Source organism: Spermophilus citellus (assembly GCF_964194105.1).
Source record: "Spermophilus citellus genome assembly, chromosome: 10".
Classification (NCBI taxonomy): Eukaryota; Metazoa; Chordata; class Mammalia; order Rodentia; family Sciuridae; genus Spermophilus; species Spermophilus citellus.
In genome coordinates, this window is record NC_138197.1 from 35,956,721 (window position 1) to 36,090,805 (window position 134,085).

At 34.9% G+C, this 134,085-nt stretch overlaps 6 protein-coding genes across 8 annotated transcripts; 3 read left to right on the forward strand and 3 right to left on the reverse strand.

Moving 5' to 3' along the window:
* Positions 1-3,533: 3,533 nt before the first annotated feature.
* On the forward strand, positions 3,534-9,491 carry CLEC1B (C-type lectin domain family 1 member B). The gene is made up of 6 exons (XM_081311455.1): positions 3,534-3,626; positions 4,236-4,334; positions 5,332-5,457; positions 5,617-5,768; positions 7,313-7,419; positions 9,322-9,491. The coding sequence occupies exons 1-6, from the start codon at positions 3,563-3,565 to the stop codon at positions 9,464-9,466; spliced, it is 693 nt and encodes a 230-aa protein (XP_081167581.1). The 5' UTR covers positions 3,534-3,562; the 3' UTR covers positions 9,467-9,491.
* Positions 9,492-14,026: 4,535 nt separating this feature from the next.
* CLEC9A (C-type lectin domain containing 9A) lies at positions 14,027-28,636 on the forward strand. Its single transcript, XM_081309830.1, has 6 exons — positions 14,027-14,188; positions 15,639-15,719; positions 24,716-24,862; positions 25,836-25,987; positions 27,197-27,318; positions 27,973-28,636. The coding sequence occupies exons 1-6, from the start codon at positions 14,050-14,052 to the stop codon at positions 28,103-28,105; spliced, it is 774 nt and encodes a 257-aa protein (XP_081165956.1). The 5' UTR covers positions 14,027-14,049; the 3' UTR covers positions 28,106-28,636.
* Positions 28,637-33,167: 4,531 nt separating this feature from the next.
* Positions 33,168-54,058, reverse strand: CLEC1A (C-type lectin domain family 1 member A). 2 transcript variants are annotated; one of them, XM_081309831.1, is made up of 6 exons: positions 53,790-54,058; positions 45,449-45,547; positions 41,707-41,883; positions 37,588-37,739; positions 35,271-35,389; positions 33,168-34,178 (listed from the first exon to the last, which is right to left on the reverse strand). In XM_081309831.1, exons 1-6 carry the CDS (start codon positions 53,902-53,904, stop codon positions 34,028-34,030), a joined length of 813 nt encoding a protein of 270 aa, XP_081165957.1. In that variant the 5' UTR covers positions 53,905-54,058; the 3' UTR covers positions 33,168-34,027. The 2 variants fall into 2 exon arrangements, with proteins under 2 accessions (XP_081165957.1, XP_081165958.1); XM_081309832.1 differs by lacking the exon at positions 53,790-54,058 and adding an exon at positions 48,813-48,968.
* An 11,437-nt stretch (positions 54,059-65,495) lies between these two features.
* On the reverse strand, positions 65,496-75,313 carry CLEC7A (C-type lectin domain containing 7A). Of its 2 annotated transcripts, XM_081311607.1 has the most exons (6): positions 75,185-75,313; positions 73,623-73,721; positions 72,454-72,591; positions 71,228-71,379; positions 66,363-66,481; positions 65,496-66,084 (listed from the first exon to the last, which is right to left on the reverse strand). In XM_081311607.1, the coding sequence occupies exons 1-6, from the start codon at positions 75,276-75,278 to the stop codon at positions 65,952-65,954; spliced, it is 735 nt and encodes a 244-aa protein (XP_081167733.1). In that variant the 5' UTR covers positions 75,279-75,313; the 3' UTR covers positions 65,496-65,951. The 2 variants fall into 2 exon arrangements, with proteins under 2 accessions (XP_081167733.1, XP_081167732.1); XM_081311606.1 differs by lacking the exon at positions 72,454-72,591.
* Positions 75,314-90,525: 15,212 nt separating this feature from the next.
* On the reverse strand, positions 90,526-101,545 carry OLR1 (oxidized low density lipoprotein receptor 1; the record flags this gene model as incomplete). Its single annotated transcript, XM_081309388.1, has 6 exons — positions 90,526-90,671; positions 90,973-91,088; positions 91,237-91,376; positions 94,831-95,076; positions 96,629-96,730; positions 101,458-101,545. 6 exons carry the CDS (start codon positions 101,543-101,545, stop codon positions 90,527-90,529), a joined length of 837 nt encoding a protein of 278 aa, XP_081165514.1. The 3' UTR covers position 90,526.
* Positions 101,546-108,042: 6,497 nt separating this feature from the next.
* TMEM52B (transmembrane protein 52B) lies at positions 108,043-113,739 on the forward strand (the record flags this gene model as incomplete). The annotated part of the gene is made up of 5 exons (XM_081311590.1): positions 108,043-108,126; positions 109,981-110,024; positions 111,641-111,679; positions 112,366-112,532; positions 113,495-113,739. 5 exons carry the CDS (start codon positions 108,043-108,045, stop codon positions 113,737-113,739), a joined length of 579 nt encoding a protein of 192 aa, XP_081167716.1.
* Positions 113,740-134,085: the final 20,346 nt, after the last annotated feature.

A 134,085-nucleotide genomic window follows, 5' to 3' on the forward strand; every position in this document is an offset into this window, starting at 1 on the left:
TATCACTGATAAAAGGACTCAAAACTCAGCTTAAAAGGGGTATACACGAAAAAGTCTATACATAGAGAGAACCAATTGTAGAGTGTTCCTTTTATTTTTCAGTTTAGAGACAATTAACAACTCTTATAGTAATCAACATCATTTTCTTGACTGTGTCTTTTCCACATCCACTAGCCTTCCTTGAATATTGATTAGTCCTATCCACAATGCTATCTATTCAAATATTTCACTTTGTTATTATACCAATATCTCCTTGTTCTGATACCAGTGTCTTAATAAGTATTTATTGGGTGGTAATTGAATGTCAGTTACTAGTTTAGAGCTATAGAGTATATATCATTCCAGGGATTTAAAAAACAATTTAAATATGTGAGTGGGGATGTAAGTCAGTGATAGAGTACTTTCCCGGCATGCACATACCATGAATTCAATCCAGAGTACTGCAAAGAAAGAAAAATAATTAAATATTTAAGATTACTGTGTGTGTGACAGTGTTTTAAAAAAGAGGTAAAAGAATATGAGCTTGTGTTTATTGGGCTGGAGAAAGATGTTCTAAATGTTAAAAAATGAAGATTACATATTTAAATTTCAAGACTGTGCTCCATGATCAATATCATGGCTTTTTCCATAACTATTAAGCACCCGTTTCAGTGTCAGGAACCATATTAATTAAATATTTGATTTAAATATAAAGGATAATTCATGCTGAAGTGCCTCAATCTCTAAACTACGTAAAATAGATTAAAACATGTTCTTCCAAATTTAAGATTCATCAGTAAATATGGAATAAAGAACACTTTTTTTAAAGGTACTCTCTTCTAAACAAAGAAAATAGAAAAGAGATAAATATTCAAGCCGAAATAAGATATACTAAGAAAAGACTTTGTAGGATGGTTAAGAGATATCTACCAAAGCCTCTGGACTTGTAAAAGGAAGAAGAAAATTTTGTCATATCTATCTCTTTTTCCTGCATGTCTTTGCTTAATTTTTGCTGAGTAACTCAGCTTCTATTTATAGGATATGTGGCAGGGTAGAGCAAAATTAAGACTAAATGTTATCAGAGGCTTTTTTGACCCTGTAATTATGCTCTGTGTTTCTAACACCCAGAGTCATGATGGTGAGGGGGCGGAGATTGCAAATAAAGGCATATTTATTTTATAGAACATTAGATCTAGACAGAAGATTATCAGACCACAGCTGGAATTATCAAAGGCCAAAAAAAAAAAAAAAAAAAAGACAAATTACAATGAGAAAGAAAAAAAAAGGAAATTCAGAGCAAAAAAGAAAGAAAGAAACTTTATTATAATCTGTTAACCTATTTCAGATATACCTTCTTCTGATGCTAATTATATAATTCCATACACTACTGGATCAAAAAGTAAGGAGGAAGACTGATACAGTCCTGGTGGTTTCCAAGAATAAATGAGTCACTTTCACATTAAACCAATTGCCCAGGACTCAGAAAATAAGAAATCTCAACAAAGCAAACAATCATTATGTTTAATTCCTTCTTAAAGTTTATATTAATGAAGAAGAAAATATGTATAACAATCTAAAATGTTTCCTAAATATCCTCTTATGTCACAGTTATACGTTCAATTAAATTAAAATGATTAAATTTTCAGAAGTTACCTATTTGGTTACTAAGAGAACATGTAAAACTTTACTGAAAATGTATCCTTTGAATTATTACCTCTATCCCCATTTTATTCTCTTAAGTCAGAATTATTTATTCAAATGTTTTTTTTTTAATATTTCTATACATAGTTAAGAAAAAACACTAAAGTAAGGCAATAAGAGAAAGAGCACAAAAGGAGGTTTATATTTTTTAAAAAGTGAAGCAAAATAAAAGCAGCTTTGAGTGTTGGTGCATTAGTATATGTGGGCAGAAGAAACCAGAAGAGTCCAGCTCTTCTTAGGCTTTTCTGGGAGTCCAGCTCACCAGGCACTGTGAGGAAGAGGAGGAGCCACTTTAGGTGAAACAAAAGTTACACAAACAAATAGCTGTAGGTGATTACTGAGATAAATTCAGAGTGCTGAATTTATCCTTCTTATGGTTGGAAATCGTTGAATATTTTAACTAAAAACTCATTAACAAACACCAGATTAGGGATATAAGAAATTCAATTTATAGTACTTTTATCAAATTTCACATTTATTTAAAGTAAATGAGGGTTTTTTAATGAAGGATTGGTTTATGGTAAAAATATTGGATTATACTAAATTTGGTTTTCCAAAATCAGGCAATGCCTTTCATATTTGTTTTGTGTAGTTTTCACATCATTCTTAAAATAATTTGAGGTGTATAGGGAGAGAAATGTTAAAATATGAGTATTTTAAGTGAATTGGTGAAGATTTCAAAGTGAAGTGGATACTAAGATATATTAAAGGTAACATTAGCAATCAAAATTTTACCTGCCACAAGATCCCATGTCATTATTGAACTAAAAAATAAAGTATAAGGAGAAAAATAAAATAAGATTATTTATAAGATAAATGCTACTAGCAACTCTAAAGGAACACTTTACTGGCAGTGGAGTTAACAAAAGCATCAGTTTTAAAATTATGTAAGAGCTACCCTAATGGCAAAACAGACAACATTCTTAAGAATATTCCTGCAATATATCAGCCAATTTTGTATATTTGTTCTTATAACTACTTTCAATATAAGCTAAATAATCATTTAAAAGTCTATCTATGAAGTTAAATGTGAGGAATGAATATTATATTATGATGTAAAGGGCATTAGGAAACCATACTTTCCCAAATGTGTTTATCTAAGCACTACCATGATGGAAATGAAATGATGTCATTGAATTCAGATTATTTTTATTCTAGGAAATTCACTTTAAAGTATAAAACATTAGTAAAGGGAATTATGGCAAGTCACTAACTTTGTGTTATTTCACTTTGTTATTTTCCTTCAATGTCTAAATCTAAGTAATATGAGGCCTACAGAGTCCTCAAATTTTTGAAAAACCTATTTATAAAAGATGCAATAATTTAGATGAATTCTAGTCATAATTTGTCAGGCTTCCTTCCAACATAAGACTATGAACATCTAATTTAGCTCCATATAATTTCAAATAATATTAGACTTGCTTCCCACAGTGGGATAGACTATATATCTGGGGATATTTTTACCTATGAATTTTCATCAAAAATTGGTTCATTTAAGCAATATGATTTAAGGTTTCGTAGGGTTAAGATGAAACATAAACTTTTATTCTTTGAAAGGATACACATGAGGGAATCTCTCTTCATTCAGGATTGAAGATAAGGAAACAGGAAACAAATACCACATCTACTCCTTTACCACAGTTGTTATTATTTTTGTGTTTTTATGTTCAAGGTCCATGTATCTCAGAACAGCCATGAAAGGGCTTCCTGGAAAACAAACCAAACCAAAACAAAAACCATGTGTCCCAACTCACATGGTTCTACCCGACCAAGGAGAGGAGGAGGATCACAGCCTGCAGACTCTGGGATTGTAAAAAAAAGGGAACGCTGCATTTCACAAAGTCATTGAAACTCTGAGCTCACTGGCAGTCCAGGGGCAACCATGCAGGATGAAGACGGCTACATCACTTTGAATATTAAATCTAGAAAGCCACCTCTCTCCTCAGGTAAGAATGTAGGGAGCCCTCCACAAGGAAATTAATTAGTGAAACAGGTCAATCCTATTTTCTCTTTGCTACCTGTGATAGCATGTATAGTTGTACTTCATCTTTTCCTGAATGATGTTCTTTCTCTGAAGTGTTTGAATAATGTCTAAAAAGGCTTATATGGACATATTTAGAATATAAACAGCAAAGATGCAAGCAGGGAACATTATTTTAAGGCTCTAGAATTTAGTACTGGAAGGCACAAAAACCAAGGAGATAAAGAAACGTAATGTTTGAAAATTCCATTTTCTGAATGTCAGTATGGTTGTTGCTTATTAAAGTAACTATTTATGTGGGTGGCACACAACAACAACAACAACAACAACAACAACAAAAAAGACAAACTACATGAGATCTTAACAGCCAGATATGTTTTGGCTTAGAAAGAGAGAATCCATTGGGAATGCAGATGGATGTGTGGTGTGGAGTGGGTTGTGCTTATTATCCATGATCACGAAAGGAACAAAGGCAAGTTCTGTCTTGGCCCTTTGTGAGACTGGAAAATCCTGAGAAGGCATGTGGGGGTGGAAGGACCATCTGCTCCCTGATGTCTTTGTTGTTTGCCTACAGCTGACCCCACTTCCTCTCCTTGGTGGCGTGTGATGGCTTTGGTTCTGATGATCTTGTCCGTGGGGATGGTTGTTGGACTGGTGGCTTTGGGGATTATGTGTAAGTATTGAATTTTGCCAAATATCTGATCTGAGAAAGGCAATACCTAAGGGTTCTGGTTTATGCTGCTCAGCTTCTTGTCACTATTGTCTATTTGTTGCACTCCAATCAGCCTATACGTAGCTGCCACTATATTCCAAATGAAGGAGAACTTTGACTTTTACTTCTGATTAAAATCACTTTTTTAAAATTCTTCCATTAATCATAATTACTTTCAGAATTCAAAACTTGTCCTTAAGATCTTCCTTAGTGTGGATCCAAACTATCTTTTGAAACTTTCAGCTTTCCTATCATACATATCCTAAGACCCAGCCAACCCAGAGTTTTCTTAATTTCATAAATAAATCTGAATTCTCCCTGTTTGAAAGTTTGTTCTATCTATTCCCCCTTCCTGAAATATCTTCCTTGCTATTTCACTTACTGAAATAATTGGATTTCTCTTCCTGTAAAACTAATGGCCCTACAATGTCACATTGTAGGTTGTGTAGTTATTACTTGTTTGTATATTTATTTTATAAGTGATTTTAGAAGTTTTCATTTATCGTGTTTTATCTATGTGAATACCCACAGTTATTTTAAGCATAATAATAAATAAATATACATCCTTAAATAAGTTAATATTTTGGTATTACATGAAGAACAGAAAATAAATGGGGTCACTCACCTCTATGATGTCTGCTCTGAAATTTGTATTCAAGGAAATGTCAGACAACTGCTTTGGCATATTATTTGATCATGGGATTTTCTTCTTTGTGACTATCTCCTTCAAATAATTAACTTATTCTTCTGGATCGCACTGACATATCTTTCGCATATTTCTTTGTTCTTTATATTCTCCTTTACTCTTATCCTTTTTCATATATTCATATGTATCAAATAATCTCTTCATATACTGGTCATTCTATAGAAGTGGAAATGAATGGAGAGATCCTTGCATCACTTTTATGATCCTGACTACAAGTTATAATTTTATGTAATTTTTTTTTTTTAAATCTAGCTGTCACACAGCAAAAGTACCTACAAGCTGAGAAAGAAAATCTCTCAGGAACTCTACAACAATTAGCCAAGAACTTCTGTCAAAATTTAATAAAACAATTAGAACAAAAGCAAAAGGGCAGTTTCTGTAAGTATGATTTGAAAACCTCTTCCTCTCCCCAACTCCTAGAACATATCTGTGATGGTAACCAAAGGGAGTCATGAGATAGACAGTAAACAATGAACATGGGGAAAATGTAAGCCACATGTAGAATGATAAGGTCCCTATACTTGGTTTCTCCTTCAGACCATAAATGCAGCCCTTGTGACACAAAATGGAGGTATTACGGAAATAGCTGCTATGGATTCTTCAGGCAAAACTTGACGTGGGAAGAGAGTAAACAGTACTGCATGGATCTGAATGCAACTCTTGTGAAGATTGCCAGCCAGAACATTCTGGTAAGAAAATTCTGATGTTAAATATGTTGGAAGCATAAAGGGGAAAAAAACTGTAATATATGACCTGTTTCTTTCTTTTTAACATTTTCTCATGTTTGTAATAATCAAAGAAACTTGTCAAGCTCAGTAAAAATTACAGAGTTCAAATATTCAATCTAGTCATGTTCCTCAGAATCACTATAGTTGGTCATTTAAAATTGACCTGTACCTTCCTGAGGACTAAAGTTCACAGTGGATCTAACTAGAAGAGTCAGCCAGGGATGTTCCCCACCACTAGTGTTCCCTGTTACTCTAACTTGTTGTACCATCTACTTACTCTTTCTGTAAGCTCAGACTCACAGAGAATATAATCAACTAAATAAACTTTTCATTCCATTCAGGCAAAATAGGAGAATGCCCCCAAATCTCAACTTCTAAAGAGATTAATTGGAGATATACGTGTACTGAATCTTATTACTCTAGGATGATGTGAGGGTGAATATTTATACCTAAAAGAAGTAATATAATTTATGAGAAAAAAAAGAAATACTGAATTTGAGGTAGAATTACCCATCAGGTCCTATAGTGAAGCAGCTACTGTGGATATATTTTAAAGAAAAAAAAAAACAGGTATCAGCAGAAAGTTTATGGATGGCTCATACTTTCAGAAATAAACAATAAGAAGGGACATTTACACAATATCTCCATGGAATGTCAAAATGAGTCACATATCTTTCAAGAAACTCAAATTACTTTCTTTTTTCCAAAAATGAATTCCCACCTGATATTCTGGGAGTCATGAGAGTATTCACCTTTTAATTTGGTTCAATTGATTGACTGCCCATTCATCCACTGGTTCAACAAATATATACTGGAACTGTTCCAGGACCTTGATCCATGCATTTTTTAAAAAGAGACAAAAAAAATCCCTAATCTCCAGGAGTATATATTCTAGTTGGAACAATAGAAAGTGAATAAAACAAACATATTCAGTATATAGAATGATAGTAAAAATTATTGAGTAGAAAAAAGTAAATCAGGAAAGGTTTGATGCATGCAATTTATAAATCCCTTTTAGAAAGATTTCATAAATATTTGATTCTCCCAGCCAACTAAAACAAATTAAAATTCTTTATGTATGATAAGTGGTAAAACCAAAGCAGGTAGAGTTGAATTCTAGGTACTAAAAATCTCATCAACAATGCATTTCTTTTTGTGTTCTTCCTCTAGTTGTTTGCCATTCTTCATATTTGAATCATATGTTCTAGTCCATTTGGAACTCCAATCTTCAATTGATGGAAAATATAACCATAGATTATAAAGACTTAGGAAGACTAGAACATCAGCTATTCAGTGACTAGTTTTCCTATGCCCTAGAAGTTTTTTCATATTATGAAACAACTCAATTTGGTACAATTCTAAATGCTAAATAGAATCCATTCATACTAACACAGACATATAATCTAACATTTTGTGCAAGGTCTTATTATAAAGCTTTGTCTCTGTTATTATGAAGAGTTGTGGATATATTCTGAACACTTTATATTTATTTGTGTTTACAATAGGAGTACATCAAAGCCAGGACCGTTTTAATTCGTTGGGTTGGATTATCCAATCAGAATTCTAACAAGGTCTGGATGTGGGAAGATGGTTCCATATTCTCCAAAAATATGTAAGTCACTAGACACTTGAACAGAAGGCACTACTAGAAACATTCATTCTGGGAAACCATTTCCTCTTGAATACAAGTTATTAAAAATTGAGATATGTCTCTATACCCTACTATGAGTTTTCTAAGCAGCAGCTGAGTCATTGATAACCTACTTACTCTTAACCAGAGAACACTGATAATAAGACAATTCTATTTTTCCTTCCCTCTCATTCTATTTTATCTAAGTCATAGTTCACCTGTATTCTCAGTATTTTCTTCATTTATTTCTGTGTGACTTTACCTTTGGAATAGTGTGTGTGTATGTGTGTGTGTGTGTGTGTGTGTGTGTGTGTGTGTGTGTGTTAAGCTTGATCTGATCTGATTCTCTTCACATATTTTTAGACCCAAATAATCACCCTCATTATTTTATAGTTGACAGTTATTAACTTGATGGTTCTGTTGATTTTCAGTGTCATTTCACCTAGTCTGTATCCTAGGAGCCTCCAAGGATCAGGTACACTGTAGGTCACAAGCAATTCTCATGTTCATGTAATGAGGTGCCATCCTTCCACAGAAAATCCAGCCAAATGACCTAATTGCATTGAAAGATGAGTGAACATCTTGGTTCTCCAATTTCTAATTTCAGCCCATTTTGTTCATCCTGTGTATACAAATTGAAGTCTCTCTCCAATTCAAATTGAAACTGATAACAAAAGCTTTTGCAATCTGATCATTATTTAAATTATTAATCAAGTTTTTAGCATATATTTACTAAGTCTTTACTTTGGGAAGGAGACCAGAACATCATAACTACAACAAGCCTCTTCTAGACCTTGGGCCTTATCTACTGTCACTGGCTGCCTCAGTCACAATATCATAGGAAAAGTAGCATTCTCTCTATTCTTCCAACAAGTGAAACTTGGTTTTGCTTTAGGGTTTTTTGTTTTTTGTTAGTTTGATTTCTTTGAGGAAATGACTGAAGGCCATTGTATCTGCTGGTTTTTCTTCTAGAATGCTCTTCTTCCACAAGTTCAGGTTTGGGTCCCCCTTTTGAGTCGACTCTCAGCATAACTTGTTTGGTGAAATCAATTCTAATTACCTGAACTAAGTTAGTCTCCCTCCAACCCATGTCTACATGGTCCATCATACCTTCATTGTCGTGTATCTTCATAATTCTTGTCACTGTTCAATTTTCTTGTCTACCTGCTTGTAGGCTTTTTACCAATGTTGCATTGTGTCATATAAGAGCCCCAAGAGAAGAGAGGGTCTTTGTTTTTATTTACCACTCTGTCCTCAGTATCTTGAACAACTTTGACACCTGACACATCCACAGACATTTGGCAAATAAACTAGTAAATATATATTCCTCATCTCCTCATAATAAGCAGTCTAGCAAGGGGTATAGACAAGTTAAAGGGTAAATACAATGCAGTGTGCTCTTGTAGATCTATTACTCAATAACTAAGTCCTCAGTTCAAAAATATTCAATCAACTTTCTTTTCCCTGAGCCTATTCCCATCTTTTGCAGCTTGCACTCTAGGATCTCCCATGTCCTCCCTGCTTATCTGAATCCTAGCCTTCCTTCAGTACTGATCTGATCGGTAAAGCCTTTGCTCTTCACATCAGAACCATATCCATCCTTTCTCTGCACTGCCATTATAGTTAGTGGTCACTTCTTCTTTATCTTATGCATTATAAAATTTCTACTGGGCTTTTCAAATGTACATACCTTGTATTCTCAAGCAGAGGTGAAGTTTCTCAATGGTGAGAATGTTGGGGGCTTTGTTGCTGCTGCTGCTGCTTTTGTTTTTACATTTTTCCTGTCGTCTCCAGTTTGTGCAACAGTGTTTTTCACCCAGGGTTTGACTCTTGATTATTTATTCATTTTTCAAAGGCATGCACTCTACCCTTTTTTATTCACAGGCTTGATCTTTCTGGAGATGAAACAGAAAACATGAATTGTGCTTATTTTCACAATGGGAAAATCCGCCCTGCCTTCTGTAAGGACAGACATTATTTAATGTGTGAGAAGAAGGCTGGCTTGGCAAAGGTGGAACAACTGCTTTAATGTAAAATGATGGACAGATATCAGAGAAGTGGTGGTTGTATAATAAAAGATTTGGATGAAGAATATATAGCCATAAAACTGCTCATTTCTCCTTTTCTTCCCCTTGGAGCCATTTTTATATTATTTTTACTTCCAACACCACTTGCATAGTCCCTTCTTTGTATATCCAGAAGCCAACATGTGAGTTGATCATCTGCATATCAGTTGCTCTATTTTCCACTAATTTTCTCTTCCTGTATTGCATTCCTAATTATCTGAACATACCATTACTCACTGCATCTTCAGATACACACATATTAATTGAAATTTGGACAAGAAAAATTAGCTCTTAGTTGACTTAAACTGTACAAAATATCTAGGTTAGAAATACAGCATAAGGTATTAGAAATAATACTAAATGTTTACTAAATGATCATAGAACAGTGAACAGGGAAGTCTGGATCTCACTTAATAGAGTTCACAGGAAACTGTATGCTTTGCATTATGTGACATAGATATTCAGAAAACTCTTTAATCAGTACAACACGTGTACAAATATCATTACTATTTTAAGTCCACTCCTGATCAGACTCAATGCAAAAAAAAACAGTTGACACAAAATCCCCTGGTGTTCATAAATGAGGAAATGCTTCTTAACAAGGCCCAGAGATTAGAAGGCAGAAGAAACACGTGAAAGTGTTTTATCTATCCGCCCCCCTCCATAAGAGGCCTATGTTTGGTTTTTGCTGAATAACTCAGGAAGTATTTATGGAGTATGTGGTCAGGTACCATTTCACAGGATAACAAGTAAAAATTGCCCTTCTTTCCCACAGTTTCCTTTCTCTAACTAGTGGGCATACAATTTATGAACATAATTCTCCACCTTCCAAATGAGTTTGTTTTTTAAAACATGGAGATATTACATCACAAATACTGATGGTTCTTGGTTTGAAGGCTGAGGAGACATAGCCCTGTTTTTAACAAACGCCTCTACATGATTCTGATATGGATAGTCTTTAATACATTCCAAAAAACATTGCTTTAAAGCTTATGTGGCTTTGGGTAAGTAATTTAGTCTCTTTACAACTCGGTTTTCTATCTATGAAATGGGTTCAATGTTATTTTCTTATCCAGAAGGTAATTGTGTGGATTAGTTAGTATAATGATATAAAGTAGTGGTCAGAGTTTTAAGCATGTAATACTTCCTCAATAAATATGGGTTATATTTATAGCTTCATGCATTAACTCCCAAGCATTCTCAAATCTCTATCATACTGTCAATAAACAAGAATGTGTTAGGAAACTGAAGAAAAATATCACAAATTCTCCAGATTCTGCTTGTCATTTCAAATGTCTAGAGATATTGGATTTGGTAGAGTGGGGTATTATTTTCTTTCCTTTCTTCCTTATTTTACTTTAACCTGTTTTTGGTTGGTTTTTTTTTTTTTTGATGTGTGTGTGTGTGTGTGTGTATGTGTGTTTTATAGTTGCTTGTTTGTGTGGTTTGGTTTTTGAGTGGAGTTTGTTGAACACCTCATGTGTCTTGTTTTTAATTTTTTTCTGTTTTCTCTTTTTTAAATTTATTCTAATTTGTTATATATGACAGCAGAATGCATATCAATTCATATTACACATATATAGCAGAATTTTTATATCTCTGGTTGTACACAATGTAGAGTCACACCATTCGTGTCTTCATATATGTAATTAGGGTAATGATATCCATCTCATTCTACTGCCTTTCCTACCCCATTCCCCCTCCCCACCTCTCCCTCCCCTTTGCCCTATCTAGAGTCCATCTATTCCTCTCATGCCCCACCCCGCCATCCCCATCATGGATCAGCATCCTCATATCAGAGAAAACATTCAGCATTTGTTTTTTTGGGATTGACTAACTTCACTTAGCATTATATTTTCCAACTCCATTCATTTTATTCTCTTTTATTGCTGAGTAATAATTTTATTCTCTTTTATTGCTGAGTAATAGTCCATTGTGTATATATGCCAAATTTTCTTCATCCATTCATCTACTGTAGGGCATCTAGGTTGATTCCACAGTTTAGCTATTGTGAATTGTGCTGCTATAAACATTGATGTGGCTGTGTCCCTGTAGTATGCTGTTTTTAAGTCCTTTGGGTATAGACTAAGGAGAGAGATAGCTGGGTCAAATGGTGGTTCTCTTCCCAGTTTTTCAAGGAATCTCCATACTGCTTTCCATATTGGCTGCACCAATTTGCAGTCCCACCAGCAAAGTATGAGTGTGCCTTTTCCCCCACATCCTCGCCAACACTTATTGTTGTTCATATTCTTAATAGCTGCCATTCTGACTGGAGTGAGATGACATCTTAGAGTAATTTTGATTTGTATTTCTCTAATTGCTAGAGAAGTTGAAAATTTTTTATATATTTATTGATTGTATATCATCTTCTGGGAAGTGTCCATTCAGTTCCTTGGCCCATTTATTTATTGGGTTATTTGGGTTTTTTTGGTGTTAATATTTTTTAGTTCTTTATATATCCTTGAGATTAGTTCTCTATCTGATGCAGATGTGGTAAATTATTTTTAATTGTTTATTTAGATAAAATAAATTGGAAATAATAATTCAGAAAACTTCTCCCAAATTAGCCATATCTCTGAACTTTACTGTTTCTTATTTCCAATATGGAAAAGCTATAGCACATTCAAATTTAGAAGAATGATATCTTAGTTTATAGCTAAAACACAAATAAAATATGTAAACTAATTGAATTATGCCTACAAAGATTCTTTTTTTTTTTCTGGTACTCACAGCTAAATCATCTTATACATGAAACCAGCTTAACACAGACATTAATAAAACTTATGCTATGATCAGGCCACTAAATGTGAAACTTACTAAGTGAATTTCAGAAAATTTGACTTCACTGTGCTTTAATTTACAATTAAGCTACACTGTACTAATAGTAGTACCTATTTCATGGATCTATTATAATAATCAAAATAATTCATGTGAAAGATATTTAAAATAGTACAATACACAATGAACAGCAAATAATGGGAAATATGATTAAAATAATCAAATATAATATGAGAAGCATATTAATTTTTTACTGGAGAAAACCAATGGCCCTCCCAAAGAAATTTATCAAAGAATACAGTGTATTTGATAAAATTAGGTCTTTCTGAACTCAATGCTTAGTGCTAATAAAATCTGAAGAGAAACTGGAAATGAATAATAGCTACTAGGACCTTTATTCATGTCATTCATATCAGTTCACATTTGGTATGATTATGGCTTCTTCCTCTTTTCTCCTCTAAACAGAACTTGGGACATTTTAAAGGTTACATAGATTTTAGTCACCTGGTTTATTCAGATTAGCATCTCAAGTCACAAAAACATTACATGAAATGTTTAGAGAATGTGCTGGATATTTTTCATTTGTCCCTGGAGACCCTCTCAGCCCCATCATGTGTCTTGGGAAGCTGAACTCAAAAAATTAACATATTATCTAGACAAGCTTGGCCTCTGGCTTCCAGTTACCCCAGCCAATGGGAGGCACTGGCAATGATCAAAAGTAGAATATTGATTCCACTGACTCTCTCCCTTCAGGGCCTTGGTTTAGCAAAGTCTGTTTGTTCTATATGAAGTGTAATTGGTAAAGAAGGAAACTACAAAGTTCCAATAAACACCCTCCATAAGCCTATGACTGATAACAGCTTCCCAGTGTGTATCTCACCATCCTGCTTTTCTTCTCTGAACCTTTGCAAAAACTTTAGTCTTTAGTGAATTCCCTTACCTGATCCCTTACATGTGCTGTTTGTTTGCTTCTGGGAGCCTATTATGAGAGCAACAACCAATCTAGTGAGACACTGAAACAACAGTGACACAGTGAAACACTGAAGTTACTGAGGCATGACCTTTGCCCATAAGAAGAAGTGGCTAAAAAATGAATAATGATTAAAGGAATGAATTTCTCAATACTGATGCCGTAGTCACAGGATTAACACAAATGGCCATCTGTGCTCTAAATAATTTGTGCCTCCCTTATAAAGTCAAATTACTATTGAAAGCTTGCTGTCTAGGCAAAAAAAAAAATATATATATATACACACACTTTTATAGTGTTAACCGATATTTGAGGTTTACTTATCACAGCTGTTAGTATTACCCAAATTAACATACAGCAGGTAAATTTATTTTAGGAATGAAATCCCTTCCTAACTTTCTTAAGGACACATAGTGATGATCTACATCCTGGTTTGCCCATTGTGATCTGCCTTGTATCTCTATTGTCTAAGCCATCTCTCTGCTTCATGTCTTGTGCCAAATAGAAGGACATTGTTTGCACATATATCCTTTCTAAACTAACCCAGGGCCATCACCTTCTGTATTTGTGACACTTTGGAAACCAGAGCAGAACCATGTTCTACCATTGGCCATATCAAGTTCAATAGGATCTCATTTCCTTCTTTACCAATTACACTTCAAAAACTTCCACTTTCAAATGAAGATGCATCAGTTCTATTTCTTAAACCCAAACATATTTTCCCACTACTGCGAAAAAAGTAGCCAGTTTCACTTCATTCACCAACTTGCTCCTAACCACAAGTGGAGCTGTTTGTATATGCCTCCTGCATGGACTGGCTGCTTTACCTATCAAAGCCTCTCAGCCATGCACGAAGAAGAAATATACACCTCTCTTCAGTGGGATAATCCAACATCAGAAACTTCTCAGAAATGTCTGACTTCCACCAAACTTTCAGGTAATGAGTTCTAATTTTTTAGGGTAAGACTTGAGTTTCTGCTTTGTTTCTTGTTCTATGATGAGTCTAAGATTTATTTTTTTCTAATCTGAGATAACCTACTTAGAATATTTTCATATGCCTGACATACTAAATGAGATGAAGTGGAGTAAATAAAGGTGAAAAAGGAAAAGAATGGGAGACTTAACAAATATGTGCCCTTTTCTCTTAAGAAAGAAAGAAAGAAAGAAAGAAAGAAAGAAAGAAAGAAAGAAAGAAAGAAAGAAAGATGCATTTCAAGATTTAGAAAATAAGTAAAATAAATTATATCATTTTAATTATTTTAATTTTTGAATCAAACACTCTCCAAATTATTTGATAAATACTAAGAAATAAAAAATGGGAAAAGTGAAAAAATATCATCCTGGAGCTGCCTGCTATAGTAGTCAGTTATATCTTCTTATTTAATATTTGTATTAGTGTGTTTCTGTTGATGCAACAAGTCATCATAGACTTAGCAACATAAATTTATCATTTTAAAATTTTAGAGATCAAAATTTGAAATGGATTTTACTGTGCCAAAACCAAGATGTTGGTAAGGTTATACAGGAGGATCTGTCCCCTTGTCATTTCTAGTTTCTAGTCTTGCATTTATTGCTTTCTTTGGCTCTAGGCTCTCTTCTTTCATCTGCAAATCCAACAGCATAACACCTTAACGTTTCTTTGCTTCTATCATTTCATCACATTTTGTGTCTCTAATCATCTGATTCTTGCTTATAAAAATCCAAATAAGCCAGTGTAAACCTTCCATTCCAAATCCTTAATTTAGTAACATCTTCGAAGTGTCTATTGCCACATAAAATACTATTTACAGGTACCAAGGATAAGGAACCCTACCACACTATCTAAAGATAAATTTTATTTATTTTTCTTTGAGTAGTGTTAATATGATAAATCACACATTCTTAAATTTTCCTCCCTAAAAATTATAAAATTAGCTGGAAAATTTTATTCTTTATCCAAAATTATATAACTAATAAAGAAATATATTTTAATCAGTCATATTTAAGTGATACTTAAAAGAGGTATGGTAGATACAACTGCATTCTTGCTCTCAAAAATTCAAGGCAGCTCCCTGGCTTGTGACAATTCCTAAAGATTGTTGAAAAAGAAAACATGTAATTAATTAGTAAGGTTGTGATACTATGCATAAAGACCAAGAGGTATACTATTAAATCTATTTGATATTTTCCAAATCAGATGCATCCCAAATTATCACTTTCATTTCAAAAAGTTTTTAAAAAGGTTTTCTTTTTTCTATTACACATAATAAAAATTCCAGGCCTCCATAATTTTCCAGTGAGAAGGCCCAATATAAATTCCTTCTTTTGCTCAGCCTCATCTTATCTCTGACCCATCGCTTTCTGGTACTTTCTCTAATTCAATTTCATTGTCCCAATTTCATGTTTAGGAACATGCTGTGTTGTGATGGCGATTTCATGGATTTTCTGCATAGGCTTGTTAACAACATCCATTTTCTTGGGCATCAAATGTAAGTACAAAAGAATATTTTTAAAAAATCTATTAACATATATAAGTTATAAATTATACGTTCATATAATTATGTGTGTGTCATTACATAAAAACTTCATGATTTCCAAGTGAATGAAAAACCAGTTAAAAACTATTTGAATATGTCTAAATGATATAAATAAAGGTTTTCTGATTTAAATTATAGGATAATTATTTATTATGTATCTATGTGCACTTAGATATTACTGATAACATCAATGATGGCTTACATCTTATTTAACTCAAATCTAATCTTATATATTTCCTTGAGAAAAAAACAATGAGAATAGTTTCTTAGTCTTTGTTTCTTTCTTTTTTTCTTTCATCTTTCTTTCTTTTATTTATTTCATGGTGCAAGGGATCAAACCCAGGGTCTTGTACATACACTAGGCACACTCTACTACTGAGCTACAACCTCCCTCTCATTACTATTATTCTGATTCTATTTGTGAGTCACATTAGCATGCCAAAGGATTGAAGGATTTCAGATATACTCTTCTAATATACAGTTATTCCAAATGACTTTTTCAGATTATTTTAATGTGTTTCACTGCACATTAAGAAGGTACAATTTCAAATGTTTAAAGCAAAGCTAAGAGCTATATTTGAGCCATACTTAAGCACACTGGTTTATTCCTTTTATTCATATTAGAGAAATGTTTCCATGTCTAGCACATGAAATTTGTATAAAATAGAACAATTATGGAGTTTCCAAATCCATAAAGAAAACTAAGAACCTCTAATATGGCTTCTGATAGCACTGAAAAAATATGCTTAGAAAGATAGTTATGGAGGTTATATTTGGATAATTTTTGTGATGACCTTGGCAAATCATTTCTCTATCTCAGAGGCATCTGCTGAACAGGAAGTACAATGAGCTCTGAGAAGGCTAAAGGAAAGTGTTAGATTTTCTTTAACAGCTTGATCTTGCTCACATAGTGCTAGAAGATTAATTTTCTAATGATTCTTAGAGAAATCTTTTAAAACTCAAATCATTCTTGTTACCCTGTGTATCTTCTCAGATGAAATAACACAGCCCAACACAAATGTTAGAAATTCCAGGAAGCTTCCCTTCTCCATCTACCCTCCTTCTGTTTTGTTTTCAATATTTTAAGTAAATTCTAGTCCATCTATTAAGATGTGCATATGTTAAATATCTGTTTATCAAACACACTAGAAAAATTCATTTAAATAGAACTAATGGTAAGTCAGTAAACATCTTGATATTCTTCAGTAAAAACTGAGGACCTTTTATTATTTTTTATTAGTTTATTATAGTTATACTTAATATTGTAGTACATTTTGACATAACCATACAAGCATAGAATATAATTTGATCCCTTTCAAAACTTGGGATGTTTAGTGAAATAGTTCCAACCTCTTTTCTAACTTTACAACACAAAAATCCATATTGAACTCATTGCAGATGTAGTTTAAATATTAATTCTATAAAATAAATTTCAATGTTTCTTTTATAAATATTAAGGGAATAAAAGAAACTTAAAAATTTAAAAAGCTGTATCTGATTAAGAACAAAATTAACGGAATAGATAACACCTTATAGCAATATTGTCAAGTGAATGGAATATAAAATTTGGTTATATATAAAAATAAAATCTACAGTGTCCAACTACAACAATCAGATGATAAAAAATCATATAATATATGTCTATAAAAGTACATTGGACATTTTAAATGTCTTCAATAATACTTGATGTCAGTATATATATAATTTTGTCTTATTCTCTGTCTAGTGCATGAGATGTGATTAGATAAACTATGACAATAATATTTCTAAGAATTGTTAGTTATTGTAAATGATACTAATTAATTTTGTCCTAGTAATTCCACATTATAAATTTCTCTTATAGATAAACTTGCACACACAGCAGTAGGAAATTTTAAAAACTGGAAAAATCCAAATGGTACATCAATAAGAGACCATTTAAATAACTAATATTTCATCTATACAATAGAGTACCATGAAGGGGAGGGAGAGAGAGAGAGAGAGAGAGAGAGAGAGAGAGAGAGAAGCAATCTTTTTTATGCACTGCTATAGAAATAACTTCATGGTACACTATTAGGTTAAAAAAAGGGCAACATTCAAAATACTGTATGTTATGCTATAATTTGATTTAAAAAGAATATTTTCTTGAATTTACACAAAATAACAATAGAGTATATAAGTATGATAGATGATGATAATGATGATGATAACAAGCTATGTCAGTTATACTTGCTTGTGTTTTTTAAAAATATTTTAATCCTATGAATGTAGGATATGCCAATTTTTCTTTATATCTTTAGACAAAAATTGTTTGAAAAAAAATAAAGTTACTTTGATAAAAATAATGAGACACTAGCTAGACTCTAATATGTTTAAGACTAGCAGTAATTTCTGGAAAAATCTAACAAGTAAAAGATTTTTGTTTTATCTTATAGCTGTAAATAAGTATTACACAGATGTAATACTTTTTCCTTTGAATTTTGTCCAAATGTAGTAGCTTTCATTTATTTTTGTTGTTATCAACCTTATGATTTTCCTGGGTCTTCTCATATATTCTTAGCTAGATTTAATGTACTTTGTACAGCACATATTTTTATTTGGGGTGCTTTAGAAGTATTTTGTTATGCTACCCCAGGTAATTACAATGTTAACCTTACTTGTTGGAAATTAATTCCAACCTCAACACCAATAAAGGTGAAGTATTTTGCTTCCCATTTAGGATAAAAAAAGAGAAGTCTCATTTCCCTTTCTCTAGTTTTAATAGTTTTGTATAGTACAAGCTAATCAGAGAGTAATAAACAGAGCAACAATCGCTTCTAAAATACAGCTAATCCAAAATTAAGCATCTTATATTTCAAGTTCCTAAAAATTAAATTATTACATTTTACTAAGTTTGCCAAATAGCTAACAAGATAAAATAAAGAACACCATTGTCCTATTCCCCCACTCTGGTTAGGTCCAAACTTTGATAAGAGAAAAAATAATCCAATCAGCTGAACCAGAGTTTCTTGATCCACAGAGAAGCAGGGCATGAACTCCTACCTTCTCTAGTTCTTGGTTATTGATTTCCAATATTTTCTTTTTAGCAGCAATGTTAGTGAGTAAAACAAATCAGAATGTGAAATATGTAATTTAATGTCCTATTGTGTGTCCTGCCTTGGCCAGTAAGGGGGAGATGGGCAAAGTAATGATGATGCAAATTGCTTTATTTTACAAATTATAATCTTCCCCTTCATGATAATGTTCATTATTAGGAGCACAACCAAATTGTGTCCTTGTTTCCCCAAAAGGCAGAGTTAACTAGATCTTAAGTGGGCCAATCTTAATATTTACTTTGTTTTCATTTTTCTAATAATTCATGAACCTAAATGGCAGCTAGGAAGAGTAGAATTTGGCCACTTCATTTATTACAAGTAAGATCAGCCTATCTTTATCAGATTCCTTTTTTGATCTTGTTTACCTCCTTTTTCTTGTTAAAAAATAGAAATCATTTTACAGTTCTATTCACTTTCTTCCTTTTTCCCCTATTTTTCTCTAGAAGATCTGAGTTTTACTCCTTTAGATTTGACTGACATGTATAGTTTATTATTATTTTTAATTTACTAATGATTGCCAATTAATTAGTAATTTACCAATTAATTAATCAATTAATTTACTTAGAGATTGCCATTCTCTCTCCTATTTAACAACATAGGCACTTAATGACTGCCAGTTAATAATTATTAATATGTCATGAGCTTATTTGAAGCTAATTCTGTAGCTCTCTATTAAACTATCTCTACAGAGTAAATGGAGCTGGCATAGCTCTTCTACTCAGAACTAACAAGTTCATTTAGCAAAGTCAGAATACAAAGTAAATACACAAAAATCAATTTTATATTTATACTTTAGTAATGAACATGAACATCAAAATTAAAAATGTAGTACTAATTGTATTTACTCTAAACAATGAAATGCTTAACAAAACATGTTCAGAATGTATACGCTGAAAACTACTAGATGAAAGAAATAAAAAACCTAAGTGGAAATACAGGGCATGTTCATGAATTGTAAGACTCAACACAGGAAAAATGTCAGTTTTGCTCAAATTCATATGCAGATTACTGCTCCCCCTGGGGGAAATAACAATCACACACACAAACCAAAAAAAAATTTTTTTTCAATAAATACTGATGTATAAATTGTATATCTTTAATATTCAAGTGTGACATTTTCCTGCATATTCAGTAATTCTTATTTGAATGTTCACCATTACAAATTCTTTTTTATGGTTTTCTGGAGCCTCCTTCTTTTTTGGGGAGCGAAGGGTTTGTTGTTACTGTTTTGATTTATTTGAAGTACTAGAGAGTGAATCCAGGGTGCTTAATCACTGAGCCTCATCCTCAGTCATTATTTTTTATTTTGAGACAGAATGTCACTAAGTTGGTCAGGGCTTCACTAAATTGCTGAGGCTGGCCTGAAATTTGCAACCTTCCTGCCTCAGCCTCCTGAATTGCAGGTTTAATGCAATTCTTTTCAAGATATGAGCAAGATTTCTTGTGGATGTAGATAATGTGATTCTAAAGTTCATATGCAGCATCAAAAGAACTAGAGTAGTTAAAGCAAGAATAATGAGGGAGGAAACAATCTACCTGATTTTAAAACATCATATAGCAGTATTAATGAGGGCTATGTGTATTACTGAACAATACAGCAACAAAATACAAGAGAACCTGGTAATAGTGTCACACAAATATGCTCGGCTGATTTTTTATATAGATACAAAATCAACTCTATGAAGCAGAATAACATTTTCAACAAATACTGATGTATAAATTGCATATCCATTGGCAAAAAATGTCTTAAGTCTCACATCTTATAAAAATATCAAAAATCAACTCAAAATGTGTCATAGTGTCAACTATAAAGCAAACACTATAAAACTCTTAGAAAATATGGAGAATTTTTTTTTCAGTATCTAAGGGTAGGCAGAGATATTGGAATTGACATCAAAAGAATAGTTAATAAAAATAAAACACTGTTAAGCTTCATGTTCCTCAACATTAAAAATGTTTTCCTTACAAAAGACACTATTAAAAACCATTTACAGATGAACTAAATACTTGCAAACCTCACATCCAATAATGGACTAGTATATAAAAAATATATAAAAACTTTCAAACTCAACAGTGAAAGATCAAACTACTCAACTAGAAAATAAAAAAACAAATCAAAATACATCTCTTCAAAGAAGATATACAGACTTAAGCATATATACTTAAGTAAGCATAAGAAAAGATGATCAATGTGATTAACATTCACAAAAAGCAATTAAAGCCACAGAGAGACATCACTATACACCTCTCAGAGAGCTAAAAATAAAAAGTAATCACAACATCAAGTGCTCATGAGAGTAAAGAGAAGCTGGCTTACTCACTTCAGTAAAATGGAACAATCACTCTGAAAAAATCTCACAGTGATTTCTTTTAAAAATCTAAACTTATTACCCCAACAGAACATAGCAATTGCACTCCTGAGCATTTCCCTCAGAGAAATGAGGGCTTATATTTACTAAAAGCTGTACAGGCAGGTGTATAGCAGCTTTATTTGAAATGAGCAAAGCCAGAAAACTACACAGATCTTCTTTAATAGGCAAATGGTTAAACAGATGTGGTAATCCATATCAACAATAAAAAATGAATTATCTATCTACTTATGACAACAATCCAGTGAATCACCAAGAAATTATTGTGAATGGAAAAGGCCAGTTACAAAGTGTTACATACTATAAGATCCCACTTATGACATCACTGAAATGACAAAACTATAGAACTAGAACATAGATTAGTGTTGGGAGCAATGGGGCAAGAGGGTAATGGGTATGCTTATTTATAAAAGGAAATATGATGGCCATACATGGTGATGGAGAAGCTGTGCATCTTGAATGTATCGATTTCAATATTCTGGTATTGTCATTGACCTATAATTTTGCAAGATGTTACTCTTTGGTGGAAAGTGGGCCAGGGGTACCTGAAATCCTTATTATTTTTTGTAGCTGCATATGAATTCACAATTGCCTCAAAATAAAATTTGAGTTATAAAGATGAAACTTTTATGTGAGAGTTAAATTCATTATTTCCATTGTAAAAATAGTCTGTTGCAGGAATATATGCATGAAAATGTATCAAATGTTCAATCATATCTTAATAATACATTAACAATTTCAACAGCAATGATCTGCTCTACCATTGGTCCCTTCCCCTGCAAAAAAGTTTAATATATCCCCTGAGCTGAAGGGCAAATTAATAGACTAGAAAATGAAGCAGAAATAATATAGAGAATAAAAAAGGAGTTGTAAAAAAAGAGCAAAATATACAAAAGTGAGCGAGAGAGACACAAAACACAAGAAACACTAGAATATGTGTTATCGTAGAGCCAAAAGTGGAAAAGGAAGTGTTGGACAAAAGTACTATTATAAGGCTTTTGAATAAAAATTTTCCAAAATTGATTAAAAACATTAAACTACAAGTTCAAGAAATTATATTGCAACCAAATAAGATAAATACTCAATGCATGTTAAGAGAAGTGTTTACTGTAATAGGAACAGGCAGCTACTTTATAAAGTGATTTTTTAAAAGAAATGAGCTTAGTAAGCTAGTTAGAATAGTAAGGGAAAAAAACTAGTACAGATTAAAGTATCAGATACTAAAACAAATTACAAAGTTAAAGTAATTAAGGCCCTGACATGCTGAAATATGAATAAATAAATAGATGAGCTGAATATAATTAAAACAAAACTAAATCTGAGTAGTTTATTAGATATTTACAGTGATTTAAATGCAGCAACTGAAGAGTTATGGGGGTGGAAGATATTCAACAAATGACTAAGACAACTCTGTAGATACCTGGGGGAAACATTGAAGTTATACCTTACAACTTACAATCAAATAAATTCCACATACATCAAAATATAAATTAAAATATAGAAGTATAATCTCACATATAAAACTCTTTTACTAAAAATTAATCAAAAATACTGAATCTATGTGGCATAAACTACCACAAACCCAACATGCAAACTAGAAACACATAACTGTAGCTCATATCATACAAAATCTGCCTCCACATCATGTTTGTGCACACAGTATCAGATAACAGGGTCGGTTGCTAAAAGAGACTCTCCTGACTCAGAATGAGAGCATTCATAAATCTAGTCTATTATAAGGTAAGGACACAACAACATCATAAAAGTAAACATATACATTAGCCAAAGTCTGTCTCATCAGATGGATCCTGGAGAGGTGGCACCTTTTCCTGAGTCTGAAAGTGTCCTCTGAGGATACAGCTTCTCTCCTGGATCTGAAATCACTGACATGTCTATAGGGTATGTTGGTCCTAAGGAGCTCAAAATGGAGCCTCACTTGGGGATTATTATATTTTGCTGATATCAAAGGCAAAACTTTGCTGAGGCTAAGTAACCTGGCTCAGCACCACAATTCTTTCATGGTCTCATTATAACCAAGGACAAATCACATATTACACTGTCATCAATAAACAATGCTGACAAGATAGTATAATCTGGTCCCCTAATTCCTGGACTCTTGGTTATAAAAGTATACTATTAATCAGTATGTCTCATGCCTTTTCTGAAGGTCAGTGCCATTGTAAACTTATAAAACACTGCTCAGGCTGATTTGGGGCTTGCTGGAACTATTTCTCAGAGCATAATAAAAAAAATAAAAGACTAGAAACTCAACAGGGAGAAAATCACAAAGGACATAATCATACATTTCATACAAAGGAAAATACCTCTGACTTTATGCATGTAAAAAGAACTTTAACTTCAAACATAAAAAGATAATTGCATATTTACATATTTCTATACTATACATGTGTAAATTCATAATATGGATGGTAGTTTGGAAATATCTAATACAATTTAAATGTCCACAAATTTTGACCTTATCTTAAAAATACACTTGCACATGTAAAGTGATGTAAGACTAAGATTCTTTATGCAATAATGCTTTTTGCCATACAAGAAAAATTACAAATCACCTAAAAGGCAATAAAAAAATATGGGACATTCACATGATGGAATCTTATAGGTATGATGAAAGAGTAACAGAAAGTTCTTGATGTTTCATTATAGAACTAGAACCAAAGTATATAAGTTCTTACCTTAGGTATATATATGAGTGCACATATAGTGCGATGCTGCTACATCGTGTACAAAGAAATGAAAAGTTGTGCTGCAATTGTGTACAATGAATCAAAATTCATTCTGTTGTCATATGTATATGTACCTAATTAAAATAAATAAATTTTAAATATATATATTTAAAGTAATAAAAGGTACAACATCATGTAAATAGATTGTCACCATTTGTATAAAGGGGAGAAGAGTATTTTATATTCATTGGTTTGTCAAATTAAAAATATCTTCGGAAAAATAAAGAAGAAATTGATAAACTCATCTGCTCTTAGTGAAACTGGGTAGTCTGAAAAAAAAAAAAACATGGATACCAATATGGCTTTTTGCTCTGCATCCCTTGAAACATTTGATTCTTTTTATAGTAATTACTTAATCATAGTAAGTGTAGTAATTAATGGGTTTCATTGTGGCATTTCCATGAGTACACATATTATGCTTTGATTATATTCACCCTCCCTACTATTCTTTCTTTTCCTTCTGTTCCATTTTACCCTATTCCTCTACTTCTTCAATAATCCAGCTTCTATTTTCTTGTCATTTTTGTTCATTTCTACATATGAGAGAAAACATGGTATACTTAATCTTTGTGTGTCTAGCTAATTTTAACATTTGATTCTTGAAAAATGTAAATTTTAAATTTTTCAAAAATCTAAAATAATGCATATTCAAGTCTCAAAACTTAACAGTAATTTAGAGCTTTCTTTAGTCTGTGTTGAAGGATTACTTGGTTATAAGATGTCAATATTTTGGTAGGAATGAGTCTTCTTGTCTGTAGTTTTCCAGGTATCTACTATCTCAATGCAGCAGCAAGAAAAACTCATCTACCTGGAAAGAGCATTGTTGAACTTTACGCAATGGAAGAGAAACCATGACCTTCAGATGAAATATTGTCAAACCTTGATGCAAAACTCTTTCAGTTTGGGTAATTGATATAAGATCAGTTATTTTCAGTAGAAATCCAAATGCATGCACTAACTCCTCAGGGAAAAAAAAAAACAATGATATATTTTATTCTCTGCAAAATTGTTCTTCAGAATTTTATAGTAGGGGGACATGATTTTGATGCTTTTTACTCTTATCTACTCCAATAGTATATGGAAAACACTAAGTTTTCAAGAAGAAAATGCAGCTAAACAACAGTTCTGGAAGTTTAAGTATCTTTTCTTCTGTAATACTGTGCCAGATCTCTTGGTCAAATTTTTGCTCTTTGTTCTACTTTATGCAATTGATCTTCTTTTTGTGAATACATTCTTTCTTAAAACAAATTCCTTCAAACATTGAATACTAATGCTTACCTTTTAGTTACATCGAAGTCCTAAAATAAGCATACTGTTCATTTACATCCTTCTTCCATTTTCTTCACCTACATGTTTTCAAATCATTCCTGAAGTTGTACTGTTTGTTCTGTCTGCTACACATGAAATATTTCTTGCTTAACTCTCAGAATCTGAACATGAACTCAAGGCTTACTATTCAATTCATCTAGTTATTCAGTACACTTCAGGTTAAATTTGAGCAGTAAGATTAACAGGCCTGAGATAATAAGTGAACAAGAAAAGATTGTAAATATTGTAAATTCAAAGAAAGGAAAAGATTGATAAAACTGAGAAAATCATATCAATTTTTATAGAAGAGGAAATATTTGGGTGAAAATGTCTCCAAATTACTAAATAAACCAACTCTTAGAGACCTATTGTAGGTCAAAAGTATTATATAAATCTTACAGTTCTCAGTATCAGAAAAACTGGAATTGCTAAGTGCTGCACATGGGAATGGCTAAGTGCTGCACATGGTTAGAGTGTTTAGTTTTCCTGGAGGTGACAGAGGGTTAGTCTGGGGAGATATTCTACTAATTTTTACAGTGGTGACAATAATGTGAAATGTTTCTATTCAAGCCTGTGACTGCAGTCCTTGTCCAGAAAACTGGATTCAGAATGGAAAGAGTTGTTACTATGTCTCTGATATTTGGAAAAGTTGGCCAGCCAGCAAAGAGGCTTGTTTGAAAGAGGGCTCCAGTCTTCTACAAATAGACAGCAAAGAAGAAATGGTAAATTCAGCTTTATGGTTACATGTCACTCTGAAAATACTATGTTACTTATTAAAAGAAAGAATATTCTCCTAAGATAGAATTCTTTAATATTTATAATAGTTTATAAAATTTATTAAAATAAATACTTATAAAAATAAATTTATAAAAATAAATACTTAAAAGATATAAAGTAGGAATTACTATGCTTTATTTTCCTTTTAATGGGAGAAGCAAAAATCAGGTTGCTTTTCCAGAAGTCAAGGAGAGTATATTAGTTCTATGTCCTTGGTTAATGAAAAAGAAAAGGAAAAGACTAGACCATAAGAAAAACAGTCTTCCTTGACATGTAGCCCACTTCAACATACACATACATGATTATTGCATATATTTTCCAATGTATTTTTCCATGCTATAGAGCAATAGAATAATCTGGAAAACCAGAAGTATAAAAAACTGAGGTGATGTCATGAAATGAATAGGTCTAATAAAACCAAGTATTTGGTAAATGAAATGTTAAATTGGTATTAAACATAGTTCAGTAACATTTTAACAAGTGAACAAGATATTTCTCTAAAATCATTCTACACATAAATATATATGAAACAGAATGCATAATTACAACATATCTTTTACTACATTAAAAGCATATTCTGGCTATATTCAGTAATTAGTTGAAGCTCATTTCTACAAGAATAGTGAGAAAACAATGTGTTAAGGATATATGGTAAGCTAGGAAGGCTTGAACTATTATAATTATGGGTATACAAAATTATTTTCTGTGTAAATTTGATGATGAAAGTTATAAATGTTTTTAACAAAATATATTTGCAGTTACATTGCTTCTGGAATCTCCTAAACTATTGGTGATATTGAAGTATACTAGGAAAGAGTGATCCAAGTGTCATATGATATAAAAAATCTTTTTACGTCTGCTTATGAGGGGTCAGTATAACCTACCCCCTTCCTTTTTTTTTTTTGTTGACATCTATTGTCAGACTTTGAATCCATTCATTAAAATTACTTTAATATCAAATGCCTTTTTCCCATTGTCTTTAATACTACATTGGTCATACAGAAACAGAAGAAAAATCTATAAGATGTATCCCCACATTTTTTGTTTAATTTGTTTTTTTTAAATAACCCCCTCTCTTTTTAACTAAAGTTACCATCTATTTCCAGCTAGGCAAAATTTTTTTTCTTGGTTCATGTTCAGATCTTCTCTCATAGGTTTTTATCACCAAAAACTTGCAGAAGCTCAAAGCAGGCTATGCATACTGGGTGGAAATACCTCAGGATGGACTTCAGGCATCTTTGCTTTGGCAAGATGGCTCCTCTCCTTCCCCCAACCTGTAAGTCTCAGAGGAAAATGTTGTGAGAATAACTAGAAAGATGAGGCAATTCAAAGGTTAATTTTATTGTGCACACTGGATTCCCTTCAGGAGACATATCAGCATTTCAATATCACAGGCTCCTGATTGAAAGTAAGGCTAATGTCATGAAGAGGTAGTTTCACAGCTTCTAAATCTTCTTCTCAGCCCTCTGAACATTATCCTAAAGAAAATAAAACAAAATATGAGTGTCTAAATGAGCAATATAACATAATTATCAAGTGCATTTTCTCTGTATCACTTAATGTTTAGAGAGCACTAAGGGAAACAGATTATAATAATTATTAAGCAATTATCATACTGAACTTTTCAGATAGAACTAGAGAGACTGGTGAGCAGAATCAAGTATCCTACTACCTTGAGAATTAAGAGTCAGGAGACATATACTATCTACCACCTATCTTTGTGTATACATGGCTTCCTTTTCTTCGTAAGCTGTTAAAATTACATTAACATATTTTTATGGAGACAAAACTGCTGCTGTTGAAGGAGGAGGGTAAAACCACCACAGGAGGGTGCCATATTAAAACAAAAAGGCCTCTCTCATGTGCTAACCTCAAAAGCATCCTTGTCACACTCCCATCTAACCTCAGATATGCTGACTCGCCTTTCCAGGTTACCAACAAAGAGACCCCAGTCAACCAACCAGCTCTGCAGATTCCTAGAAGACAATGTCCTTTTGTCAGATAACTGTAACAACTGGAAATATTTTATCTGTGAGAAGTGCTCATTAAGATGCTTTATCTGAAAGAAATTGCTCAAAAAGATCTATAACTCTGGTATTTGAAACAGGCCATTGAAAAACCTGCCACAAAAAGACTAAGAGCAAATACAGAAGTAAACCAGTGTATGGGCTTTGAAATCAGCTTCCTGGAAATCAACCCTTCCTTTCATATGTTCACTTGGAAATGTCTTCAACAATTTGAAGATTTCAGTTGACATTGTTCAAATTGCCAATAAATTGATTGGAACCACAGAGGACCAGACACTGATGCTCTGTGAACAAACAAGAACATAATTTCCTTCCCTCCCTCCCTCTTTCTCTTTTCTTCCTTCCCTTCCCTTCCCTTCTCCTCTCTTTTCCTCTCCTCTCCTCTCCTCTCAGGGCCATTGAGAAAATAAAATTTGTCTGTAAACTGTCAGTGACTACTTGGAGAGAATATGTTTGAAAGTCAATTAATCCTCTTCAAATAAAATTCTCCTTTATATTCAATCTCCTCTCCTCTCCTTTCCTCTTCTCTCTCTCTCTCTTTCTCTTTCAGATAGAACTAGGAGTGTCTCTCCCTCCCCCTCCCCCTCCCCTCCCCCTCCCCCTCCCCTCCCCTCCCCTCCCCCTCCCCTCCCCTCCCCCTCCCCTCCCCTCCCCCTCCCCTCCCCTCCTCTCCTCCAGAGACAGTATAAATATCACACAGAAATCAATATGTGATTGGAGGAGGTGGTCCAGTTATAACTGATTGATTTTTTAAAATAAATAAATAAATGTAAAGCTTGCAGCCTGCCAAATCTTCCTATGCATTTTCTAAGCTTTCAGGCATTATGTTTTTGGATTGACAGAGTAAAAGGAAAGAGATATGGATTTCCAAATTGGAATTGAGGGGAAAAGGCTTTTCTCTGCAGTGTCACTGTACTCTTTTTCAGGACTGCAAAGTTCTATGGAGAAGTGAACCCCTAGAACTTGCCAGCATCTGTTACCCAGTGAAGGAAAGCTATGAGCTTCCTGGCTCCCTCTGAGTACATTCCCACCACTCACAAATCGAAGGGCTCATGTCTGCACCCCCCAGATTAACATACCAGTACTTTTAACTGTATTTCTCAATGCCCCAAATTCTCCATCAAAAAATAATAATTGGATTTACTTTTAAAATTGTTGGAAGACTAAATCATAAATATATGTAAATTGTTGTGAATGGTGTCCTATAGAGTTGGACACTGTATCAGTGCTTGCTATTGTTATCTGGAGTAAGCCACCAGCCACTTCTAGATATCAACCTCTATGTGTATGCTGGGCAAAACAGTCTATTTTCCTGCTAATGGTGCAGGGCCATTGAGAAAATAAAATTTGTCTGTAAATTGTCAGTAACTACTTGGAAAGAATATCTGTTTTAAAGTCAATTAATCCTCTTCAAATAAAATTCCCCTCTATATTCAATCTGAACCACTGTGCTAGGAACGTGGGCTCCCTGAAACATCTGTCTTATTTTCAAGAGACTGTTGATATGTAAATACCTCATCATCTTCAGGAAGGAAATATTACTTATTTGTATATTATCTTTCTCCCACTCGCCATCCCTAGAATAGCATGTTGGCACATAGGAGGTTTTCACTAAATATTTGCTAAATTCAATATAATTTCTAATCCTTCATTTTTCATAAGAAGTAGCCAAGATACATTTAATTTTCATATTTTCTCCTTAAAATAAAGATATTATTTAAATAAAGTAAAAATAAACCCTAATTCACTGAGGCAGTGGAAATCATTTAAATAAAAATAAAATTTCTGATACTTAAAGGTCTTTTTTTTTTTTAAAGAGAGAGTGAGAGAGGAGAGAGAGAAAGAGAGAGAGAGAACTTTTAACATCCATTTTTTAGTTCTCGGCGGACACAACATCTTTGTTTGTATGTGGTGCTGAGGATGGAACCCGGGCCGCACGCATGCCAGGCGAGCGCGCCACCGCTCGAGCCACATCCCCAGCCCCAAAGGTCTTTTTTTATAATGGAAAAACCTTGGAAGAATTGGAAGAACATGTCCTCATTTTTTGGTTTTGTTTTTTGTTTGTTTTATTTACCTTTGACCTGGAGTTTAATGGTGGAAGTATCAACAAAAGGAATTTTCTCTAGTTTTCTGCTGATGCCCCCAAACCATATAAGTTTTCTCCTGTGTTTGGTTATCACAACTGGCAGCTGGCGGCTAAATATAATAACCTGGAATAAAGGAGAAACAATAGCGATTTTCAGTGGTAAAGACTGTTTGTCTTAAAGAATCTTCAAAGTATTGTCACAGAGCTATGTTTAGAGAAAGGATAGGAAGCATTTACAATTCTCTTTAGAAAAAGTACAGTGAAACAAAAGGCAAACATCCTCCAGCTGATGTTATCCAGCTAGTATATGATGCTGTATTTACAAGTTAGAATTTTATCTACACTGCAGTTGACTTACGCTCCTAAACGTCTCCTCAGTAGCAACCCTGCTTCCACACAGTTAACATTGTGGAAGAGTTTTCCCTGCAGGTTGCTTTTTGTCCAGGATACCAAGGCTTCTTAAAGATGTTAGCACGGAGATAACCAATTTTATATCCTAGTTCACCAGTGATGAATTGGGTCTCTGATTCATCTCATGGAGGTTTTTGTTTGTTTGTTTGTTTGTTTGTTTTAGGAAAAGAAAAAAATATCTGTTCTACATATGTAAACAGGCTTTGTCACGAGGTATTAATAAAGTGTACTAAATATATATTTTAAAACACATTGAAATAATTAGTAGAATAATAATAGGTGCACCTAGAATCTGAGAAAATCTCTTAATAAAATGAGCCTTGTACAAAAGTTATATACCATTTAAGTAAGATTTTTCTGCTTTTTGTACCTTTTGGAAACCACAAGAATCTCTCTACAGAGGAAGTAACTCCCGAATTTTAAGACTGCTCCTGAGACAACCTGCTAAACCCTTGTGCTTGGTTCACAATCTTCTTGGATCCCCCAAATAAAATCTGCCCATCATCCTTCTTGAACTTCCTGCTATTCCAGGGCTCCTGACCTGTTTCCTGTTGATAAGTTCTAAGTACTGGTTCAATATCCTCAGGAAAAGGAATAGCTCATTGTGTACCCTAGGGAACTCAGCTCTACCAGGAAAGGCTGTGTTCTTGTTTGACTTTTCCTGCAATTTCTTCAGAATTACATACTCACAACCTAGAAGGAAAAACATCTTAGCTGAAAAACCAATTAAGATGAGGTCCCAATCTGACTATCAACTGAAAGTTATTCTCTGCAAATCATATTTTCAAATTCATCTTGTGATTATTTTCTACTCTTAAAAAAATTTTAAGTGTGTGGAGAAAACAGTGTGCCATAATGTTTTTGTTTTGAAATATTCGTTCATAATGCAATCAATATTATGTTTTTTGTTAGACCAGGGGATTGAGGGTAAAGATGAAGAAGAATAGTTCAGGGAAAGAAAGTATGTCAAAAGAATTCTCTCTTTCCTCCTCACTATCTACAAAGACCTCTCCTTTAGGTCCAATATTTGTAGTGAAGACACTGGTCACCTTTCACTCTTCAGGCAGCTAGACTCTTCGAAAGAATGGCAGTTAAAGAGACGTTATCATTCATCCCTGAGCACAGAATGCCAGGAGTCGATACTTAAATGAGTATTATATCCCTACTTTATAATTTAGTCCATAAATTTATTTGACTTTCTCATTTTAACTGGATTTTCTTTGCAGCAGTAGGGTTTAAATAATGGTTGCTTAACAACACACCTAATTCTCATTTCTTTTTTTAAATTTTTTTTTGGGGTAGTTGTAGATGGACACAATATCTGTATTTTATTTCTATATCTTTATATGGTGCTGAGGATTGAACTCAGGGCCTCACACATGCTAGAGAAATGCTCTACCACTGAGCTACAACCCTAGCCCCTCATTTCTTATTCTATACATATTATATTAGCCACTTTCATTGAACATTGCACTCATCATATAAAATATTTGATAATATCCTCAAAGTAGTTATCTCTACTTTTTGTTTATGAATACAGTTCACCAAAGAAAGTTGTTTATGCATGTTTGTGCTCTCTTATGCTTAAAAATGAATCACTAAATCTTTTTAAATATTTTATAAATTTCTTTCCATTTTATATTACAATTTAGGTTGTGAAATTAATTTTGCAGTTACCTTATTTTAACAAACAGTACCATCATGAGGAACTTACAAATATTTCTGCTTTAAACTTAATGAAATCAGCTCCATGAAGTAAAATGATTGGCCCATAAGATAATTCAGAATAATAAGTCTAAAACTCTCATTTTCTAACCACAAATGCAGTTCTCTCTGTATGACACAAGATATCAACACAAAATTTGTGCAGCACTGAAGACATTTCCTAGCTAGCTAACCAGAAGAAAATTAAAAGAAGAGTCCTCAAGGAAGAATCTGCAAGTAGTACAGATAAAGTAACAATCTTACCAAATTCAGTCTTACAAAAAGGAACACTGCAAGAGTTTTTTCATCACATGATTGCTAACTGAATGTAATTTTCCCATGAAATACATGTTTACTGAAAATAAAAGCAAAGTACCCTGGTTTTCACTGTTGAAAAATGAAGATTTATAATCTTTCGTGGATGATCCTTTCTAATATTAAACCCCTAAAACTGATGAATCTATAACCAATAAAGTCAGTAGTCATGACAGTTTTATTCACAGAGATCCCTGTTATGGTTGTGCATAACAGCCATCTTAAGAAAGACCTTATCTAGTCTAAAATTCAGCTCTGTAGTTTGTCAGTCTCTTTCACTTTCCATGACCTGACTGGAAATCATGTGGTCTATTGCAAAGCAGTTTACTCACCAGTCATGTGTTGATGTCATAATTTTGCTTCAATATCTCATTTTAGGAAGATATTAAAACCTTCTTCTTGAAAATAATATGTATTTCAAAGGCTTGGATTTTTCCACAAATAATCACATAAGCAATTCGCAGAGTCCTCACAAACTCTCAGTAAGGCACAATCAAAACAATGATTATTATCATACTCAGAAAAGAATTCTCATGCTTAATTTTTCCCCAAATCACAAATCCATTCTAAAATCACACACACTTAACATTATTTATATTTATTATTATTAACTTCTTCAGTACCTGAATGGTATAAAAATGGATCAAATGGGAGAAAATAAGAACTGATACCAAATTATTTCTGGTGCACATAAGAGAGGTTTTTCTTTTTTTCTCTTACTGATCTTCAATCTCTCTGAAGCAGGTATCAAGGGCAGTGATTCTATGTAAAGCAGATTTGAGGAATTTCTTAGGAAAAACAAACAACTATTGGAGTATTAATGGGTATGCAGAGGTATGTTTATAAGAAGTTAAGATTCTCATAAAAGAAGTTGTTTCAGCTGTTTCAGATGCAGTCTTTATTGACAGACTGGGAAAGGAAAAGTGTAAACTGAAGAGGAACAAAAAGAATTAGTCATGCACTTAGAAGCACAGGATGGGAAGGTCTGTTAATTTCCCCTGGACCACCTGCCTCTGGAGCAAAGGATGTGACTTCCATTTAATTCCTCTCTTTTAGTGAGTGTGTCCCTTCTCTACATATGCGGAAGACATGGAAATAGGGAGATGTGTTGGATGTTGAGAAGGAAGAAAACCAGAAGGTTATTTCTAAGTCAAGAAAGTGGATAAAAACTGTAAGGTTTTCTGAGACTGGTTGGTGGTCCACAGATAAAGACTTCTTGTGACTGGTAAATATGTGCATGACCCCCAAATTCAGAAATGCTAGTGATCCCAAACAAGAAAAATGGGAATCCTGATTGTACCAGTTGGAGAGTTTGCCTTTCCTGATTATTTTCCATTGCCCAGTGTCTCAAATATGCCTTGCATTGGCCTCCCTTGGCTCAGTTCTTTTGTTGGTATCTGAAGCAGAACAGTCAGTCCCCTTCATCTGCTGGTTCAGGGGGGCTAGTGAAGATTTTCGGGCTCCACTCTTGCTGCCATCCTCTGACAAGCACATCGTCTCAGCTCTCTACAGTCCTTTGAGAAAGCCTTTCCATTGAGGATGGTCACACAGTCCCTACTTCTTAGGCTGCTAACATCTATTATAATCTCAAACCTTAAAAAAAAAAAAAGAAAGAGTTAATCAGTTTATTTTTCAAGTAAAATATTAAGTATCTATAAAGTCCCTAAAAGTCTTCCTCTGATGATAAAATTATAGAATATACACCCAGAATGAGTTCACTGAGAAGGTGGGGTCACATATTTCTTTATTTTCAGCCCATCAATTTGATTCTTGTTCTTCAATGCAGCAGGGAACCCAGAACAACAAAAACTGTTTCTAATTTGAATTTATCATATGATTCTACTGCTACTTAAAAACTTATTTACTGTCTCTTTAATCCATTTACTTAACTGTAAAATACAAATGATTATATTAATAAATTCTGTCTCCTGAGAGAATAAATGCTTTAGAGAAGCTTTATCGAAGAAAAGCAGATATAGCTTTAAGTGTGATATATTTTGGTATAAGGGTTGCATTTTCCTATTCAAATACTTTCATGCATTCTTCTTTCTAAATGTTTCTCATCATAAATAAAGCTGGTGTTTATAATGGTCTGTTTATATTGTCAGCAAATCTACTCTAAGTGAGCATATTTTTTGAAAGATTTGCTCCCTATTTTACTATACTAAGAAAGAAGGGGAGAGAGAGAGAGAGAGAGAGAGAGAGAGAGAGAGGGAGAGAAAGAGAGAGAGAGAGAGAAAGAAGGAAAGGAAGGAGGGAGGAAGGGAAGGAAAGGAAAGGAAAAGAAATCTGAGGTTTTGTCCTTTTTGCTAGGTATGACAAGTTGTGGCCTTATACACCCACTTTTACAACCTGGACTCCTGGACTTCAGTATACACAGACATAAAAGATTTTCTATTTCTTTCTCTCACATTCTAATTATCTAATTCACAGTTACTCCTAGATACCCAGTGTTTAAAACAGCTCAGGAACTGTCCCCTAATATTTTACTAGCACTACAGGTCTGTCTCCCTGTTTTATAAGCCATTCAAAAGCAAGCAAGCCTATTCTACACATCTTTGGACATCTTGTGAACACAGCATCCAGTAGAAAACAAATGTTTGATTGATGTTTGTTGAACCAAACTGCTAACTCCATCACTCTTTCTGTTGGATGCCTTCCTTGTAATATATTCTGAAATCTTACAGTTCAAAGGAGTAAGGTGCTCCATCCATCCACAGCCAGGCTTTGCCACTGCTGTTGCGGGAGAGCCCTATCCAATAAGAGTAGAAAAACTCAGAGTAGCTTTGAGGCATGGCAAACTCCTGTGAAAGACATACAAGAAAACCTTTAGCTTTAAAGAAGTTGTAATTTATTTTCAAATAAGTGTGGGGGCAGCCAACAATGTTCATGGGAGATCAACAAAGAATTCTTAACTCACATAGATGAGGGTGTGATTAGGAGATAAAAGTATCTGTCATGAGATCCATTAGAAATTCATCCAGGTTAAAGAACTTATTTTGCTTTAGTTGAAGTATGCAATTTTATATAATGATATTTTGAAACCAAGAATTTTATCAGTCAAGATTTATATATAATCCATTGTTTTTAAGACACGAAATGAAACATCAAGAGTGATATAACATAGTGGGAAGAAGATTTACAAAGAGATATGGAATGACTATGGGAAATGGAAAATTTTAAAAGGAAAAGTTCAGGAATGGAAAAGAAACCTTTATAAACACCTAGGGAAAAAATAACTGGGTATGAGAAAATAAGTGTGAATATACTGCAATGCACAAAGAAGTGAAAAATGGACTTGGAAGGATGACCTATGTCTCAAACTATAGGGGACAAAGAAATTTTAAATTTTACACACACACACACACACACACACACACACACACAGAGTCATGTGTATGTATGTCCATATTTCTAATATGTATATTGAAATTTCAAAAAGGTATTTACTTCCTTTCATCTACTCTCACTCTATATTCATATATATTTAACATTGGAATTATATATAATTATTATGCTTATATATAGTATAATTATTATGATCATCCATTTATGTCTTTCCTTTCCAACATATTATGAACTCTTTAGGGATAAATACTTAGTTTTAGCAATTGTTCTATCCTCAATGCCTCAGATAATTAGTGGCACATGCTGATTCAACAAGAGATCATAGGAAATATCAGGGAAACTGTTGCAAAGTGATGGTCACACAGTAGTCATGTGAAAAGAACCGTATTTGAACATATTTTCTCCAAATTAAATGGTATCACTTTAAAACTTCTGAAAATAAATCATGTATAAGAGATTTAAACACATACAAATTTATAAAGTGTATAAAATAAAATAACTTTATAACTTTCATAGCAAAATTTCCTACCATTCCATATAGTACAGTTTATTTATATAACTGAGTGTTCAGTATGGGCTGTAAGTAAAGCAAACAAATATAATAAGAAAATGTTTTTTCCAGGACATATTATGTTAGTAAAAGAAATTGGGCCGGGTGCAGAGTCACACACCTATAATCCTAGCGGTTCAGGAGGCTGAGGCAGGAGGATCACAAGTTCAAAGTCTCAGCAATTTAGTGAGGCCCTAGGCAACTTAGGGATACCCTATCTCAAAAAAATAAAAAGGGCTGGGGGCGTGGCTTAGGGGTTAAGCGCCTCTGGGTTCATTCAATTCCTAGTTACCACCCCCCCAAAAAAAAAATACAGAAAGAAAGAAATTGCCTTTCTCTATGCATAAATGGAGCCATAGAGGGTAAAATATATTAAATAAAGATATTACAAAGGTTCATTCATACAGATTTCAGGAAGTGGACAGAAATTAATATGTGACTGGAAGGATGTTAAAACTTTGTATATAAAGCTGGACATTTAATTAAAAAGCCATATGTTGACAATCTGCTCTGGATCAAGACCACTGCTCAATTATAGAGAAAGATAAACAAGTTATCACATGATCACATTGATGAAGGAATTCAATCCAAAAGCAATAATGAATGTGGAAAGAAGTGGGGGAGGGGAATAATTACATCATTTTAAAAGTGCACTTATTCAAAATGTGTCAATTTGTAGGGTGATTTTCATATTTGTCTTGACCAATCTTCTGGAAAGCAAGATATATATTTGTGGATCATGGTAATGATTTAATTAAATATTTGCCAGTCATAAATCAAATACAGTCAGTGGTATTTTTATCTTGTGTAAACACTCTTCTCTTCTTACCCAAACTAAAAGAGGTTAAAAAAAAATTAAGGCATTCTCCGTCTATTCCCTGGCTGAGGGGTGGTTTCTGTGGAGTAAGCATTTATGAAGAATGCAGCTCCTTTTTATGTAGTTGAGGGAATCATGCAAAGCAATAGGAATAAGACAGAGTCCTTGATCAGAGTAAGTGGGAACATTTGTGAGCCAAAATCATTCACTCCTCTGAATTTTCTTGGCTAGCTCTTAAGGCCTCTTCTTAAGAATTCTTCAAACACTGAAAAGAACCAGGACCTTACCAGCACTTCTTGTGTGTCTATCTTCAGCATGGTGGCATTCTCACCAGTGCAGAAATATTCACAGCCCTGCCAACTTTTACTCTCTTTATAGAATTGGTAGCATTGGTCCCCATGCCACCTCCATTTTTCTGGGCATGGGTTGCACTTGTGTCCTTGAGAGAAGAAAAATATTTGTAAGTTTTCTACTCATGTTTGCTCTATTTCTTCTCATGAAATTATAGAGTGTTTATGTCCCAAATAAGAATCAATTTCCCTTCTCTCAGATATTTAAATTTCCCAGGAAATGATAAATACAAATCTGTATTGAGTGGCCACAATATGCCAGGAATTATAATTGGTAATGATTATACAGTGGAAATTAAAATAGACACTGCTTAATGGAGTGTAGAATCTAGTAATGAAAACTTCCTTGTCTAGATGGAAACTTTCTTGTCTCTTGGCTATGCAATGTAGCACATGGAGAGTAAATTCAATTCATAAAGCTGCTCATATGCTCAGAAATGCACAATGCATTATATTCAATAAACAAAGGATCACAATTTTCTTTCTCAAAATCATATTCTTATGACAAAGGGGTTTTAAAAAAATACAATGTATACCAATGTGAAATGGGCTCTTACTGTAAACAAAAATAAAATTTTAGGGAAAAAAATGCTGAGACAAGCCTTGAAGTTAGAGTGGTAAATTTCTATGTATCAAAAATTAAGATTGGCATCCATGCCAAAGAAGTAAGTACACAAGTTGAGTGTTCTTAGATGGAACAGTAGGTACTGACAGTATATTTAAGAGTTAGGCCCTGAGAGTCACAGGCCCTAAAAGGAATGTGGTAAAGAGTAAATAGGAAAATAGTTTCCTTAGCATAGTAGCTTATACATGCAACAGGCTGAATGGATGTTAGCTTCAAGTCTAATCATGACTGTCACTGTGACAATTTAGATTGGTAATGCCTGCTTGGAGCACTCTGTAGGAAAAGATTAGGAAGCTGCATCTGAGCTCCACACGAAGGAGAACATTGGCTCATTGTAATGTCTGCTCTAGCTTCAGTAGATATAAACTGTAACTGATACAGTTTATATACAGTTGATACAGTATATTAATATCTTACTCCCCTTTCTAGTTATAAGATTTCTTGCATACCTTTAATCTTCACATATGGTGAGTGATTTTCTCTGTACAAGTAAAGTTCCATATTTCTATGAGAATTGATAGAAAGTGTAATTTCAATGAGTGTATAGGAAAAAAGCAAGATACAATTAGATGGAAAGGAGAAAGACTCAAATATAGTGCCTTATGTGAAATAAAAATACTAGGCAGCTGAAGTGATAGCAATAGATACCTCCTTACCAAGATAACTTTATCTACTTTAATATTTGATTTAATATTACATTAAAAATTAGAAAAATAGAACAAGTCAGAAGTAAATTAATTTTCCCTGGACTTGCATATACATAATGCGCATGTACACATACAAACACACACATGCACACCATATGTATGGTATGTGTATATATATACACACACACACACTAGATAGATAGGTAGATAGGTAGGAAGGAAGGAAGGAAGGAAGGAAGGAAGGAAGGAAGGAAGGAAGGAAGAAAGAAAATATATTTAAGGAGAAAATGCACATTTTGAGAGAGAAATTAATGTGTGTACTGAACATGGATTGTTTTCAACTGTTTTGTTCATGGCTGTATGACTAGGGAAATTACAAACACCATTGGATTCCTAAGATGAACATGTGTGATTTCTGTGAACTCTCCTCATCTATAAATTATGTGTGTGTGTATGTGTGTGTGTGTGTATTGTGAAATAAAGTGATAAAAATTTGCCATTGTTCATGATCAGTGAAGCAAGAATATATATATTACCAAGGCTAATATTCTTAGGAAGAACATTCAGTTTTATAAAAACCTAAAAATATATCATCAAACATAGTCTTATTAATTTTTTTCCTTATAGTCTTTTTTATTTCTGTTTCTCCTTTATTTTTCCTAGGACTTGGACCCAGAAATGCAAGTTTATATAGGTGGTCCAGACCCAAACTTTATTTTTCATATATTCAACTCTCAAGACAGCATTTATTCCTAGTTCCTAACTTTGGGATGTCAATTTTATATTTAAACTAAATGTGGTTTATTTTCCTATCTTTTCTTTTTATTTTTTTAATATAGCTAGATAAAAATTATAGAGAAACCTGGATTCTCTTTTTGCTGAGATAGGGCACCGAACAAAGAGAAGTATGCCTACTGGGCTGTTAGAAAAATAAGAAAGAAAAACATGAGCAGTGAAATCAGTATTCATGTGAGTAAAAATCATTTAGAGAAGTGAAAGTATGCCTATTCATATTATTTGTTTATGCCTATTCATTTTATTGGGTGATTATATAATAAAGATATCTGCTTAGGGTGTGAAGTAGTGTATGTCTGGAAGTCTGAGATTTTGTCCTATTTTAGAGTTCCCAAAAGATAAGTAAAAACTGAAGAATTGATAATACATATTTACATATTTCTTTTTAGGTATATATGTTAAAGAGAGCAGAAGATATAGATAGAGGAGTGGGTAGCTGGGTCAAATGGTAATTCCATTCCCAGTTTTCCAAGGAATCTCCATACTGCTTTCCATATTGGCTGCACCAGTTTGCAGTTCCACCAGCAATGTATGAGTGTGCCTTTTCCCCCACATCCTAGGTTCTTTGTTCTTTTGGTGTTTTGCTTTTTGAGTTCTTTATGTACCCTAGAGATTAGTGCTCTATCTGATGTGCTTGTGGTAAAAAATTGCTCCCATTCTGTAGGCTCTATCTTTACTTCACTGATTGTTTCTTTTGCTGAGAAGAAGCTTTTTAGTTTGAATCCATCCCATTTATTGGTTCTTGATTTTAATTCTTGCTCTATAGGAGTCTTATTAAGGAAGACAGGGCATACTACAGGGACACAGCCACATCAATGTTTATAGCAGCACAATTCACAATAGCTAAATTGTGGAACCAACCTAGATGCCCTTAAGTAGATGAATGGATTAAAAAATGTGTTATATATACACAATGGAATATTACTCATCAATAAAAGAGAACAAAATCATGGCACTTGCAGATAAATGGATGGAGTTGAAGAATATAATGTCAAGTGAAGTTAGCCAATTCCAAAAAAAACAAATGCTGAATGTTTTCTCTGATATAAGGAAGGTGATTCATAGTGGGTTTGGGAAGGGGAATATGGGAGGATTAGACAAACTCTAGCTAGGGCAAAGGGGTGGGACAGGAAGGGAGGGGGCATGGGGATAGAAAAGATGGTGGAATGAAATGGACATCATTACCCTAAGTACCTGTATGAAGACACAAATGGTGTGAATATACTCTAGAGCTATGAAAAATTGTGCTATACATGTGTAATACAAATTGTAATGCATTCTTCTGTCATATATAACAAATTAGAATAAAAAAATAAATTTAAAAACTCAAACAAAAAGAGAGCAGAAGAGAGGGCTGACTTGAATAAAATGGATAATGGAATACAAATAGGACAGGAAATAGTCTCCCTCTCTCTCCCCCTCTCCTCCCCCCCCCTCACACACACACACACACCCTCACTGACTTCTCCAACACTATTTTTATTTATACAACTGTGGTACACCTATCATTGACATTGATATCTCCTAGGGTACTTCCCAAAATGTACATTTTTTTCGGTATCAGTCAAATCATATGGAATTAAAATAACAGATTTGATTCAGGTTATCTGCCTTCTTTATCTGATCCTTCTATGATTCTTAAATTATGAGTTTATTGGCTTATACTAGGGATGATTTTTCAATTATGGGACAAGGTAAATTGAATCATTTCCCTGTTTTATTTACTTGTAATGTTACGTTGGCTATTCCAAACTAATTGCTTTGTTATTGTTTTAAGTGTTGCATTTGAAGAATTCTTTCATACACAGTAGCACAAACATGTATGGACTGCATGACCCCCTAAACTGATCATGGTCTTGCAATCCAAACTCCTTATCAAGTTTTCCAGAAAACTAATTAAATAATACTGGTTCCCAGTTATGTTAATAAGAAATTCAACTTAGATTGACAGATAATATCCTGGGGGCAGAGTGATGAAGACCTGCTTACCTCCACTTTTGTTATAAAGCTCACGACAGAGTTTTTCAGCTACATGCTGCAGGGTTTCTGCAAGCTTCCTATTCTGGGCTTGGACAGACTGCAGATGTTGAGAGAGATTCGCCAACCTTTCTTCCTTTTCAGAAATGCTGTCTTGCTGAGTACTGGATAGCTGGTAGAACTGAAAAACTAACCCAAGTGGCTAGGTCAGACTGGACAGTTTATTTCTTCACTTTCACTTCTAATTTCCACTTAAGATGAAGGCAAAAATGTATATAAGTTAGGTTCTGAGATCTCACATTGCATATATCCAAGTAGAGACTCTAGTACATACATAACAAATTGTATCATATTGCACAAATTAATTCTTTCTGAAAATGTGGAGTCATGATAACAGTTCCTAGCTTCAGAAGTAAATTCTCAAACTATTTTACTACTGAAAAGATATGTTTCTGTTCATGCAAATGATTACTCAATCTAAAATCATGATTAATTTACCTATAGATCATTACATTAAATATTGGCAATATTCCATATATTATTGTTTGTCTGATTATTAAAATGGTCAATTATCATTTCCATATTTTTGTTGATTTATGATTATTATCAGTGGGATCAACAAAATTCCCTAATGAAATTTAACTATAAAATTTTAATGCAGATTTGAACTTTAGTTTTCTAAATCTAAATAGAGAAATCCCTTATGAATCATGAGAGTTGCTTTATATTCCTAAGAGTAATGGTGATTGCAAACTAAAAGTTATGTCATACAAATTTTGGAGTTAGGGAGAAACAAGAAGTTTTTTTACTTTTAAATTTAAGATCACATATTTGTTGATTGATTGTACATCATCTTCTGAGAAGTGTCTCTTCAGAACCCTGGCCCATTTATTGATTAGGTTATTTCTCTTTTTGGTGTTTAGCTTTTTGAGTTCTTTATATACCCTAGAGATTAGTGCTCTATCAGATGTGTGAGAGGTAAATATTTGCTCCCAAGATGTAGGCTCTGTATTCACCTCAAAGATTGTTTCTTTTCCTGATAAGAAACTTTTTAGTTTGAGTCCATCCCATTTATCAATTCTTGATTTTAATTCTTGCACCACAGGAGTCTTATTAAGGAAGTTGGGGCCTAATCCCACATGATGGAGATTAGGGCCTACTTTCTCTTCTGTAGAAACAGGGTCTCTGGTTGTATTCCAAGTCCTTGATCCATTTTGAGTTGAGTTTTGTGCATGGTGAGAGATAGGGGTTTAATTTTATTTTGTTGCATGTGGATTTCCAATTTTCCCAGCATCATTTGTTGAATAGGCTATCTTTCTCCAATGCATTTTCTTCGCACCTTTGTCTAATATAAGATAATTGTAGTTTTGTGGGTTAGTCTCTGTGTCCTCTGTTCTGTACCATTGGCCTACCAGTCTGTTTTGGTACCAATACCATTCTGTTTTTGTTACTATTGCTCTGTAGTATAGTTTAAGATCTGGTATAGTGATGCCACCTGCTTCATTCTTCCTGATGAGGATTGCTTTAGCTATTCTGGGTCTCTTATTTTTCCAGATGAATTTCATGATTGCTTTTCCTATTTCTATAAGGAATGCCATTGGTATTTTGATTGGAATTGCATTAAATTTGTATAGTACTTTTGGTAGTATGGTCATTTTGATAATATTAATTCTGCCTATCCAAGAGCAAGGTAGATCTTTCCATCTTCTAAGGTCTTCTTTGATTTCTTTCTTTAGGGTTCTGTAATTTTCATTATAAAGATCTTTCATCTCTTTAATTAAATTGATTTCCAAGTGTATTTTTTGAGGCTATTGAAAATGGGGTAGTTTTCCTCATTTACCTTTCTGAGGATTTGTCATTGATATACAAAAATGCTTTTGATTTATGGGTGTTGATTTTATACCTGCTACTTTGCTGAGTTCATTTACTAGTTCTAGAAGTTTTCTGGTGGAACTTTTAGGGCCCCAGCTTCCTTAGTAAGACTCCTGTGGTGCAAGAATTAAAATCAAGAATCAATAAATGGGATGGACTCAAACTAAAAAGTTTCTTACCAGCAAAAGAAACAGTCTGTGAGGTGAATAGAGAGCCTACATCTTGGGAGCAAATATTTACCCCTCACACATCAGATAGAGTGCTATCTCTAGGGTATATAAAGAAGTCAAAAATCTAAACACCAAAAAAACACAAATAACCCAATCAATAAATGGGGCAAGGTTCTGAAGAGACACTTCTCAGAAGATGATGTACAATCAATCAACAAATGAATGAAAAAATGTTCATCATCACTAGCAATTAGAGAAATGCAAATCAAAACCACTCCAGGATTTCATCTCACTCCAGTCAGAATGGCAGCTATTATGCATACAAACAACAATAAGTGTTGGCAAGGATGTGGGGGAAAAGGTACACTTATTGCTGGTGGGACTGTAAATTGGTGCAGCCAATATGGAAAGCAGTATGGAGATTTCTTGGAAAATTGGGAATAGAAACACCATTTGACCCAGCTACTCCTCTTCTCAGTCTCTACCCAAAGGACTTAAGAACAGCATACCACAGGGACACAGCCACATCAGTGTTTAAAACAGCACAATTCACAATAGCTAAACTATGGAACCAACCTAGATACTCTTCAATAGTTGAATGGATGAAAAAAAAAATGTGGCATATATACACAATGGAATATTATTAAGCAATAAAAGAGAATAAAATCATGGAATTTTAGGTAAATAGATGTAGTTAGAGAATATAATGCTAAGTGAAGTTAGCCAATCCTCCAAAAAACAAATGATGGATGTTTTCATTGTTATAAGGAGGCTTATTCATAGTGGGATAGGGAGGGGGCGAGCATGGGAGGAATAGACAAACTCTAAATAGGGCAGAGAGACTGGAGGGGAAGGAGGGGGCAGAGGGTTATTAATGATGGTAGAATGTGATGAACATTATTATCCAAAGTACAGGTATGAAGACATGAATTGGTGTGAATATACTGTGTATACAGCCAGAGATATGAAAAGTTGTGTTATATATGTGTAATAAGAATCGTAATGCATTTGCTGTCATATATAAATGAAAAATATTTAAGATCATAAACAAAATTTTTAAATTTTATTATAAAAGTCAACTTTTTGACACATCTGCTTGTTTTTATGACCTTTTGGTTTGAATCACCTTCAGCTGTTCAGGGAACATGACTGCAGGATCTTAACTTGATGAGGCAAATTTATCCACTTTCATTTTTAAGGAACTCGTCCTTGTTCATTTAAAATGTAAAGATTTTCACAATGCATTCTTCTGTGTTTGATTTTTCACAAGTTTTTGCAAAATGTCTTCTTAGTGGAGAATATAGTAATTAAGGGCCTTAACTATTTTCCTTGTATTGAGAATATAAATAGAAATAAAATCTCTTTCCTTTGCTCTATCTAGCCCACTGAGACATACACACTGAAAGCAAAAGCCACTGCCAACCCACTCTTGTGGAACAGGAGAGAGATGACGTCATTGTTTTAAATATTGACATATAAGCATACAAAATCCTGAACTGAAACAGAATGTTTAATTCTAGTTAGCAAATGATAGTTCTATTTTAATACTTCTTCCCCCACTGATCTTTAAATGGTTGCTCTTAGAAAAGGAGCATTGAATTGCCCCCTAAGTTCCAGAGTTAAAAGCTTAAAAATTCATAACAAGTGTTCCGTGTTTCACCTAGACAGATCATGGAACCAGGATCCTCCCTCAAGGCAGAGCCCAGACTTACACACAAAGCCCAGGGCTGCCAGGCCTAGGAGCAGCACCAAGCACAAAGTCAGTAGTGTGAGGGCCACTGGGCGCCAAGCTGAAGAGGGAGTCCTTTGCTCTGTAGGGAACAAAAGAGAAAGAAAGGTTTAGCTTTTCCTCTTCTTCCATCTAAGTCAGCAACCAGCAAGTAGGAGGAGGTGGTTCTGGACAGGAAAAACCCTGCAGGACCTGGTCATCAGGTCTAGATAACTTACCCTTTGTCCTCAGAAACATGGTCACAAGGCTCAGTTAAACCTCACTTTTCACAACTAGAGTTGTTCACAAGTCCCACCCTTTCCTATCCTCCCCCAAGTCCTACTGTGCTCCAAATCACAGTATATACAACTGTTATCTTTATGTGGTTGTTTTTATAACCTCCTGCTTGTCAAAATTCTAATGATGAAAAATTCTCCTAAAAAATGCCTGAAACAGAGTTTGAGACACCTGAAGCTACTAAAGAACAATTTTTAACATCATCAAGGTGCATATGAAACTAATTTAATTTTACTTCGGCAATATGTGACTCCCCCTACATGTCACATGTATCTTTCTTCTGAAAAGCAAAAATTACATATCAGTAATGAGAAATGACCGTTTTATACTTTTTCTTTGGGGTTTCTTGGTCTTTCTTTTGCAAGGATGCTTTTTATTCATTCATTTCATTTATATTTCCTCAAAAATAGAGTATACAGAAACATAATTATCAAATTTCTCAAAGACAGATCTGAACTATTTCAAGTTTTGCAGGAATTAAGTAATAACAGAGGAGGAGGAGGAGAGGAAGGAAGAGGGGGAGGAGGAGAAGAGAAAATTCCCTGCTTCCATTTCTAGAAGTTTGACTTGTAATTACAGAAGTGCCATTGTAAGTCCTGAGTAGACCTATCACCTAGTGAAGTCATCTATGTGGGTCTGAATGACCACAGCTCTAACAGGAGGACTTCAACTCAGAGGGAGTGGGCATCTGGAATTCTGAGTCAAATTAAACAAAAGGAGAAGGAAACCCTCAAACTCTGACCTTTTTGTGATCTCTGAGTTCTACTTCATTGAGAATTCAACTCAGGTTCTAAAACTAAGAAAGACTAAAGAAACACAAATTCATTTCCATCTAACAAGATCCTCTATATAAAACATTCTAGGCACAAAGATTTGCACTAAACATTATTTCCAAAGGGAGAAAGATAAGTGGTAAAGACTGTGTAGAAATAGGAAATACAATTACTAATCTCTTAAAATCTACAAAGGAAAATGTTTATATCACAGAAAAGACATGCTGTATTTTAAAGCATGAATCTTATTCTCTCTTCATATTTGTATTCTTCATAAATAGCTTGAATTATACTTTGAAAATGCAAATCACTTTTCACAGTTTGCCCTTTAAAAAAAAACGGCAATTTTATTACAATATTTCCTGACTTAAAAACTTCCAATAGTTTTATTGCACTTGGAACAAAAATCCCACAATACAGTCTTTTCATCTAGACCCTACCTAGTTCTCTTATTCTTTTCTGAACCATTCTCCCCTTTCTCAAATGCTCTATTCCCAGTAGCCTTCTCTTCTATTCTTGGTCTGAATGAGCTTGCCCCTGTCTTTGTACCTCCTGCTACACTGGCCTCTGCCACTGCATTAGTTCTTCCTCAGATTGATTCTTGGCAGCCTGTTGCCTGTTCCTCTGCTTTCAGTGTAAATGGCACATCCCTAGAAGAGGGGCTGACTCCATCTCTAGTACAGTACTCACCTTGTGTGTGTGTGTGTGTGTGTGTGTGTGTGTGTGTGTGTGTGTGTTTAATAAAAGTATTAGGTAACATTTTCATGACAGGTTGGTTTTTGTCTGTCTCCCTTTCCTCCAAATATGCATTCTATTAAAATAACCATCTCATCTGTCTTGTTCACTAATTATTTCCAATACTGAAACTAGAATATATCCCATAAAGGTAGTAAATATTTGGTGTTTAGATTTAAAAAAATGAAATCATGAAAAAATAGCCCCTAAACTATGTAAGTATACAGAAGAAAAGAGTATTACCTAAAGTTAAATTTGACAGGTTGATTTTCAAAAAGCTATTTTTTTTAGCAATATTTCTGTCAGCAGAGGGCAGAGTCAGCAAAATATAAGTCCCAATCCTATAGGTTTCTATTCAGTGACTTGCGTGAGATTCTGTGTCCTGAACAAATATTAAAGATGCACTTCCTCTGGGTGCCCTTCAACCAGCTGACCTATATGGTTTATTCTACATTTTCCTAGAAAAGTATGCTTTCTTCGGGGCTTAGACTTTAAGAGAATTTCAGATCAAAGAATGGAAAAAAAAAAAAAAAGATCAGAAGGAGAACATAACTTAGGCCAAAATCTCTAAAACCCTAAACATTTTTAAAGTTAAATATAGTCCAAGAAAATTTATTTTATCTCAAGTGTGCCTAATCATGCTGAAGCCTCCCTCTGGGGACCACTCCCACCCTAAAATAAATGTATATTCCTAGCTTCCAGATGTACCAAGTGCTTCATGTTTTTTTCCTTCATATTTCTTATTACCTTTAAAGATATATGACTCATTTATTTCTTTTGTTTTGTATCTATCTTACCCCACTAGAAAGTAAACCCTTGGGCTAGGGTTGTGGCTCCATGGTAGAGTGCTTGCCTCACCTGCATGGGGCATTGGGTTTGATCCTCAGCACCATATAAATAAATAAAATAAAGGTAAACATTTTTTAAAGTAAACTCTTTCTTGGAAAAGATTAAAATTTAAATAGCCACTATTGCAGTCTGGCAACTAGACCAATAATTGAAATAGCTCAAATAATGTTCAGTGAATTAATGAATGTCTATTCTGTATCTCTCTAATATGCCTGGTTACCCCTACTAAACCTTATTATGAATATATATCTCAAAGTCATAAAAATTAAAAATTATATCCCTTTTATGACTAATATTTCCCTGGACAAAACTAGAAATTAAAAAAAAAAGGAAAGGAGAAGAACTATAAAAATCAATCAAATTATTTATGCTTTCCCTTGGATAATATATGGATAAGGGAAGTATTGATTTTCTGCCTAATGAACCAAAAAGAGTAAACTTAAATCTTTACAATAATGTCAGAGCCTTGAATTTAGATATTAGAGTATTATTTAATAATATATCCATGAAAAGAACAAATACATAATCCTTCCTGAAATTGCCTCTAGGACAGAAAAATAAAGTATAACATGTCTTCTGCTAAGAACCAGTTTTTTAAAAATCCCTTCCAAGGAATCATCTTTACCTGATCAAGTTTTGCATTTGAAATCTTTCTTTCCTCCTCAATATTCATAATACATCCCTGTTTTATCTAAAGACCCAGAGAAATCTTACCTTGGGGTGTTTCTACACCAGTCATGGTCAAGTCCTAGGAAACCAAGCTTCCATGATGGAAAGACCATGAACTTGAACGTTTCACTTTTCCTTCAATGCTGTTTTCCCCTCTAATGTTTTTCTTCTAACTGTTAGTCCAATATTCCTGAGTTTTATCTCAAGTGTTCCTAATCATGCTGAAGCCTCTCTCTGGGGACCACTCCCACCCTAAAATAAAGAGAGAGATTTTCACAAAAATAAGCCAGGAGGTGCATGAGTTTGGTTTGGCTTTAATGTGGTTTTATTTTTTGGAAGAGAATCCCTACACTGTCTCCTGAGGCATGTTTAGAAAAAGGTGTGGACAGGCCAAGGAATGATATAAACATCCCTAGGAATAATAAGATATATATAGAAAAAAAAAACACTCCTTTCCTGTATCCTCTTACTATAACCATACTATAAAAGGCTACAGTATCAGGGTCAAGTTTTGAGTACAAACTCCTTTGTCATTATATGAAATTTTATGGATAAAGGGAGTTGTCATATTTGACCAGTTACCCTTTATCAGGTGACAGAGAGGGAAACCTTTACACTTCTCCAAGCCCAGGGCCTGCAAGAAATTAAGCAGACAATACACAAAATGTTCTATGTCTCTGAACTATAAAGGGTCTTAACAGCTGGAAAACAAAGAGAATTTCAATAATTTGCAAAAAGCCACATTACAAGATTTTGTGATTCCCCAAATTATCCTTATCTAAAATTTAATACAAAATTGGCACCTCATCATTTCCTCTGAACTCTTGCCTCTTAATTTTACTCCTTAAAGGTTGTATCTCTAGCATGTACACCAGGCTAGTGCCTGTCTCTCGGCTGGTGGTCCTTGCTAGGGAAAAGTGACCAAGTGCCACATTTTGCTTTGTTTAGAAAACTTGGACTGATTCAGATTCAGAGCACCTGTCTCCTTATCTAGGAAGATGCAAAACTAGACACAGTCAGTAACACATTCATTCCTATGTAGCTTCTATGCCTCTGGTATGCATTCAGTAGCCCTAAATGACATTGTATTAGAATGATTGTTTCCAATTATTCCTCCCACTTTTCTAAGTGCCTCAAAACCAAGGCCTTTCCAGAGCCTACCATAATGTTTAGTATTCAGTGGATGTGCTTCAAAGATTTGTTGAATCAATGGGGTGTGATTCGTGCCATGCCGCTGCATGAGGGGTTTATACTGTAGTTAAGGAAATAAAAGTAAAAAGCTGGAGGAAAATGCAATAATATTGTAATTAATATGAGTAGGAAAAAAGTCAAAATTGAATTTACTATTAAGTGTTGTTTTAATTTTTTTTTTTACTGTTTTTGCTAGGATAACGTTTAGTCTTTAGCTAGAATCTTTGTCCGTCTGTCACTTCACTCTCTCGTCACGATGTTAATGTGAAGTTAGTCTCCTATGCTTCTTTTCAATCTATGATTAAGTTAGAATCTCTTGCACCTTAAAAAAGTAATTTTAAAAAGCCTTCGCTCATTCCTATAATAATTCATCAATTACTACTCAGTGTCCTTGGCTTTCCCATTACTTTTGAATTTACTATTTCCTGCCTTCCTCGATGCCTCTCTCTCCCCCAGCTCCATACTCCACCCCTCTCTACTTCTTAGTCCTAGAAGCTCCTGTTGGATCCTCTTGTTCTTCCTGTCCTTCAGTTGTTGCTATTTCCCAAGCTCCTCTCCTTGTCACTATTCTTCTGTTCTATTGTCTTTTCATTTTACATCCCCTCCCTCCCTGTGTGATCTCACTCACTCCCATAAATTTAAGTACTATTTATTTTATTTCATTGCTTAAGCACTTGTTTATTTATTTACTATGCCAGTAATTTCTACATATATGTGTAGCTCAGAATTCTTACCACAAGCCCACATCCTTCACATACCAATGTCTTTGGACAACCACAAATGCATATCTTGCCTCCAACCAGACTACCTTAAAGCCAGACTGAATTTATTACTTTTTCTGTTCCTCCTAAAGTTTCTGGCCCTCTCCATAGAATATCTGACAGACTTTAGCCAACCTACAGTTGATGCAATTGTAGGTCGACTTCTTACATGCAACTGAACACCAATCTTTAAGCTCTTTCTCCTCAACATCTCTCATATCTGATTCCTCTTCCTCCTTCTTAACCTACTACCTCAATTTAGGTACCCAGATCAGTGAAAACACTGGGTGCTGGCTTATCCAGTTCCATATCCCTTCAGTTCGTCCTCTTCATTTTAGCCTACAGGATCTTCTAACAGCACATCTTATGTTTATCTCTGTTTAAATCCTTCATTGATCTCATTTTAACAATTGATGGAATTTAAACACCTTTGTATGACCTAAAAGTCCTAACTTACCAGACTTTCCTTTCACCAGTCTCCCCCTCCAACTTGACATGTAACTTTTCCTGTAGGGTCCCCAACCCTGAACCCCTGCTCCTGATTCCTCATCACGTGGAACATCCTAATGTCAACTCGGTGCAATGCTCACTCCCTCTCTCAAGTCATTCCTGATCTCCTTTATCCCTATCAGAGAGAAGTCAGACAGTCATTTGTACCCAGCACATGCTTCCACCACAGCATGCCATTACAATTGTAGCTTAGCTGAGAATGGTATTAGACTAAGCTGGGATTATATCACATTTGACATTGTATCCTCAGTACTTTGCAATTGCCTGATATAACAGTACCCTAAACATAAGTTTATGGAAAATGTGTAAGGGGTTTCATTTTTACTTTCTATTTTGTTGGTATTTTTAGCATAAACACGATTGAGATTTATGATTTTGAATGAGAAAAATCAAAATCTGGACAATAAATGTATGTGCCAATTCACAATTTTGCCACAGCATTATATTGACTTTGAATATTCTATGTTGCCAAAAAAATTTCAAGAGTTATCATTGTCATTGTTTTTAACACAAAGTTATATCAGATATATTTTCTTAAGAGACTTTCATAGTGACCTTCTTCCAAATATTTGCATTATCACAAGAACATGAAAACAAGATATCATTTATGTAGGCTAAGGTAACTATTTCCAGATGTTTGCCTCCAAGATACTTCTTTGTAATCTCCGCTCCTAACTGTTCTGATTTCCATTTCTTACAAAGAGACTGCCAAATGCTGCATTTGTGTTTTATCTTGCTACACCCCTCTCTCCATCCTCCAACCTTAACAGAACTTATTTGTACACACTGTTCCTGCGTATGCTGATCACTAATCCTTGTGAGAGTTCCTGGCTCCAGTCAGAGGTGAAAAATGTAGTTAAACACAAGCTGCTCAAAACCAAAGCCATAAGAACTGATTCTTCATAACATTTGTAGAAGAAAAGCATTTAGTATCCTATTACACACATCCTGTGGCTACAGAAACCACATCTCTCCTGTTGCCACTTAGCTTTAGATCAAGGAGACTGGAAATCCCCCAATGTTCCCTGACAGTTTACTGAATAGTTTAGTTGAAAAACAAAAAGCCGTTATCAGTGGGACTCAGGTGAGGGTCATTTATGCATAGAAAGTGAATGTAACGGTTTAGTGTAGGGAAGGGGGAAAAAAACTAAAGAGAAAAGGAAAAAAAAAAAAAACAGTGAAAAAGGGTCTGTCCTGATTTACAGATGTGAGAAAAACCTGGATATGGTCAGAAGGGAAATGACATGTTAAGATACAAGCATCAAATAAGGATCTCTCTGATGCAGACTGACACTAAAATGTTAAACAGAACACTTTAGGGATTCTCAAAGTATTAAATATCAAAAGGAAGTTCACATTTTTGAAGTGTCTGTGATATAACAAGTACTTTACATCATTTACCTCTAAGTATTCATGGCCACTTTATGGAAGGTTTTGCCACTTCTGTTTAATGTTAGTTAAATTTAATATGAACTAATATGCATAAAATACTTAAAACAATACCAGACACAGCAGAAGCACTAAATACCCATCTACTATCATTGATGTTTTTTAAATACACTTGAAGCTCAGAACACTTAAGTACTGTGTTCATGATCACAAAAATGGTAATGGCATAGCTCACAGTAGAACCGAGAACCTAGTTCTATGTACAGTACCATGTGAGCTCTTCTCTAGAATTAAGTCACTTCTGCTTTAGATGGCTCAGTAGTCAAGGAAATAATGTAGGTGAACTATGAAAATCAATGGAATTGAAAAATGTGTATTAATGTATTATAGGATGAATGGTTATAAATAAAATGATTAGATAGAAGTCATAAGCAACTAAAATGAAATATTTTCTTACTCTGATAAACCTTCTCAATAAGATCAATAGAGTTGAATGAAAATAGAGATTGGAGTAATTGAAATCTGAGGCCACTATTTAAATTATCAAATCATGGAATTTGGAGCTAAGGGGATGCCTCAGAAAGCATTTATTTTAATCATCCCTCATTTCACAGAGAGTAAAACCAAACACCTGATGTTGTCATGACTCTCCCAAGATCTTGCAGCTTCAAAATGCAAAATTATTATTACAAAATACCAGGGTTAATTGGTTCATTTGGAAATCTTCCTTTTAAAGCCATGAGTTCAACACTAGCTTTCATTTATCTAAATTTCCAAATCAGGTCACAGATGGTAAAAATAAAAAAAGAAAAAGCAACACTTGATTTGGTCTTCATTGGAAGAAAAAGGGGAGGGGATGTTGCTTTAATATGCATACAGTTTGACCTTTGTATGCTATTCCTTCTCAGAAAACTTGACAACCCCTCAACTGCAAACCACTGTGCTAATAGGATTTCAGAAAACAAAACACCTGTGTAGAGACTAAGTTTTTTTTTTTTTTTTTTCAGTTGTTTATATGTGGCACGTTCAGTTCCGGAAAGTGCAGTTACTTAGCACTGCAAATCTTGAAAATATTTCCTCTTCCCTCCACTTTGTATATTCCTAAGAGAGGTACCTCATCAAATACGTTTTTCAAAGCTCTGTCTGCTTGAACTCCAGGAGACGAGAATACCTGCTTGCCTGGGCTCTAGCTGCCGGGTGATAGTTGAGGCTTGAGAATACAGGCTCATGGTGGTATCCCCATCCTCATCCAGCATGTCTCTCGAGCTGCTGTATTTGGCCTGCATCCAGATTCCTGCAGGGCTGAAGGTGAAGATGCAGTCAGATTGCCCCAAGCTGCCTGGCTACTGTGAGATAGCTCAGGAAGCCAGGCACTGAAAGGCATTCCGAATGTCCTCTCCCAGCAAGCAGCAGGGGAAGCCTCTGACTCCAGTTCCTGCCGGGAGAGGCCCAGCCCCTCCCCTGTGAGCTTGTACTCTGAATGCCAAGTTGGTCAGGCTGAGGGGAAATAGCATGTGTTTTCTGTTTGGACAGTCTCAGAACAGTTATTGAAATGGTTGCCCTTCTCAAACCTCCTTTGTTTATCTGTTTGCACTTCTTATGAAACTGCAGTGTAAAGATGGTGAGACCTTACAACAATAGTATTGTGGTTTCTAAAGACCCTAAAGTCAGGAGGACACATATTTCCCAGTTTTTCTCTCCATCACACATTCACAGAGTCATTTAAATGTTTAACTCTCTGTGCCCTTGTGGGAAGAGATGAGACTCTGGACCTAGCTTCTTCCTGTCTCCAAGGGCACAGCGTAAGGCATCATATACATGGAGTTTCAGCACAGAAGAGTCCTCTTGAGAGCATATGATTCATTCTATTCTTTCATTTTACAGAAAAGGAAATTGAAGCCCATCTAAGTGAAGTGATTTGTTCAAAGTCACATAGCTGGTTAGTGGCAGAATTACCTTTAAAAGTGCTCTCCTATTGTCAACTCAATGATCTTTCTTTGTATGGTATATAGACTTGATTCAACATTTTATAGCACACTTGCCACATTATCATCATTAAGAATTGTCCATTTGATGGGGAGTCAGGACTTTTAGAACTATTACTAATCACAATATGATTATGGGAAGCCAATTGACAGTTTGTGTCTATATTTCTTAAACAGAGCTAGGAAATGTAAAAATTGTTTTCAATGATGTCCAATAATTCTTCCTGAACCAGCACATAAAATCATATTACTAGTCAACCTGTTTGTGCTGCAACAACAGAATACCTGAGACTGAGTAATTTATAAGCAATAAAATTATTTCTCAGAGCTCTGAGACTGGGAGTTCCAAGATCAAGTGGCAGCCTTAATTGTCAGGTGAGGGTGGCATTCACTGGAGGGGAGGAGCACATGACAGAGGTGGAAGGTCACGCCAGCCAAACTTACATATTATATGTGTGTCATATACACGTGTAATATCATATAAACAATATATTCCATTATATGAAATTACTTTGTCAATTTTCTCGATGTTAGGTGACAAGTGGGCCAAGTCAAGCATGCTAACTATATAAACAAGTGTGGGAATTGCTTGAGATGGGATAGTGAGTATCTACAAGAGATATATCAGGAAGTGTATGTTGTGAATTAACGTGTTTCAAGCTGCATGTTGTTCATCAGATTACTTAAATTTAAAAAAAAACTTTGGAGACATTTTATAGATCAGCAGCTTGTAAAAAGTAGAAAATAAAAAAATTATTTGTCTAGTTGTCTTAAGCTAAATGTCTGAGAGTGGTATTAATAGATAAGGCAGAAAGAATTGTGGAGTCTCAAGGTAAATGAAGGATGTATGAGAACAAAATAGGAAGAAATTTAGAATATTAAAAATTGTAAAAGTTCAGACCCGAAAAATGCATGTAAGAGATGCCTCTAATCAGTGTTCTAATGAACAGCCATTAGAACTATTTTGTGAGCTTTAGTTATTAAGCAGATTCTTGATAATTTTGACAAACAAACCACAACATTTACACTACCTTCCCTTAAATTCTTTTATATTTTCAACAATGACAAAAATACTTTTTGAACATCGACTGCATGACAGGTCCTATTCTCAAGTTCTTGGATACATACATAGTGTTAAACAAAGTTCTCTGTTCTTTTAGAGCCTGCATCCTATGAAGAAACACAGATGATGTAAAAAATGATAAGTAAGAGAATATTAGACTATGATAAATGGCTAATATAGAGTGAGGGTAAAGGAGATTAAGACTATAGAGGAAGGAGGATGGTGATTTTTTAAAAAGTAAGCACATTAAGCCTCCTTAAGAAGGTGATTCTTGTTCAGAGACTTGAAAGAGAGATAAAGAAAACCCTGCTGCATCTCAGTAAGAATCATTCAGTAAAGGAGTAGAATCACAAAGCCTCGAGGTGGAAGTATGTCTGATGTGGTTATGAAACCATAGAGAAGCCAGAGTCCTGTGTGCAATAAGTGAAGACTGGAGAAGTAGGAGAGAGCACAAAGAAGTGAAGGGGGCTAGAGTGTGTATGCTACTCTAGGCAATTTAAAAGGCATTTTGTCCTTTTGTTTTACTTTGCTTTTCTCTGAGACATGACAAGTCCAGACAAATAATCTGACCTAAATTCAATAGAGTCCCTCTACTATGACTGAAAATGGACTATTGAAGGACAAGGATAAATAGGAGACTGCTGGAGCATTGCTCAGGACTGTGACCCCAGTGGCTCAGGAGGCTGATGCAGGAGGATCACAAGTTCAAAGCCAATCTCAGCAACTCAGCAAGGCCCTGAGCAAATTAGTGAGACACTGTCTCAAAATAAGAAATAAAAAAGGACTGAGGGTGTGGCTCAGTGGTGGAGTAGTCCCCCTGGGGAAAAAAAAAAAAAAGAGTAGAGACTATTCAAAAATTATTTCTTTATGTGCTTGGGATATAGGTCAGTGCTTGTCAAGCACATGTGAGGCCCTGGGTTTAATCCTCAGCACTACATAAAAGAAAAACAAAAGTTTTTTTTTTTTTTTTTAATTATTGATATAACCCAGGCAAGAAAGATAGTGTTCATTGGTCATTGTTTTTTTTTTTCTGTATATTTTATCGGCACATTATAGTCACACACAACAGTGAGATTTGTTGTTATATATTCATACATGCACACAATACAACTCATATGTTGACCAATATTATTCCCCAGTATATTCACTTTCTCTCCCCTCCTTTTTACCCCCTGGTTCTTTTCCTCTACTCTCCCTTCAATTCAGGAGATCTCCCACATCTTTTCTTTTCCTTTTTCCTCTCTACCTTCCACATATGAATTAAAACATATAATTCTTAATTTAAATTTAAAATAAGCAACTTATAAGTGGCTTATTTTACTTAACATAATGTTCTCAAGTTCCATTCATTTTCCTGCAAACGATATAACTTCATCTTTCTTTATGGCTGAATAAAATTTCATTGTGTATATTTACCACATTTTCTTTATCCATTTTTCTGTTGATAGACACCTAGGCTAGTTCTATAGTTTGTCTGTTGTGAATTGTGCTGTCATACACAAGGGTATGCTTGTATTACTATACTATGATGACTTTAAATCTTTAGGATAAATACCTAGGAATGGTAAAGCTGGATGATATGGTGGTTCCATTCCTAGTCTTTTGAGGAATCTTGATACTGATTTCCATAGTAGTTGTATTAACTTACAATCTGGCCAAAAGTGTAAAAGTGTTCCTTTTTATCCATATCCTCTCTAGCACTTATTATTATTTGTATTCTTGATGACTGCCTTTCTGATAGAAATGAGATGAAATCTCAGTGTAATTTTGATTTTCATTTCCCTAATTGGTAAAGATATTAAGCATCTTTTCATATAATTGTTGGCCATTTTGTATTTCTTTTTTTGAGAAGTACCTGTTTAATTCTTTCCCCCACTAATTAACTGGGTTATTTGCTTTTTTGATATTAAATTTTTTGAGTTCTTTATATATGCTGAATATTCTCTGCCAGAAGATTCACTAGTGGAGATTTTCTCCCATTTCATAGGTTCTTTCTTCACATTCCTAATTGTTTCCTTTGCTATATAGAAGCTTGTAAATTTGATTCCATCACATTTATTAACTCTTGGCATTATTTCATAAACTTTAGGGATTCTATTGAGAAATTCATTTGCCCATGACTGTATGCTGTAGTATTGATTTTACATTTTCTTCAAGGAATTGCACAGTTTCTGGTCTAATTCTTAGGGCTTAGATCCATTTTGAGTTGATTTTTGTGCATCATGATAGATAAGGATCTAGAGTCATTCTTCCATGTATGGATAACCAGCTTTCCCAGCACCATTTGTTTAAAAGGTTGTCTTTTCTCCAATGCATGTTTTTGGCACCTCTATCAAGGATCAGATGATTGTTTCTGTGTGGGTTGGTCTCTATGTCTTCTATTCTGTACCATTGTTCTATGTGACTGTTTTTATGCTAGCACCTTGCAGATTTTGTTACTATAGCTCTGTAGTATATTTGAACTCAGGTATTGTGATCCTTCCAACATTTAGTTATTCTGGGTCTTTTATTCTTCTAAATGAATTTTAGGACTGTTTTCTTATAGTTCTGGGGAAAATGCTATTGGTATTTTGTTGGGGTTTGCATTGAATATGTATTTTGCTTTTGGTAGTATGGCCATTTTAGTAATATTAATTCTGTCTAACCATGGACATGGGAGGTCTTTCCATCATTTGTGTCTTCTTGAATTTATTTCTTCGATGTTCTCTGTTTTTCATTGTAAAAATTCACCTCCTGATTAGATTTATTGCTAGATACTTTTTTAAATGGCTATTGTAAATGAGATTGTTTTTTCTGACTTCTTTTTCACAAATTCATTATTGATATGCATGAAAAATATTATTTTTTTTGTATGTTGATTTTTTGACCTGCTACTTTGCTGGGTTTTTTTTTTTTGGTTTGTTTTTGTTTGTTTTTCTCTAGTTGTATTCTTGTGGATTCCTTTGGATCTTCTAAGTATAGGATCATATCAGCAAACAGTGATAATTTGACTTCTTCCTTTCCTATTTTATCCTTTGTTCCTCTTCTCTTGCCTAATTGTTTTGGCTAGAATTTCTAGTACTATTATTAAATAGAAGTAATAAGATTAGACATTCTGTTGTTGTTCCAGTTTTTAATGTAAATGCTTTCATATTTTCCCATTTATTTGGCAGGATTTCATTTTTTTCTATTATATCCTTTATGATGTTGAAGTTGGTTTTTTATATCCCTAGTTTCTTCAGTGTTTTTATGATGAATGGATGATTAATTTTATTAAAGTCTTTCTCTACATCTGCTGAGATGATCTTTGTGATTTTTGTTCTTCATTCTATTTATGTGATGAATTACATTTAATTATTTACATGTGTTAAACCGTCTTTGCATCACTGCAATAAAACCAACTTGGTCATGATATACTATTCTCATTGCTAGTTTTTTGGTCTGTTTAAATTTTCTCTGCCCTTTTGGTACAATTTTGGAAGATCAGAGTTGTCTATAACTGTATCCATTTCCTTCTAGGTTTGCAAGTTTATTAGTATATAAGTTTTCAAAAGAGTCCTTACTGGATTTATGTGATATCTATGGTGATCTCTCCATTTTCTATCTCTTGTTTTGTTAATTTAAATCTTCTATTTTTCCTTTGGCTAGTTTGGCTAAGAGAATATCAATACTGTTTATCTTTTCAAAGAACCCACTCTTCATTTTATTGACCTTTTGTATTTTTAAGAAATTCTCAATTTCATTGATTTCAGCTCTGATCTTTATAATTTCCTTCCTTAAACTGGTTTTAAAATCGGTTTGTTCCTCTTTTTTAAGACCCTTGAGATGTATCATTTCGTTGTTTATTTGGTATCTTTCTCATGTAGGCACCTACAACTTTCTCTTTAAACTACCTTCATAGCATCCTAGTGGCTCCAGTATGTTCATCACTATTTTTGTCTGATTCTATGAATGCTTTAATTTTTCCCTGATTTCTTCTATCTCCCATTCTTCATTAACTATTGTTCAGTCTCCATGAATTTTTATAGTTTTTGTATGTTTTTTATGTGTTGATTTTTAAAATTTCATTCCATATTTATCTAAGATGCAACAAATTGTATTAATTTATTTGTATCTGCTAAGAATTGCTTTGAGGACTATAATATGGTCTATTTTTGAGAAAGTTTCGTCAATCTCTGAGAAGACAATGTATTTAGGTATTGTATGAAACATTCTGTAGATGTCTGTGAAGCCCAATTCATTTATAATATTTTTCAGGTCTAAAGAGTCTTTACTGAGTTTATGTATAGATGACAATTCTATTGGTAATAAAGATGTATTGAAATCACCCAGTGTTATTGTACTGGAGTCTATTTGAGGCTTTAATTTGAGAATTGTCCCCTTTATGTAATTAGGTACACTAATATTTGAGGCATAAAAATTCACCATAGTTTTATCTTCTTGTTGGATTGTTCCCTTTATCAGTAGGAAGTGACCTTCTTTGTTTCTTCTGATTAATTGTCATATGAAATCTGCTTTGTCAGATATGGGAATACCTACTACTTCTAGTTTTGGGGCTCCAGTTGCATGATATCTCAACTTCCACCTTTGCACTTTCAGCCTGTGGCTGTCTTTGCCTGTAAGATGACTCTTTTGCAAACAACATATAGTTGGATTTTGTTTTTTAATATATTAAAATATATCTGATATATAATATGTCAGATATATAAAATATGTCAGATATATAAAATATATCTGACAGTCTATGTCTTTTAATTGGAGAGTTGAGACCCTTTACGTTCAATGTTACCATAAAGAAATATTTATTAATTCCTTCCATTTTTATTTGTTGATAATGTTTAATGTGTTATAGTTTTCTCATTTGCTTACTACTTTTCAAGTGGGATTTGTTCATTTGTGTGTTCTGGGGTTTACTTTTGATTTCTTCTGTGTGGAATTATTTTAAGTAAGTTCTGTAATTTTAACTTTGTAGTCATGAATTCTTTTTGTTTTACTAATCTTGGAAGGTTTTCATTTCTTAGTTGATTTTGAAGAATAGTTTTGCTGGATATAGCAATCTTATTTGACAGTTATGTTTTTTCAGGATTTGGAATATCCTTCCAAGCCCTCCTAGCTTTTAGAGTTTGTGCTGAGAAATCATAAGTAGTTCTGATTGACTTGCCTGATGTTTTTCTCATTGGGCTTTTAAAATTCTCTCCTTGTTCTGTCAGGCATTTTAATTATAATGTGCTGTTGAGAGATTCTTTTTTGATCTTATATATTTTGGGTCTGAACGAGTTGTATATCTGGATGTCCATCTCATTCTCAAGGTTTAGAAGTTTTTCTGTGTTGTTGTTATTTCCCTGAAGAGGTTTTTCATTCCATTAGTCTGACTCTCACAGCCTTCTTCAATTCCAATGATTCCTAAATGTAGTCTCTCAATGTTGTCCCAGAGTTCTTATATACTCAAATCATGGTTACTTATTTTCTTTTAATACTCCCTGAATGTTCTAGGTTGGCCACTTTGTCTTCCAACTCAGATTCTGCCATCAGCATGGTCTACTCTATTAGAGAGACTTTTAACTGAACATTTTTTTTGAATCATTGTGTTTTTCATTTCCAAGATTTTTGTTTGGTTCTTTTACAATATCTCTATTTCCTTATTGAATTTCTCATTCATATCCTTAACTGACTTTCTTAATCTATTCAGTTGTTTTTCTGTATTTTCTTGGAATTTTATTGATCATTTTTATAATCATTCTTTTGAATTATTTGTGTGATATTTCACCACTTCAATATCATCTAGTTTCTTGTGAATTATGATCTTTAAGAGGTGTCATGTTACCTTTTTTCATATTTCTTCTATAACTGGGTTTGGTTTTAAGACATATGATAGGATGGATTTCTCTTCCATGCTTATGGGTGAGCCTTTTAGGGTACAATCCTATCTTGCCTAACTGTCCTTCAGTCATCTAGATTTAAACCTCCTCATAGGCATGGTATCCATAGTCTTTGCATTAATTTTGTCTCTTTTTGCTGTAGAAACAAATGTCCATGAGTGGAACCTACTTGGGGCCTGGTCATTAGTTTGGGTTTTTTTCTCTTTTATTCTTTGTATTAGAGTATACCCAAAAAGTTTAGTGTCATTAACTTGTGTGTGGAGCAAGGTACACTATCTTTTGACTGAGGTTAGTTTAGTAGCAGTGTCTACCCTGTGAATTTATAGTGTCTCACTACCTTGCAGAAAAGGAGGAAGCAAACAATATTAATAACCAAAGCAAAAAATGTATAATGTTAAAAAAAAAGAAAAGAAAACAATGCCCACTAGGACATCTTCAACACTAATTACCACAAAAACAGAAATGGTGAGGTCAGTAATTGTCAAAAACAAAAACAATCCTTAACTGTGAACTAGATCTGACTTAAAGTGAACAGCAGGTGTCAACTATGTCATCCATAGCAGTAATAGTTGAAATAATATGAATGGTAATGGCAGGAGTTATATAAACCAAATTGTTCTAAAAATGGTAAAAATATAGTTCATTGAAAAAAGCAAACATGACAGGAAGATAGAAATGAATTTTGAGTGGTCAAAATGTAAACAGACAATACAGAAGACACATTGAAAGTGATAGTTATAAAGAAGGAGGAGAAAAAATAGGGAAAACAACATAAAGGAAGAGAAAGAGAATAAGAGAAGTTGGGTTTTAGTTGGAGAAGAAAGAAGAGAAAGAGGAACAAAAAAAAAATAAAAACAAAAGCAGAAACACCTCTAACCCTCAAAAGACAAGGCAAGAAAAAGCAACTATATTTTTTTAAATGCTAAAATGAGTGAAAAACAGAAATAAATATGTATGTGTGGTTTATATATAGATAGATAGATATAGATATATATCTCCATAAATCAATCCACACAGCAAGACACACACACACACACACACACACACACACACACACACACATGGAAAAAAAAGATTCTTAATGAGAAATAAAATATTCTCCTCCAGAGAGGTGGTCAAAACAGTCGACATAATGGACAGTCATTGCCTATGCCCATCAGTCCTTCTTTCCATTTTTTCTTGGGCTATGTACAGAGAGACAGAGAGAAAGATCTGAGGGTTGTTAATCTTTTCCTCTTTTTGTGTTGCTCACTGAGATGCCAGTGGAGTGGTTTAAGACTGAAGCTGGTTAAGAGTGATCTTAGCTTCCCTTCTCACCCGTTTAAGGTAGAATGTAATGGGAAGTCCTATAGATTGGTGTTTTTTCCAGACAGACCAGGTCAGTGCACTCCCAGGGTGGGGCTGCTGCAGAGTTCTATTGAGAGTTCCAGCAGTAGGGCTTAATCTAAACTGGCTCAGGGGCTTTGTTGAGTGATGTCTGCTCTGGAGAGATTAGATCAAAATACCCCTAGGACTCAGATTCCCATCTCAGCTGAGAGCCTGGATCTCAGGAGCCTTGCAAGAATTCTCCTCCTGGGACAGGGGAGGCAATCCTCTACACACTCTGCTACCCATGAACACAACTTTAGTACCTGAGTATATTCACACCTGTTTGTTCAGATTTCCAAACCACTTAAGCTGATGACATGAGCCGTCTGACTCAAATGGAAAGCAAGTTGTACTCCCCTTCATTTTTCTGAATTGAATCCCCCTGGGTACAATCTTATTTGTACCTGTTTGACTCTTGTTCCACTAGGTACCCCTAGGCCATGTTGGGTGCTTGCTGGAACAGGATGGCAACGTTTGCTATGATCTCACAGGCTCACACAGCAGCAAGCTACAGCACAGCCTCTTCAAGACATCTCCTACCTCAGCCTCCATTTGCCAGTTGAGAAATACAGAGCCTTTTCCAAATACCAGTTTGCTTCGCAGCTGCTGGATCACCTAAATTCAGGCTCATTTTCTAATCTACAGGTTTTTCTGGTCCAAATATTTCTGATGTATTTCTTTCTGTCGCTCCCCTCTGCGGGAACCAGTGCTGCACTGCTGCCACTAACGCTCTCACAACTGCTTAACTCCAACGTTCTTTCTTGTTCTTTGATCAATGTACCTGAATTTTTGAGTCTCTAAGATACTCTGGCTGTCCAGTATTCAATTTTAGTGAAATACCTCTTTCACCTACCTTGTTGAGAAGTAGTAATCTCCATCCATGAATCCTGAATCACAGACCAACTGGAAATGCAGCCTTCCTCTACTGCGCCACCTTGAATCTCAGATGGTGGACTTTCAAAGGGTGTTTCCTCTAGAACAACCAATCACTGCTCAGCTTGAATTTACTCTGCAGACTTAGGTCTAGGTAAGAGTTATTTCCCCTTCTGTGTCTCATGAAAAGTGTAGATGCTTCCTGTCCATTTGGATGTATTTTTCTACGTAAATTGCACTATAAAATGTGTATTAACAGGTCAGGAATAGTGCACCTTGGACAACCTACAATAATCTTATTTTATGCCATCACTTTTGTCATATTTGAAGTCATGGTAATTGCCTAGCCTATCTGTTCTAGTAAGTACAGCTTGATTTTCAGCATCCGGAATCATTTCCCTTGCTTATAATGATTTCTTAAACTCACCCATCCCATCCTGGGGACCCAGGAAGATTCACTCAAACCAAAACTGAAATTAAAATATGTGCCTCTCTTCAAATCTATTCTGTGCTTTAATTAACTGTTTAAATCAGTTAATGATGTTTCTTATACTCTCAGGCTAAATTAGATAGCTCTACTATTTTTTTCCAGATAGTGATAATACAAATTTGCATAGTAAAATACAATAGTCACCTTCACAATAATCTGTCTTCTTTTAGATTTTTTAATTCTTTTTTTAATGTTTTTTTTAAGTTGTTGATATACATTTATTTATTTATTTATATGTGGTGCTGAGAATCAAACCCAGAGCCTTACACATGGCAGGCAAGTGGGCTACCACTAAGCCACAGCCCCAGGCCCAGATTTTTAACTCTTTAAGAATCTAAACTTAGGCTTTAATACAGAAGTATCTATTATACTAATACAAGTACCCTTTGCCTACTATCAAATTTATCATCACTTTTAAGGAGAAGGCAATTTGTGAGAGTGATTATTACATAGAGGCATACAATTTAGAAGCCAAAGCATTTTTTTTAGTTGAGATGAAATCTACATTACATAAAATTAATCACTGTATAATAAACAATTCAGTGAATTTGGCACAGTTTCTTTTCCCATATTAATCAACATGAGAAAGCTACAATTAATTTTGTATATCCCCAATAATACAGAAATCCCCATTGAAAATATAAATAACATCAATGAGACCATTTAAAAGAAAATAAATAAATCATCACATGATGAAATATAATTACATTCCAATAATATTTTACAGTGATAAGGAATTAGTACAAATTGCAAAACAGTATATTATAAAAATAATATAATGTACCTTTTCTCCAACATATTAATATTTCTGCCAATAAGATTGGTTACTTTTGTAGTTGTTATCAGATATTATTTATTTTTGATTTATAATATTTTAAAAGGAGAAAGTTTTCCTAAAGACCATCTTCCCTCCAATTTCACATTATACAGGATGCTATTAGTCAAAGCTACGGATGGCATACTTCTGGGTTATTTAGTTGCAGTTGCTGGTTTTTAGTGATGATGATAATAATTATGATCATATTAAGAAAAATAACAAGATACCTCTGATTATAGTGAAGATTTTTTTCCATTTCTTTATTTAGTAATTCAGAACTACATTTTACCTTCTACCCAAGCATGATATACTGGTAGAAGTTGAGGAACAAATTAAGGAAACACACAATGACACTCCTTTGGCACTTTAAAATGCAAATATATATACATATATATCTTTAGTTGTATTTGGACACAATACCTTTATTTAATTTATGTATTTTTATATAGTGCTGAAGATCGAACCCAGCATCTCACATGTGCTAGTTGAGTGCTCTACCACTGAGCCACAACCCCAGCCCTCATTGGAACTTTTTGAGGATAAAAAAAATAATAATAATAACATTCTGGTAGAGCCAAAAATGAAGATTTCTTTGAAATCACCAAGGACTTGTGGCTTAGCAATGATAGAACAAAAATTCAAGGTTAGCTGCCCTGACTCCATGAGTAGGACTGTGTTCACTAGCATAAGATTGGCCTCCCTATGGAGCTGACAAGTACAGAAATCACAGCCTCTATATCCTATTTCTCAGCTGAGATTTAAGTTTGCCATGCACTTTTAACATTTTCAGCATCTATTTATACCTCAAATATCACTCTTCTGTTTTTGCCATCCATACAGTCTCATATACTTATCTCCTTTGATTACTTCTCCTCCCCCTTACTTCGACAGCTTCTTCTCACAGATACTGAATGAGGTCACATAACAGTATTGGTCATAAACAGTGGACACATGAATCCATCCACAATTGTGAAGTAAATTTTCCTGGGTAGCTGTGCTTCTGATTTGAAACCTGGTAAAGTACAATACAATGACCTAATTAAAACAAATGTAAGGAATACCCTCTACCTATAGGAGCCAAGGAAACACCTGAGTTGGTAGCGCCAGACAACTATTGTTTTGATTCTGCAGTCCTCTTTTCTTCCTGTCTTTTCTGGCTCACTTTTTCACTCCCCCCACCATTGTGATCCTTCCTCTTTATAAAACATGGCCGGTAAATCAGGTTAACTGCATGACTTACTTTCATCTCTGTGAGAAAGTGGATGATGCCTTTTCTTTTCAGATACTTACAAATTAGAAGAGAAGGTGGATCCATCCTCCCAGTGCCATGGTTCTTCACTCTGATGGCGAGAGAGCCCTATCCAAAATGCATGATCAGGTTGGGAAGACACTTGGCTTTCTATAAAATCCTGGAATGAAACAGAAATGCAAATATACAGAAAGAGAAAATATAGATTTTTGGGGAAAAAAAAAGAACTGATTGAATCCCTTTGGTGAAGAATGCATGCATAAGATGACAAGGACCTAGAGAGAAATTCCAATATTTTTATTTCATTGAACGTCTCAAAGTGTTTATTTTATTTAGAGTCACTTTAACATTTAATTTCCCATAAAAATACATTCATCATTCATGATTTCAATAAATAATAGATTCAAAATGTCAATGAAAACTGCATCCATTCAATATACTAGGCAAAGCTTATCCAAGAATGATAAGTTTAGTAGGCAATTTTCATGGTAGATATGACCCTATTATTTCCATAAATTGATACTAATCTTGTCAAGAAATGCTTCTCAGAAGACCCAGATAAATAAAATAAAATTTGAGATTTCAAAGGAGACTTTACATCTGATACTACAAAAATTCAAAGAATCATTAGAGATTATTTTGAAAAGCTACATGCTAACAAATTGGAAAGTCTAGAATAAATTTATGGACATTGATGACCTACCAAAATTGAATCCAAAATATAGAAAATCTGAATAGAACATCGACAACATAATAAGCATAATAAGAAGTCTACCTACAAAGAAAAGCCCAGGACTGGATGTCTTTACTGCTAAATTCGACCAAACTTAATTACTTAATATATTTATTTAGCAGTAATGAGGACTCAATCCAGGGGCACTTAACCACTAAACTACATCACCTGTCTTTTTTTTTTTTTTTTTTGAGGCAGGGTCTTACTAAATGACCCAAGTTGGCTTCAAACTTGCAATCCTCCTGCTTCAGTTTCCTGAGTCACTGGAATTACAGGCATGTTCTGCCTTGCCCAATGTAACCACACTTTTAAAGAATAACACTAATGCTTTTAAAACTATTCCATAGAATTAAAAGGAAGAGAACACTTCCAAACTCACCCTAAAGAGGCTAAAATCTAACAATGTCACACACACACACACACACACACACACACACAAATCTAGACCAATATCTCTGATGAACACACATGCAAAAATTCTCAACAAAATACTACCGGATTGAATTCAACTGCATATCAAAAAGATCATTCACCATGATCAAGTTAGTTTCATTCCAGGGATGCAAGCATGGTTCACCACATACAGATAAATAAATGTAATATATCACATAAAAATAATTCAAAATAAAAACCATGATTACTACTGTGGATTTTGAAAAAGCATTTGATAAAATTCAACATTTCTTAAGGATAAAAGACCTGAACACATGAGATACTGGAAGATCATACCTCCGTGGCATAAAGTCTATACATAACAAACACATAGCCAATACAATATTGAATGAGGAGAACCTCGAAGCATTTCCTCTAAGATCAGGAACAGGAGGGGATTGTCCACCTTGACCACTCTTACTCAATATAGTACTAGAAATTGTAGCCAGAACGATGAGAAAAAAAGAAAAAGAGAAAATACATACAAAGGAAAGGAGAAAGTCAAATTATCCCTATTTGCAGATGATATGATTCTATACACAGAAAAACCTAGACTCCCCCAAAAGACTCAGATAAATGAATTCAATAAGGTAGCAGGATACAAAATCAACTTACAAAAATCAATAGCTTTTCTATATGCCAATAATGAATTTGCTAAGAAAATTGTCATGAAATTCCATTCACGGTTCTCATACAAAAACTAAATACCTAGAAATAATTTTAACTAAGGAAGTGAAAGATGACTATGATGAAAATTAAAAAATACTGAAGAATGAAATCAAAGAAAACACTAAAAAATGTAAAGACACTTCATGTTCATAGGTTGGAGGAATTATTATTGTCAAAATGGTCATACACTGAAAGCAATCTACAGATTCAATGCACTATCCATCAAACTATCAATGGCATTCTTCACAGAACTAGAGAAAAAAATTCCAAAATTTATATTGAAGCAAAAAAAAAATCTCCCAAATATCCAAAGCAATCTTGAGTATAAGGAGAGAAGCTAGAGGCATCATAACATCTGATTGCAGGACAGACCACAGAGTCAGTAAAAACAGCAGCATGCCATGGCACCAGAAATTAATCCACATACCTACAGCCAAATGTTACAGTTTGGATGTGAAGTGTCCCCCAGAGTTTGTGTGTTAGACAACACAAGGTTTGGAGAAAAATTGATTGGATTATAGCATTGGTCTAATCGGTGAGCCAATCCCTGATGGGATAAACTGAGTGGTAACTGAAGGCAGGTAGGGTATGGCTGGAGGAGATGGGTCACTGGGGGCATGGCATATATTTTGAGTATATATTTTGTAACTGGAGAGTGGAGTCTCTCTATCTGCTTCTGATGGTAAGCTGCTTTCCTCTGCCACACTCTTCTGCCATGAGTCTCAACGAATGAAGCTGGCCCTCCATGGACTAAGAACTCTAAAACCATGAGCACCTAAATAAACTTTTCCTCCTTTAAAATTGTTCAGGTCAGGTTCTATAGTCAAAACAGCAGAAAGCTGACTAAAACACTAACTAATTCCCATCAAAAGTGCCAGAAACACTATGGAGAAAGTACAGCCTCTTTAATACACAATACTGGGAAAACTGGATATCCACATGTGAAAGATTGAAACTAAACCCCTATCTCTACCCTGTACAAAATCAACTCAGAATGGATCAAAGACCTTACTGTAAGACCTGAAACTTCCAGAAGAAAACATTGAGGAACTACTTCAAGATATCAGTAGTGGTAGTGATATTCTACATAGGACTCCAAAAGCTCAGAAAAAAAAAGCAAAAAAAATGATAAATAAAATGACATTCAACTAAAAAGTCTTCTGCACAGCCAATTTAAAAAACAAACAAAACAACAACATCAACAACAACAACAAACTATCCATAGTTAAGAGACAGACTACACAATGGGAGAAAATATTTGTCATGGATTCATGTGACAGAGGGTTATCTAGAATACACAAAAAACTCAAAAACTTAACAAAAATCAAGTGATCTATTTTAAAATTGGACAAATGATCTGAACAAAAACTTCTCAAAAGAAATACAAATTACTTCAAACTATCCAGGATATGCAAATCAAAGGCTATAAAGGACACCATCTCACCCCAGTAAGAATGGCTATTATCGAAAAATAAAAATAACAAGTAATGATGAAGTGATAGGAAAAAAGGAACCCTTATACACTGTTGGTAGGAATGCAAATTACTACAGCTTCTATGAAAAACAGTATGAAGAGTCCTCAAAAAGCTAAAAATAAAACTTCTGTATTAAACAGCTATTCCGCTCCTGGGTGTATAGCTGAAGGAAATGAAATCAGCTTACAAAGGAAATACCTACATGTCCATGTTTATTGCAGAATTATTCATAAGATATATGATTATAAGATATAATTATAATTAATTATATAAGATATAGAATTAGCCTAGGTCCCATCAACAGATGAATGGATAAAAAAATATGGTATAGATATACAATGGAGTATCAGTCAACTATAAAGAAGAATGAAATCCTGTCATTTGCAACATATGGAAGGAAATAAAAGACATCATACTAAGCAGGATAAATCAAACAGAAAAACAAATATTGTGCATTCCCTCTCATGCACAGAAACACCAACAGAAAAGAAGGACTGTGAGTACAAGAGGGATTACTGAGAATGGCAAGGGTAAGAGGATGATGGATGAAAATGATCAATGCACAACATATCCATAAGTGGAAGTATCACAGTGAATACATTAATTTGGATAATTAATATGTGTTAACAATTAGAATCATAAACATTAGCTTAAAAGGGAAAAAAAGAAATGCTTCTCGGAATTGGATAATGCCTTGAAATTAATTTAGTGCCATTTCAGATTTTATGAATAAATAATCTGTGGTTCACTGAAAATATTTGAATTGCTGACAAATCAAGATGATTTATTATCAATTACAGATTGATCTAATAGCCACACAGATTTCTAGTACAATGCTCTTAATTTACCATGTACCTACTTTCATTAGCAACTATTGGGATTGGCATTACAGAAACAAAAAAAAATGGAAAATAGTGAAAATAGGTGTAGAGGTTATGGATAACTTTAGATTTATAAGGTAGAAAGTTTCCTATTAATTCCTTTCATAACTCATCTGAGTTCTACCTTTCATTCGTGACAGATTGTCTCCCTTTTACTTTAAAATCTCTTATGTGTACAAAGATATCTCTAAACTCCTATATTATTTATTATTGATATCAGATATTGATTTCTTAACAACTGTTGGTTTTTTCTTAATGAATTAAATAAGCTCAGTAATACACATTTATTACTTTTTAAACTTTTTTGCCTTTTCTAGTATATTGCAAAGAGCAGATGATTTATAAATATATATTATCATTGTTGCTATTTTCCTTGAAAATCATGATGATGGGGAAATTTTTCTGTTTTCTCCACTAAATTTAGAAATTGAAATACAAACCCATGAAAATTAATAGAGGACTGATTGTTGTAGTCATTAAAACATGGAATGTATTTGAAAAGATTTATTTTAAAGTGAAACATGATTGTTTTATATTAATTAATTTTTAAAAAGCATATAATATGTAATTTACATGCTTAATGAATGCTAATATTACAACTATGAAGAAATCTGAAAATAAGTTTCACGTAAGAAAAAGAATTATTACCTGGATTCTCCCTCTGTTTTCGTGTTTCATAAAGACTACTGATAATTACAGCTGAAGTCTACACTTACCAATTCACTTGAGCTGTCTATCTTCAGGAGATGAGAGCCCAGCTGAGAGCATCGGATCTTACTTCTTTGCCAGGAATCTAGTGACATGCTAAATAGATAACAGCTCTTCTCATGTATGATCCACTTAGGGGGACATGGGCTAGAAAAGAGTCCTGGAAATAAGAGATAATAAGTACCATGAAGCTCATAGTATACCAACTCCTTTTTCTAATGCAAACACAATTTATCTCATGAATACTTAATCAATGAACTGCCATTAATATCTTTCATTTTTAATTCAAACCTATAAGGATATGATTTTATAGAATATGTTCAAATCCTCTCATTCACTTAAAATTTAGAAATTATCTGAAAAACTATATACAATGCTTCAGAGAGTTAACCATCCTTTCCTTTTTGTCTTCCTTTAAATTCAAATTTAGCCCAGAACTCCCTTTCTCTATTTCAACCCCCTATAATAAATGCACTCAAAGTCAATCATTAGGATTCATAGTAATTTCATGTGATTTAAGTTATTTTATGATGAGAAACCCATTTTAAATTGTCACTTTCCAAAGTGGAAAAGCTTAAGGGCAATTATTTACATTTCAGAGTGTCTACATTGAGTATTATCAGATGTTTGATAAGAAAGTCAGGAAGTATGAGTCCAGAGATTGGAACTTGAACTGAAAATACAGTCATCGTCGATTATGATGCAATTAAAAGTAAAGGTCGTCTATGTATAAAATTGTAATGAAGTCATATGGTTAAAGGCAAATACATTTAATCAGTTTTCAGAAATATATTATTAGTGCTAATACTTTTGTATTTTTTAACGTAGTTCCTTATTTCTTGCCAACATTTTTGCTCTTTTACTTTTCCTTGCCATTCTTCTGTCCTGATATCCTATTTCCTCTTTTAATGGTATCACTTTAAATATATCATTTTCCTAAGGAGGAACGAACATATTTTTTCTTTCACATCAATTATACAATCTTCTGAAGGTCTAAACATATAGCCAGTGATAAATCAGTTACTGATTTTAAAAAAAAGTTCAAATAGAATTGTTCATACAAATGGGTATTAATGAAATGACTTTATTGCTTTATTATAGATCTGGCAGTGATGCATTATACTGAGATAATACTGATCAGTACTATCTCATCTTCCACCTACCCCAGGCTTATCACCAAAAAATTAACCATCTTGAATCAAGGATTTCATTAAGGCTTTAACTCTGCCCTTGCCTGTGGTTTTGAGAGTCTTGGTAGGAGCCACATTCTCTTCTAAAGATGATTTTGTGGGTTGACTGTGATTCTCTTTATTTCTTAACGTAAAGTTCTCTTTTTCCAATGGGTCGCTGCCTGAATTGGATCTCCTAAATGCTTTATATTCCAAGAACAATAATAGTAACAGAAAAAAAAAAGTTATTCTGCTATGTTTGAAAATTAAAATTCTGAAACTCAAATTTTATTGGAATATAAAGGGATAGATCTTTGATGACAAATAGATACTTTATTATTAGTGGAATAGTAAAGTGACATATTTGATTGATAGATGAAATAGGAAAAAAAACTTCTATAAAGAAGTAGTGAGAAAGAAAAATGAAGCAGATGCAGAGGAAAGAGATGACAGATCAGCTAGAGGCAAATGACATAGAGTCAACTAAAACCATGAGAGATTTGAAACAGTAATAAATCTTCTATTTTTTTTCTATTACGGATAAATGAGAGTTCCTGGAGAACCTGCTCAGCACCCATAACATAAAATGTACTCAGTAAAATTGACTAAGAAACACCATGAAGACTCTCTGAAGGAATAATAATACTTTATTGGTAACAGAATTCCTGAGATAGAAAATCTAAGAAAATCTATTCATCCATCACTAAGTATCTACTTAGAATGCATTAAGTGCCTCAGGCAATTCCTGGTATATTCAAAGGAGTTTATATTAATGATCAGATATAAAACAAGTCCCATCAATCACAAGACTCATTAAAATAGCATATAATCCCTTCAGTGAATTTTTTTCATTAGAAAGATAGCATCATATTGTATTTCCTTCTCCAGCTCCACAGATTTCCTTCCATTAAATTTATCCTTCAAATTTCACAGTTTTCAAACCAGCTATTCCAGGGAGATAGTAAAGCAATGTAGTAAGACTATGCATTTTTTAGAAAGAACAACTAAATTTCTAATCAACACCCCACTAACTAACTAACTTATGATCCTGTAAAAGTAAAATAATCTCCCATTCTCTTACTTCCTTATAAGTGAAATGGGAATTACTAACAACAACTCAATATGGTCGATGTACAGACTAAATTAGATCATATGTGCCAAGTCATTAAAAGAATGCCTAGCACACATTAAATACTGCTTGTGACTATTGCAAACCCCACCCCCTAGTACTCACCCAGGACACCCAGGACTACAGCTATCACTAGTGTTATCAAGCAGATAACACTGATTGTCACAGCAATCAGCCGCCAAGGAGGAGAAGCCTTCTGATCACCTAAGGAGCCAGAGGGAGCAGAAATTGAATGAAGACTATGATGGAGGACAGAATGCTTTAATCCCACAGTTCATTAAACTCCTGGCCAATTCGTAAGAGAATCATTAATTACTGATGCCTACATAATCTAGACATTTAGAGTGAGTTTCCATTTTTCCCCATCTTTAGGATACTTCTTCAGTTGTTGGAACTGAAACTGTCCATAGGTCTTGATACTGCTCAGGTCCCTGAAATCCCACTCATTCTTAGAGGAAACAGCTTAATATAGGGAACCTAGCCCTGATTACCAAGGATAACTTTCTTTCTAATTTATTTGATGAATGACTTAGGCATATTATTTTCCCTTTTAGTTTTCATTTCTCTTTGAAATTGGAATAATAATACCTCACAGGATTCTTGTGGGAAATAAATGACCTAAAATATGTAGAAGCACTTCCTTTAGCAAGCACATACAGGTCTCTTGTTATTTGTCCACACACAAGCATAAACATATTGCCTAACTATTTCTTCCCTCATCCAAATTTTCTGCTCTTTGTCACAAGTTGCATAAAAAATAATTTCATAAGTGGTGATGAGAGGAAAATAGCTGACCAGTGTGAATACCAGAAAGCAGAAGAAAACAAAATCTGATGTCAAAACCCATGAATTGTCTTTCTTGAAGATAACAGGGAACTGATTTTGTATCAACATCGACACACCAAAAACATCTCTCTGCTTCTCACTGGTAATGTGCTAAGAGCAATTCATAGAATTGTCAAACAGGAGACTCATAAGGGACACTAAAGCCACTCATTTTGTGAAAAGACAGATCCTTTAATGTCCTTCTCAATATTTCCTTTCATTTGCATTTTTGTTTAGATTCATGTCCATAGGAGCTTTTTATCTAATATATGTTTTCCTTCCCTGATATTTCAAGAACTCCCTTCGATGTCTTATCACAAAAAAAAAAAAAAATCAGTTTTGAAATTTCAAACTCTGCAACTTCCAACTTCCCTCTGGTCTTCACCATAAAATTGTAAGAGTTTTAGTTTTGTCATGGGTCTCTCATCTTTCCATTGTTCTCTTTCTAGTCTCCTATTTTCTGATGTTGTTCATAAGCATTTCTTTAGGATTCCTGGACCTCCCTCCTACAATTGATTCTTTTCTATCAAACCAGGAACAAGTAAATCTATTGAAATCCTTCAGCTTTGTGAACTTCACACTTAACTTTCAACTCCCCAGTGATGAAATGTCTTTTGTTTAGAACAAACAAATTTCATTTTCTTCCATCAAACAAATTAATTTAGATATAAGAATTAATCCCTGAATATCTACCATGAAAGAGTCTTAATGAATTTTCAAGTTATTTGCGGTGACTTCTAAAAATCTTTAAAAACATATCAATGAGTCTCAAATTTTCCCTACTTTTAGTATTTTAGTCTATGAGAATGAGAGTACTAAAGTCAAAAGGAAAAAAAAAATACCTTTCACAGGTCTTCTGGTGATGCCTCTAGAGGTGAAGTCTAATTGAGTATACCCATCTTCGTCCAAATTTTCTAAATCAGAGCGAACTTCCATTGTTTTATATGTTCTCTAAAAAGACACTGCATTAGATAGTTATTTCCTTTTGCCTCTCCAAATGACTGCCCATGGGCAAAAGAGGATCTATAAGTCAAATCATGTGGTGTAAGCATTATTGAGGTTTAACAAGTTGAGATTTACTTCTCCACATACCCAAAAGCAGGAAATGAAAATTCTGCTGTAGTAATTTCCCGTTTTTACCTTTAAGTTTTATTTCTGGGTCTAAAAACTTCAATGAAATTAAAAAGCCACGTAATAGCTATGTCCTTGTTTCAGATCAAGTATAAGACAAATGCATGAAGGCTTATGCCACCTTCATGATTCTCAAAACTGAATTTGACGCCCTTAATTGACTTGGCCTATGTAAACTATTAAATAATTTGATACCTTGGGTTTACTATCATTTTGTTATAAATGTACATATGTGCACATATTCATGTATTTTTTCACCCAGCAAACACTTATTAGATTTTCAAGGTTCCATTCAGCAGGAGCTGGAGATCAAAGGAAAAATGGTATCTGTGAAGAAGTTCATTGCCTAGTGGAGAAAACGTATAGATAAGGATAAGAATGATGCCATGGGGAGGTGCATTATTGTAACAAGAGAGGAGACAGTTCTCTTTGGGATTCATCAGAGATGAAAAATACAAAGCAGTAAGTATTCATTGAGCACTGACTATGTTCTAAGTACTGAATATCACATACGCTTTCCTATTCAATCTTACATTCCAAAAACTCTATGTAGTATTATAATTCCTATTTTCAATGGAAGAAAATGAGACATTGAAAATGTAGTCCTTTGCTGGGGCTTAAGAAGCTAATTTTAAAAATTTGAGCAAAGACTTGAACCAGATGCTTTTGCTGCAAAACTCATGATCTTGTTGGCTATCCTACACTACCTTCTTTCCTCATTCAGTACATTAATATTGCCAAGTAATTGCTTATGGAGCATTCTGGGATTGAAATATTATCATAATTTTCTAATTTTTTTCCCTTTCCAAATTTCCATTGTAATACTCAAATTCAATCAAATGAACACATTCATCATTGCTGCCAACTTAAGCATCCAACCCACGCACCAGACTGAAATGAGCAAAATGTAGGGGACAGACAGTTGACTACAGATCAACAAAGCCAGACTTTAAAGTGATGAGGACAGATTTCAGTAATACTATCTCATCAAGGAAGAGGGAACTGAACTGAACATCCCCAAAATAAGTCTGAAGACTTTTGAATGACTTAAGTGTACTAAGGAAAAGGCATTGGGATGAAACTCAGTGTGACTAGGGTTTGTTAATTAACATTTATTCAGAGGAGAAAAAAAAATCTCTTCTGTCTTTATGATATGAGGTAATGGTACAAGTTGAAGTAATGTGCCCACCATCTAAATTGGCCTTTATTCTCCCAGAGTGACTGGGAGAAAGAGTAAGAATTATCTTCCTGAATACTGAATACATTTCAAAAAAAAAAAAACGGATGCTTGAAAATACTGTTCTATGTGGTAGATTTACATCAGAAAGGGCAGAAAACAAATTTAGTATTGCAAGTCTTCTAAAATAACTGTCATAAGAATAGATTCATGGGGCTATCTGTCTATCACCAAATTTTAAATAGAAGGAAAAGTAAATTCTCCTTAGCATAAAGAGAGCTTCCTCAAGAAAGCTGAAAGGAGTCATCTTGTGAACAAGGCTGGAAGTCATGCTAAAGCTGTTCACATCTCTTGATGCAGAGGTTTGGGGGAAGATGATATACCCAGGACTCTGCAGTTCTCACTGTTAAACTCTAATCAAAATCTGAGAGAGCTCATTGGAGAATAAATAAATGAATTTCTCCTCCTTGCCCAGTCTACCACAGAAGTCTTGCCAACTTCTTACAGACCTGTTGCAAAGTAGTAGTGTGTAAGTCAATATTCACTGATTGTCCAAGTCAGTAACATAGTCTTTGACAGAGTGATTCAGGACATCCTACTCCAAAATGTGGCTTGTTGGCATTTGAGAAAACAGCAGAAGCAGGACAATCACTCTCAACTTGGTTTTGATCTTCTCCTTGATACGGATCATAAAATTTGACAGGTACTCTTCCAAAATCCAAGGAAAGGAAATTCCTTATTTCTGAAGACAGAAACACCAAGAGATTCTAAACAAACAGTCCTTGCTAAGTACCCCTCCCAGTTTTTTATCATTAGATCATATTCCGTTTGTACAATGTAGGGGAGAAAAAATATTACCTTTTCTTCACTCATCAAAAAATTCATTTTACAACAAAATCAATGAGAGAAAAGCATACTAGCTTTTTTTTTAAGAGAAAGTGAGCGAGAGAGAGAGAATTTTAATATTTATTTTTTAGTTCTCGGCGGACACAACATCTTTGTTTGTATGTGGTGCTGAGGATCGAACCCTGGCCACACGCATGACAGGCGAGCGCGCTACCGCTTGAGCCACATCCCCAGCCCGCATACTAGTTTTAAATGACACAAGAGCCTTCCAAATTGAAGACCCACAGACACAGGGCAAACTGTGTTTTTATGGATAATGATGCAGAGGTTTGATTGAAAGGCAAGAGGGTAGCAGCTAATGGTAATAGACTGAGGAGAGATCAGAAATTCCTGTTTGTTCAGATTTTTTTTTCTGTCTTTTTATGACATTCTCTACTTCTGGATATAGGGCAGGACACTGTCAACTGTGGGTCTTCAGGGGAGAAGGGGAAGGAGAAGTTCAGAAAGTGATAGTCTAGAATGTATGGGCTGCATCAGGTAGGAAAAAAGGGGAGAATTTCACTTTCTATGTAGCCCAGGAGAGGGGAGGCAGGCAAGACCTGCCTGCTTCTGTAGTTTTCTTGATTTCCCTCTAGCTTAAAATATGCAGTATGCCAGGGTACCATATTTTAGGTATGACCTTGATACCAATTGTATTTCCCAATTACTGTCTACTCTTTAACAAATATAAACATAAAAGTACAAGGATTTCCTTGCGTCTTTGGATCTTCTTTTTCTTATGAAGTCTCTTTTGACACACAAAACTTATATTAAATGCAAGTATGTGATTTTCCTTTATTAATCAGTCTTTTGTTACAGGTGCCTCAGCCATAAATTTAGTCATGGGCTAGGGGGAAAAAAAAGACCTTTCCTCTCCTACAATGAGTACTAGGAATAAGATAATGAATAAATTGACTCAAAGAAGAAGGACCAGCTTATTAAATACAACCAGAGAACAGTAATGACAGACCACCTTTCAGGTAGTAATAAGAAGCTTTTTCTTACTATCAATTCAGAGCCCCCAAAGGAAAGATTTTCTCTGCACAATGACTCTTATTTTCTATGAGCATAAACTTTCATCTTTTTTCCCTCAATTTCTCTTTTTCTTCTTTTTATTTTATTTATTTTTTGGTCTTTTGTCTAAGATAAAACAATCCAAGAGTAATTACAAAAATGGTTTGCAAACTGAAAAAAAAAAAACCCTTGTCAATTCAAGATAATGTATGGGAGAGAACATGTATTCAGAGAAAAATACCCTTCATTAAATACTCATGTAAGAGGGACTGGGGATGTGGCTCAGTGGATGAGCTCTTGCTAGGCATGCATGAGATATGTGAGGCTCTGGGTTGGATCCTAGGTTGGGGGAAAAAAAAACTAACGGCAGCAACACATGAAAAACAAACCAACCTAATCAAGAACAACAACAACAAAATTCCAAACAATAATTATATAATTTATATAATCAGTATAACATGAAGAATAATGATACCAGAGAGTTAAAAGACTTACTGTGTTGTTCATTGATGTATGCTAATAGTCTAGGATTGTTTCTGATTCATCATAAGTTATCAATAATATGTTAAGTCAATGTATAAATTACTGCATTTTTACATTTATATGCATTTTTATAGATATTAAAGAGATACTTTTTAAAAGTAAATTATCATTCTTCATATTGATAATTATCTGATTAAAAGTTAGTCATCTGTATTTTATATAAAAAATTTTAAAATAGTATATAAGCAATATGTCTCCATATATTATAACCTGAAATATATTGTTCATTACAACCAATTCTAGTTTATAAACTTCAAAATAATAATCACTCAGCTGGGCCTGGTGATATAGGTCTATAATTCATAATCCCAGGCACTCAGGAGACTGAGGCAGGAGAATTGCAAGTTTGAGGCCACCTGGACAATTTAGTGAGATCCTGTCTCAAAAAAAAATAAAAATGGCTAGGATGTAGCTCAGTGGTAGAACTCTTGCCCAGCATGCATGAGTCCCTGGTTTCATCTGTAGGACTTGGGACAAGGGGTGGGGGGCTGGGGATGGCTAAGCATTCTGACTTTACAGGTATTCTGAATACAATGTCTAGTACAATGTCTTAATCATCTCCTGTCTAATGGAGGAAATAGATAAGAAAACAAGCAATTTTACTTCTTATGAGAGTCATCCCACTACCCTTCAATAGATTATGGATTAAAAAAAATGTGGCATATATACACAATGGAATTTTACCCAGCAATGAAAGAGAATAAAATCATGGCATTTGCAGGCAAATGGATGGAGTTAGAGAAGATAATACTAAGTGAAGTTAGCCAATCCCAAAAAACAAATGCCAAATGTTTTCTTTGATATAAGGAGGTTGATTCATAGTGGGATAGGAAGAGGGAGCATGGGAGAAATAGATGAACTCTAGATAGGACAGAGGGGTTAAAGGGGAAGGGAGGGAGCATGGGGTTATTAATGATGGTGTAATGTGATGGTCATTATTATCCAAAGTACAGGTATGAAGACACATATTGGTGTGAATATACTTTGTATACAACCAGAGATATGAAAAATTGTGCTCTGTGTAATAAGAATTGTAATGCATTCTGCTATCATATATAAGTAAAAAATAAAGAAAAAGCTAATTTGCACAGGAAAGGGGGTATGGAGCACCCAGCACCCAGTACTCTGCTCACCAATGCTGTGTAGGATTAAAGGTGCTGATAACAGAGGAACCACCATTTGACTAAGCTCTTCTATTATACAACCTCGAGAGACGTTCAGAGGCTCCTTAGCTACCACTTTGAGCCAGAAAAAGAGGCTGTAGCTCTGCACCCTATGGACTTGGCATTTAGACAATATTCCCAGACTCGGTGAAGAAGGTCAGCCCCCCCTGGAGTCCCTGATCCAGGCACGGAGAGAAGAGCTCAGGATGGTCAAGGGTCCTCACTTGTCTCTCCTGGGCCTTTCCCATCCCAAAGCACAAAGTCCTTGGCTATGTGAAAGCAATCTGTAAACGGCATTCTTTTCATGAATAATTTCTGAAAGTCTTCACTACATGCCAGTGACATTAACTCCCTTATCTCAGGGAAGAGTAATGGATGATTTGAAAAAAAAAAAAAGTCTTCCCACTTAACAACCAGTAATTTCAATTTCTAGTCCCACATTACCACTGAGTTGTCTTTAAATTTAAAAAATGGTAAATATTTTTTAATTAGTAGTAATTAATTATTTTAAAATCTTTATTATTTTCCATTGACAAATAATAATTGCATCACACTCATGGAGTGCAATGCATATTTTAATACATGTATAGAATGTGGAATGGGTCTTATATGTATATTTGTATGTATATTTTTTGTTTGCCTTGGGTGATCGCCATGTCATTCCTTGTTCTTCTCTTCAGAGTGGCTCTTTTTTTTCCTATGCATTTGTTTTGTTACTTTAATATGTTGACTCAGTTTTTTTTTCTTCCTGTATTATATTTATTAGAAAAATGTAGCAGAATGTGAAAGTGGAAAACCCAAATAAGAGAGTCTCATTGGCTCTTCCAGTACTGACTCAACAAAAGCATCCCTGTAGTGGCTTATTTTGCATTTTGGAATTGAATATACAATTTTCCTTAAAGAAAAATAATTAGGCTAAGAAAAAAAATTTGAATTCACTCACAAGGCATATCCCATTTATTTTTAGAGAGAAAACAGTCCAAGATAAGTGAACTGAATTGCAATTTAAGTCACCAGCACAGTGTCTAAATTCAGAGTTCATGTTCTACCTGGTAAACACAGCATGTGGTGTTGTCATTGCCCCTGTCACTGAGTGACTGAGTGACTTTAGAGGTGTCCTTTTAGTTACTGTGTTTGCTTCCTCACCAGTTCAATGACGATGGGCCTTAAATCTCTATTGATACCCTTATATGTGAATAAGAGAGGTGCAGGAAAATTGATAAATGGAAATGCATCCCCTCTGGAGTGCTATTTGAGCTAATAGGAATTAATCAGAATGGTTTAACAGACTAAGGCAGGAGTGAATGAGGGGCTGGCGCCATCTGCTGTTCTGTTTGGGTAATTTCAAGGCAGATTAGAAGAAGTTAATGTATTTTCTTCATTTGGCAATAAAGTTGAAGAATTTAAGCCGGCTGGTGTGAGATGAAATCTTAGAGTAGTTTTTATTTGAATTTCTTTAATTACTAGAAGTGTTGAACGTTTTTTTTCATATATTTGTTGATCGAAAGTGTATCTTCTGAGAAGTGTCTGTTCAGCTTCTTAGCTCATTTATTGATCAGGTCGTTTGTTTTTTGTTGTTGTTGTTAAGTTCTTTAAATTCTTTATATATCCTGTAGACTAGTGCTCTATCTGACGTGCGTGTGGAAAAAATTTGTTCCCAAAATGTAGGCTCTCTCTGTTCCTTATTGATTGTTTCTTTTTGCTGAGAAGAAGCTTTTTAGTTTGAGTCTATCCCATTTATTGATTCTTGATTTTATTTCTTGCACTATAGGACTCTTTTTTTTTTCAGAGAGAGAGAGAATTTTTTAATATTTATTTATTTATTTTAGTTTTCGGTGGACACAACATCTTTATTTTATTTTTATGTGGTGCTGAGGATCGAACCCAGCGCCCCATGCATGCCAGGTGAGCGCGCTACCGCTTGAGCCACATCCCCAGCCCCTCGCTATAGGACTCTTGTTAAGAAAGTCGGGGGGCCTAATACAACATGATGAAGATTTGGGCCTACTTTTTCCTCTATTAGGCACAGGGTCTCTGGTCTAATTTCTAGGTCCTTGACTCACATTGACTTGAGCTTTGTACATGGTGAGAGATATGGGTTTATTTTCATTTTGCTGCATATAGATTTCCAGTTATCAAGAATACATAGTGTTGGCAAGGATGTTGGGGAAAAGGCACACTCATATATTGCTGGTGGGACTGCAAATTGGTGCAAACACTCTGGAAAGCAGTACGAAGATTCCTTAGCAAACTTGGAATGGAACCACCATTTGACCCAGCTCTCCCACTCCTCTCTCTATACCCAAAGGACTTAAAATCAGCATACTATAGTGACACAGCCACACCAATGTTTATAGCAGCTGAATTCACAATAGCTAAACTGTGGAAGCAACCTAGATGCCCTTCAATAGATAAATGGATAAATAAACTGTGGTATATATATATATAGTGGAATATTACTCAGCATTAAAAAAGAATAAAATTATGGCATTTGCAGGTAAATGGATGGAGTTGGAGAATATCATGCTAAGTGAAATAAGCCAATCCCAAAAAAACCAAAGGCTGAATGTTCTCTCTTATAAGTGAATGTTGATCCATAATGTGGGGGAGGGGTACTTTAATTTGGCAAAAGGGAGGGTGGGGAGGGAAGGGGGCATGGGGGCAGGAAAGATGGTGGAATGAGATGGACATCATTACCCTAGGTACATGTATGACTGCACATATGATGCAAATCTATATCATGTATAACCAGAGAAATGAAAAATTGTGCTGCAATTGTGTGTACAATGAATCAAAATGCATTCTACTGTCATATAGACCTAATAAAAATAAATTAATTAATTAGAAAAGAAGAATTTAAGCAGGAAAAATTTGAATATGATAAAAATGTTACTTTCATTCTGCTTAAAGTTATCTATGTTTCTTTTTCCCTAAGGAATTATGATTGTTATAAGTAAGCTTTTGTTCTAAGCTCCTGCTGAATTCAATAATTATCACATGTGCTTATTCTATTTTTAATTTTAATTTCTGTTACCAAATTACAAGTTATCAAAGGTAAAGGAACTTTTCCTATTTAGTATTAACCCAGTGACTGCAGTAGTTCTTACACTGTATTAAATAAATATATTCAGCTTTTTATTTTGTTTTGCTTTTCAGCTGGGAATGCAACCCAGAACATTGTACATGCTGGGCAAGTACTCTACCGCTAAGCTCTGGTACAGCCCCAGCTCTTTTTATTCATACATTTATTTTATTTTTGAGATAAGTTTTCCCTAAAGTGCTGAGGCTGACCCAAAACTTGTTGCAATTCTCCTGCCTAACCTTCTTATGTAGCTGGAATTACAGGTGTGCACCACCACAGCCAGCTATATATATAGCTCTTTTAATTTACTTCTTTATTTTCTTCCTCCATACTAGACTGTAAACACCATGAGAATAGTGTCTGTGTATGTGCATTACTGTCTGCACTGTTAGCACTAAAGAAAGAAAGAGCCTTCCCGTGAACTAATCTTCACTAGAGAATTGTCAAATTAATGAATAAATGAACTTAAAAAAAGAAGAAACTCCATATTCTTTTGTCAAAATAAATTAGAACAATTTTTAGAAAACAAAAACATCTGGGACTTTAATATCTGTATATAATTTACCAAAAAATATAGTCAGGTTTTAAAAAATTACATATTAGACAGTCTACATCATTTCAAAAATATAACATACATGCTTAATAAAATAGGCATGACATTTACAAATCATGATCTTTTTTTAGTGTTTGGGGTTTGCTGTAATAAGCGTGCTATATAAGCTATCTTAGAAAAGAGCTTAGTAAAGAGATGATTTTACATTTATGGATATATTAAAGTGGATTCTTGCTGTCAGTTTCATGGTTTTACTCAACTTAAATTATTCACATTATTATTGATTTGTTTATTCTCTAAAAGTCAAATTATAAATTATCAGTCAGGTATGCTCCTGATGGATTAGGCAACTCAGGAAGAGCTGAGATATGTGGCAGTTGGCTTGAATATAACATGAATAATTAAGTTTAGATATGTTATAACCAAGGGAAAATTTAATAATTGTGAAAATCCTCAGGTTGCCTTGAAGTCCAAGAACAAGTAATGAATAATACTTCTGCTTAGAATTCTGAGTTTCCCAACTGTGCCATGCTTAGAATTCCTCACTGTTCTCTCATTCTTTAAAATTTGCTCCCAGGAAACCTGTGGTCTGTCAATTCTCTGGTTCATAGTCTCTTCCACGGGATAATGTTTTGCCTACTGTGGAGGGGTAGGTTTTCAGAGGATTTAGGAAATAAATGCAGGCATAAAGGAGGTACATTACTAAGGTAGAAAGACTGAATATTTCAAATTTGTTCATTTTTCTTGCTATGTCTTAAAATATTTAGCAGACTCAGGAAAAGTACATATTCGGCTCATGCTGCCAAAGCAGAACAGGCTAAAGTTGCTATACAAAATACATTGAATTAATCCAATCTTTAAAATTATATTCATTTGTAAATCTATTCCTGTGCTAACATGAATGTTCTATGGAGCCCAAACAAACCTCAGAAAAATCTCTACAGTGAAAAAAAAAAAATAAAGAATTGATTAACACTACTCCTTAACATTTCTTTTTCTACTACTGCCTATTAATTGTATAGAATAATGGGGTTTGTGGCATAGTCATAGATTCACATATCATACTTTGATCACATCTACTCCCTTCTTCTTCTCTCGTTGTCTCTTCCCACCCTACCCAGATTCCGCATGAGAGAAAATGTGATACTGCCTTGAGTCTGGCATATTTCACTTAGCATTATGTTCTCCAGGACCACTACTTTTAATGGTTAGAGAAACAAGTACCAGTACAAACTACATTCCACAGCACACTTTTCAACGAAACAACAAAAAGAATTCTAAGCAATCTTTACATATACATTAAGCCTGAGTTAATAAGTCTTTAGGTTATCTTTGACCAAATCTAAACACTTATTAGCTCAGGTTTAACTGTAGGTTAAGAATACACTAACAAAAACCAAAACATGTTTAGGGTGTTTAAAAAATAATAATAGCAGATTATGCTAAGTGAAGCTAGCCAATCCTTAAAAAACAAATGTCAAATGTCTTCTTTGATATAAGGGGAGTAACCAAGGACAGGGTAGAGACGAAGAGCTGGAGAAGAAGAATAACATTAAACAGGGATGATAGGCGGGAGGGAAAGTGAGAGTTAAGGGAAATTGCATGGAACTGGAAGGTGAGCCTCAGGGTTATACACAATTACATATAAGAGGAAAGGAGGAGTAGGAGAAAAATTATATAAGTGGAAGAAACGATTTATAGTAGAGGGGATGGAGAGAGAGTAGGGGAGGGGAGGGGAGGGGAGGGGTGAGGGGACAGTGGAGAATGGGATAGACAGCAGAATACATCAGTCACTAGAAAGGCAATTTGTAAATCAATGGAAATGTAACTGATGTGACACAGCAATCTGTATACGGGGTAAAAATGGGAGTTCATAACCCACTTGAATCAATCTGTGAAATATGGTATAATAAGAACTATGTAATGTTTTGAACAACCAACAATAAAATAATTTAAAAAAAAATAATAATAATAATAATAATAAATAGTATAAATAGCTAAGATTTCTTCAACTGTTATGAAATTCTAGGTTCTATATGATATGCTCTATAGACATTATCCCTTTAAATCCTTAGATATGTAAGAGATAGCTACAAGCATTCATCTCATTTTCATTTTAGGAAATCAAAGCATCAAGAGGGAAACTTGCTCAGATAAGAAAGAAATTTAGGGGGCTGTGGATGTGGCTCAGTGGTAGAGCATTTGCCTTGCACTGGTGAGGCACTGGGTTCGATCCTCAGCACCACATAAAAATAAATAAAGATATTTTTAAAAAAGAAAGAAAGAAAGAAATTTAGTAACTGACCAGAATTTGAATTCAGAGAGGTCAAATTTAGAACCCTTGTTTATTTCTAATTAAGGAAATGCATGCATAATCCATAATTTATTTACATCAGCAATCAGGAAAGTTTTACAAAAAGAATGAGAGAACAGATATTTCGAAATTTTTAAGTTGCTTAACAATCATTGAGGTTATAGTTTTAAAAACTCTTTAGGAATGTAAAAGTCAGTCAGCTCACAGGGCATTCATAAACAGTCTGCAGGGCAATGCTGGAAAATCATGGCATTTGCAGGTAAATAGATGACCCGTTGGCAAAGATAATGCTAAGTGAAGTTAGCCAATCCCCAAAAAAACGAATGTTGAATGCTTTCTCTGATATAAGGAGGCTGACTCATAGTGAGGTTAGGGAGGGGGAGAATGGAAGGAATAGATGAATTCTAGATAGCAAAGAGGGATGGGATGGTAAGGAAGGGGGCAGGGGTTTATTAATGATGGTGGAATGTGATGGACATCATTATCCTAAGTACATGTATGAAGACACGAATTGGGTGTCAACATACTTTATATACAGAGATATGAAAAATTGTGGTATATATGTGTAATAAGAATTGTGATGCAAAAAAAGTACATGTATAAAGACATGAATTGGCCTGAACACACTTTATACACAAAAATATGAAAAATTGTGCTCTATATGTGTAATAAGAATTGTAATGCATCCCGCTGTTGTGCATTTAAAAAATAAAATCAATTAAATAAAAAAAAGAGTGATAGCTGGATTGTGTCAAGAATGGGAACATTTAAATAGCTGACCACTATACGAAGCAGTATACAGAAAGAGATGTCCCCAGAATAGATGGGATCAGGGAACTTGTGCCTGAAGAGCTAATACTTAGGAATCAATGCGCTGGTGCCTGCCTAGATTGGAGAACCAAGAAGTAGTAAGCATGAATGCAAAGGATTCACAGGCACTGTTAGCATGGCTCAAGAAGATATCTGTGTCAACTTTGAAATAGAAACTACCAGACACAAAACAGTCAAGAAATTCATCTGCCAGTTTTAGACTAGACTCTTTTTAGGGAGATGCTTTGTCTCCACAAATTCTTGTTCAGTGATAAAGTAGCTCCCAATGGGAAGCTAAAAGTACCTAATAACAAAAGATATATCTTGGATTTTACTTAAAGCCAGGATGGAGTGACAAGGGCTGGGTTTATCTTTAAGCTAAACACAAACAAAACTAGAAGTGTATTATTTACAAATGATATGATTCCCTATATAGAAAATACAACAGAACAAAAAAAAAAAGTACATGTATAAAGACATGAATTGGCATGAACACACTTTATACACAAAAATATGAAAAATTGTGCTCTATATGTTTAATATTATTTGGAGAATGAACTGAGTTTTTCAGTATTTTGGGATAGAGTTAGTACCAAAAAAATCCCTTGTGTTTCTATATACTAGCAACCCGTATTTGTATAGAAAAATTACAAATGATAATGTCATCTACTTTAACTTCAAAATTATGAAATACATAATGATAATCTAACAAAATAGGTAAAATATCTTTACAGAGAAAACTTTAAAATTTTACTTAGATTAAAGAATTCCTAAATAATGTACTTTGCTTAGAAATCAGATGAATCATTATTTTCGAGATGTAGTTCTCCTGAAGTTTATCTGTAGATTCAATGCAATCAAAATCAAAATTCCAAAAGATTTTTGCAAAACTAGATGAGTCAATTCAAAAATGAATATGGAAATACAATGACATAAATCAGCCAAAACAACTTCTTTGAACAAGAACAAAATTGAAGGATTGTCACTATGTGATTTCAAGATTTACTATAACAGTTCAGTATTCAAAATAGTGTGGTGGAAGTGGTATAAAAATAAATACATCCATAAAAGAGTAGAGAGTTTTTAAATAAACTCACATATACATGAACAGTAGTGCTGACAAACACGCAAAAGCAGTGCAGAGAAGAATTGCCTCTCAACAAATGTTACTAAAACAATTGGATATCCACAAGCAAAGAAGTGAACTTCAATACATAACTCACAAATTACTCTAAAATAAGTCATAGACTTCAGTGTAAATCCTAAAACCATGAATTCAGAAAAACAAAATAGGAGAAAAATGTTGTGGCCTTGAGTTAAGCAATGAGTTCTTAAACAACAGAAACGTGGAAGTGCACTTCATCAAGACTGAAAACTTCTCCTTTTGTGAGTGCACAGTTTTGAGAAGGAAAAGAAGGCAGAGACAGACAACCAAAATTCTCAAGTCACATATCAGATAAAGGGCTTTTGTCCCAAATATACACAGATCTCGAAACTAAAAAATTAGTACATAGATAACCCAATTTTAAAACCCTCAAAATACTTGTGTAGTTTCTTTATTTAAAAAACATACAGATGATAAATAAGCATGTCAAAATGTACAATATCATTTACCATTTGGGAAATGTGAATTAAAACTACACTGATATACAATTACATATCTACTAGAATGGCCAAAATTACAAGATTGACAAGGCCAAATTCCAGCACAGATGACATAAACTGAATTACTCTTACACAGATGGTAGGAATGTAAAAGGAAAATATTTTGGAAAACAGCAGTTTCTTAACTAGCTAAACACATGCCTACTGCATGATTCTGGCATTCCACTCCTAGGTATTTACCCAGGACAGAAGAAATCCGATGTTCACACAAAGATAAGTATACAAAAGTTCATAGCAGCTTAATTTGTAATTATCAAAAAACTAAAGACAAATCTAAATGTCATCAACAAGTAAACAGATAACAAACAGATGGTAGTATTTTTATACACAGGGGTACTCAACCTTAAAGAATGAAACTGATACAAACAACAAGATGGAAATGCATGAATCCCCAAAGAATTATACAAACTCTACAAAATGCAAACTGAAAACAGATTGGTGCCTGTCTGGAGTAGAAGCATTTGGGAGAGGCATGATGAATCTTTTGGGGGAGATGAATGTGTTTACTATTTTGATTGTATTGACATCCTCACCACAAGGTAGCATTGTTTAGATGTGGGAAAACATCAAATTGTCTAATTTAATAAGTTCAATTCATTATATGTCAATTATACAGCAACAAAGCTGTTAACAATAGAAAACATCTCATTTTCCAACAAAATATATATGGTTGTGTGTATATGTATGTGTGTATACATATATATATATATGTGCATATATATATATGTGCATACATATGTGTGTATAATGATGCTGGATATATATTATAACATATTTACATATATGATGATAGATTATATGTAGCAAATGGAAAGGTTCTTTTAAAGAAAATAGCCTGTGTAGGGGGTGTAAAGCTCTGAAAATAGGAGAGATATTTCTAATTTCATCTGTTACTATTCAGCAATATTTACATATCTGGCTCAGTTTGTTCTACAATTGAGTGTCTTGATTTTTTGGTCTTTATGTTTCTGAAACATAGTATCTCATAAGAGAGTTGTAGAGAAGAATATAATTTAGGGGGGTAAAATTCTATTATTTTTGCCTCTGGGTCATATAACCTGAGATTCTACCAAATGCTATTTTGAGGGGTTAAAGCTATTAGACTGTCCTTTGGAGGAAGAAAAGATGAAGAAATAATAACTGATTCAGAAACTGATAATGGGTTGTGAATTAGTACATGGAAAAGACCATGCAATTACTAATTATTTCCTGGGGCACCACAGTTGTCCCAAAATGTGTGTGTGTGGTGGTAAAGGTTGGGGGGAATATGAACATGTGTAAATGGTGGAGTCTAGAAATAGGTCAAAATTAAAAAGACAATGGTTTTTAAGTTGAGAATGTGAGCTTCTTGATTTTGGTGCGGCCTTTCTCTAGTTCTCCTTCATGGGCACTGTTTACCAGGTCCATTTCCCCTTTTTTTGCCTTCTGTCTATAGTTGGGTAAGTTCTCTATGTTCTGTCTTCTATGCAGTATTAGAAGGGTGGGGGAAGGCAGAGAAAATTGAGCAGATGGTTCACAAGGTAGGAGAGGAGCCAAATTTTAAAATAGAAAACGGAAGAAGGTTTGAAAATTAGCAAGGAGGCTTGGGACACACTAGCTGAAAAATGTCAGACAATTATGATAGATAGATAGATAGATGAGAAATAAAGTGAATCTACAACTCTGGATCTAAAGGCAGTAGGCAGCTGGATTCCTAGTCTTAGTTTCTGAAAAACCCCAGTCAGTTTCTGTAGCCAGCTCATCGCTGCAGTCCTCAGGGCTCTCATGGTTTGTACGTAAGTGAAGATGAAGAGTAGCTTAACTCCCAGGATAAAATTCAAAGACCTTCTTTTCCAGATCCTTCAAATTCACTGTGCTTTCAGTAGAACTGCCTTCTTCTGACATATACTGTATGCAACTAAAATGCAGTTTTCAGCAAAAACAGCTCCCTGTTGTATATATGCACAGGTGCCTGAAGCATACATCTGGGAAACAGCACCCTGGAGTCTAAACCTGCAGGTGAAGAAGGTTAAAAAAAAAAAAAAAGTTAAATTTACTGCCATCTTGTGTCAGAAATATAGCTTTGTCTTAAAGTTTCAAATCAATAAATGTGGGAAGAAAAGCTCAAGAGAGATCTGAAAGGGTAAATGGTCAAAGCTCTTTGTGAGAGAGGTGATGAAAGAGACTTTGGCAAATTCCCCAAGGTTCAGTGTGGCAAGTGAGGTCAATAGTAGAATGTGGCAATAATTTTAAAAGTAGATACAATAAGGAACAGAAAACTTAAAAAGGGTATCAAAAGGAATAGGAAACTTACAAGTGGGGCATCAAAGGAGAACCATCCTCCCAGAGCCATGCGTAGTTGGGTTTCCTCAGTGACAATCCCATCCAGAATGGGAAACTGGAATGGGAGATTGCTTGCTGGATGAAATTCTGTGGAGAGTAATGTTTCTGATTTGATTGAATTGATGTTACAAAACAGCTATTTTGGCTTTCCAACAAGTGGTTCTCCCCCCAGGTCCTAAACTTGATTTGTGTTGCTATCAATGCTCCACCCCCATAATTATTCATAAACACTCACCAGATCATCAGTGTTATTAATTTTCAGCAATTGGGCACCCAAAGACAAGCAGTTCTCTTGACTCTTTTCCCAATTAAATAGTCCAGAGGGAAATAGGTAACAGCTTTCTTCATGCCAGATCCAATCTTGGGGACAAGGACCTGGGAAGTGTTGTATACTTAATCAGTGAGTTATGTTTGAATACAAGTATTTCTGCAATTATGTAACTAATTTTAGCCTTAGTCCCCTCACATGCATACCATTTCTTCTTCATTAAAATATATCTGTACTCTACAAATACCTAAATAACCTTAAGGTCTTTATTTCTCCATTTGTTTGAAGAAAAATAAATAAAGATTTCTGATTTTAATAACTAAATTTACTTCTCATTTAGCATTTTCACTTGCTCTCTTAAAAAATAGGATAAGCTGCAATGTGATTTTAGAACCCAATCTACTTTTTAAAGTTATGTATGGAATAAATGGAAGTGAGAGTTGGAAAATGGATATTTAATAGCTACTCTGTTATTAAGAAGTTAGGCTTATGAATTTTAAAACTACACATCTTTGAATAATGGATTAGGCCTAAATACTGTATCTTCTACTTTTAGAAACAATAACCATATGTTGTTAGTCTGCATTAAGATGTGCTATAAGGATAAAATGCATATCCAATTTTGAAAACTTTGTATGAAACAATGGAAAATATTCTATTAGTAATTTTTATACTAATATTGAATAAATATTTCAGATATTTTGGATAAACCTAAATATGCTACTAAAACTAATCTTCTTTTTATACATGTGATTGCTAGAAAGTTTAATGTTACATAGTGTCACACACTATATTTCTTTTGGACAAAGTTGTTTTAGGGAGAATAATATGTTGATGCAAAATAAAAACCTCAACCTCAGTAAAATCTCAAATATTAAGAAGGTTCTCAGCAGCAAAATTCCCAGAGAGACTAGCAAACACAACTCAGGAAGTTAGCAACATGCAAAATGTGCCAAGGTCAGTGAGTGTATGAATGTTTTCAACCACCCCCAGGCCATCTTATCACCAGTGACATTCTCATCCTCAGTGTTGTCTTCTCCCTAAGTTTATGACATTTTAAGGAATGATCTAGACTGTTACCAAAGTTTAGAAAAAAAATTAAAATCTTTCAAAATAGTTACATTTTAATTCAGTTTTTATTGTGCCACAAACCAAGATAATTTAAGAATAGGTTTTATCAAAGAGGTTAAAACAGGAGGACCCTGAGCAATACAATAGGATAGTGATTGAGAAGGACATGCAAAAGGTCAAGTTGAAAGCAACAAATAAAAACTTCTTAGCTTCTTAATGTGCCTTTCATATTATATAAGTGTCAAAAATATCAGTTTTGTGGTCGAAAGCTTAGGCAAGTTTATAAACTTTGACAAAATAAGAAAAACACACTTAAAATATGGAATCGAAACCAACTTTTTTTCCTTGTGTATGCATGAAATATACATATAATATTACTTAACATTATAATACTATATAAAATGTACATAATTACCATATAATATTATGAGATATAAACTTGAAAAAAACACAAATCTTATTTACCATGTGCAAGAAACCACTGGAAGTACTTCACATATATGAACTCATTTAGTCCTCATAGCAACTCATTGAGGTAGGCTCCGTTAATATTCTTCATTTCTCAAATAGAGAAAAGAGGAATTTGAACCTAGTCAGTCCAACTCTAGAGTCTGTGTTTTTAATCACTGTGACACACTACCTCTCAAATTTCTAAGTTTGAACTCTTTCAGAACACATTTCTTAGTGAGACTCACAAGTCTTTCTGATGCAGCATCTTGGAGTCAATGTGGAATCTGCCATTTTAACAAGTACCTTGCATACTAAGGTCTGAGAACCACTGCTATTGCTGGTGCTAAGGGTAAAATCCATTACTATGAAGCCCCTGCATCTCATTAGCTTAATGACTGTAAGCAAACACATGGTAAGTAATCACTCTCCCTCTTCATATATGCATTGAGACCACACCCTTGTTTATAGGACAGATAAAACTTGCATATTTTTCCATGTGGTATTTTAATATTTATTTATTTATGATCTTCTCAAAGCTAATTGATGAAAGAAAAACTTTATTTAGTATATCTACTAATTGGCCTTTATCTGACACTGTCAAGAAGAGTAACACATTACCTGGTGTATCTGCCCGCACCAAACATACCATTTATTGAGTTTAATTAGTTGTCCATGCTTGACATCCCTGGAAGGTGGTTCTGAATGGTCCTGACATATATTTAATCCCATACAATTTTCAACTGATAAAAACAGAAATGTTTCACAGCCTTGCCTATGAGATAAACTGTTGGTTGGTATATAGCTATGTCTGATTATGTAAATATTCCTGCCCTTGATATATAAGCCTCCTCCAAGCTTTCTTTGAGCTCTGTGTTCATTTATTTCTTTGAAAGCTCCCTCCCTAAAAAATATTAAATATATGTATGACACTTGCTAAATATCACCCTATCTAGAAATCTCTGCTTATTTTGGAAATTTAAATTACTCTGTAAACAGGGAAGGGATTTATAAATTGCAAAACCTTACACAAAACCACTTATCATTTTTATTATTTAACTTTATCTTGGTCTCATTTTTTTGTATAAAATGAAGGAATAGATATCTGTGAACAATTATTATGTCATGTTTATTCTAAGAAGTTACATATTTGAACTTATATAAGCTGTACAAGAAAAAAAAAAGTGAGAGAAATCTGTGTATTAGTGGATTTAGTTACTAATCCTAAGACCAAAGCACTCAAGCGCTTCACAGAAAGCAATGTATGTCTGAAAGTGACTCCATGTCACACTTTCAAACATTCCCTAAGACTAAAATCATACACTTGTTTGGATTACACACCACAGAAAGACTAAATAATGCAGATAGCTTTTGTAATAATATCAAAGTTAAAAATAATCTTGTAAATGCTACTATTTCTCTCTTCTAGATTGTGAGTCCTGGAAAGCTGAAATCAATTCAATTCTTTTTATATAAAGGGACTTTTTGGACCCCTCCTATTTTTGTCTAACCTGAAGTATCTACCTAACACTTGCATGCAAGTCTACCTCCATTGATTCTATTTAGATTGATGAAGTGAACATTCACATAGTGTCACAGAATAAAGTCTAATGCAGAAGTACGGGCAAAGAGTTGTAAGGACAAGAAGACTCTTTAGAAAAAGAAATCTGATGATTAAGATACAGTAGAATGCAAAGAAGTAAGTACCTATGGCAAGCAGTGAGGATGAGAGGGGGTTCTTCCAGAGAAATAAAAAAAAAAAAAACCACAAGAATTTTTAAAGAAATAAGAAGCTTTTTTTTTTTTTTAAGGAAGAAAATCTTAAATCCACCAAATAGTGGGCTTCATTAAATCAGATGTCTCTAGGATTTGACATGGGGTAGGGTGGAGATGACAAAAATAGAGAACTTCCAGATGCAGACCATTATGAATGAATAATGAATGATACATACGTCAGTATGACAATTCTGTGCCTAGAAATACCTATAAAAAATAAAGATTGAACACAAAACCTGCTACTCCCCCTCTTTACTCCCACAATACCTGAAAAGTTTTCCACTCTCTTCAGAGCTTCTTGGAGATCCAAATTTTGCTGGTGAAGCTCCATCTGCTTTCTGGATTTTTCATCCAGCTTCAAGGCAAGGGTTTCTATCATTTCCTTGAGTTCCTCCTGTGACTTCTGAGAAGCATTTTTTGCCTGCTGCTGAGCTAAAATCTGTCCCTCCCATATGATTTCCTGGTGTGTAAGGTTGGCTTTGCATTGTTTGAGGAGATCAGACACCTGAAATACTACAGTAGAAATGAATCAGGGTTCCATATCCAATCCCCAATATAGTTCCACTGAATTTTCACAAAATCAAATAATCAATTTTGACAACAGGTAAGTATCCACAATAACATTTCAGGAACTTGAATAACTGAGAAGCAAATAGCACTTCAAAGTCTACTGGAAGATGATCCAGATTTCATCAGAAATTATGCAGTGTCTTTTTAATATGAGGAACTTTTCTGATACTTAGGATAAAAAAATTACCAGTATTTTTTATTAGAGTTGTGCACAAATTAAAATTAATAAGTAACACCACAGTGAAAAAAAATAAAATACAGACAATCTAAAACACTCACCATACTTAGTGACTATTAATAGGAATTGTCATTAGTGGTTTATTCTACTTGTGTCTTAATTCTTGCATTAAATCTCCTCTGTCCCCTCCCATTTTGTCTCACTTTCCAGACTTCCTAATTTTATTTAAGAACCAGAACACTTGCCCTATTTTGAAATAGCCACCCACAAAATTATTTTAAGTTACTGTGTCTCTAGAGTCTCAAAACATTTTTTGTTTTTAGTTTTGCCATAGTGCATTTTAGGAAGGGTGGAGTTGAAACTAAGGTTGTGAAATCAAGCAGCAATGAATGTTATGGGTAAAAGATCTCAGTTCTAGAAGCTTGATGCTGCAATCTCAAGGGGATCCCTTGACTTGAAACCAGACACTTCTCCCAACCATTAGGAAAAGGCCTTTAGTGTTGATAGATTGAAAATAAAACCGGGCACAGTGATGCAGGCCAGTAATCCCAGCTTCTAAGGAAGCTGAGGTAGAGGGGTTGCAAGTTTGAGGCCAGCCTCAGCTACTTAGCAACACACTGTCTCAAAAATTAAAAAGGTCTGGGGATATAGTTCAGTGATATAGCACCCCTGGATTCAATTTGTAGAACCAAAATAAAAAAAGAATATCTTATGAATTTGAACAACTCAGAAGCAAATAGCACTTCAAAAACCTTAATACATTGGATCCCAGCCACTTGAAATAGTTCAGATCTACAATCTAAATATGCAGACAAATTAGATGGATGGATATAATTTTCTTAGATATTCTTGTCCTTATTTTCACTTCTGCTTTTCCTATTAATACACTCTCTTCCTAAATGACCATGTTATAAATTTAAAGTACATTTAGTTTAAAATGCTTTACTTAGACTATTTCTGATTTTTAAGGACATTTAATCATCTTCATCAAATCTCAACAAGAGTTAATGAAATTCATCTTGGGTTTGTTCAAGTGAGTTTGTGGATTAGTTATGTCAAGTAATTTTACTCTCCATCATTCTTGGATTTATATAGACTTTCTCTATGAAGCTATGAAAATGAAAAAAAAATATTTTACCATGTGTATTCTTTATTTCATGTCTTTATCCATTTAAGAGATTAACACAATATACCCATTCATCTTCCCACTCACTTTAAAAACATTTTGCCTAAAACAAATCTAAATCAAGGCTGTTTTGTAATTGTTAGGAAATAAATTCATAAATGTAGACTCATCCCACCTATTTCAGTACTTACACTGCATCCCCAGCATTATGATGGTCACCAATAATCCCATGCAAAGGATCCCCAGAGTTACAGCAGCAGGGCACCACCACCGAGAAGAAAGAAAGTGAAAACCTAGAGGTGGAAAGAGAGAATCAGAAATTCAGAAACAATAGAAGCAAGTCGTCAAACCATTCTTTGGATCTTGCCTGTACTTGATTTCTTCTCTCTCATACTCCCAAGGGCTCTGCAAATAATTGATCACACACTTATGATGAAAAATATGGACAACTAAAGAATTTAAGTAATTTACTCATGGTCACAAAACTGGTAATTTTAAGAGCTGGGATTCAACCCGATATCTGACTCTGATTATCTGATTTTGAAGCTGATATTTCGTCTAATCTCTGCAAAATGACTCTTTTTTTTAATTGGATAAAAGTACATATATATGTATATAGATATAAATATATATTCTTTTTTATCTGTTCTTTTTAGATATACATGATAGTGAATTTTGACATTACAAATACATGAAGTGTAACTTATTCCATTTAGAATCTTTTTTTACTGGTTGAAAAAAATGACAGCAGAATGCATTACAATTCTTATTACACATATATACCACAATTTTTCATATCTCTGTTTGTATATAAAGTATATTGACACCCAATTCGTGTCTTCATAAATGTACTTAGGCTAATGATGTCCATCACATTCCACCATCCTTGCTAATCCCCTGCCTCCTCTCTTTCCCTCCCACTCCTCTGCCCTATCTGGAATTCATCTGTTCCTCCCATGCTTCCCCTCCCTACCCCACTATGAGTCAGCCTCCTTATATCAGAGAAAACATTCGGCATTGTTTTTTGGGGATTGGCTAACTTCACTTAGTTTGTTGTTTGTTTGTTTTAGTGTTATTATCTTCTCCAATGCCATCCATTTACCTGCACATTCATGATTTTATTCTCGTTTATTGCTGAGTAAAATTCCATTGTGTACATATGGCAATTTTTTTTTATCCATTCATCCACTGAAGGGCATCCAGGTTTTTAGCTCCACAGTTTAGCTATTGTAAATTGTGCTGCTATAAACACTGATGTGGCTGTGTCCCTGTAGTATGCTGTTTTTAAGTCCTTTGGGTAGAGACCCAGGAGAGAGATATCTGGGTCAAATGGTGGTTCCATTCCCAATTTTCTAAGAAATCTCCATACTGCTTTCCATATTGGCTGCACCAATTTTCAGTTCTACAAGCAGTGTATGAGTGTACCTTTTTCCCCACATCCTCACCAACACTTATTGTTGTTTGTATGCATAATAGCTGCCATTCTGACTGGAGTGAGATGAAATCCTGGAGTGGTTTTGATTTGCATTTCTCTAATTGCTAGTGATGATGAACATTTTTTCATGCATTTGTTGATTGATTGTACATCATCTTCTGAGAAGTGTCTCTTCAGAACCTTGGCCCATTTATTGATTGGGTTATTTGTGGGTTTTTTTTTTTTGGTGTTTAGCTTTTTGTGTTCATTATATACCCTAGAGATAGCACTCTATCTGATGTGTGAGGGGTAAATATTTGCTCCCAAGATGCAGGCTCTCTATTCACCTCACAGACTGTTTCTTTTGCTGGTAAGAAACTTTTTAGTTTGAGTCCATCCCATTTATTGATTCTTGATTTTAATTCTTGTACCACAGGAATCTTATTAAGGAAGCTAGGTCCCTAAAAGTTCCACCAGAAAACTTCTAGAACTAGTAAATGAATTCAGCAAAGTAGCAGGATATAAAATCAACACCCATAAATCAAAAGCATTTTTGTATATCAATGACAAATCCTCAGAAAGGGAAATGAGGAAAACTACCCCAATTTCAATAGCCTCAAAAAAAAAAAAACACTTGGGAATCAACTTAATGAAAGAGATGAAGGATCTATATAATGAAAATTACAGAACCCTAAAGAAAGAAATCAAAGAAGACCTTAGAAGATGGAAAGATCTACCTTACTCTTGGATAGGCAGAATTAATATTATCAAAATGACCATACTACCGAAAGCACTATACAGATTTAATGCAATTCCTATTAAAATTCCAATGATGTTCTTTATATAAATAGAAAAAGCAGTCATAAAATTAATTTGGAAAAATAAGAGGCCCAGAATAACCAAAGCAATCCTTTGCAAGAAAAGTGATGCAGTAGGTATCACAATATCAAACCTTAAATTACCAGAGGTATACTCACAAAAATGGCATGATTTTTGTTAGTATATAGTACTTTTGTTAGTATATGGATTGGCACCAAAATAGACATGAAAACCAATGGAACAGAACAGACGTGGGGGTGGGGATATACCCACATAAACACAATTATCTCATCCTAGACAAAGGTACCATAAATATACATTGGAGAAAATATAGCCTCTTCAACACATGTGCTGGGAAAACTGGAAATCCATATGTAGTAGAAATTGAACCCCTATGTGTCACCCTGTACAAAACTCTAAGTGGATAATGGTCCTAGGCATTAAACCAGAGACCCTGCATCTATTCAAAGAAAAATTAGGTCCAACTCTTCATCATGTTGTCTTAGGAACTGACTTTCTCAATACAATGACTCTTTAAGGAACTCTCAATCCATCTTAGTTGGATCAATTTCATCCACAGCACAGAGAACCTGAAGTTGTATTATAGATCATATGTGAGTACACATGTACATACACACACACACACACACACACACACACACACACATACTGTCTTACAAGTAACACAATATAAATAAATATCAGATATCAAGCAAATGAACTTTAGTCAATGAGTCAACTGGGATTTCCTCAAGGAATCCCATGCATAATTTTATGCTGTTCAATTTTTATTCCACTAAAATTATATCTGGAATCTGGGGTTATTGACCAAAGAAAAATAGGAGTGAAATCTGGATATGCACTTAGCTTATATTAATAGTATGTCCTATAATTATAATTACAACTATGTTATGCAACTATATTAAATCTACCATGTCACAGCAACTGTAGGCCTGTTACTACAAGAGAAAAATTTCTTATTTTTATGAAAATAAGTCATGAATTTCACAGTCATATGAAGGTCCATTTATGAATTCCACCACTCAAAAAACAGAGGTTACCAGTTCAGAAAAAAAAATCCCATACAAGGAATTTGATTTCCTCTTCTTGTGAAATAAAAAAATAAAGCACCAGTATTGTTCACCTCTCTAAGTAAAGAGGAAACCAGAAAAGTTTAATAACTACCTTAAGAATATACAGATGATAAAACCCAAACATAGGACTTTAATCCAGTTGTCAATAGCCAGACTGCTTGGAATATTACATTCAAAAATTTCCAGTGTAAATGTGTAACAATACAAGTCAATTGATGATTGAATATTCACAAAATTCTCATGTATCAAAAGAAAAATCAAAATTTTGACAGGGTAGAAGATAGCTCATTCAGTGATTCAGTATTCAGATTCTCTTTGCGTGTGTGTGACAAACTGACAATGAAGAAGTAGAAAGTAGTTTCATTTCTTGCAAGTTATTGCCTAATCCTAGCATGTATCTCTGTAAGTCCCAACTGACCTTTATCTCTGGTCAGTATTCATTACAAATCACAGGACATCAGATATGCCTACCACTCTTGAATGATGAAACTTCTGAATTTTTGAAGGAAAAAATTATAGAACCCCAGATAATAGAAATAATAGATAATAGAAAGGCACATCTTCTATTATCTAGAGGACTGCTTTGTTCTGCAGAGACCATTAATTCATTCCCCATTCCTACTAGTGACTTTCTCATCAGAAAGTAATCAGATCTTTCTCAGTAGGTAACTTATCTAATCAGGATTTTGAAAGCAGAATTAATTTTATAATTATATCAAGAGACAGGTACTCAACATTTACTACATGAATACTGAATGAATTATTGAGTGAAGGAATGAATAAACAAATGTCAATTGTTAACTCGTAAGTCTACCAATAAATGTTTCACTGTTTTCATACCAAGTTAGTTCATCAACTCAAGGGTTACATCATTCCATGTTCATCATTATTTTACCCATTGAAAGACATTTCTATCTTGTTTATAGAAACATGATTTAAAATTTCTTTATCCAAATTGCTGACAATACTTCTCTGTCTTCCTCTCCTTTTTCTTTTTTTTTAGAATGAATATAAAATAAAAGGCAATTTATCCAGGTTGCCTGTGGAATTGGACTTATGAATTAATGTATACCTAAGCAGTTTAATTTACTGTGTTGTGTCAAACAGAAAGTATAAATTTTCAAACAATTATATACAATAGAACATAATTTATGCTAATCCATACTGTGTATCATTTAACTTGTTTTGCATAATTCATAAAACATTTCAGATTTTTGCAGTGCCTCATGAATAAACAAAAATTATGACTGTACACAGTGGATGAATTTGTTTTCTGAACCATCTCACAGATTGGATTCTAATAAATGAGAGTTTGTGATATAATTCTAGTTTACTACTTACTAGCTCCATAAATGTGGGTGATTTTGTTAATCCTCCTGATCCCAGTAGGCCCTCAGTAAAAGGGAGATAATAATAGTACGGATCTCAAAGTATTATTTGAACATTCTAAAAAATAAACATTTAAAATGAATAGCATAGAGAATAGTTTGTAGTAAATATGCAGTATAAGTTATCATCACCACCATTATATACTATTTGTTTTCCTTAAATGGTAATAATTTTCATTAAATGGATTAATTCTCTTTTCCTACACTTGGATGTTTTGGTATTTTAACTCCTTTCTTCAATAAATTTACGTTTCTGAACTAACCCCGGTATTCTTTCTCTGTACACTTTTACCCACCCCTAGTACCTTTAGCTCTTTCTCCATTTAACTTCTGGTCAGGCTGATCCTTCCTAGGCTTCATTTTGAGGTCATCAAAAGTCATTTCCAAATTCATGCCAAGAATCAGAGAGTGTAGCAGTCAAGGACTTCAACAAACTAAAGTGTATGAACTTCTGCTGGAGTGTTTAAATAGCTTCTGTTATCTAATAGAAAAATGACTCAATCATCCCTGGGAGGAAAGGGAGTCTTTGCTTCATATTGGGAAGTTGACTGACGCAAATTCTTGGGTTACATCTATTGCAGGTGGGGAAAGTGGTGGATTCTAATATTTCAGTAAGCAATTTATGAAAGGAAAAACGTATTTTCCATGAGTCTTAGAGGGAAAAAGTTGTATATACTCATTAGATAAGGATGCCAAAATTCACAGAAAGTAAGTCATATTAAATCTGTGGAAGAGGGTTCATTTAGCCCAATATTCACATTTGCTTGTTAATTTTTGCTGTGGAAAACTATATAATATCTTATAATTAACACTTTTTAATAATTCTCATTGTTTTAATTGATAATCACATATGACTCCCATTTCCAAGAGGGTGCTCTGGGTAATTTTAGAACTGAATTTGGGGTACTATTTCATACAGTGGCCATATAACAGCAGCAGAGAGAACTATTGGACTAGATAAGCAAGTTTCAAATATCTCCCTTGGTCTTTCCTCTGGGGGAATTACTTAACACTGATCAATGTCTCTGTCTATAAGTGGAGATAATGTCTACTTGATAATGTTGCTATAGGGATTCAAATGAGACAATGCGTGAAAGTGAAAAGCTGTTTTCAATTTGGTTTTTGAAATATAACAAGAACTCAATAAATATTTGTTATAACTATTATTAGTTCTAATATTTAGCACAGATAAGTTGCCCAGCAAATAATACATTTTGGTCTAACCAGTGATTGACTCAGGTCACAAACACTCTTCTGTGCACTCCCCTTAAGTATGTCTAACTACATGGATTCGTGGATAGACTTCTCATCTATTTTTCCTTCATGATCACCTCATCAGAAAAGAAATATCTCTTTGAAGGTATGTGCACTTCTAAAAAATATCCATATCTTCTAAAAAATATCCATATCTTCTAAAAATGTTTTCTGAAGTATTTACATAAAAGGTAACATGATTCTAAAATTTGCTTTAAACCACTTTGGGGGGAAAAAAGAAAAGGAAAGAAAAAGAAGGAAGAGATAGCTAACAGAAGAATGGAAAAATAAATAAAGTCTCTAGGAAACTAATTAGTAAAAATAACCAATATTGACAGTCTCATTAGGATTCCATTTTCTTCCTTCTCCCTAAGTTTTCCCTGCATTCTCTTTTTCTGTGCAGTCTATCTAATACCAAATTGAAAACAGCTTCTTTGCCATTTAATGTTTTGCTCTGTGACATAGTTCACACACACAATTATCAACATGTAGCAAATACATCCTTATCAAACCAGCTGGTAGCCAGAAAATGTTACTTACCTTTATCACCAAGCCCCTTGCCAGTTCCCTGGAATGTGAATGCCAGGAAGCAAGGTCCTGATTGGACACATTTCTGAAACAACCATGGTGACTCACACTTGAATAAAATCTTAGGAAATTCCATCTAATAATGAATTAATAGATCCTGAAATAAAAAGGACACTTTATTATTCCCATAGTTACTTAACATGCCACTAACATTTCATAGCATAAAGAGGTTACCATTTTAACCATTTCAGACATACTGTTCACTATGGAATTAATTAAATTTGTATTGTTGTACATTCAGCACCACAATCCACCTCCAGAACTTTTAAAATCTTTTCCATCTGAAACTCTGTACCCAATAAATAACTCCTGTGATGGTGAATGTTACAGGTAGTTTTGTTTGGGCCATCAGGTGCCAAGATAGGGTGTTTGGGGATGGGATGAACATATTAATTAGTAAAATATAGCACATTTCAACATATAATGTGGGTGGATCTCTTCCAAAAACTGAAGGATTGAAGAACAAAAAGACTAACCTCCCCACAAATTAGAAAAAATTTTTCAGCATATGGACTTTGGGTAAAAACTACCTCTCCTAGCCCTTCTGGGTCTTCTTCACCTGCTGGCCTTTGGACAGAAATTGTACCATCAGTTCTCCTGGACCCTCGGGCTACTGACCCTCACTTCTGATTTGGACTTTTCAGCCTCTATAAACATTTAAGTCAATTCCTTATAATAAATTTCTTTCTATGTATGTACACATCCTATTGATTCTACTTTTCTAGAGAACTCTGATATATACAACTCCCTATTCCTTCTTCCTCTTCTGGAAACCACCATTCTGTTTCCAGATTTTGCTAGAACTAGATGCCTTGTGCTAACTTCTCATCAGTGTGACAAAATACCTGAGATAATTAACTTATAAGAAAAAAAGGTTTATTTTGGCTCTCATGATTTTAGACATTTCAGTTCATGGTCTTTGACTGTTGTTTAGAGTCTTTGGAAAAGCAGAACACCATGACAGGGAGCATGTGGTGAAGCAAAGCTGTTCACGTCATGGCAGACAGGAAGTGGAGAGAGAGAGAGAGAGGAAGGAAGGATCCAGTATCCAAATATCCCCCTCAAGGTCATGCCCCCAGTGACCTAATTCCTATACTAGGCCTCACCTCCTCAAGGTTCCACCATCTCCCAATACCACTACAGGCTGGGGATCAAGCCTCTGACACATAGATCTTTGGGGGACATTCAAAATATACACTATAGCATGCTTCATGTAAGTAGAAGCATAAAATATTTTGTCAATTTGTGTTTGAGTTACATTATACTTTGTATGATATCTTCAAGTTTCATCCATGCTTTAGCATGTATTAGAACTTCCTTGTTTTCCAAGGCTGCATAATATTCCCTTATGTACATATAGAACATATTTTTTTATTTGTCCATCTGTCAATAGCCATTTGGCTTCTGTTCTTAAATGTCCATGAACACAGTCTATAATCCTTGTGTGGCAGATACCTGGGCAGACTTGACATACCTATGAAGTCTCCAATTGACCCCTCCTCCTGGTGTTCATGGTTCAGGATAATCTCTTCCCTTTGAACATGAGTAAGAACTTTGACTTGAAGAGCAGCAAAAGTGATAGAATGTATGTGATCATGCATATGTGATTACATAAGATGTAGTGACTACTATGTTAAACCCTCTCCCTCTGCTATCTCTATTTCTCCATCTAGATTTAGAAAAGCAAGTTTACACTGACACAAACGTCACAAAGAAATGCATTCTGCCTGAGGGATCTTGTGGGTGAATTCTTCCCCCATTTGACCCTTCAGATGAGAATGCAGGCCAGAAGTCACCTTGATTTCAGCTTTGTGAGACCCTAAGCAGAAGACCCAACTAAACTGTGCCCAAGCTTCTGATTCATAGATGCAAGATAACAAGTATGTGTTGCTCTATATTATTACTCACATGGTTATGGTAATAAGTTTTATAGAATATAAACCTAATTCATTCTTTTATGAACTCAATCCTTCTTGCCTTACTCAGCTTCCTTAAATCTAATCCCCTTACTGATTTTCAGTGCCTGTGAGGTTTCCACTTAAAACCTATGCTTCGATCTTGGCTCCTAAGACAGATGCTTTCAGAGGTTTTAAGAAGGGACTGACTTCTGCCATCTCATCTACTCTTGACCTCATGGTTTTGGCCCAGTCCACTGATCAGCCCTTTATAGCTTGATATTGATGCCTCAGAGTAATCACAGTCCTGGATTCTACTTCACTCAAGCACAGAGAGGGTGGGTGACCTGAGTTAGCCAAGGTCAAAAAGAGACTAATCAAAGGAAACAGAAGCAAGCACTTCTTTAGCTAAACTTGTCACAGAGGTTGTACAACAATTCCCTGAAGCATAAGCAAGACGGTCCATGTACAAGCACTTCTCATTGGTTCCAATCCAAGTCCTTAACAGCACAGTGCAAGCTAATGATTCACAGGCTTAATGGAACTACACAAGATTGTGTAGGATTGTAATGAGGTCATTCCCCACTACTCCAGCTACTTGCCTTTCTGTCTCTATCCCATGGGTGCCTTCTTTAGTCTTCTCTTTCCTTTGTCATCACTCCCCATGTGGAGGCATTGAGAAAAATTGACCTCGGAGTTAAAACTGTCACAAGACATAATCACACTCATTAGGATAAAAATAAAAAGTTGTTTTATTTCCCCAGTGAACGCTTTGGGGAGAAATGGCAATAGTAATTCCATGAAAGAAAAATATTGAGGCAGTCATTAACAGAAGGCTATTTTGTTCTAACCTGTTAGAAGGCTGGAGGGCAAAAAGATGATGGCAGTCACATGGCAGGAAAGTCAATGAGGGGAAAAGCCATGTTCATTGGCAAACCTGTTCACACAGGTGGAGGCCGGCCTGGTTGCGGGAAGAAATTGACAGGCTAACATGGGAAAATATTCAAGAGCCAGACTATTAGAAGAGCTAAAATGTAGCTTAGAGAGGGACTGGTATAAAAATATACACAAGAGGCATAAAAGACATTAATTATCCAGCACATTAGAAGTGACGGTTATTTGTAAAATAAGAGTTAAAATCATCTTAGCTAACACATAAAATACTTATCAGGACTATTCTATATATTTTATACATATTAGCTTATTTAATGTCTATAAGCCTATAAATAATAAGTAATAAGTAGTAAATGTTATTACTCCTCTTTTATGTAAAAAAAAAAAACTGAGTCAATGAAGATATGTGATAACCTGCCCAAAGTCGCAGAGATAACAAGTGATTTTTTTTTCTTTTCTTTAGAAAGAAAAATAAAAGGGAAAGTTTCATGATGGTTTTTAATAGAAATAGTCTATTCAAAATACACTTCTTGTCTTTGATTTTATTTCCTCTCTGAAATAATATCTAAAGCAGGTCGAGTGGATATTCCACTCCTTTATGAATGAGATGGGGGAATTACATAATTATTGAGCTTTTAAAGGACCACAATTAAAGTTCTACTCTTCTCATCCTGTAGAATGCCTTCCACCTTGCCAAGTTTTCTATTGAAACTTGGAATGGACACTTGTCCCAATCCCAACAGCCTTACATTTTTAAAAAAGAATGTCAGCGTTCACAGATTTGAAACTGATAAATCTTAAACAACCAGCATCATACCAGGATATTCTCTCACTATCTTACTTCACTAAGGAAAAAAAAAAATAAAGTTCACCATCTCCATCTTCTCATCACATTTTCATAGTTGTGAGGGCCCTTTAGTGTATGTTTGATCCCACTAGGCAATATCCCCTCAACAACCACTTCATATAATTTAGACTTCCAGAGTCATAAAGGATCTGAAATGTGGTTTTATTTAATTCTTATGAGATAGATATATCCCTGTAAACTAACATTTAATTGTCTTATCAAGTACTTTGGATTAAATAAAAGATTACCTACGTAGGCATAACTCATCTATACAGTATTTATTCATTCTTATAGATATGCTTCTTTGTAAGTATTTTATATCCTTTTCATATGTGCTTAATTTTTTCAGATCTTAGTTTATTTTCTTGAGTGGCAATATTTTTTTTACTTATTTTTCATTTTACTTATCTATTTTGAGGTGGGGTCATCTTATGCTGTCCAGGCTGGTCTCTAATTCCTGGGATGAACTGTTTCTTTTGTTTAGGCCTCTGGAGTAGCTGGCACTATTAGGTGCATGCCACTGTGCCCAGATTCTAACTATTCCTTGATCACGATAATACTTTACCTAGATAGGGAAGTGTAGGGGGAAAAGAAGGAAAAAGACAAAAACAACAATGAAGAAAACAAAGAAAGAAACCTTGGAATCTAGTTTTCAAAAACATGCCTATGCATAACCTGTTTCAATGGGAACTGGAGTTAGTGTGGAGGAGGAGGCCATTAATAGCATTTGGAAATTCTGATTTCCAAGCCTCCCTACTTGAAAGATGGGACAGCTTTCCAGTTCATCTGGCAATCTCTCAGCCCTACCCCAATGTTTAGAAATAAATGACCCAGAACCAGGAGAGTTGATTATCAACATAGAAGGGGAGGGCTCCAGAGAAGAAGAAGGGGGGTTTTGAATCACATGGAGGGAGGTGAAAGGAGATTGGCAGGGTGACTTTCAACATTCAATAGTCACCCTGGAGTGCTGTGGTGAATGACCAAGAGAATTACTAGTTTTGGGGAGAAGAGAACATATTTAGTCACCAGCAATCCTTTGATCTTCTTCAAAGCTGAAGTTCTCATCACCAATTAGAACAATATCTAATTCAGACGACAAATGTGTCCTCCTTGAATGTTTTTCTCCTGTGGGTAGTGGGGAAAGAAAGTTAAAAACACAGGAAGGAGTGATAGCAGAAAGAAAGGAAAGAAGGCAAAGGGAGCAAATGTGGAGACTATAAAAGAGAAATAGAGAAGAAAACCAAGAGGAAAGAAAGACCATAGACAACAAAAATCAGAGAGAGTAGGAGAAAGCAGAGAGAGACAGAGAAAAACTGACTTATTACTGAGAAAAGCTTCTCTCCTTGACAATTCTAGATCAAGACGTCAATCATGGCTCAGAGCATGGAGAGGAGGCAGCAGATACCCAGAGCATGATCCTGGAGGAGCAGGTGTTCAGCCTGATGGGAGTCCCAGTCCCGGTCGTGACCGCCTCTGCCCTGGCATATTTCATCCAGGTGAGTTCAGTTGCAAACGACAGGAAAAAGCCATTTTTTCCCCCTCAAGTAAATAAACTCTCAGAAGAACTTGGGAGGAAGTGGAGTGAAAAGACAAATATAGAACTTAGCCAGTAGTGTGGTATTATAGGGTTATATAGATACATGTATGACTGGTAATACCTGTGAAAGAGGGGACAGAAATTAGGGTGATTGCTGATACAGGTAGGCTATGGTACTTTAGAAGTGCACTTACATGTGCTTCTTTTCATATCTTATCACCCATTCCTTGAAATTCCAAGTAAATTATACTAGATACACAATTCCACTAAATGGAATTTCCCATGACAGCACTAATATTATTCCAGCAGTTTAGATACCTCCATTGCAGAAATAAATTAAAAGGAAGAGGACTCTAAAAATTCTTTAGGCCTTTTGTTTCTCTCCCATTAATCAGAAGACTGTGAGTAATCCATTATCTGAGAAAGGTATCATGAACTAAGGGATCCTAAACAATTATCAAGGAGAAGTTTGTGTAGCTATGAAATCTAGAAATGCAGAAACTGGGTTGTATCATATCCCTGTACAGAGAGTGTCTGTCTGTGTTGCTTCCTATTTACCAGTTAACCAATATTTGGAAATTCAATTTTTCTTTTTCTGGTATTTTTTCTTTACTCCATCTCTACATTTTCCTCCTCTCTCTTTTAGTTCTCTTTTCTCCTCATTTTGCAATAAGCCCCCCAAAGTGGCATTTTCTCCTCCAAGTACCTGGAGTTTCTCTTTCCGTTAGTGAAGAAAGTGAAACAGAAGTATCAGAGATGGGTTGAGGAAACATAAAGAGCCATTATTTGTGATGTGGCCATCTATTTTAGATGAAAATAAAATGATAGCCAGGAATCTCGGAAATGTTGTCTTCAGAGGATAGTTGTTAGTCCTTCTAAAAATCCTTTTCCCTTGATATATCTTGAATATGCATTCCCCCTACCCCCTGACTCCTCAACATAAATGCCTAGTAGATACAAATGTAATATCAAAAAGAAATGGTTTCTAGAACTAGAGTTTACCTAAAAGGTTCTTTGAAGGAGGAAGTCACCAGATATATAAGAAAGGAGTAGAAGCTTTCTTTATTCTGTATTGTTTTCAAGGAGTGGAAGGAATTGATAGCAATATAGAAGGATTGTTAGAACAAACTTGTCATTGGCTGTGTCAACTCATTCAACACATGTTCAGGATAGAGTCAGATTTGAATTCTGGCTTCATCAAAGGGTATACATAGTTGGTCACATTACTTTAGAACCTGTACCTTAGTCCCTTTGTCTTTCAAAACAAAGCTATAAATATCAACCAACAGGATTATTGTAATGAAATGTTATGAAATATTAAAAATTCTTAGCAGGCTTACTGGCAAATGGTAGCTATTCAGTAGTAAGTTTTCTTTGGTTCCTTTCCCCTTCCCCTCTTGTATGGTGAATTATTGATGTATTGTGGGCATAAAACAGGGCAGTGAGATGGAATTCAATTTGCAACTAGGCAGGAATAAAGAGGACAATCATGATATCCTGAAGGACAGATCAGGAAATTTCTAAGAAAGACAAATTGGTATACATAATTGCCTCTCATTCACCACAGTGGTGATGCTCACCCACTAACAAAAGAAGAGATATTTCTCCTTCCACATTCTCCCATCTCGAGTATGATAGTCAGCACACATGGGAGTGATAAAAGTAACTGTCCTAAATATGGATTGACCTTCTGACCATGTCCTCATCTTTACCAATTGATCTAACAGAGCATAGCGCTGAGAGGTGATTGATAGGCTGCTGAGCACAGCAGATGAGACAATATTCCTGTCTGAGACTATTTCCCTTTCTACAGCTTCCTGGAGCAAGATGTGAAGAGAACTGTGCCAATCCTGAACAGTAAGTATCTGAGAGTTCAAGCTGGGAGGAAGGAAGGTCAGATAAAAGCATCAATACCCAAATGCGGGTCAAAATGTCATTAGATGTCTATGACTTCCCTTTATTTCTACTTAAATGGACAATCACCTACAATCATAGACATGTATGTGTCATCCTAAGACTGAAAATAACACTGCTGACAGTACTTTTTCCCAAGCTAATCTTCCCATCAAAGCAGAACAATTAGTCTCAATAGTCACAGAGACTTGCAAAAGACTTTCTTAGCCATGTTTCTCAGTGACTCATCAGGACAGACTGGATTCAGTATCTAATCATTGGTGTTAGCTATTTAGGTGATTTCCAAAGAAGTATATTCTAGTTTTTAGAACATGTTAATATTTATTGCAGACTTAATTTAGCTACCACTTTGATAGAGTTATCCCTTAATCTAAACCTGCCACTATTAGGTCTTATGCAGACACAGAGAACATAAAGATAAAAATGCAAGAGATTCATTCTACTTTGGGAACTATAAAAAAAAAGATAAAGTAGAGAGTGAATAAAAGACCTGTTTAGGCTGAAGGAAAGCACAGTTATCCGTGAGAAAGGTTTCCCAAGAGCTAAGAAGTCTGTGAACCTGGGGGAACTAGTGATAGTCTTGGTTATTTGTCACATGTACATTGGACCTTGGCTACTTGACACACTCTATCTATATACCCTAGGAAGAGTCCTTTTCTATAGAACCTGAGTCTGATGAAGAACCAGAAGAGTTCTGAACAAATGGTGAATGTGAAAAAAACAAGAGGAGACATTGTACAGTAAAATAACAAACTGTATCTTTATGAATATATAACTAAAGAAGGGATAAAGAAATGAGCTTCACTAGATCTCAATAGGTCAACGTATTAGAAAATATTATTAAATGAAAAAAAATTTGTATCTCAGAGATGCACACATACTTTTTCTCCTCCTCCAATTCCTGATCTTCTCTCATTCTTTCTCCCATGCAATCCCTATATTTCCATCCTCCAGAGAAAATTTTAAATTGCCAAAGTTAATTCAGAATATTTAGTTAGTTTTCATAATATCAAAGTTAGACTCTGCTTTTTACCTTCTTCCTTTTCAGTCTTAGTGGATATCTGTTATCAGTTTTGACCCTGGATGTGACACTTTAGGCCCCTTTTCATGATAAGGATGTTGCAAGAGTTTATGAAACATGAATTACAAACTTGATAGCTTTCATGCTCTTAACTGAAACTTTCTTTATAGTTACATTTTATTAAGCTCAAATTTATGCAAACCTTAATGTTCACATCTGTTTTCAAGGTTACTCTTTAGCAATTTCGTTCCAAGTTCACTCCTGGAAATTTTCACCATAACTATTTACAGTAGCCATGGATATATTTTCTATTAACACTTTTCATGATCAGTACTTTGATCTGTTTTATAGTGATTTATAAAATGATTTACCCAAAGCCCCTCATCTAGTATAAAACATCATTTGAGACACACCATTTCACAATAGAATTGGCTAGTTACTTTGAATTTTAAATAATACAACCCATGTTGTGTTTATTATAACTCTGTAACTCATATTTCTGGTTTTTAATTTAACACACTTTATTATTTCTCCATAGTTGCCTGACCACAGACTGGGTACATCTCTGGTATATATGGTAAGTTTCAGTTATAACACCTACAAAGACACTTCATTTATTTTTATTTATTTATTTTTATTTTTTTAAAGAGAGAGAGAGAATTGTTTAATATTTATTTTTTAGTTTTTTTCAGTGGACACAACATCTTTATTTTATTTTTATGTGGTGCTGAGGATCGAACCCAGCGCCCTGCGCATGCCAGGTGAGCGCACTACCGCTTGAGCCACATCCCCAGCCCAGACACTTCATTTTTAAGAGCATTCATTTTTTTTTTTTTTAAGTTTCAATACAGATCGTGACCAGGAAGCAAAGGTGCCTACTTAACATTTTCATATAGTTAAGTTTCTTTACCTCATCACTAACCTAATTGACAATATGCCAGGATTTTCTATTTTATTATGATCTCTTCAGCCAACATCAAAAGATTATTGTGTCCTCCCCTCAGAGTAGGCTTGAGAAATCTCTCTACATGGGGATTTACTTAAGTCAAAAGCAGCCCTTTCCGCCTATCATAAATATCTTATTATTTGCTCTAACGAACTGACTTGGTCTTGCTGACAAAATAAGAAGATCTATAGACTTGGAATTAAAATCTAATAATTATTCCATAAAATATCCATGAGAATCAAAAGGCAGACCTTAAAGGCTGATTGCACCGAGCTGGGAAACAAGCCAGCTGGGACCTGCTCCGCGGGCTCTTGCAGGTTGCTGGTGGTGATTGGCGCGCTGCTGCTCCTGTGTGGCCTGACCTCAGTGTGCTTCCGCTGCTGCCTGGGTCGTCAGCAACAAGGCGAAGATGGGGGCCAGCCGCCCTACGAAGTGACAGTCATCGCTTTTGATCATGACAGCACCCTCCAGAGCACTTTTACTTGTGAGTACATGGCCTTATGACATGAGAGAGGGATCCAGGTTGAAAAGAATGACTCCAGGAGTACAGAAGCATGGAACCACTGATCAAAGACTATTAAATATTCTAGGACTGGGGTAGTTTTAATTTCCAGAAGTCCAGAGGTGCAGGGACCTGGCTTCTCACTAATGCTGTATTCTCAATTATTTGTCAGGCTGATAGAAGAAAGAAGTGAAATGTTGGAGATAATGTTGAAGATGTTTTATAGGAAGACTCACGCAGTTTATAGATCCTTATTTTGCTAAAGCTATTTTACCTTCTGCACATATCCCTTTCCCCAAACGTCTCAGATTAGATGAAAGTCTACATTTTCTATTATTTCTTCTATTTTGTATCTTTAAAGAAACTAGTGATGCCCACTTTCAATTCTGTATTCTTCAAGTCTTAGTGCTCTAGATTTTAGCTCCAATGTCCTTTTGATGGTTATATGGTTATTTTTCTCCTTCTGTTCTTTATATTTCCTGAAATTAGGGAGTAAATACAAGGCAGAAAACCAGATAGCAAAACACTCTGATATTTATTTTAGAAAGAACACTGTGATGTGCTGTTATTCACCCTCCTACCCCCCTTTACTCTTGGCCATCCTTAGAGCAGTGACAAATAGGGCAGAAATAAATATCCTCAAGGAATCCTTACTATCATGGGTTGGTGTAAAGGGATCTAAGTCTCAAAAGGAAAGAGCCAGGCTTGTGAGCTATGGGAGCACAATTTAGATTACTCAGAGACATCAGAGAAGACAGGATCTTAAAGCAGATTTTAAAGGTGGTTTTTTAAATGAGCTTTACAGGATTTTCATAAATTTTGTAGCAGGGAGTGACAATGAGTTTGGACACATGTTAAAAATAAAAGGATATTAAGGGCAATGTAAGCCTCTGGTGCCAGGGGCTCTCCCATTTATGCTAGCTTTATCCCTCCTTTCCTTGCAGCCCTGCAGTCAGTGTTTGGCCCTGCAGCTCGGAGAATCCTGGCTGTGACTCGCTCCCACAGCTCCCTGGGCCAATTGCCCTCCTCACTGGACACCCTCCCAGGATATGAGGAAGCTCTTCACATGAGTCGCTTCACAGTAGCAAGGTGTGGGCAGAAAGCACCTGATCTACCCTCAGTACCAGAAGAAAATCAGATACCTCCTGTGGAGAAGGAATCTCCTCAAATACAACAGCCTTTCCACTGATGGGAACTTGGATTTTATACCTGCGGACTGAGTACAAAATACCTGGGTCCCTGAGCATCCCCAGACAAATAGAACATTTTATTTTCTAACCCCTAGAAGGATTAGTATAGCATCTAATTATTAGTATATGCAAAAAGAAGTGTTCTAATTCTTCATTCCCAGCCACATACATTTTCTGATATGGCATTCTCTAATCAGGAACTCATTGTTTCCCCCCAGTGGTCAAAATTTGTACCTCTTACTGTGTTGTGTCAAAACAAGGAAAGTATCAAGTTGTCTTGAATTCCTTTATCTATTAAGTGAATATAAAATTCCAATATGATACCCCTATGATACTGCAAGTTGCTTTTCTTTCTGATGGATAAGAGACTGGTAAACTTCAAGAGAAACAGTGTACATATAGCAATCAACATGAATGCACTGAACACATGCACTTTTTCTCCCAAGAGAACAACCAATTTCAGCTGCCTGGCAATAATCATCATATAATACTCGATCATCTAGAATTCAGGGGTGGGATTGGAAGTATAGACCAAGAGAACATATTACATAGTATGTGCTTCCCACTCATAGTTTCTTTCACTGTTGTCCCACCCACCATAAGCATGAAAAACTTTGCTGAATACAATAGCAGCACCCCTAATTCTAACACTCTAAGAGAATAGCATTGCCTTGCTTCTTTTCTCCCTTATGCTTGAGCCACTTACAGTCAAATGTCTGCATTGACTCACACTAGTCTCTAGTGGTGGCCCTCACTGCCACCTGGTGGAGCCATGGTGGAAAACACATTCTCTCCCTTGAGCCCATCTTCTGAGTTCTCTGATTGCTAAGTGAACTAAACCTGGATGTGATCCCTCCCACAGTGCCATCCTGCTGAGTAGTGCTAAGCTACCCTCATGACATACTACCTCCCAAAAGTACTGTTATTGGGAAAAAAATCGAGGAAGTGAACTGTAGTTGGAGAAAAATTACTTGCCTTAAAATGTTACTAAAATTGTTAAGGCATAGTTTTCTCTTCTTAAAATACTGAAACAATAACACCTCACAGGATTATCATGAGGATCCAAGAAGCTAAACATATGTGACATAACTTGTAAAGTATCATGCACATGTTCCGGTTAGTATTCTTACTATTGTCATCTAATCTTTACCTGCCTGCTAGGATTCTACTGAGAATTATGTTCTGGTTTGTTCTTCTGCCAGCCAGCTTTGCTATTGTAAAGTAGCTTTATTTTATCAATAAACATTTGTTGTATAAAACCAGAAATATGAAAAATTGTGCTCTATATGTGTAATAAGAATTGTAATGCATTCTGCTGTCATATATAAATAAAAAAATCCGTTGACTGAGTAATGAATAAAGATATGTTATTCTTCTTAATATGCTTTCAGTAGAGGTAAGAAATATTTCGGAAGGGTAGTTGTTTTTAGGCAATTAGCTCCACTGTTCAGAGGAGGCACCACACACCCAGGGATTGGTTGATTAGTGGCAGTGCCTCACTAAATACATTCTTGAAATGCTCACTCAGCCCAGAGGGGAAAATGTTCTAAGTGAGTATAATCTACTAGTGATCTGAATTTCCCCTGCATCACTTAGCAAATTGCCTCAGGAAATTATTGTAATGCATGAATTGTTCATTGCACCCAAGGTGGCCTTATTGTTCTACCACCAAATGAAGCATCTAGTCATCATGCATTCCATAAATATATTTTTGGCTCCTTGTTTCTTCAAGACATTGCGGACTTGAAGAAATTAAAATGCTGATAGGTATTAAAGGGCCTTGGAAGAGATGCCTCCAGTAAGGACTCATTCTAAAGAGAGCTCTCCACTCCCACTGCCTTATTTGACTTAAGGAATCACTTCCACCCACTTTATCCTACATCTCCCTCCTTCATTGTGCTGTTTCATAATTTGCTTTATGTGTCCAATCTTATGACTATTCCTCAGATATGTGGAGTCTTTCACTCCTGTGACCTCCCACTTTGTCACAAGCTGTGAGAACCCTTTTGGCATCATTTCTTCCTCTACTCAATCAAGAACATCTGTGAATCACCTCCATCACTTTCACTTTAGTTCTCGAATTTTTAACACCTTTTAATGTACTTCACACCTATTTTTCACACTTTGAACACTGGTTCAAGGATGCTAACTATTGTTTCTCCAAGGCCTATACTGCTGAGCAGTGCTGGGGAGTCTCTCAACTGGACTCATTGTCCTCAATAACAGGGTCTCCAAAACTACTTAGCCACTTAGTATTCCTTCCAATCTTCTCTGGTAGTTTCTGCATTCCTTTTAGTAAGTATTCAAATTTAAATGGCTGTCTTCATATCCCACACCCTACCATCAACTGCTTACTTCTAAGAAGGGGACTAGTTCTTCTAGTTCAGAGTGAGAATCAAAGTCTTCACTTCTTGCCCCCAAACTCCAAACTTATATAAATCCATACCTATCCTTTTCTCTGTCACCTCAGTCCCATTAGAACAGATGTAGTTTTTCCTCCCCAATATCAGTACTTCAATAGTGCTTTGCATTACATTGATTCAGCAGGATTTTGTTTTCAGCAAGCATTATTTAACAAATAATGCACCAAGAATAGGGAAGAGGCAGCCGGGGGAAAAAAATGTACAAGATATAGTATTTGACTCTCATTCCTCACAGAGCTTAAATTGAAAGTAGGTAAAATAATATTTAAAAAAGCAAAAATAAAATGATAACAGACTTTAAGAGTATAAAGAACTAAATGAGATCCGCCCACACTGGCCTGCACAGGACCCAGGTTCACAGTTTGCCTGGGTCAACACCGGCAGGCACCCACGGGAGCCCAGCCTCTAACACAGGACTGACTGCCCCTTCCAACCAGCAGACTATTGCAGGAGGTCAGGCCCAGCCCAGATCTGCCCACACCTACTTGCTCAGGACCCAGGTCCAGGGTAGGTCCAAGTTCGCCCCCCACACCCACCTGGGAGCCTAAGGCTAACCCACATCCATCTTGGGACGCTGCAGTCATCACCATAGCCTTCCCCATGCAGTAGCTTCTATCTTTTTGAGAACAGACAAAACCTAGAGGCAGCTGCCTCTCGGAGCAGGCATCCCAAAGAGAGTGTGAGGTCCACCCTTTCAGCCCCATCTCTGTAAGACATTGCATCCATCTTGGGGCACCTCAACTATTATCTTGAATTACCTTGGCTATTGCTGCCACCACCCTTAGTAGCATACATTGAGGGACACCAGTAGGGTCTGGAAGCCCAACATCAAAGTGAGGTACAGATAATCTGCACAGATACTATAAGAATATAAGGTAGTAACTATAATATCTCAGATCCACACTGCAAGAAAGGAAGACACAGAGAAAACACGAAAAAATAAGGGAGGAAAGTGCCCCCCCAAAACCAGGATACTATAATAACAGAACCTATGGATGGGAGAGTTGATGAAATGCAGAGAAGGAGTTCAGAAGGTTCATAATTAAAATAATCTGTGAATTAAAGAATGACCTAAGTGAGCAAATACAGGCAAAAATTGATCACTCCAATAAAGAGATAAGAGAGCAAATACAGGTAGCAAAAAATTACTTCAAGAGAGAGATGGAGACTCAAAAAAAAAAAAAAAGAAATCCTTAAAATGCAGGATACAATAAGCCAAATTAAAAAAAAAAAAAACTCAATAGAAAGCATGACCAACAGACTAGATCACTTGGAAAAAAGAATGTCAGATAATGAAGACAAAAGTATACAATCTGGAAAATAAATTTGATCACACAGTGAAGATAGTAAGAAACCAAGAACAGGACATCCAAGAATTATGGAACAGCATCAAAATACCAAAACTAAGAGTTATTGGGATAGAGGAAGTCACAGAGTTTCAAACCAAAGGAATGCTCAATCTCTTCAATGAGATAATATCAGAAAATTTCCCAAGCATGAAGAATGAATTGGAAAACCAAATACAATAGGCTTACAGGACACCAAATGTACAAAATTACAACAGATCTACACCAATGCACATTATAATGAAAATGCCTAGCATACAGAATAATGATAGAATCTTAAAAGCCACAAGAGAGAGGAATCAGATCACATATAGGGGGAGACCAATTCATATCTCAGTAGATTCTCAAAGCCAGGAGACCATGGAAAAATATATACCAAGCTCTGAAAGAAAATGGATGCCAAAAAAGAATCTTCTCTCCAGCAAAATTAAGCTTTAGATTTGATGATGAAATAAAAACTTTCCATGATAAAGAAAAGTTAAAAGAGTTTACAACTAGAAAGCCTGCACTAAAGAATATCCTCAGCAAAATATTCCAAGAAGAGGAAATAAAAAACAGTGATGAAAATCAGAAGAGGGAGGTATTACACTAAAGGAAAATCTAATCAGAGGAGAAACCAAGTCACATTAAATACCAAACATAAACAAAAATGGCTGGGAATACAAATAATGTTTCAATAATAACCCTGAATGTTAATGGCCTAAACTCACCAATCAAAAGACATAGATTAGCAGATTGGATAAAAAAAAAAAAAAAAAAAGACCCAACAATATGCTGCCTCCAAGAGACTCACCTCATAGGAAAAGACATCCAGAAACTGAAGTTGAAGGGTTTGGAAAAATCATATCACTCACATGGACTGCAGAAGCAAGCAGGGGTTTCCATCCTCATATCAAATAAAGTAGAATTCAAGCTAAAGTCAATCAAAAGGATAAAGAAGGACACTGCATACTGCTCAAGGGAACCATACAACAACAAGACTTAACAATTGTAAATTCATATCCCCAAATAATGGAGCGTCTACGTTCATCAAACAAACTCTTCTCAAGCTCAAGAGTCAAATAGACCACAACACAATAATTTTGGGTGACTTTAACACACCTCTTTCATCACTAGATTGATCTTCAAAACAAAAGCTGAACAAAAAAACTATAGAACTCAATAACACAATCAATAACTTAGACTTAACTGACACATATAGAATATATTATCCTTTAATAAGAGAATACACTTTCTTCTCAGCAGCACATGAATCCTTCTCTAAAATAGACCATATACTATGCCACGAAGCAACTCTTAGCAAATATAAAAAGGTAGCATTCTATCAGATCATAATGGAATGAAATTAGAAGTCAATGATAAAATAATAAATAAAATCCACTCCAACACCTGGAGACTAAATAATATGCTACTGAATGAACCATGGGTTTCAGAAGACATCAAGGAGGAGATTAAAAATTTTTTAGAGGTAAATGAGAATGCAGATACAACATACTGAAATCTCTGGGACTCTATGAAAGCAGTTTTAAGAGGAAAGTTCCTTGCGTGGAGTTGATTCCTTAAAAGAATAAAAAGTCAACAAATAAGTGACTTAACATCTCAAAGCCCTAGAAAAAGAAGAATAAATCTACATCAAAAGCAGTAGAAGACAGAAAATAATTAAAATCAGAGCTGAAATCAATGAAATTGAAACAAAAGAAACAATTTAAAAAATTGACAAAACAAAAAGTTGGTTCTTTGAAAAAGAAATAAATAAAATCAACATACTAGTCATGCTAACTAGCCATGCTAACGAGGAGAAAGAGAGAGAGAGAGAACTCAAACTACTAACATATTTTGATGAAAAAGAAAATATCACTGGGTCTGGGGATGTGGCTCAAGCGGTAGCTCGCTCGCCTTGCATGCATGCGGCCCGGGTTCGATCCTCAGCACCACACACCAACAAAGATGTTGTGTCCGCCGAGAACTAAAAAAAAAATAAATATTAAAAATTCTCTCTCTCTCACTCTCTCTCCTCTCTCACTCTCTCTTAAAAAAAAAAAAAAGAAAATATCACAATAGACACTATAGAAATATGGAAGATAATTAGAAGTTATTTTGAAAACTTGTTCTCCAATAAAATAGAATATATCAAAAGCATTGACAAATTTGTAGAGTCATATAATTTGCCCTGATTGAATCAGAATGATATACACAATTTAAACAGATGAATTTTAAGTGACGAAATAGAAGATGCCATCAGTCTGCCAACCAAGAAAAGTCTGGGACCAGATGGTGTACAGCCAAGTTCTACAAGACCTTTAAAGAAGAACTAATACCAATACTCTTCACAAAATTACAATTATCTTATATTAGACAAAGTTGCCAAAAACATGCATTGGAGAAAAGATAGCCTCTTCGACAAATGGTGCTGGGAAAACTGGAAATCCATATGCAACAAAATGAAATTAAACCCTGTTTCTCACCATGCACAAAACTCAACTCAAAATAGATCAAGGACCCAGTAATACAACCAGAGACCCTGGGCATAATAGAAGAAAAAGTAGGCCCTAATCTCCATCATGTGGGATTAGGCCCTAACTTCCTTAATAAGACAACTTTGGCACAAGAATTAAAATCAACAATCAATGAATTGGATGGACTTTTAAAAAGTTTCTTCTCAGCAAAAGAAACAATCTGTGAGGTGAATAGAGAGCCTACATCTTGGGAGCAAATCTTTACCCCTCACACATCAGATAAAGCACTAATCTCTAGGGTGTATAAAGAACTCAAAAAGCTAAGCACCAAAAAAAAAAAAACAACAACAACAACAACAAAATGACCCAATCAATAAATGGGCCAAGGTCCTGAAGAAATACTTTTCAAAAGATGATACACAATCAATCAACAAATATATGGAAAATGTTTATCATCATTAGCAATTAGAGAAATGCAAATAAAAACTAATATTTCATCTCACTCCAGTCAGAATGGCAGCTATTATGAAGAAAACCAATAAGTTGGTTTTGGGCAAGGATGTGGGGAAAAAGGTACACTCATACACTGCTGGTAGGTGCAGCCAATACGGAAAGCAGTATGGAGATTTCTTGGAAAACTGGGAATGGAACCACCATTTTACCCAGCTATCTCTCTCCTGGGTCTATACCCAAAAGATTTAAAAACAACATACTACAGGGATACAGCCACATCAATGTTTATAGCAGCATAATTCACAATAGCTAAACTGTGGAACCAACCTAGATGCCCTTCAATAGATGAATGGATTAAAAAATGTGGCATATATACATAATGAAATATTACTAATCAATAAAAGTGAATAAAATCATGGCATTTGCAGGTAAATGGATGGAGTTAGAGAAGATAATGCTAAGTGAAGTTAGACAATCCCCAAAAAACAAATGCTGAATGTTTTCTCTGATCTAAGGAGGCTGATTCATAGTAGGTTAGGGAAGGGGAACATAGGAGGAATAGATGAACTCTAAATAGGGCAGAGGGATTGAAGGGGAAGGGAAGGGATGTGGGGTTAGAAATGATGTTAGTATGTGATGGACATTATTATCCAAAGTACATGTATGAAAACACGAATTGGTGTGAATATAATTTGTATACAACCAGAGATAAGAAAAAATGTGCTCTATGTGTGTAATATGAATTGTAATCATTCCTCTGTCATATATAAATAAAAATAATTAATTAAAAAAAAAAGAACTAAATGAAGGTGAGATAGGGAACAACAGATAGGAGAGGGTGGAAGACACTTAGGAAAAGAAGAGTGAAAAAAGCATGAGAAAATATTTGGTAAAACAGAGTAACAGAAAGAAGACTAGAGGAGCTGGAGACAAGGAGAGAGCCACGAAACTGGAGTGCAAGAGAAAGACATGAACTTGAGAGCTAGGAATCTAAACTATATTTTATGTGCACTGAGGATCCACAGATGGGTTTTAAATAGTAAGTCACTTAATGAAATTTGAATGTTACAACAAATTATTGTTGTTGTTGTTGTTGTTGTTATTTGGTACTGGGGATGGAACCTGAGGGGGCTTAACCACTGAGCCATATCCCCAGGCCTTTTTATTTTTTATTTTGAAACAGGGTCTTGCTATATTGCTTAGAGCCTTGCTGAGTTGCTGAGACTGGCTTCGAACTTGTGAACCTCCTGCCTCAGCCTCCCAAACTCCTGGGATTACAGGCATGTACCATGGTGCCCAGCAATTGAAATGATATTCGATGCTGTAGAAGAATGGACTGGAGAAGGACAGGTACTATAGCAGGAAGACCACTGGGAGGCTATTGAAGAGGAACAGATAAAAGATGATTGCCGGGGAAGACAAGTGGGCTTACTGAAGGAAAGTGAAACATCCCACTTTCAATATATTTTCTTGGCATATTTCCAATTGATTATTTAGAAAAACTGCACAGGAATGGCTTGAAAAAGCTGCCATTTTGTGAAAATAAATTTACATCTCCATTAATAAAGTAAATAGCAGACATACAAAGGCTTTTCTTATATTCTCCTTTTATTTTTAGGAAAGAATTTTTTGGGAGGACGGGGATTAGAGATTGGAGTGTCAGACACCTAGCTTAGGCGGAGATCACCAGAAGTGGCTGTTACTGGAAGACCTCATATATATAAAGACAATCCTTGCTTGCTAAGCAGATCCTCCCCACAACCTTCCACAGCCTGCACAGTCCCTGTCTCTTTAAACTCTATATAATGTTAAACCGTCTTGCCCCTTTTTGAGTCTCACACTCCCACGCCTTAAGTATGTAATAAAATGTGTATGTTCTTTTTTTCTGTTATTTTATAAACTAAAGTTACTATAACTATAAATTTAAGACCTCCTCCTATTAAAATAGAGGCAGAAGTAGAGATGAATATAGAGATTTGAGAGATACATTGGAAGAAGATCATGAGGACATGTAGATGAACTGGACAGGGAAATGCACTGAAGGAAGAGAGCTGCTGCTGATGCAAACAGCTGTGGTATAGCTATTTATTAGGATGGGAAAGACTGAAGGAAGACCAAGAGTTAGAGGGATATTCAAGACGGCGATGGGCTGGGGATGTGGCTCAAGTGGTAGCGCGCTCACCTGGCATGCAAGGGGCGCTGCGTTCGATCCTTGGCACCACATAAAAATAAAAAAATAAAGATGTTGTGTCCCCTGAAAACTGAAAAATAAATATTAAAAAATTCTCTCTCTCTCTCTCTTTCTCTCTCTCTCTCTCTCTTCTCTCTCTCTCTTAAAAAAATAAATTAATAAAATAAAAACAGGGGAAAGGCTTTTGATGGTGAAATAAGAAAAGCTATAGCAAGGCCTGCTGCACCAAGCCACAAGGAAGGATTTAATGTACCAAGGTAATGAGTCAAAAGTTTTCCTTGGGATTGAATGAGGAAAGCTTCAATTTGATGACAGCATGGTGGCTTAGGTATTATTCTCTGGGACTCTGTGGCACTGACGGGGGATAATACAGAGAGCCATCTAACAAGATGTGTGCTCACACATGGGTATGAATAAGAGGCCTCCTCACTCTCTTCCTTCCTCTCATTCATTCTTCAGTATACATGGTTCATTAGGGGATTTATACTGTAAAAGGGAGGGGGCAGCATGGAGTTGAAGATGAAAAGTGACACACTGTGAAGCCTGGTGCTGAGTAATCTGGACACTGTACTTGAAGATAATGAGGAGACAGTTAATGTGTCATGTTGTGGGGCAGGTCGTTCAGAAAACATACCAAGTCCCAGTTTTGTCCAAATTGAAGAGTTTTTATTTAGCTGGTCAGCTGGCGACTGCTCCCTGCAGGACCCATAACTGTCTTTGCAAGGAACAGCCCTGAGCCTGAGCATTTTAGGATTTTTAAAGGCAAAAACCATATCCCAGTTGACGTAGCTACAAGCAAGCAGGTACAGAAGCTGAATTGGGCAGTTAGCAAGACAATGCAATGGGTACTCTGGTATTTCCCACAGGACTTTCCAGTTTGGCATAGCAGCAAGCAAGCAAGCAGAAGGGAAGTAAGTCAAAATGACCCTAGTTGAATACAAGTTAGAGAATGCTTACTAAAGTTAGACAATCAATGCCTGACAAGGTACATTGCCCAAGAAAAATGGAAATCAAAGTGAACAATTTTACATTGTATAAGAATTGCTATTTTGTGTTGCCAAGTATACTATGCTAGACAATTATTAATGGATACAGAGGTGGGATTTTCCCTTGAAAGAAGCATTTCTTACATGATATGGAGTCTTAGGGTAAAATAGAGTCTGTTTGATCATTGCCTATATAGCCTGGCCCCTAACAGTCATTAGCAAGAGAGTTCCATGATGTGATCTGTGTTTCAAAAAGACATGCTGACAGGGTTTTGAGGTCTCAGCTGAAGTACAAAGAAGACACATTTTAATTCCATAAAGAAGCATAAAAGTCCTGGTTAAAAATGATGAGGGAATGGAAAGGAACATGGATGGGAGGTATAGAAGGACAGTAATCACTATTTAACAGCATTGTAAATTGTACTTAAATTGGAGAAAAAAAGAAAAAAAAAGTAGCCAAGCAGTTAAGATACTTGATATTTACATGATTGTTCTCTAGGCCCTTCCTCTAATTTAAGGCAATGGAGATTCACTAGCATTTCTTTCTCAACTCACAGGACTCCTGTGCAAATCTACTCTCTATCCTCTACAGCTTACTCTGGCTTTTCCAGGGCTGGATTATACTAGATAACAACAAACAAACAAACAACAACAACAATAACCAAAAAAAACCCTGTGTTCTCCATCGCTTTTTTACTTGTCAAGGCTGAAAGTGCTGCAAACAGGCAGGACTGTATCTAATGAGAAGCTCATATCTGAAGGGAGGTGTCAATATCTACATGGCAGGAGGAAGTGACCCTGGCAGCACAAAGCTCCTGATTTGTGAGGAAGACCTGGAAGATGGGCATGTATTCATTTACACAAGGACAATACAGACTCCCCTCTGGGGGAAGCTGGGTCTGAGCTAGCTGAGGAACTGTGGTGAGTAGTTCTTTCTGTGCATTGAGGCTATTGGGTCAGGGAGTTTTGCAATGACCTATGTCCAATCCAGGTCAGGAACTGAAGCATAAAATTCTTATTGAGTTAGTTTTACAGGTGCAGCTACAAATCCTTAGTAAAGGAGCTAGTTAGTTAATATAAGAGTTTATTTGTTTATGGGACTATGGAAATAAAGTTAAAAAGGAATTGATTAACAAAGAGGCAGGGAATTAAAATGGCAAAGCCTGGGAACATTGAGATTTGTTTTCTTTTCCTTGGGTGAAACAGATTGGTTGGAAGATAATAAAGAGACCAGGGTGGGAAGTCTGCCCTTGAGCAAGCAGTCCATGAAAACAATTTCAGTGATTTATGGATTGTCCCAGTTACTTGAATGTTAAACTATGGAAAATATTCGACATGTTTCTCTGAGTAATGTTGGTACTTCCATCTTCCATCCAGAATTGCACCATTTCCCATCTCAGAGTTCTTCACAATTTTAAAGTTTAGATAAGGTGAAAGTGGTAGTGTCTGAATATAAACCCAAAGTTTGATAAAATTTTTGAACATCAAATGCATCGCAAGTTTGAGGGCAGCCTTGGCAACTTAGAGAGACCATGTCTTAAATTTTTTTAAAGGTGGGAAGGTGGGGATATAGCTTTGTAGACCACTGGCTTCAATCCCCAATACCAGTAAATAAATAAATAAATAAATAGCACAACAGAAGGGCATTTTCTGTCTACAAAGATGAAAAACAATGAGAATGTGAATTATGAAGAATGGTAAAAATTCCAAGTGTGATATAATGGAAATGAATCTGGAAAGACAAGTTGGCTTCTTTTTATGGAAGGCATTAAATGTGAGCATAAGCAGTTTAGACTTTGTCCTGCATTCAGTGAAAGCCTGTGTAAGTTTTTGAATAGGGAAAAGGGATATGTAACTTTTAAGATGCATTGCTTGTCACAAGAAGATGAAAATGATATGAAGATGATATAGTGACCTTGAAGGCTATCGAATCCTCCTCCAAAAAGACAATACTGCTTTAGTTTCTATGATAAGGCTTAGTTATAGTCAAAATTATAAAACAAACTAAATTAATGCCTCTTTTCTAAATCTTCTATATCTCAGTTTCCAGGATTCAGATTGTTTATGTTGCCATTTGGTTCTTCCTGTCCCTATTTGATAAATTATATCCAAGTACCTGGACTTTCAATAAATTCCAATTTATATATCAAACATACCTTTCAGGATCTCTCTTGCACTCTGTTCTTGCACTGGACTAAAGACCTGCTCTCCACTACAATATTAATACCAATACTAATTAATACTAATACTATTATAAGTGAAGTTAAGTACTATCCTGTCTCTCTCTTTATAAATACCAAAGTAGATAAATGCAACCCAATTTGAAGGCAACACTTTTCACCAGGAGTCAAATAATTGGTCAGTAATAATCATCAGAATGTCTACTGTGTATATCTATTCCCTGATCTCACTTAATCCTCCAGACTATTCACTTGTTCCCTCATTCAGCTTTTTTTTTTTTTTTATACCAGGAATTGAACCCAGGGGCACTCAACCACTGAGCCACATCTCTAGCCCTTTTTGCTTTTTATTTTGAGACAGAGTCTCACTAAGTTCCTTAGGGCCTCACTAAGTTACTGAGGCTGCCTTTGAACTAAACTCATATTTCTACAAATACTATACATATACTGCACTTGACATACATATGTACTCTTGGTTTTTATTTTTAGTTTTGAATGTAAAATCTATTTACTTTTTATCACAAAGAAAATGACACCCTTTTCTACTAAGCTTTTCCTTATCTTTGTTACTGTTACCTATGTGGATTATTTCTCCTGATTCTTCTTCTTCCAAATATGGTTGTATCATAACTTGAGTATAATGGGGAGAAGAAAAGAGATCATGAATATTTAAAAACCTGAAACCAGGGCTGGGACTGTGGCTCAATGGTAAATCACTTGCCTAGTATGTGTGAGTTTCAATCCTCAGCACCACATAAAAATAAATAAACTAAATAAAGGTATTCTGTGTCCATCTACAACTAAAACAAACAAACAAACAACAACAACAAAAAGCACAAAACCAATCTGCTTTATAGATTAAAAATTCTGGCTTTGTCCTTTTATCCCTGTCCAGTGTTGGCATAGTCACTCAATCATCTTGTGCTTCAATTTCCTCATCTGTAAAATGATACAATAATTACTAAACCTACATTATATTATCACATGAGGATTATGGGAGTTTATATATGAACATATCAATAAGTATTAATTACTTTTATTATCTTATAGATTATCTTCATCTGTCTTATCTTAATCTTATTTCCTATATCCCATGTATTTTCCTTTGTTGGTTTGCTTCCTCATTGTGATATGGCTTATTGAAAACAAATACATGAGAAGCAATTTTTGGAACATTTCCATGTCCAATAAAGTCTAGACCTGTCACCAATACTTTAAACAATAGTTTGGCTTAAGGATAAAATTCTAAAAAGAAATTAATTTCCTTTATAATTGTGAAAGCACAGCTAGCTTTAAATAAAATCTGACCTCTCTCCTTCATTTTCTCTGTTCTTTCTCTAAGACTCCTTGTATTTGTTGGTCCTCCAATTTACCTCTCCTGCCTCCTTTTTCCATCTCTGTTCTATTCCTTTCTTTCCTGAGAAATTTCCTCCACTTCATTCTAATACTTCTGAATTTTTCCTTCTCATACTTTTTTATTTTATAATTTTTTTTCTCTGAATGTTTGGTGTTTATTTCACGGAAGCAACATTTTCTCTTATTTTTCTGAGGATATTAATTATAGTTTTTGATGTATTTCTCTCTGTGAGTATTCTTTTTTATTTTCCTTCAAATTGTTTTTCACTTGTTTCATATATTTTCAAATCCACAGCTATCATTGACTCTTTATCTTCTTCTCATATTTAAAAATGGAACTCTAAAAAGCTCATGAAATTCTACCTGGGTGCAAAACCTTGTTATGGTCTTCTACTGAGAGGGTTGCCAACTGGGCTGTAAGAATTGTGAGAACAGAACAGGGGTAAGAAGGCTAGGAATTCAAGAGTTTTCAGTTTACCATATTCTGCTGGGCCTAGTCTTCCATCCTGTACAAAGAATAGATTTCCAATCTACACAAGATAGGGGAGAGATAGTCAAATGACTGAAAGAGGCTAGGTAGGTAACCTGGTAGTAGAAATGCCTAAGTCTTTCTAAATTCTCTAATGAATAACAGACTACTTTAAATCTTTCCTTCTGCTAAGTTTGGATTCTATTTTTTAATCTATGTTGTCAGTTATTTGCCATTTTTTTCTCTTAAACTCCAAAATCAATTTGTTTTCTCCTTTTTGATTTTGTGAGTTTTGTACCTCCTTTTTTCTTTTACACTTTATGTTCATTTCCTAGAGCTGCCATAACAGTACCGCCCACTGCGAGGTCTGAATAACAGAAGTTTGTAGTCTTACTGCTCCAGAATACAAGAGTCTGGAATCAGTGTCAGCAGTATTAGTATTTATGAGGACTGTGAGCAAGAATATTTCATGCTTCTCTTCTGGTTTCTAGTATCTTCAGGTGTTCTCTGGCATCTAGATGACATTATTTCTGTATCTTCTCATCTTCTTTCTTTTATGCATCTTTCACTTTGTGTCCAGATTTCCCTCCCTTTATAAGAATACCTGTTATATTAGATTAGGGTCTACTCGAATGAACTAACTACTGCCCCCCATATTAATGACCTAGTCTTTTTTTTAGTTTACTTATTTATTTATTGTAACCAGTTATACATTGCAGCAGAATGCTCTTCGATTCATTGTACACAAAGGGAGCACAGTTTTTGACTTCTCTGGTTGTACCCAAAGTAGGGTCATACCATTCATTCAGTCATACATGTACCAAGGGTAATGATGTATGCTTCATTCCACCATCTTCCCTACCCCCATGCACCTTCTCTGCTATGATCTAATCTTAATTTAATTATCTGCAAAGAGCCTGTTTCCAAAGAAGGTTACTTTCACCAGTACTGGGGTTAAGACTTCACAATCTTGGGCTGTGGCAGTACCTCAAATAGTAGCATGCTTGCCTAATATATATAAGGCCCTGATTTTGATCCCTAGTGCCTAATTCAACTTCTTTTTTGAGACAAGTTCAATATATCACAGATGTTTTAGTGAAGTTTCAGGAGACAAGAAAGCAAAATATATCTTTCTCATACACTAATCTTAAATCGGAAGTCTACCCTTTGCTTTCTTAACTACATCAAATTGCACTGCTTGAGTCTTTACTTTGAGTTGTGGGTCATCCACTGAGCTGAGGATATAATTTTAATATAATGTGCTGTTTTGTATTCCCTTAAAAGACTGTCAGTCACATGTAGCTATGAGAATTGACAGAGGGGAAGCTCAGAAAAACAAAGTTGACTATACTCAGAAGTACTAGACACAGAAGGCATGGCATACCATACACAACCACAAGGAGAAGACACCAGAATGATTAGGAGGTAGAAGACAGGAGCAAAGGAAGGATTCAACCAGAACTTACACTGGAGATTCTCTGGGAAAGACAAGGCAGGACAAAGAAAACAGTTTAGGACTGGCTAGTTTAAATAATTTTCATGTGTTCTAAACTATGGGAGTGGTCCCTACTTGTCTGGTATGTGGCCCTGGAATGGTTAAGTTAGAGGAATGTTGCCTCTTAGGTGTACAGTCTAGATAGAGGAGGTATGGTACTAGGTTGGTCAGTTTGCCTGTCAAGGGAAGATCAAAGGAAACTCCTGGCTGAAACTTTTGCTATCTCTAAGAGTTAGCCAGACCTGGAAAGGACAGAGTTTTTCCAGCCAAAATGCAAAGCTAATTCTTGATAAGCCATCAAAGAGTATACAGTCTAAGGGGAGACCGTCTGAAACCAGGGACCTGAATACTATTGCATTCCCTCAAACTCTGTATTTATCTATCACTGGTGATATATCTTGTTTCTCTGTCATCTTTTTTATCTCCCTTCTCTGATGACTGCATGAACCTAAAACATATAATATCACTGTAAGTCTCTGATCTCATATCATCTTCTATCATCTGAATGTTTGTCTCTCCTGATTTGTTTTTCAAAATCCCACCATCCCAAGATGATGATAATAGGAGATGGGGGTCTTTGGGAGATGATTTCCTCATGAGGACAGAGCCCTTATAAATGGGATTAGAGGTCTTATAGAAGTCTGGGAGAGACCCATCATTCTTTCCTTATGCCTGTGAGGTTTGAGTGAGATGACTGTTCCTGAAGAAATAGGCCTCAATAGACAATGAATCTGTTGGTGTCTTGATCTTGAACTTCCCAGTCTCCAGACTGTGATAAATAAATGTCTGTTGTTGCTAAAGTTTAAATATGGTTGGTCCTGAACGCATGAAAGGGTTATATTAATGGTGTTAAAAGGGTTGGAAAAATGTATACGTAGAGAGATAAATAGTGGCCAGATTGTAAATACTCTATTTGTCTCCTGAGGCATTTGAACTTTTTCCAAACTGTACAGAGAACTAATGACCATTGAATGATATGAGCAGAAATGACAGATGAAAATATGGCTTTATTACAGTTATTGGCATTAATAATCTCTTTCTTGTCTAGAAGTGATGAGGACATCATTTCTAATCAACGAATTAGAAACAAATTCTTGTTAAAATGGTGGTTTTAAAGCATGTCCATGGATTCTTTAACATTTCCCTATTTAGAGGTAGAGTCTATAGTCCCTTCCTTTGAATATGGGCCAAACTATGTCATTACCTCTTGGAATAAAATAAGGCAAAAGTGTCACTAAGGAATTACAGTAGTCATATTACCATTACTATAACAAAATATCTGAGATAAAGAACTGTAAAGAGGAAAGGTTTATTTTGACTTATGGTTTTAGAGGTTTTAGTCCATGGCCAGATGGTGAGCGACAACATCAGGCTGCTCATATCATAGTGGCTAGAAAGCAAAGAGAGAGTGCAAGAGACTCAAGTCTTGCAGTTTGCTTCCAGGGCTTGTCTCCAGTGACTGAAGACCTTCCACTAAGCCTCACCTCCTAAAGGTTTCACTACCTTAGCTACCAGTGCCACAGGCTGGTATCTAAGTCTTTAACACAGGGATTTGGGGGGATATTCAATATCCAAACCATAGTAGTAGCTAAAAAGATCAGATTACACAGGGCCATGTGTTATTTCTTGGGAAATTTATTCACAAAGGTGGTAACTGCCATGAAAGAAAAATGGCTAGTGTAGGGCCACTATGTGAAAGGCTCTATGGTAAGAACATATATAGAGAGAGGTGATCAAGCAGCTCCTTCTGTTTAATCTTCCTAGGCCAGTTACCAGAAGTGCTAGTGAAAAAAAACCTTCAAAGAAACCCTATCTCGTTTTTATCTAACTAAAGAACCCAAGAGAATTGCATGACTGAGACCCATAACTCCAGATGTGTGAGCAAAAGAGATACTATATTAAGACACTAATTTGAAGGGTTTATTATATAGCAATAGATAACCAGAACTATATGTCAAATCAGAAACAATGAAGACTAAAGTAATGTAATGGCAGTTGGGAATATAGCAAAACAGGCACAAATTATTAACAAAGATCCACCCCTGTACAGTCCTACGGGCAAGAACCAGTCTCGTCCTGATATTTGATTCTTGTTTTGTACACAATAGCCTATTTAAAAATTCAATTTAAATAATGAAATTCTTTGTTTAAATTCCAAGTATAGCAAGTGAATTTAGCACATGATTGCAAGTAACTGAATCTTTATCTATTATATTTCTCCTTAGAGATCAAATCCACCAAAATTCTGGTTTTATTCATGTTTACACATGATAATATAAAATACCGGGAATAGTATAAAATTCGAAATAAAAGAAATCAGACTTATCTATGTGGCGAATTCTAGCTGTTTTCACATTCTAGTGCTTGACTGAGGAAATAAAAAGCATTTAGGGGCAACTGAGGAGAAATGATTATAAACTTTATATAACATTAAATAATTTGTGGAGATATTGATAATTTTTTTAGGTGAAATAGTAATGTTATGATTATGTAGTAGCATGTTTACATTTGTAGGAGAAATATACTGAATTTTGGGGGTGAAGTTGAAGCCATATTTAAAGATAGGTAGTGTAGTTAGGTAAATCAGGTCTAATATGGAAATAAAATAAAAAATGAAGGCCGTATTGAGAATGGAGTCCAGGAAAAGGGGAACTGAAAATGTCCCCAGGTCCCAGAGCCCATCCCAAGGAAATGTTAATGAAGCAGCTCCCAGCAAACTCAGAGATGCTAATCCAAAAAGTCCTTCCTGCCCAGATTACTCCTTCAGCCCACCTGTCCCCCACCTTTTGGGCTTCCCACCTATATTCCATCACTGCAAGATAACAGAACTAAGGACAGGAATTCGGGAAAGCTGAAAGAAGACATTAGCTATAAAAGGGGAAAGACATGGCCCTTCCATGGATTCCACTTCTTGGGTCCCCTTCTTCTTCCAGGGAGAAGTCTTTTCTACTGTCCTTTAATAAAGCTTTTACTTCCCATTTAAACTTGCCTCGGCGTGCTTCTCTGGTGTTTTACTTCAGCATCAGGGAAGTAAGAACTCCTCACCTGGTAAACAGTGGTAACAAAGTGTCATAATATTTATAATTTACTATCATATGAAAAAAATCAAAATAGTGTGCCTCAGTCTGGCTGGGCACAGAATCACCAGCCACTCAAGCAGGAACAAAACTTTATTTTTGAAAAAGCCGCCAATACTCTGCATGCACCGGCAAGCCAAAAACCGGTCCACCCCCACAGGTGTCTACCTGAAGGGGGGGGGGCGCACGACCTCCCCCGGAATTCCCTCCTACTATCCTTCCCCAACCAATGGGAACTCTCCAGGAGTCCCTTAACATGAGTCCCATAGCAGTCCAAGGTGAACAGCAGGAGTCCAATTTCCATATGAATGTAAATCTTAACATAATCATATCATCTCAATGGCTAGCTGGCGTCACCTTACAACCGAAAGTGCCATGCATATTATTTGCTTGTGGCTCCTAGCAATAGTGGGTAACATTGGTATTCATCAAACTAATCTTTGAAATTATCTATTTAAAAATATTCATAAAAGATTGGAAAAATTTTCCACTATTAAAAACATAAAAAAAGACTATCACAAAAAAAATTTGAAAATGAGTTTTTTAAAATAGCATTTTGTCTGGTTGAAAAATGAATTTTAAAATATTTTGCCTGAATGTATTAATTTAGATAAGTAAACTAGCTTCTGTATAATATTTTAAATGCCATACTGAGAATAAAGATAAAATGCACACTTTGGAAATAGATTTTGTAATCTAATATAAAGTATTAGTATTGGAAAAGTCTTGTGGCAGAAAGATTAATCAAAGTTTCATTTCTAAATTATTTTTCATACTATAAACTGTTTTGTGCTGAAGTATCTTTAAACTAAAGGTTACAGGTAACCTTTCCAATGCTCTTAAATTTTAAATCTCCACCATAATTGACTTCAACTTGTTGTAAAGTTCTCCTTTGGAAGATTTAGCTCTCTGTGGGTCAAAGTTAAAGTCAGTAACTAAGAATGCAACTATTTACAATTTGAAAAAAAGGTCTAAAAATTATAAACACATAATGTGATACAATAATTAATAATTTTTCATGTATTAAAAAAGGCTCAGAGATGCCACGGAGAATAATAAGTTAACATTAAGAAGGGCAACTTTGCAATTCATTTTCCAGAGTTTCAATAATGAAATTTAGTTTCTTTTATTTTGTGGCTTTATTTTCTAAAACAGACACTGAGACACTGATCAAAGACGAGAGGTGCTGCTGTTGTCCAATATTTTTCAAAACCCACCTGAATTGCAAATGGCAAAGCAACCCTTCTACTCTGTATCTTTACCATTCCTGCTGCTGCCCTCCTCTTACAGATTCCAGGAATCACTGCCAATAGGACCAGGTGCAAAGGCCTTAGTCCTTTGGTTCTAGGAGGGAAACAGAGTTCCAGAGAAATGCCTTACCTCCCTCACCTGCCCTCATCAGCATTCCAGCTGCGTTCTCAATCCGCAGGAGGTCATGTAACCAGTAAAACTATTTTTTTTTTTTTTTTTTTTTTTATGAATTGTTGCAGGAGAGGAAAAGAAAATTTGGGCACCACAGTTAATCATCTAAAAGACTCTTTTCATTTCCAGAAGATAAGCCTAACTTCTAGGTAAACAGGGGAAAGCGAATCATGTCTACATTTGAACGTGCACGGTTACCACAGTAGTAGTCACTGATATCGTTTCCTTCTCTGAACCTTCATTACCCTTCATGCCCTTTGCTTTGCACACCCTTTAAAATTCCTGAGTCACGCTCTGTTTATGTTGCTGTTCTACGAACAAATTGCAGCACCAATCCAAACAAAATGACGCCAATGTGGGGAGGGCGGGATCACGGAGGCCAGCCTAGCATTTTGGGATGCCAAGGAGAGTGCAACCGAACCAGCAAAGGTCAAAATGCAAGCACGAGACGTCTCTACAAGAGGATCCCAGGAGGCCCGGTCGCTTTTCCC

What these genes read in the sequence shown, in the direction of transcription:
- CLEC1A (XM_081309831.1), bottom strand. Translation starts at nt 53,904, where the DNA reads ATGCAGGCCAAATACAGCAGCTCGAGAGACATGCTGGATGAGGATGGG. An exon ending in GCTAGAGCCCAGGCAAGCAG is followed by an intron (nt 45,548 to 53,789) that starts GTATTCTCGTCT and finishes TGTTCCCTACAG; the next exon opens with AGCAAAGGACTCCCTCTTCA. An exon ending in GCACCTTACTCCTTTGAACT is followed by an intron (nt 34,179 to 35,270) that starts GTAAGATTTCAG and finishes TTTTTTTTTAAG; the next exon opens with GTTTGAGATTATAATAGATG.
- CLEC7A (XM_081311607.1), bottom strand. Translation starts at nt 75,278, where the DNA reads ATGGAAGTTCGCTCTGATTTAGAAAATTTGGACGAAGATGGGTATACT. An exon ending in CAAGACTCTCAAAACCACAG is followed by an intron (nt 71,380 to 72,453) that starts GCAAGGGCAGAG and finishes TCTTATTTCCAG; the next exon opens with GACTCTTTTCTAGCCCATGT. An exon ending in TAGACAGCTCAAGTGAATTG is followed by an intron (nt 66,482 to 71,227) that starts GTAAGTGTAGAC and finishes GTTTCATTCCAG; the next exon opens with GATTTTATAGAAAGCCAAGT.
- CLEC1B (XM_081311455.1), top strand. Translation starts at nt 3,563, where the DNA reads ATGCAGGATGAAGACGGCTACATCACTTTGAATATTAAATCTAGAAAG. An exon ending in GGTGGCTTTGGGGATTATGT is followed by an intron (nt 4,335 to 5,331) that starts GTAAGTATTGAA and finishes TTTTAAATCTAG; the next exon opens with CTGTCACACAGCAAAAGTAC. An exon ending in TCCATATTCTCCAAAAATAT is followed by an intron (nt 7,420 to 9,321) that starts GTAAGTCACTAG and finishes TTTTATTCACAG; the next exon opens with GCTTGATCTTTCTGGAGATG.
- CLEC9A (XM_081309830.1), top strand. Translation starts at nt 14,050, where the DNA reads ATGCCTCCTGCATGGACTGGCTGCTTTACCTATCAAAGCCTCTCAGCC. An exon ending in GACTTCCACCAAACTTTCAG is followed by an intron (nt 14,189 to 15,638) that starts GTAATGAGTTCT and finishes TTTCATGTTTAG; the next exon opens with GAACATGCTGTGTTGTGATG. An exon ending in TAGACAGCAAAGAAGAAATG is followed by an intron (nt 25,988 to 27,196) that starts GTAAATTCAGCT and finishes CTTCTCTCATAG; the next exon opens with GTTTTTATCACCAAAAACTT.